The sequence below is a fragment of the Artemia sp. Qi Xiang Cuo genome, chromosome 9 (assembly GCF_049724085.1).
Source record: "Artemia sp. Qi Xiang Cuo chromosome 9, ASM4972408v1, whole genome shotgun sequence".
NCBI classification, from domain to species: domain Eukaryota; kingdom Metazoa; phylum Arthropoda; class Branchiopoda; order Anostraca; family Artemiidae; genus Artemia; species Artemia sp. Qi Xiang Cuo.
Genome location: NC_142802.1, coordinates 47,578,011 through 47,722,189, shown reverse-complemented (window position 1 = coordinate 47,722,189; position 144,179 = coordinate 47,578,011). Strand labels below are relative to the sequence as shown.

The window sequence follows — 144,179 nt, the reverse complement described above, 5'->3', positions numbered from 1 at the left end:
GGTTCCTAGGAAAACAGGTAACGTCTTTAAACATTCCTAATTATATCAAACCTTCCACAAGAACCTTTATTTCTGTTTTGGAAACAAACAACCCAAACTGACTAAAAACAGTTTTCATTTGTCACACAAATAATCACAATAGCCTACTAAACCTGATCTGGAGCTCAATATACGAATATTTTTCTTCATTTCATATCCCAGCCACCTTCTGAATACTGCTAATAATATACTATAATATACTATAATATTATAGTATAATATACTATATTTGAACTTAGTAGTAGTTAAAAATTCGTCAAGATCAAGAATCTTATATCACGAGTGGATCTCCTTCAAAAAAGCAGTGTACTTTATACAATTTTCACAAATTTAGGTGTTCTGGTCAACTTTTTCTCCAACTTCGGCATATAAGCTGGGACCACTTGGACTCGTATGTTCAAGCTTTATAGAGCAAGGAGTAGGGTATCCGGGGATTACACCCCAAAAAATTGAAGTTTAAAACCCAATTTTCTCGAAATGACATAGCTGATTACCCCATACTACGAACAAGAATTCCCCAGAAAACAATGTAAGCATAAGGACAGACTCATCTTTTACTTATTCTCAGCGAAATTGATAGTAGCCTGTAAAATGGTCAAAAGCCAGGAACTTTCGTGCCAAAACTGTCAAGTTAGGACCGCTAACGTCTGAAGCTAACATTTAAGCCATTAATTCGAACCATTGAGAGAGGGGGTGCGAGTCAGGGTTGTTTCGAGCATTTTCCTTTTTTGCCATTATGCTTATATTTAAAAAAAAGAGAGATCTTTAGAGCAAAACTCAGGAGAGATATCCATCATCCTCCTATGCCAAGATCAATGCGAAGACAATGGAAAATTAAGAGACTAAAACACCAGCAATTTTGATTTAAGTAAAATTGGATTTGAATTTGCTCTATCTTTCCAATGTTACAAAAAAGTTGAAATCATTTTCTTCTATTTATCTAATTAGCGTTTTACCTCTTTTATCGGTGACTTCATTAATTGAACTCAATTATCCTAATGGTTACTTCTCCAAACCTTTTTGATCATTATTTGTTGAATTAGCAGAAGAACTTAGTTTCTATTTATTCTTTCTCACCAATACCAGCATCCAGAAATCATAAAACCACTATGCCTAATGTGAAGGTCAATGTAATTCAAAATAGAGTTTAATTAATAAATTAAATAAAAAAAACAAGTTTAAAACTTAAAACTTAAAACGAACAGAAATTATTCCGTATATGAAAGGGGCTGTCCCCTCCTCAACGCCTCGCTCTTTACGCTAAAGTTTTTTATTGTTTTAAAAAATAAAGTTGTGAGACAGAGTCAAACTTTAGCTTAAAGAGCGAGGCGTTGAGGAGGGCACAGCCCCTTTCATGTACGGAATAATTTCTGTTCGTTTTAAGTTTTAATGTCACTCCTTACTTTCAGTTTAAAAAACTTGTTTTTTTTATTTAATTTCTGATCGTTTTTTAGTTAATGCAGCTTTTATTTGCACAAAAATTTTAATTTTCTTTTACTAAATGGATGTCTTTACAAATTAACTTACGTAACTAACTTCTATATTCGTATATTTTTCTTCTGGCAAAAAATGCAAAGTTGCAGATTTTTGCAGATATGAGCTTGAAACCTATGTCATAGGGTTTTCTGATACGCTGAATCTGACGGTGTGATTTTCATTAAAATTATTTCACTTGTAGGGGATGTTTCCCACCTCTTTAAAAAATAGAGGAAATTGACTCAGGCTCCTATACTTTGATTAGTAGCACTAAACTTAATAAAATTTATATATTTATGGTCAGCATTATAAACACATTCTTTTGATACATTTATTGAAATCAAAATTTCGTTTTTAAAAGTTTCGATTACTATTGAGCCGTATCGCTTGTTTTTTTATTGTTTTTTTTTATTACGTATATGTTATTACGTATATGAAGGGGTTCTCCCCTTAGTCAATACCACGCTCTTTACGTTAAAAGTTAATAAAAATTTGATTCACAAACCCCTGAATCACAAAGGCCGTTTAATTAGAATAGATAGCTCTTTTGAAAGCACTAAAAAAAAACTGTAGCGTAAAGAGCGAGGTATTGACTTGGGGGAGAACCCCCTCACATACGTTATAATTTCTGTTCGTTTTAAGTTCTAATATTCCTTCTTACATTTCAGTTGAAAAAACTTGTTTTTTTTTTATTCAACTTCTGATAGTTTATTAAATAATGCTTGGAAATCCGGCGCCCCCTTCATAGACATGTCCCTTACCCCAAAGACACATCCTCCACGGACATATACTCCCGCGTAGGGCCCGCCTCTGGCGCCCCCCTCCAGAAAAAATCCTTCCTGAAAATGGTTGTATACTTCCCAATAACCAATAAATAATGCTGGCAAGTCCGGCGCCCCCTTCATGGCAATTTCCCTTCCCCCATGAAAACTTCCTTCATGGAAAGATCCTTCCATATAGCCCCCGACCCTCTCCTTCCCCACCTACCTGAAAAAATCTCCTCTGAGAAAGTCTGTATACTTCCCAATAACCAATACTATATGTTAACATTGAGTAAAGTTCATAACTTTCAGCCCTCCCCCTGGGGACTTTGGGGGATCAAGTCATCCTAAAAGACATTTTTATCATATTTTCGACCATGCTGAACAAAATGGCTATCTCAAAATTTTGATCGGGTGACTTTGGGAAAAAAATGAGCGTGGGAGGGGGCCTTGTTGCCCTCCATTTTTTTTGGTCAATTAAAATGAGCAATAGAAATTTTAACTTTCATTCCATTTAGTCATCTCATTATATTATAGGACCACTGGGTCGATACGCTAACCCCTGGGAAAAAAAAAACAAAAAAACAAACAAACAAACAAACAAATAAATAGCCTACGCATCCGTGATCTTTCTTCTGGCAAAAAATGGAAAATTCCACATTTTTGTAGATAGGAGCTTGAAACCTCTACAGTAGGGTTCTCTGATACGCTGAATATGATGGTGTGATTTTCATTAAGGTTCTATAACTTTTAGGGGTCTTTCCCCCTTTTTTCGAAAATCAGCCAAATTTTCTCAGGCGCGTAACTTTTGATGGGTAGCACTAAACTTGATGAAAATTATATATTTGAAATCAGCATTGAAATCTGATTCTTTTGATATATCTATTGGTATCAAAAACACGTTTTCTAGAGTTTCGGTTACCATTGAGGCGGGTCGCTCCTTACTTACAGTTCGTTACCACGAACTGTTTGATTTGCACTAATTTATACTTTGACTATATCAATGTATATTTTACCTTTTGTATGTGGTGTCATCTATTCCACAATTGATTAAGTAATTATGAACCTAATTTTTTATACATATCATTTCCTATTACTTGGACCTTTCTTTCCATGTCTATAATCAGACTCAACGCATTTAGTGTTGGCTTAGTAAACATCGATATATCCAATGTATTGTTCTTTCCCTGGCCACTTCGCATGCAAAGAGTGGTGGTAGAAACTTGGGAAAGGACTTATTTAATTGTAAATTGAAAGCTATAGAGCCCTTTTCCAGGGGTCGAAAGTGATTGGAAGATAACAGGCCTCTAGTACCACTTTTTGCTTCCGTAACTCTTAGGGGATTGGATTGGAATTTCTACGTTGTAATTTTTCTCAGAACAAGGTCCAAAAGAGTGAGTCCCCTAGGATGGTATGAGTAAAAGTGCTCCAGGTTCAAGAGTTCAAAATTATCCCACATTGTTCATGACCAGATTTTAAATTAAAAAAAAAGATGAGCATGTGTTATCACGGTTGTTTGATTGGCTTGAAAGCTTCAGGGATCGTTCCCTGTATCAGCAGAACCTCCATTTTTCTTAAGCAGGAGAGGACGTTAAGAAGACTGGAGATGTCTTGATGGGTTTGAAACTTGCAAGTACAAGTCTCTGGGCCAAGGGGCCTCTACAGTGCAACAAATGTAAGCTAGGGGCATGCCCCTTCCTCCAAAAGAAGTCGAAAAACTTTCCCTAAAACCAGTCCCTATAAATGGGCAAACTTTTTTTCCTAAGTTGGCTTGAAACTTGTATCTCTAAATGAGGGAGCCAAGGGGATCCTAACCCACGAGAAAAATCTTTTCGAAAGGTTTGAAACTTCATCCATAAGGCCAAGGACCTAAAGAGCTCAAATGTGCCAAAATTTTTACGTTGGGGGACAAGTTCTAAAACCGAGTGAAAAATCTGTAAGTTCTGGTCAGCTTTTATTTGGAGTTTTCCGCAGGGGGACTTTGCCCCGGGATGGGACGATTTTCAACAGGGACGGGTTTTCCAGGGGAAACGCCTAGCCCTCCCAAAAAAGGACCCAAAATTGGTCAACAATCTGTTTATTCTGGTCGCATTGAAATTTATATTTCAAAGACTTGGGTCCATGGGCAAATTTGTTTTAAATACAGATTCGTCCCTAAACAGGACCCCGAAAAGGGGTAAAAAGTTTTTTCCTACAGCTTTAACTCTCTATCCGCAAATTAGTCTCATTTGAAAATGGACAAGAAAGAGTTCTTGTTTTCAAGGCATCTGAGTCTTAGATCTTTCATTCCTTGGAACACGGGGAACTTGAATGGACCAAAAAATAAAACAAATTACTGGAAATTGGATGGACAAAAGAAGATATCGGCTCCCTTGAAATTCAGGTTCAAAAACTTATTTTTTAGTCCCATTGGCTTGAAGCTTTAGGGGATAATTCCTTGGCCAAGAGAATCGCAGATTTTTAGCTATAGAGGGTGCAAAATTGACTGAAAATTTATGCGTCTCTGATTGGTTTGAAACTTGTATCCTTGGATACCTTGCAAAAAGAACCCTTCAAATACAAAATATAATATTTTTTCAAAATCCTCCTCCTCCCCCAAACAGTGAAAATGAACCAATAGACTGGAACTGGGAAAATAAGATGGTGAATTTCCATGAACAAATAGCCAAGAAGTAAACAGGCTGCCGTTCGATGCTTTATCTAAATAAAGGCTTTTTTGCTACTAAGATCGACATACATGTCTTTAAAAAAATACTTCACAGATAAAATGAATTATAAATTTCATGAATTGATATTGGGCGAATTCCAGAAAGTTTCGCTCACCTGTCTCTATTACTTTCTCTAAAATATACAAGAAAGTTTGTTTTAAAATCCATTGTTTAAATAAGAGACAGATGATGTACGTTCAGGGACCAAGACATTCTTTTCTCTGTCGCTCTTTAGATAAGACACCCCCCCGCCTAAGTGTATTTGTGTGATAAAGGACTTTTCTCATGGTTTTAATGAGCACATCTGGGTTTTTTACGGGAAAAGCTAGTGTGAAGTATTCTGACAAAAGTCTGTGGAGGAGTTCAGGAATGAAAGCAATAAAATAAGTGGCAATTTTGCGCAAGGTTTTCTGACACAATACATTGCATAATAAAATATAACGTTACCTACAGCCGCCAGGCTACTTGACAAATAAGTAAAAAGGTAACCCGCTACTTGACAGTGGCAATAGACTCCTAGATTTCAAAAAATGCTGTTTTTGGTATTTTAGTCGAAAAAAATACCCTTTTCGGTATGTTAATCGGAAAAAAAATCCAAAAAATTGCCCCCTCCTAAATTTTGAATAATACGTTTTGTCTCCCCCCGATATTTTTGTGAATTGGCACCACTATTTTAAGGGTTTCAATCTTTAAAATCCAAGGGCAGGTTTATAATAAATAGTTTTTCTCCCAAGGATGGTTTAACTGCTCCTTTCTGGACTTAAAACATTTGACATTTTGAATCTGAGGCCACCAGACAGGACATGCATATTCTAAAAGAATATACATACAAATTACATGAATAACAAAAAAACAATGTATTTTGATAACAATAACATTTAATTTAAATAACAATTATAATGACATTATAATAACAATACTAAATATATTATCATAATAATATAATCGAAATAACATATATATTATAATACAATAACAATAACAAATAATTTAACACATTTGATGATAACGACTGAATTTAACCTGTATTTAACCCTTTATTTTGAAAAAAAAATCATGTTGGCTTTTTTTTAGTTTCATCATCTAAGAAAAAAAAATGCTTTATGATGTAGGCTAAATTTAAGAAAACTAAAACGATCTTTTTTTTTTTTAATTAGTTTTTCTGATGGAACTGAAGAACAAAACGAAAACTTTAAACGGACTAAAATCATTAACCAGAACGTTATGCCACATATCCAGAAAACGAGAGCAAATAAGCTGACTCATGATATTTCCCTATGTTTATAGAATGCTAAAAGCTCATTATAAGAAAAAGTTTGGTGATGCAGCTGGAAACCCCAATAAAACATGGCGGATAATTAAACAGCTCATAAATCCTCCCCACACAGTCGCCCCGGATCAGATTATTGGTCGAGTAGGTGCAGAATTAAGTGACCCGTCTGATATAGCCCAATAATTTGTTGACCACTTCGCTACAGTTGGACATAATGTGGCTGAGGGAGTAAGAATAGTGGATGGCGACCGCCCTTTCCAACATTACCTTGGAAATAGCGAAACAGAATTTTCAGTTTACCTGAAACCGGTGACCGAGAGTGAAGTAAAAGAAATAATTTTCGACATGAAAAATAGTGCAGCTGGTAGTGACATTTTGTCTCTACGGATAATTAAATATCTGTGGCCAGCTATATCGCATGTATTAGTTAACCTAATAAATCTTTGTTTTAAACAGGGAGTATTTCCATCTTGTTTCAAGTTGGCACGAATTACACCGGTTCATAAGGGGGGTGATCACAGTGAGGTAAGTAACTATCGCCCGATTTCTGTTTTACCGGTCATGTCAAGACTTGTGGAAAAGTGCTTTTCCCGGAGGTTGTACCATTATTTAGAGTGCCATTCAATACTAACATCCACCCAGTTTGGATTCAGAAATGGACGCACGACCGAACAAGCTGTGGCTTATCTCTGTGGTGTTGTGAATACTGCCCTGGACCTTGGTTTTAAAGTGTCTACCATCTTTTTGGACATTATAAAAGCTTTCGACACTGTAGACCATGGTATATTGCTTGAAAAATGTGAATTTTATGGGATTAGAGGGCCTGCTCTTGATTTCCTACGTAGTTTTTTGTCTAATAGGCAGCAGTATGTGCGAATAAATGGATCTACTTCGTCCGTTGTAGATATGAAATGTGGTGTGCCACAAGGGTCCGTTCTTGGCCCCTTGCTATTTTTGATATTTGTAAATGATCTTGTACTGTCCCTGAAGGATGCGAAAACTAAAATGAGCGACATGTTTCACAGTGACAGTGACGTTACAGTACCTCTATTTGCCGATGATACTTCATTGATTTGCATTGCAAAAACAGAACGCCTTTTAGTTGAATTAATGACACAGTGTTTAGATCAAGTGTCTAGCTGGCTAAGAGTTAATAAAATAAAAGTAAACCCATCAAAGAGCAGTTTTGTAATATTTTCGCGTACATCTAATTACTACCCATGGATCCAAGAAGTGAGTTACCTGGAAGGTAAAGTTAAGCGTGATCAGTGTGTTAGATATTTGGGTATTATGCTAGATGAAACACTATCTTTTAGGAAACATGTTGAAAAGGTGTCAGGAATCCTGTGCCGTAATCTGGGAATACTGCGTAAATTGAAACATGTATTACCCCCTTCTGTTCTTCGCACTTTGTATTTTTCTATTATACATCCACATATATTGTATTGCTCATCTATTTGGCTGAGTACGTTTCCATCAATTACTAATCGAGTTCGAGTGATCCAAAATAACGGAATCCGTGTGTTGACTGGTAAATCAAATCTTGTATCCGTTAGAGCTACCTATATTGATGTAAAAGTATTACCTGCTGCAGGCCTTAGAGATTTTTATAGCCTTCAATTTATGTTCAAATATAATAATGAATTATTACCGTCTTGCTTTTCAGGAATGCTAAAAGCTAGATCTTCGATTCATGATCATGAAACTCGCCAAAGGGAAAATTTACATGCCCCGCTCGTGGTGTCTGCCAGGTCGACATTCTCGCCTATTTATAGGGGATTAAAGTTGTTGAATGGGGTTAATAAAGAGTTAAGACAAATAGGGGATCTGAAGGAATTTAAAAATAAAATAAAAGGAATGTTATATGAGAAATATGATTTTTAAATTTTTTTTTTTTTTTTTTTTTTTTTTTTTTTTTTTTTTTTTAATGTTTTTTTTTATGTACCTGGAGGACAAGTATGGTGATTTTGTGATTGGTGGTAGGAACTGCGTGCGAAGGGGAATGATTTTTCTTTTATTTTATTTTTTTTAGGCCTAGGTTGTATATTTCTGTTGTGAATATGAAATTTTGATATATGCCTACCCTTAGGACAACCTGACCCCAGGTTCTTGGGTCGGTAGTGAGTAAAATGTATTGTCCTTGTGTGTGTTAATAAATTACTATTACTATTACTATTAAAAAAAAAAAAAAAAAAAACTAGCGCTTTACGGAAACTGAGCTTACTTGAGTTTTCAAAATAATTTAAATTGTCTTCTAATTGGGTTTGTGTTCTCAGTAAAACTCCAGTTTTTTGGAATTCCATAAACGTAGGGAAATGTCACAATACGGTTGATTTGAGTCACATTTATATCTATATATTGCATAAACTCTTAAACTATAATTTTGTTCATTTTAAGTTTCAACTTCGCGTTTTACTTCCAGTGGAAAAAAATTATTAATAAAAGGAGTTTTTCAGATTTTTCTTGTTTTACAGTAAACCCCAAACCACCCTTCAGCACCCCCAAAGTTTAGTACTATACTTTTTCGTGGTAAAAGCTGTTCGTATTAAGTTTGACTGGCTTATTCATTTTAGTTTCTACTCGTTTCAGTTTTTATTTGTTCATCCATAGTAATATCTGTTGTTTGTTAGATTGACGTGCCTCACATTTTAATTTCTATTATTTTTGCGTCGCATTAATTAATTCGCATGAATTTCTACTAATTTTAGTTTTTAGTAATTGATCTTAAAATTTCTATTAATTTTTTTCGGGAAAATATTCTTTTTTAATTAATAACTCAATAAAATGCTGAAGGAACAAAAACCATAAATGAACTAGCCATCTGGTATATATAGATGAGGGGGGGGGGGGCAGGTTCAATTCCCTCAGAATATCATAACTGTTTCCATATTATCTTATGAAAATCGTATATTTCAAATCTTCTAGCAAATTCACCTACTAAACGTTACTTCCTTATGTGAGAAATATCCTAAATATTGATACAATATTTCATGTAAAATTATAGTCCTAATCTAACATCAGAAGTCATATTCACAACCTAAACTATTCCTTGCTTCAAAGAGTTTCCATTCCTGGAGACACGGAAACATTTTATGTGGAAATATTGAAATTGCTTATTAGTATTCTAAGCTAGAAGGACCCTATCAATATGAATGTTGGCCCATTGCAAACTTGATAAAATAGCAGCTGGTTAAGGGCTATGGTATCATTTCTTAACAAAAATTAAGCTTCTTCAAACTTAAAAATTTACAGAAGAAACAGTTCGTAGTCCCGTTCCAGATCTAGCCACAGGAGGGGGCATTCAGGGCTCATTAATCAAGACTGAATGCGTTCAATGACAACTACCACACAACCAGTAGTGGCATGTATTCTGAACTGATAATCATAGTGCAAGTCTTTTAGTATATAGGCCTACAGAAAAATCACGAAATATATATATATATATATATATATATATATATATATATATATATATATATATATATATATATATATATATATATATATATATATATATATATATATATATATATATATATATATATATATATATATATATATATATATATATATATTGAACCCCCGTATAACCGAACCCCCGTGCAACTGAACCCTCAAGCAACTGAACCCCCTTTAACTGAACCCTAGTGCAACTAAACCCCCGTGCAACTCAACCCCATTTTTATAAACCCCCGTGTGACTGAACCCCCATGTAACGAACCCCCGTGCAACCGAACCCCCGTGCTACTGGACCCTCCTGCAACTGAACCCCCTTTAACTGACCCCACGTGCACCTCCACCACAATTCACTACAACGCCGTGGAGCTGACCCCCCGTGTAACTGTAACTGTGTGTAACCATGTAACTGTGTGTTAACTTAACAAAACTGATGAGCGAAAAGTGATGAAAGAGAGGGGTTATGCTGAACACTCAACTACAACTCGTGGGAAAAATCTGACGGTTTATAAATGACCATAAAATTCCCTTGTTGTTTTAAAGTCCCTTTTCTTTAAATTTGCAGCGTAGAAGCAGAGTGGATCTAGCGACGATAAATCACATCAGTCCAGTTTTTGTCAGGAAAATATTACTCAGTGATAATTTATTGCTACCCCTGGCATTATGCACTTCTAAATCCGGGCCTAGGGACCTAGTGGTAAATCCAGGCCTGAGTATGCTCATATTTCCTTTTGGTGAATTGACTTTTCCTTTAAGCACTCTCTGAAAGTTCCAACTTAATACACAAATCTCTTTTTAAGAAATACCATTTTGAAAATCTGCATACACATAATGTCTTTTGATTTAGTTCAAGTTCCACCTCAAATACCTCATTCTGTCAAATTTTCAACTTGATATGCGTATCCTTAATAGTGCTAGTTTAATAGTAGCAGAGGTCGTGGTAGGAGCAGTAGAATCAGTAATAGTGTCGAATTAGTAGTAGTAGTAGCAGTATTAATAGCATTAGTAGCAGGTGGATACCCAAGAAGTTCCATCTTGATACACTAATCTGTTCCAAAAAAAAATTGCTGATGCACCTGTATCTGCAATTTGTATGTTATTGCAAGTTACCAATTGTTAAAATTTAAGGTTTTTATAGAAGGGATGATCGTAAAAACTTTGAAGAAGGCTCATTCGATTGGAAATTGAAAGTTCAAGTTCAATTTCGAAGAATCAAAGGTAATCACAGGACAATCAGCCTTTCCCTCTTAACCGACATCCCCCCCCCCCAAATACCTCCGATCAAAATAAAAATAAACATTTTGTTCAAAATTGTCTGAAGATCAAATAACCATGCCTTTGGGGTTAACAACCCCACCAGCAGCATCTGGGGCAAGGGCGGTAAGTTAAGCTAGTTGCTCATTGCTAACACATACGATTTTTTTGGAAAAAAAGTTGTATGAACTTTGGGGGGGGGGGCTCATTCGATTGCAAATCAAAATTTCCAGCGCACTTTTTCAGAGTTAAAAGTGATCGGAGGGCTTCCACCCCACCCTATTTTCCCCCAAATACATCCGATCTAAATTTTGGGACGGCCATTTTATTTAAAACAGCTAAAAGGTTAAATAACTATACCATAGTTAAATAGATATGGTTCATAACCCTATTGTGTTTTACCCAATGTAAGTACGGTGGTTGAGTTGCACGAGGGTTCAGTTGCACGGGGGTTCAGTTACATGGGGGTTCAGTTACATAGGGTTTCAGTTTACGGGGTTTAGTTAAATGGGGTTGAGTTGCACGATGGTTCAGTTGCACGAGGGTTCAGTTGCACGGGGGTTCAGTTGCACTGGGGTTCGGTTATACGGGGGTTCAGTAGCACGGTGGTTCGGTTATACGGGGGTTCAGTTACACGGTGGTTCAGTTACACGGGACTTCAGTTGCTTGGGGTTCAGTTACATGGGGATTCAGTTACACGCACACCGCCCAGGGGCATAAGGTTTCTATTGAAAGGTTGGTCATATAAAGTTTGGACAGGGCACTAGATTGGAAATTGGAAGTTATAATGCACTTTTTTGGTACTATACAGTGATTTGAAGGCAACAAGCCCCCATCCCCGTGTCCTTCATTTCCCAAAACAAACATCCAATCAAAATTTTGACACAACTGTTTTCTTCAGCTTTTTTGAAAGGTCTGATAATTAAGCCTTTGGGGATGTCAGCTTCCCCATCCCTCCCTTTTGTTTCGGCTTGTCGTCTGTCGTTCTGAATAAAATAATATTGACCCTTTGTTTCGTTAAAATGTTAATGTGGTGTTACAAAAACTTCTTTTTCTTCCAATAATTAGTCAAGTTTGGTTATCGAGACTTCAAAGGTGTGCTAGACATTGATGACCACCTTTGTGTCTTTTAATTGTTCAGGTGTTGGGACAAAAACTTCTTCTTTTGCCTTGGCTTGTCTTTTGTCATTATGAAAGACGTATCACCAAACCTTTGTTTTTTTTTTCAACAAAGGTATGGAGCACGTGGCAGGCTTCTATATATAGGTTCTAACTGTCGCTTGTCTTCTAAACACAGACAATTTGAGCCTTTTCTTGATGTCATGACCGCCAAATGGACCTTAGATTAGAAGTGGTGCCTTTGTAAAATTACATTTTTTTTTTATTGGACCTTTAACTTTTGCCTCGGCTTAAATTTTGTCGTTATGAAAGACAAATCGCCAAACCTTTGTTTCTTTTAATTTTTCAGGTGGTGGGGGAAAAATTTCTTTTTCTTCCAACAATTTATCTAGTCTAGGTGTTTGATTTTACAAGGTATGGAAGGCATTGACGAGCACCTTTGTTTCTTTTAATTGTTCAGGTGGTGGGACAAAACTTCTTCTTTTGCCTAGGCTTGTCTTTTGTCATTATGAAAGATATGCCGCCGAACCTTTGTTTCTTTTAATTGTTCAGGTGGTGGGGCAAAGACTTATTTTTCTTCCAATGATTTATCCAGTCCATATTTTGATTTTCATAGTTATGGTAAGTATTGATGTTCTTATCTATGTCAAAGTCCAAAACCCAATCATCATCGCTATCATTTTCAATTCGTTACGTGACAAACGTGACAAGATGTGAAATTTGATAACCTGGACCATCTATTGCGACAACACCAATACGGACAGCTAAAGCAAAGGTCATTGCTAAATTAGCTGAAGTAATCAAAATCTAAAAAAGTATAAAAAATGAAAATGAAGAGCAAAGACAGGGGTGGTTAGAAGATATACGAAAACGACAAAAAGAGCGTGTTAGAAATGAAAGCAAAGGGCAAAGACACGCGCGGTTAGAAGACATACAACACCGAACAAGTGAGGGTGTCAAAAATGAAAATGAAGAGCAGCGAGTCAATGAAAATCAACTTGGACAGCGAGAATCGAAACGTGTCAAAATTGAAAATAATAGTAGTGATGAGTTGGCTCGGAATTTTTATATAGATAGGGTCATCAGCACCTAACAGATCTTTGTTAAAAAACAAAGGTTTGGCGATATTTATTTTATGGTGAGAAGACACAAAACTAGTCGCAGCAAACAAAACAATTCTATAATATTAGCGATGATGATTGGGTTCTGGATTTTGACATGGATAAGAACATCAATACTTACCATAACTATGAAAATCAAAATATGGACTGGATAAATATGGACGTTGGAAGAAAAAGAAGTCTTTGTCCCACCACCTGAACAATTAAAAGAAACAAAGATGGTTGTCAATGCCTTCCATACCTTGTAAAATCAAAAACCTTGACTGAATAAATCGTAGGAAGAAAAAGAAGTTTTTGTCTCACCACCTGAAGAATTAAAAGAAACAAAGGTTCGGCGATATGTCTTTTATAATGACAAAAGACAAGCCGAGGCAAAAGCTAAAAGTCCAATAAAAAATGTAATGTTACAAAGGCACCACTTCTAATTTAAGGTCGATTTGGACGTCATGACATCAAGAAAAGGCTCAAATTGTCTGCGTTTAGAAGATAAGCGACAGAGAGAATATACATATAGAAGCCTGTGGCGTGCCGAGCTCCCGGTACTATATATATATATATATATATATATATATATATATATATATATATATATATATATATATATATATATATATATATATATATATATATATATATATATATATACATAAATACTTATCAGTTTTGTCCTAATTAACAAATAAACTTAAATATTTGCGAATTTATTACAGTAGAATAAAATTTTCCATTTTGGAATTCACCCAAGCATCAAAATTAGTGCATTTTATGGAAGTTTTGTAAGCTGCAGCTTGAGAGCTAATGCAGACACTTTTGCAGCAGTACTCAAACATGATGTTAATTTTTCGACTTTTTTGTATATGTCCAATAGGTTCTAAGCATCTGAGTAATCATCAGATGCAAGTATTTCTTGAAAAAGTGGCTAATTTTGCAGAAACGTAGTAAAGGGGTCATCATTTTTTCAAAGAGCCAAATAGACATTCAAAACAGCCTTTCAAAGAATTAAATTAGAAGTACCTCAGAGCTAGGAACTGATTAGTATCAAATCCTTATAAGTAAAGAAATGTTTCACGGAGAGTGACAGATTTCAAACTATTTCAGCATTATACCGAGTCAGTTCCGACTCCATGTCCCAGAGAAATAGAATAGTTTCCACTAGCGCGCGCAAAACTCAAAAGACGAAAGGCCAATTTAATATTTTTTAACTATGTAAGTTAACAAGCCATATTTTGCTAGAGTAGTTAATAACTTTTAATTGACACGACATGTGATTATAAAAAAATAATCTCTTCAACTACTCAATAAAAAAACCAAGCTTTTTTCAACTAAAAGTAAGGAGCTACATTAAAATTCAAAACGAACAGAAATTATTCCTTACATGAAGGTGATGCCCCCCTCCTCGATGCCTTGCTCCTGCTACCAAGTTCTAGTGCTCTTTTTAAGAGTCGAAAGTTATTGGAGGGTAACCAGCCGCCCCCTTCCCATGGCCATCATTTGGCCAAACACACCCAATAAAAGTTTTGAGATGACCCCCAGCCCTTAGGGGCTGGGGGTCTAAAACCTACTGCGTCATTGGCGATTTACTGAAAACCAATTTTATGACAAATGTTTTCTTTTGTACTTAATATTGAAAATAAACATTAAAATTATAGTAAAATTTTGAACTGATGAGCTTTAAGCAATTAATATCATTATACATCAAATATTCAGTTTAATTTATTAGCACTTTTTAAAGTTGTTAAAGACGAATAAAGTTTCCCTACAGACAAGTGTTTGGATACTGCCTCCTTTACTAACTGTAAATAAAAACCAAAAGCCTACTGCGTCATTGGCGCTTAACTGAAAACGGATTACATTACAAATATTTTCTTTTCCAGTTCAGTATTGAAAATAAAAATACAATTAGCCTACAGTGAAATAAATTTTTGAACTGATGGATCTTTCAACAATTAATATCATTATTCATCAAATATATCTATTTGATGTTGTTTATACTTCCCAATACTGTACAAGACGCATATAGTTTTCAGTAAAGCGCCAATGACGCAGTAGGTTTTAGAGTTTTACAGTGAGAGAAGGAGGTCATACCCAAACTCTTGTTTATAGTGATTTTTGTTCGTTTCAACCTTGATTTGCATATTCAATTTAAGTTTCACTCGTTTTAAGATTTATTTATTAATTTATATTAATATCTATTGTATGTTTGTTTGCATTGATTGTTTATTTAATTTATTTTGTTTTAAGTTTCATTTATACTTCAATAGGAAAATATTTTTTTTCATTTTTAAGCTTGATTTTGATATTCAATCTATGAATTAATCGCTTTAAGAACTGTTTATTCATTTATGTTATTACTTGTTGTATATTTTTGCTATGATTGCTTATTTAATTTCTGGTCGTTTTGGTTTTCATTTATTCTTTAATAGTAATTTCTGGTCGTTTTGTGTTTGAATTGTAAAAGGTATTTGTATCTGCTGAGCTTAAGTTTAAAATGGCCTTTACTTTTATTTTAAAAACTTATTTTTAGGAAAGTTTTTTTTTAATTAATTTTTGTTCTTTTTTGATTGCAAAAAATTTCAAGTTTTTAAAAATTCCTTACTTCAAAATCAAATATTCAGCAAAGTATCAAAACTAATATCAAAGTAACAATATCAAAGTGAAAAAATGGGTTTGTGTCAACCTGGGAGTTTTTATTATCTGATGTTTGGACTATTTTTAACAAAATTGCTATCTCAAAATTTTTATCGGATGCATTTAGGGCGTGGAGGAGGGGGGGGCTAGTTGCTCTCCGATCTATTTTGACTCTTAAAAAGTGAAGAAGAACTTTCAATTTCCAATGAAATGAGTCCTCTCCAAAGTTTATACGAGCATCCTTTCCATAAGAACTATATATGCCCCTAGAACATTACTCATAACGCCTGCCTCCGGGCCCTGGCGGGTTCCTTCGACACAGGATTTTTTTTATCTGGCCTTTGAACTATTTTTAATGAAATGGATATTATAAAAATTTTATCAGATAGGCTTGGGGAAAAAAGGGTGTTTGGAGGGGGGGGGCTAGTTTCCCTCGGATATCTTTTGCCTCTTAAAAATTGAACAAGAACTTTCAATTTCCAATCAAATGAGCCCCCTCTGAAGTTTATACGAGGATCCCTTTTATAAGAACCATATACGCCCCCAGGACAACACTTACAACGCCAATCCCCCGGGCTCTGGGGGGGTGTTTTTGTTATCTTATTTTTGAAAAATTTCCAAAACACTGGCTATCTCAAAATTAGTAGGGGATGGGTTTGGGGAAAAAAGAGCGTGGGGGTGGGCTAGTTTAACTCTCTTGACTCTTAAAAAGGGAACTAGAACTTTCAATTTCAAATCAAATGAGCCCTCTATGAAGTTTATACGAGCATCCCTTTCAAAAGAACCATACATGCCCTTAGGGTATAAATTAGAACGCCTTCCCCTGGGCCCTGGGGGGGGGGGGGTTCTATTGACACCGCATTTTTCCTTATCCGACCTTTGAACTATTTTGAACAAGATGTCAATCTCAAACTTTTCATCAGATGGGTTGGGGGATAGCTGCCTTCGGATTTCTTTTGACTATTAAAAAGTGAGCTCGAACTTTCAATATCCAATCAAATGAGCCCTCTCTGAAGTTTATACGAGAATTCCTTTTATACAAACAATATATGCCCCAGTGCATAACTTACAACGCCTGCCTCCGGGCCCGGGGGGGTTGTGACGACACCTGAGTTTTTGTTACCTCACTTATGAGTAATTTTTAACTTTATGCCTATCTCGAAATGTTTATTGGATGCATTTGGGGAAAAATGGGCGTGGGGGAGCTAGTTGCCCTCCAATCTCTTTTGACTTGAAAAAAACTTAACTAGAACTTTCAATTTTCAATAAAATGAGCCATCTCTGAATTATTTACGAGCATCCCTTCAATAAGAACCATATATTTTCCCAGGGCATAACTTACAAAACCTGCCCTCGGGCCCTGGGGGGCTTTGTTGGCCCCTGAATTTTCGTTATTTGGTCTTTGAACTATTTTTTAAAAAAGTTATCTCAAAGTTCTTATCGGATGGGTCTGAGGAAAAAAGGGTGTGGCAGGGGGGGTGGCCTAGGTGCCCTCCAGTCTCTTTTGACTCTTAAAAAGTGAACTAGAACTTTCAATTTACAATCAAATGAGCCCTCTTTGATGTTAATACGAGCATCCCTTCCATAATATCCATATATCCTCCCAGGGCATAAATTACAACGCCTGCCCCCGGGCCCTGGTGGGTTGTGTCAACACCGAAATTTTTTTATATGATCTTTGAACTATTTTTTACAAAATAATTATCTTGAAATTTTTATTGGATGTATTTGGGAAAAAAGGGTTTGGGGGGGAGGGGAAGCTGGCTACTCTCCAATATCTTTTGACGCTTAAAAAGTGAACTAGAACTTTGAATTTCCAATCGAATGAGCCTTTTATGAAGTTTCTACGACAACACCTTCTATAAAAACCTTATATGGCCCCAGGGCATAACTTACAATCCTTACCATGAGAGTTGTGGGGGAGTGTCCTCCTCAAAAACAAATTTCTATCCGGAAATCAACTACCTGAACAAAATGGCTATCTCAAAATTTTGATTGGATGTGTTTGGGGAAATGATGGGCGTGGGGGGCTAGTTGCCCTCCAATCATTTTCGACTATTAAAAAGGGCACTAGCCCTTGGAATTTCCAATCGAATGAGCCTGTTTTGGAGTTTCTATGACAACGCCTTCTATAAAAACCGCATATGCCCCCAGGGCATAACTTAAAACCCTTGCCCTGAGGGTTGTGGTGTAGTATCCTCCTCAAAAATATATTTTCTATCTTTAAATCAACTACGATGAACGAAATGTCTATCTCAAATTTTTGATTGGATCTGTTTGGGGGAATGATGGGCGTGGGGGGGGGGGGGGCTAGTTGCCCTCCAATCATTTTTTACTATTAAAAAGGGCAATATAACTCTCGAGTTCCAATCGAATGAGCCCCCTTTGAAGTTTCTACAACGACCCCTTCTACATGAAGTGCCTCTGGAAAAAAATATATATATATATATATATATATATATATATACACACACACACACACACACACACACACACACACACACACACACACACACACTACTACTACTACTACTACTATCACTACTACTACTATATATATATATATATATATATATATATATATATATATATATATATATATATATATATATATATATATATATATATATATATATATATATATATATATATATATATATATATATATATATATATATATATATATATATATATATATATATAGGTATTCAAAAGGGCACATAAGCAATATCACACGCAGCGCCACTCTATAAAGCTACCAGTATCAGTATTGACCCCCCACAGTTATGCAATTCACCTATAATGCTTTAAAAATAAACCTTGGTTTTACACTAAATGAAAAGGCACTGTGTGTGTGGTTGCTAATAAGACACTTCAGCAACGTCTCGAGAACGACTGGAGTATTAGGCTAAGTTGAAACTTTCAGGGTTACTGCTGTTACTACTTCTGCTTGTAAAATTTAAATAAACCTAAAGATTGTAAGTGTATCCAGGATGTCAAAGAGCAAAGTTAGAATTTTTTTGGGAATGGTATTAATTTTTATTTTTCAGGTCAGCCTGGGGAGATATAAAATTAAATTAAACAATACTATTTGTGTTAGGATTAAAAACTGTTGAAAAGTTTCTACAACATACAAATAGCAAGCCAAACCAGGGATTCTTAAAGAAAAACCCAAAAAGAAGTAATTTAACCCAAAGAAGAAAACCTGAAATTAGACAATATGCTTAGTGACTGCACTAGTTGGGTCAACAATTTTATATTTTTTGGAAATTCTAGTGATTCTCTCTCACGGCAGAATGCTTAGGAGATATTTTGCGTTCCTATAGTACACTCGGCGAACTGAACGCTTATCAGTTTCAGTGAAAAGAGACCAAAACGGTAAAAGTGACATACCATGTGGTATAACAAACACAGAATAAAGGCGTCCGAGTATACGATGGTTGTAAAGACGTTTACAAGGTACAAGTACTCCATATTCCTAGGACTGTGGGGAGGTTGACATCCCCAAACACATAACTACTGGACCTTTGAACAATACTAAACAAAATACCTCTCTTGAAATTTTGATTAGATGTGTTTTAGGGAATGATAGGCTTGATAGAGGTTAGTATCCCTCCCCTCTGTCAATTTTAACTCTAAAAGGGAACTAAAACTTTAAATTTCGAATTAAATGAGCCTCCTCTCAAGTTCACACAATTACCCCTTCCATAAAAACCTTGTATGCCCCCAAGGAATAACTTGCAACCCTTGTCGCCAGACTCTGGAGGTTGTGTAAACCCCTAAGGCCTCGTTACATGATCTTTGGACAATTTTTTTGAAAAAATGGCTAAATCAAATTTCTATTGAATACATTTGAGGCAAATAGGCCATGAGGGGGGGGGGGCTAGTTGCCCTCTGATCACGTTGACTCTTAAAAAGAGTCATCGTGAAACCCTTACCCTTAGAAACTCTTACCTTGGGGGTGGTGAGAGGGGGGGGGGTGTCAATGTGTCATCTTCAAAAATATAAATACTGGACCTTTTAACTATGCTGAACAAAATGGTTATCTCAAAATTTTTATTGAATGTATTTGGAATATTATGGGCATGGGAGGGGCTAGTTTCCCTCTAATTGCTTTTGACTATTAAAAAGGTCACTAGAACTTGCAATTTCCAATCAAATGAGCCCATTTCGAAGTTTCTACAACAACTCCTCCTACATAAAAATCCCCAGTCTAAAAAAAAATATAATACATTGTGTCCACATTGCTCTTTAATTAGGCAGCACTATTGCACTGCCTTTAGCTAAATAAAAAAAAAACTTTGCTTAACAAAAGTAAAGAGCAAAGCTATGTCATGAGCAGAGCAAAAAAAAATTACCAGAAAGAATAATGAACAATGAACTCAAAGTTGAATGGAAATGATATCAGACTTATTTCATTTGATCTCTGTTAGTTTTTGATTCGTTTTTGTAAAAATAAAAAAGAACTAAAAAATGTCTTGAAAACAATGATTGAGTAATTCATGATTTTATTCAAACACCCAAATTGAATGAGCATCTAATATTGACCTTTCATTAAGGGTCCAATTTAGAAAAAAATTAAAACCAAATCAGTAAAAAAAGCAAATTTCTGAATGTATATTTTTTTTTGTAATTGCCTCGTAATCAAAGAGTAAATGAATAAATCTTTTAGTATTTTTCGAAGTTTATATTTTTAGGACCCATTTATCCCAAGAAGTAGCCTATTTAAACATTCCTTGTGTCACTGTCTTCTCACAGTCATCAACAAGACTAAGAATTAAATTCTAAATTAATTCCTCATCAGTCCAAGCAACCATTATAATGTCTTATAATGCAAAACCATTAAATGGTCACTATAACGAAATTGCTAGGTGTCAAAACATTACAAATTTTATCCTTCTTTCAAAATAAAACAATTTAAAATTACCACAGTTTATAAGTTTTTGCATAAAACTTGAAGAATAACCAAAATTATCATTAAGATCAAGAAAAACCAACAGATTATTAGGTACATTTTTAAGCCCCTTTTATTTCAATGTAAGATACTAGATAACATGTTTAATTAGAATGAAACAAATTGAAATTTAACTCAGTTTAGATTAGAATTGAAATATAACTTGGCCAGTAATTTTCATATTACAAGAATTTTGTCACAAAGTATTCATAAATCCCAAAAGGAAAGTGGTAGTGCATTGTTTACTCCATTTTTTTCCATATCCATGTCCAAGACATCTATATCTTTATAGACCAAATGAATAGTAGACAAAAAAAATACTATATGATATAGTATATGTGTATTGTGCTGCTGAATTTGCATTGCAAAAAAAAAGCATTTTTTAAGTAATTCTTTACTTTAATGAAAACAACCCTAATTTTGAGCTAAAAACATCATAGACAAGATTATAAGGGCTTATACATTATGAAGCAAGGGTAAGGGCAAGATTGTGAGGGCTGGGGGACATCACAAAAGACATAGTACCTAGACTTTTCAACTATGCTGATAAAAATGACTATCTCAAAATTTTAATTAGATATGTTTGGGGAATTGAAAGGCATGGAAGGGGGACTGATTGCCCTCCAATCGCTATTCACTCTTAGAAAGGGTACTTAAAATAGAAACTGGGACTTCAAAATTCTAATTGAATGAGCCCTGTCTAAAGTTTATATGACTAATCCCTCCATAAAAACCCTCCAATATGTTAACAACAGGCAACTTGCATAAGTTAAAGGCCTTGCCCAGGGACTGAAGGGATTTGTCAACTCCTGAGTTATAGTCATTTGATATTCAGAGTGTTTTGAAAAAATGTCTATCTCAAAATTTCGATTTGATGCATTTGAGGAAAATAGGGTGTAAGGGGGAGGGTAAGTTGCCCTTTGATCACCTTTGACTCTTAAAATAATACTAGAACTTCTAATTTCCAATCAAACGAGCCCTTTCTATACTTTAACTGACCACCCATTCCATAAGAACCTAATGTGTTAACAATAGGCAGCCAGCATAATTTATAGCCCTTACCCCAAGGGATGGGGAGAATTATCAGACCCAGAATCATATTTATCTGACCTTTGGACTATTTTGAACAAAATGGTTATCTCAAAATTTTGATCAGAAGCATTTTGAGGAAAAGGGCAAGGGGTAGGGGCTAGTTGCCATCCAATAGCTTTTAACTCTTAAAAAGGAAGCTAGAACTTTCAATTTTTATTTAAATGAGAACCCTCCAAAGTTCATAAGACCACCCATTCCATACAAACACTATATGCCACAGGGGCATAATTTACAATCCTTGTCCCTGGGCTCTGAGGAATTGTGTCAATCCTGGAGGCATTCTTGTAGGAATTTTTGAGTATTTTGAACAAAAGGATATCTCAAAATTTTGATGGGATGCATTTCAAGAAAAGAGGGCATGGGAGAGGGGCTAGTTGTTTTTCAGTCATTTTGACTCTTAAAAGGAAACTACAACTTTCAATCAAATAGGCCTCCTTCAAAGTTTGTACCACCACCCCTTCCATAAAAACCTTATATACTCCAGGGCATAACTGGGCCCTGGAGGGTTGTAACAACCCTAGAGACCTTATTACATGATCTTTGGACTATTTTGAATAAGATAGCTACCTGAAAGCTTTGAATGGATGCATTTAGGCTTGGGAGGGGGGCACTAGTCCTATTTACAAAAAGCACTAGTCCTATCAAGTGAGCCCTCTCCAAAGTTTATAAAACCACCCTTCCATTAAAACCTTATAGTTAATAATGGGCAGCTAGCATAACTTATATCCCTAGCCCTGTAGGCTGTGGGTGACATCCCCAAAGACACAACTACTGGACCTTTCAACAATGCTGAATAAAATGGTTATCTAAAAATTTTGATTAGAAATGTGGGAAAATTATGGGTGTGGGGGGAGGCTGGTTGCCCTCTAATCACTTTTGATTCTTAAAAAAGATCCTAGAACATTCAATTTCCAATAGAATGAGTCCATTCCAAAGTTTCTACAACAACACCTTTTATACAAAGTGCCTTGGTCAGAAAAAAACAAAAAATAATAATATATTGTGCCCACTTTGCTTAGACAGCACTATTACACTACCTATGATAATTTTTTACTCTCTAATTTACTGTTTTCTGTTGGCTTAAATTGTAGCCAATAGAGTGTAGCCAACAGCCAACAGGTGTATAATACCTATTGAAATTTTGACAAAACAGCATTTTCCTTAATTTTCAGTTATCAGTTTCTTTTGTCTCAGGCTATTTCACTTTCATTATAAAGCCCATTGCAAATTTACAATGAATTTCCTCTCCCCCATGCCCCTAATGTGCAAATATATATCCTGAACTGTTGACAGCAAAGTTTCAAATCACAAAAATTCAGTGCTATTTTGTCAGCAGTATTTAAAAAACTTGAAATGGTAGGAAAATGGGTTATATTTGAGTGGCCTAATAAATGAAGTTTGGATTGTTATAAATAAGTATTTTTGGAATATATTTCTCTTGAACAACTTATTCATAATTAATGTTTTAAACTATGTACTTGTGATAGCCTATGTTTTTAACTACTTTTCAATAACTTAACTAGTGTTGATAACTTCTTTGTGCTGTTACAAAAATAAAATACCTTTGGGGCCTCTTTAAGGGTTCAAGATGTAATTAGCCCCAGAAGCAATTCTTGAATTATGAAAGGACATAAAGAAAGGCATCAAATGAAGGTTTTCAATTTCATCCTAGCTATATTCTATGACTCCCTAGAAATTTACCAAGTAAAATAAAGACAACTCTCATAGAGACATTTTTTTGAAATTTTAAAAATAGCCCAATAAATATCCTAGAACAGTTTTCAGACTAATAATAACTAGGTAATTTTTTGCAGTTTGTATTATTGACTTACAAATAAAGTATAGCCTACATACCACTCAATGCCTTTTTAAGCTCTTTACAAATATAATAATTGATTTTGTCAGAATTGAATTTTACCCCTAGGCCTACCCCTATATATACCAATTCAGGTTATATATTTGCACATTAGGGTGGGGGTAAAGCTTAAACTTACCTCTCATTTACATCAGAAATAGAATTTACCCCCCGCCCCATAATGTGGTAATATAGGCTATATCCTGAATTGGTATATATAGGGGTGGGGTAAAATTCATTTCCAACAAAAATGATCATTAGGGCCTATATTTGGAAAGAGCATAAAAAAGGCATTGAGTGGGTTTATTTTATTCGTAAGTCAATAATATGAACTGCGAAGAATTTACCAATAATTACATGACAGTCAATAATTTTAATGATTAATTTTCTTAAGGTGAAGCTAGCCTATGTGCTTTTGGAAAGAAATGATTATGTAGGCTAGCTGTTTGTATGTAAAAATTACAGTTTTAGTTTCATTTTCAATACCTTTCAAAGAAATCTTGTCAAAACTTCAAACTTCAATTCTGGCCTGTCCATAAAATAAATTTCCTGGCATCAGCAAAATCAAGACTTCCAAGTTCCAACGGCTTTAAATGCGGAGTTATTTCAAAATCATTTGCCAAAATTGCATTATTGCTTTTAGTGTCATCTATGAATTTAATTTCTAAGGTAGACTAGCACCATAGACAAAATATTTCAACTGAAGTAATTTATTGTAACAATCAGTTTCGTCCTTTTGCTTGTCTACCCTCGGTTTCTCTCATTGACGCCATCATAATAGCCAATAGGAACCCATATACCCGACCTTTTCTTTAATATTGTAAGATAGGACACATAGACATCTATATGAAATACTTTTTTGTTCATGGCTAAGATCAAAAGTCTCTAGCTTTTGGTGGGTTTAAGGGGGCAATTGCCTTATTCTTGTTCGCAGCAATCTATGCTCGTTTTAGTTTTTCCCTGATTATTAATTTATTTTTTGTTTATGTTATTCATTCGTCTAATTTATTACTTATTTTATTTAAATTGCCGTGATTATCAATTTTAATGTCTGTTCGTTTTAGGTTTCATTTATTACTAGTAAACTAGCTAACAACTCTTTGCAGAAATACGCCACTTGAAGGCAACAGAATGACAAAGCTTCTCAAAACACTCCTCACCTCTCCTCTGAAGTCCCAATATCCTTTAAACTATTCCTTTAAACCTCTTTCCACTCCGTCTGAGGACATTGTTTAATTATTAATCTAAAAATGAAAAGTTTGGTCGATTCTCCTTCAGTCCTTCCTAAAGTCACTACTTTTCTTCTCTTAGAATTTTATATACAGCATTCTCTAGTCTAATAAGTATTTAAATGAGTCAATAAATGTGGGGTTTCATTAACTTTCAAGAGGTGAGGAATGGTTAAATATTTTTTCGGGGGACAGATGGGTAACTGGGAAACAAATGAGAATAGTTGAAAGCCAAGTTTTAAATTTTCCTGAGAGGTCCTCCAGTCCAATAATGATGACAAAATTACCCCCGCCCACAACCCAAAAAGAAAATCTTAATGTCTATTCTTCTGCGCGTGTCAGACTGCTTTGAATGACCCTTGCAAATACAAAGCAATAATCTAAAAATGGGCTGTTTATGCTTTTACTCAATCTAACAGCTTTTGTGTGCCGAGCTGTTGGCAAAGAGTGGATCTTGTTGCTAAAATATCTAAACAACAAAAGTTTGACTAAAATCAAAATAATTTACTTTGTATACTAATCGTTAAGAAAGTCATTGACTTTGCATAAGAAAAGTCATTAGGTCAGAAGTGAGTAGTAAGCTTATAAAAAAATAGAAAACACATCCAAAAGAGAGTTCAATCTTGCTGAGAATTAAACCATGTAATCTCATGTAAATCTCAAATCTTAGAGCAAAGGTTATAGGGTAGAGTTTTGAAACACACGACATTTCGTTTTTTTTTCAGCTAGGATGTTTGTGCACAGGTATTTATAAGTCTCCCCCCAGAGCTGATTGTATCAAATCCAGTGGTTGCATATTATAAAGTGAAAGATCATATAAATAGAAATGTCATGGGAATTATGGAAGGTTGTATTTCATGGTTTAGGTCATAGGCAGCGCGATAGGAATGCCTAAGCAAAGAGCAAAGTTAGTTCTATTTATATTATTCATCTTATCTTTTCTTCCACCAAGGCACTTAGTATGGAAGGAGATATCACAGAAACTTCGGAAGGGGCTTATTCCATGTGGAATTGTAATTTCTAGAGCATTTTTTAAGAGTCAAAATGCGATTGGAGGGAACTAGCCCCCCTTCTGACCTTTTTTCCCCCGAAAGATATCTAATCAAAATTTTGAGATAGCTATTTTGTTTATAGTTGAAAGTTGTAATAACCACACCTCTGGGGATAAAATGACTCCGCGGATCCCTGGGGAAAGGACTGTAAGCTTGGCAATTAGCGAATTACTTAAATGTAGTATTTGTTAGGAAGAGAGGGGTCATGTTTAATTCTTGTTCTTCAAAAAAGCTAAGCTTATTCAGATGGAGCTTTCAGGAGCTGTTAAGGGGAATGTTAAACTAAGTCAAAACATAATATGTTCACGTAAGTTGTCAAAAGGGTGTAGATAACTCAGAAAGGCTTGGGGCAGTGGTTCCCAAACTTTGGGTAGTGAATCACTAGTGGGTTGCGAGCAAATACTGAGTGAGTAATGCTCGAGAGCCTTAATATTGATAATTCTCCGATTCCATACTGGCAAGCAGTGGAACTTATTAGCTCTAATTGAAATGAGAAAAAAATGGTAAACATTATCAATATGAATGAAAGACTGTTTTAATAAGAAAATACGACATAGATATTTTTTCATTACTTACATAACTACATCTGCAAATGTTTTGTTATTTTTTACAAAGTTATTTCAATGGAGCCGAAAATCTGGCCTCACATAGATATGAGCTAGTAAAGAGGAGGAGCACTTTTATAGCCTCATTAAACAGACAAAGAGCCAGTCAGTAACTGAGTATCAGCAACTGAGAGCCAGAATTTCGATAATTGTTTACGGTTAAAACTATTTTTCAGTAACGTATCTTCTGATAGATCAATGAGTTCTTCACTTGCTTTCGCTGACGTACTGGTTGATAAGTCGTCCTGATAGGGGTTTTAAATGCAACTCAAAAATCAAATTTTTTCATCTCTTCCACAAAATAGTTGTGAATTTTTTTACAGTGATAAATGACTGGAAATTTCAGACAGTACGTTTATCTTAGGCTTCACTTGACTTACAATAATAATAGTTTCAAGCGTTTCAAGATGTTCCCACTTGCCATCATCAATGCAACTTTTTCACAGTATAAGCTTCTTCATGCACGATCGAATTTTATGGTGAGCTGCAAAAATGTCTAATCCGTTTAAATTAAAATGAAGATCTCGAGGAGTATTGGAACTTAAGGAAGCGAACACATTTTTTTCCTGGTTCAGTTTTGAAAATTCTGCCTCATTGATTAGTTCAGTCATGCGTCTCTGCTTGCCCTACTATAGAAATGTCAACTTGTTCTTCTTTTTTGGAACAACTGTCAAATTTATGTGATACAGGAAGGATTCTTATGCAGGAAACAAAGAGTTTTATAACTAACCTGTTAGTTTATCTAAAATCATTTTTATGTTTAAGTCACTCATTCCTTTGTGTGTTTTTCACTTTGCTTCAACTCCATGGGGATATTCCGGCACCCCTTAAAAAACTATGCCATCTTTCGTCACTGATTGATCTACCCATTATCTTCGCAATTCAAGAGATATTAATATTTTGTTTATTTCAGCAGTTAAGTCTGATTTCAATTCGTTTGAACACTTATCATTACGGGTGGAAAGCACAACCAGAGTCAGTTTGGTACTTTCACAAAGGAATAAACAAAAATTTAATGTCTTGATGAATTATGTCTAATAATAATTTTTCTTAAGATGCGATGGACGTCTCTGGGTCGGGTTGGAAATGTTTGCTGTGAGTGGTGCTTGCCTTGTGTGTATTATTCTCTCTTGGCTTGGTTTCGGCTGGTTTTGAATGGTGGGTGACAATTTTCTTTAAAGGGTTTAAATTTTTTTTTATTTGGATTTAATTGTCTAGTTTTATCCCTATATATACAAGCCATAGAGCTGTTTGTGGGGCTAGAATTATGTACAGGTTTTTTTATGTTTTAACAATAAACTTATTGACTGATTGATATTGAGACTAAGAACATAAAGGTGGAACCTTCAGGGAATAGTTAGGGGATGCTGAAGCAGATCATAACACACTGTGTGCATTTCTGTTGTCAGAAAATCGTATCAGTAATTTCTCAGAAACAGCTCAGAGCATTTAGTTGAAGATTTCAGAGCATGTTGAAGGGGATGTTGAAAAAAGGAAATGCACTATGTGCACAATACTACTACTACTAGTACTACTAAGGCTAAGGTTAGTAAGGTAAATCTTTCAGGATATGTCTAAGGGGATATTGAATTAAATCAAATTAAACCATATGCGCGGAGTTTTAGCGGCATGTATTCATTTGTTGTTCGACAAGTGTTAAGCTAACCAAAAAGAATTTTGTGCTTACTATTACTACTACTACTACTGCTACTATTACTGATATTCAGAAGTGGATCTAGGATTTAAGAAAGGGGGGGGGGGGTTGCTCATTGCAAAAATTCCTATTCTAAATTAAGCCGAAGTTACTTATTGATATTGAAATGTGCATGGCTCTGCTTCTATTCATCATTTAGCTGTCAATTCTGTAAAGCTATCCGCAAAAGAACACTTAAAAAAACATTATCAATATTACATAAAAAATTCTTGTCTCCTATTTCCACTATCAGCAAATCTATCAATAACACTTTCTACACTTAAGGCGGTATCGCAATGAACATGAAGAAGGGCAACTGTGGTGAGTCTTTCCTCCGTCGTCTTATTTCTTAGCCAACTTTTTCATCATCTCAAGGTTGGAAATCTTCATTCAACAGATGCCATGCTAACGGATAGAATTATGAGAATCTGAAAGAGCGCAGAAACATTCGGGAAAGTATCAGCACCGCAGTTGTGTTTCTGTAAGGTTTCCCTTCTGTAAAGTTGTGTTTCTTTATCCACATGTAGGTGTTGTACATGTGCCTGCATTACTTTCTCTAAAACAAACTCACCAAACTTTCGAAATTGTCACTTCTCTGGTCAGGGCAGATTCATAAATCGATTGAGGAGGAAAACCGATTAAGAAACAATATTACGCTGACAAGTCATGAATCGTAACAGCGAACTGTTGTTTGTTCGTTTCCATACGAACAAACTGACGGTTCTGCGAACAAACGAACATATAAATAAAAGAGACCGTCTACAATATTCCTCGTCTCAACTGAATGGTATATTAATCCGACTTATTTACTTTTTCGCTATCCTTGGACCTGTTGTTAGTTAACACGGCTCGGTTGCTAATTTAGTTACCTCCTTGAAGATTTGTTTTTTAATTTGCTTTCACTTTCCAGATGCTTGAATTCCAGCTGGGTAAATCGGTCCTTAACATAGCTTGCTGCAGACGCAAGATACAAGCTCTTGTACCATGCTCTTGTGTCTTGTGCCATGATTACCATCAGATAGGAGGATGTGATAGGAGTCAATAAGGATTTTACGTTTGCTGTAGCTGTGCATTCTGCCCAGTAGCTGATGATCTGAAGAATCTCCATGATTTGAAGGAGCTCTACCACGAGCTAGAAAAGGAATTGCGCCTTTCAATCCAGCGTGTTTCACACATGCCAAATAGCTGTGCTTTCATTACTCTGGTTAAAACAGAATTGGGCTTTGCAGAAACACCAAAAGTTATTTCTTTTACATGGCAACATTGGCAGTGCTGGGCATTCTTTTCTACCATTTGAACTTTGTTTAGAAAACCACAATATTCTGAAACTATCGTAACACACCAATCAGTACTTGTGCCCGCATATTTTTCCGACTCAATCCCAAGAGATAGAAGAAAATCCAATACAACATTGCCAAGCGTTTCCCCTTTAATTATCGAGTTAAAGTTTCCAATGTTGTCTGAGTAACTTGTTTCGTGAAAGTCTAAAAGGCAATACTAAAACAAAATAATAAAACAAAACAAAAAACAGGAAAAATACCACAAATCTCAACTAGGTACGAGGTAGCCCCTTTAAGCTGCTTATCTCGAAAAGTTACATTCTTTTATTGAAGTTTAAATATTTATATAAGTCTTAAGAAAAACACAAAATAATAGAAGCATCATAGTCTCTTTGTTATGACATTCGTTGTTTCATCAAAAGCCGCAAAGTAGAACTTGATAGAATGAACTTGATAGAATGATTTCTTTAGCACAATATTCAATTAGTTTGTTCTGCATTGTTTCGCTTATATAAGTAGCATTTGCACCTGAGCTCTCCAAGTGTTGTTTTAAAATGACGTCACTAGTGTTTAAAAGGTACCTTAATTTCTTAAAAATTCCCTTTGTTTGTAAATGGGTCCTTCTCTGTCAAAAATTCTCCATCATCTTTGTAGCCATGAAGAGTAATGTTCTGTCGACCCAAGGAAATAATTGATTCTACAATTGGCTTCAATCTCGCTCTGTTTTTCTGCACCCTTTTGCTGCGTTGTTCTTTTGAAAAGCTTAAAATCCTGGTTTCAGGAATATTACATCTTAAAAGGAAGTGTTCGCATGCTTCCAACTGAATTGTGGTGGTACTGATTATTTTCATGACAAACTATGGCATCGACCTTTCTCGTTTGCAGTAGTCACGAGAGACTTCTTTACCAGCTTTTTCAATTTGTTGGAGCCTCCAACGCCTTGGACTTTGAGCAAAACACAATATTTACAGAATAAACCCCTCATCTTATTTGAGAGTACTAGCCAATGAAATTCATCGAAGTGAGTACGATTTAAAACTCTCTGTTTGTCCCTGCCCTGCTTTTCATAAACTGAATAAGGAAAGCTGTATTTAGATGGCAGAATGCAAATGTTCTGAAGCAATTAAAATTACGTACGATCATACAGTTTTTCAATCTTATCGATATATCTTCTGATATCATTTTCGCAAAAAGTGCTAATATTTTTGATGTTTTTGTTAGGTTTGGGGCAACTCACTTCAATTGATGCTAAAGGATCATCCACAATTTTACGATTAGTCACAGCGCTGGAATCACTATCAGAACTAAAATTCTTATTATTTCTATCTTCATTTAGACGTAGATTATCACCTGGCCTAGCTTTTGAATCAAAAAAGTTGTCTATGATTGAGTGCTGTCTTCCCATTACCATCATAAATCGCTAATATTATCCAAAAATCTTATACTTTTCAATCTCATCCAGAATCACGATTACCAAAATGTGTTGGCTATTGCAGTCATTTCAAGAAATTCACTCAGTTAAAATAAGATAAAATTTATTACTGAAAAACAGCTGTCACAAGTCTAAATGGGCCGAATAAGCATTTTAGCGTCAATAAAACGAAAAAAGAACCGAAAACAAGCAAACAAACAACAACAAAACATTTTACAGCGGTCAATGTCAAATACGTGAAAACAAAAACAATTTTAACTTATAATATTAGAAAGTCAATGCCAAATCAGCAAATATTTCAAAAAATAATGAAAAGTCGTAAAATCCAAAACGGGATTAAATAATTTAAACAAAAACATAAGTTAGTTATGTTACTAAAAAATAAAAACCTCAAAATTTGTAAAATGAACATTAAAATTAAAAATTGTGTGGTAAAATGGGCGGGACGGGGGGGAGGTGGGCTGTGGAGATTCACTGATTGAATATGTCAACTATGTAAGGGAGGAAAATTCTTCTATACATTTTAGTGGATACTCTTATTGGGGCAAGGAGGGGATTTTTGCTGAAACAGAACGCAGGAGGTAAGGCCGAAAGGGTGAATATTGACCAGGGAAAAGGGGAGTTGTCCGACGGTTATGAAGGGCATTGTTAGTGAAACGCAGGGAAGCTTTTGCTCTTCTTTCCTTAAGGGTAACTAGATTAGCTCTCTGAAGAAGGGAAATATAAGGTTCTTTACCCTCATTGAAGAGATAATTCTTAGGCATCTTTTTTGGACTGCCTCTATTTTGTTCGATAATTCAATTGAGATGCCAGGATGCCAAACAGGACAGGCGTAATTGAGGGTTGGGCGTACAAATGAAAGGTCCTCAAACAAAGCGATTTAGGGCATTTAAATTTGTTAAAGAGTTTAAGGAGGAAAATATGGCAATTGCTCGTTTTAAGATGTCATTAAGATGGCGATCCCATTTTAAGTCGCTTGATATGGTAACATCCAGTAATTTCATCGTAACAAACAGTGCAAGGGGGATTGGATAGGAGAAAGAAGGGGAAGTTTTAAAGAAATTAATAGTAAAAACAGTTGACTTTAAAAGATTGACTCTCATATTATTAGTAGCAGCCTCGGCTGACATCGATTGCAAGATGTCCAATGGGTTACTTTTTAAATTTTTGAAACATGTCTCTAAGACAGTTATATTATCAACGAATTTCCATCTATCCGGGAAATTGACACCAAGGCTGTTTATCATTGCAAGAAATAAAATTGAAACTAATAGAGTTCCCTGAGGCACACCCTTATAAATTCGGAGGGGACCAAAATATATAATCAGATATTTCACGACTTGCGTTCTATTAGATAGGAAAGAAGGTGTGTTTACCCTTATTTAATTAAATAAGAGTCAACTTGAAAGTCATTGGATAGTTTCTCTACCAATTTATTGTGGTTAATCAAAAGCTTTTTGCAAGTCCACAGCGATAACATTGAGCCAGGTATTGGTTTGGAGTGTGTTACATATTGTGTTCATAAGGTGAACAAGATAGTGGGTGGTAGATGTAGAGCGTAAGTTTCCAAATTGTCGTTGGTCAACACTTGGCATTATGTTTACTTTCAACCCTTCAGCTAAAATGCTTTCATACAACTTGGAAAAACTGGAGAAAGAGTAATGGGACGGACACCATCAGAATCTTTCTTGTTACCTTTCTTTTTACGGGAGTAATAAAACCTTATTTCAGACAATTTGGGAATTTACAAGTAGAGGTAATTTTATTAAAAAGTAAGGACAAAGGCTATAAGAGATTGTCGGCAAAGGCTTTAATTAGTGCAATCGGGATGTCTAGTAGACAAGTACCGCATTTTTTTAATGTTCCTAACTTTTGTCTCCACACCTGAGGGCGAAATAATGGGAAAACTGAGAGAGAACAAATCATAAAGAGTGTCAAAAGAGAGGTGAGGGAGGCTCTGAACTATGGAGGAAAGAACTTTATTCAGACAATTGGCTGTAACTGAGGGGTCTTCTTGGAAATGAAAATATATATTATTATGCGTTTTATCACAATTTTTTTTTTGTTCTATTATATCATTGTTTTGGCTTTGTAGAAAATAAATCCTTGACTTTACATTTGTGATATGAAGAAGCCATATTTCTTTTTTTATATGTTTACGCAGTGAGTTAGCTTCGGATGTTTTACCATTCTTGCGTAGATTCATTTTAATTCTAATTAGCTTTTTTCAATTCTAATTAGCTTTTTTTAGAACATCTTTTCAATTTTTTTTCAGGAAAGAAATCTATGTATTTTGTTTTTATCAGATTTTGGAAGTTAGAGACTTTAAAATTAACGTCATTGTTCCCCTTGAGAGCCTGACAGTTTTCATTGGTAATCCAAGATCCGAATTCGAAAAGGCCATCATTGGAAATTGGGCGTAAGAGAACTCAGTAACAGAAAAAGTATGATTAAAGCTGTTGAGAGGCTTCATTAATAAACAAAAATGGTAACTTCCTCCTAACGGGGGCAAGAGGACAGGAGGGACATAGAAAGCCTGCATATTGGTGCAAATCAAATCAAGGGTAGATTTTCCTTTTGTTGTTGGTATTTTTACCATCTGTTTCAAGTTTAGGGAACTACAAAGGGAATTTAACTTCAGATCATAAGCATCAGCTACTAGAAAAATACTAGCTTTCGGGAATTTGCAGAGCACAAAGTAAGTACTACTATTCAGTTGTTGGTAGAATCGCTGTCTTTATGCAGCGTTTTGATTTGGAGAATATTAAGGAGCATGGTAAAATACTAGGCCTTGCACTTACCCAATTGATTTCATCATAATCTGAAAGGTTGGGAGCATAAATTCATTTAGGAAAGAGATAATTATTTACAAATAATAGTATTCCACCTCCGTTTTTACCTAGGGGGTGATCATGAGGACGAAGTTTTATGAATTGGGAGTGGCTATTAACTTTCAATAAATCAGGCTTCTGTGCTTGGACCTCAGTTACGGCAATTACATCAATTTTGTGTACTTGACAGAGGGCCTCTAGCTCGATCAGTTTGTCGAATTTCAGGCTTTCGGCGTTCGTAACAAGGACCTTTGGGAAAGTAAAATGGTTACTAAAGCGAGCAATTTGGTGTGTGTTAGTGGTGAGAGCCAGAAGAGAGTGAGAGGAACGTGGATCTGAGAGAGGAAAGCCATATTTTTTTAGGTAAAGACTGGTATTAATAAAATTGCACTCAAACATACTACATTTACCTTATGGGTAGAACTTGTATATATGTAACGAATTGCAACGACTAGCTCTACAATTACCACGAATTGTTTACAAATGTTTGAGGAAATATCACCTACGGCCAGGTCAGGGTGTGTACGGTGATTTCGTTTCTCACGATTGCGGGCAGCTGTTATAGCTGTATGATCATGAGAACAATTTTGGCCAACTTTGCAATTTCTATGCGTAAAAAATTTGCAATTTTCTTTAGCACAAATACCACCATTATTTTTGTGTATAACCTTGCTTGAAGCACGATCGTTCGTGCTTCAAGTAAGTTACGGAAAAAGAAGCAGTTACTGCAAAAAGCGTGGCATCCACACTTTTTGAAGCTTCAACAATTTACTAGTGATCAAATTAACAAACTAATTGTAAGCTCAGGCAACACCAAACACTCCTGGCGATTTCCTAAAGACTCAAGGTGGGCAGATTAAGTGTCGTTAAATATTTTTCTAACATGCGTTGGTTCAAGTGTTGGTCTGTTGAACCTAGTAATAGAACTTTTTGCCCACGCCAAGGGGGATCATCCCCCTCCCACTCCCTGGATACACTGCTGCTGTTAGTACCTCTACTAGTGCTGCTACTATACTGGTTTCACATTAGCTAAATATATCTTTAATACGTGTTCACTTAAGGTCCGTAAGCTCCATAACGTAACTTACTTAAGCTCCATAACTTAAGCCAATTACAAAGTTGAAAAAATTTCATACGTAGTGTAAGTAGCTTAGAGCGTTGGCAGCTTAGTTGTAATGTGAAACCGGGATGAGAATAGACGAGCACAAAAATCAAATTGATTGGCACCATAAAAGCATTTCAGTTGGACGTCTATAGATAGATAGATAGATAAGTGTGTCAAAGCCACAAAATATGGTCATGAACACAAAAGAGCACAAATATAATACACTTACATCGGCGATCATCATAAAAAGCACAAATATAATGAACTTGTATCAGACAACATAAAAAAACACTTAAATGAAACATACACTTAATAAGAAATTGCTTTAACAACATTCGCTTAGAAACAAACACTTGATTTGCTTTTTTTAATTTAATTTGAACACGACAACTCAGCAACAAAAGAGAAATGCAATGCAACTCCTCATTCAATACTCTTTGCAAATATATGAATCACTACCGCTTGTCTATCAAAGAACGATAAATAAGAATTATATTTGAAGTGACGTCACATTGGCTCGTAATTCCACCCACTTAAGAATTAATTTGGAATTAGACCCCTTATTTTAGATTTCTTCATTATATTTTCTTAAACCTGATAAAAATTGAAAATCAGTTAAGGTTTACTCGTTTTATTCAACAAAAATTTCAGATACCTTGCTATTCTACAAATAAACTGAGGCGATGTACTATTTAAGACACATTGAAGCATCAACTAATTTTTTCCAAATATCCCTTACCTTATCGTAAATAGCCCTAAAGAGCCCCTTTAACTCTGCAAAGCGGGCAAGAATATCTGACTTCATTAAAACATCTTTCTTTAGCATATCTTTTAAATCTTGCGTTAATTGGGAGGAACTTAGTCCTGAGTTGCATCCACAATGTCAAGTATCTAGCTGGTAAATTCACCTTAAGGTAGAACTCCTCCCCATAAATGACCTTAAAATCCATATAAAACTTTAACGTTTCTGATTTCGCTTATGGTCCTCTACCTTCATTCCAAACAAAAGAAAATCCTGTTTTGACTAAAATGTTTTTTATTTTTAGTGGCCATGACTTTTTTCTCTGCGAGAGTAAATATTCATAAGCCGCCTTAAGTGACCTGTGACTCGGTAACTGGACGACTCTCAACCAAAATTTAATAATTGAGACTAGTGTGTAATTTTTTAGTGGCCATATACCTAAATCTCCATTTAAAAACTGGGAATAAATCGTTCTATGCAGCCCAAACAATCTCTTAAAGTACCATAATTTAATACTCTCTAGCTGAGCCGCTTTCTCATCTCCTCAGATCTCTGCTCTGTATTGTAGAATGGGCATTATTCTCGATAAAAAGACCCTTTTATGGAACGACAAGTTTTTTTTTATCCCATAACATTATTTCGGAAAATTGTAAACATTGCTGCTGTTCCCCGGTTTAACCTTTCCTTTATATGTAAATTCCATCTCCCTTTAGTTTGAAAAATATATCCAAGATGCTTAATTTTATCCGCAACATTTTATCCGCAACTTCTATCTCCTCCCCCTCAAACCAAAATCTACTTTCATATTTATCCTTCCTCTTGTTAAATATAACCACTTTTGATTTCTGAACATTCACCTGAAGGCACTTCATCTTTAGATAATCATCTGTTAAATCCAGAAGCTTCTGTTAATCGTGTGCCGAATTTGCCACTAGAGCAGTGTCATCCACAAACAACAACACTGAGAAGTTTTTATTACCTAATATCACTGTTGGAACCCATTTTTTTGCTAAAAATTCAACAATGTCATTAATAAAAAGACCAAAACCTCGAGCTGACAAGGCGCTTACCTGCTTTACTCCTTTCTTAACTTTAGAAGGGCCTGAAAGACCCGACTCACGTAATCTTACTATTGCAGTAGTTTCAAAATACATATTTACAACGAAACGAATGAAACAGCAAGATAGCCCCCCCCCCCCATCCTCTAGGCTTTTTTAAGCAGAACTCTAATAACATTATCAAAGGTTTTTTAGATCCTAAAATACAACATATAACTTATTTTTTCCTTATCCATACTTTTCAGTTAATCCACTTAAGTAAACACTCTATCTGTAGTACTACAGCCTTTTCTAAGACATCCCTGTTCTTCGTTCATAGCTCCAAAACCCTCTAGCAAATCATTTAACCGGCTAATTTAAAAATTTTTCTAAAATTTTGCTAAATATAGGAGCTAAAGCTATCAGCTTACAACTCTCATAATCCCTAGGACTACTCCCTTTAAATATAGGTACCATTATCGATGTCCTCCATATAGAATACCAGAGAATACGCCATCTATAGTATATTCAAGGCTGTTGTGTCTGAGTTTGCATCTTGGCTGGTAACTTGGAAAAAGTTTCTGAATTATTTTGAGGTCTTTTCTTGTTGTTGTTTACACTCTAAAATTAGTTTTTTTTGTCAATTAGTATTTGCATGACCTTCTCCAATTGTTAGAATAAGCCCTCTTCACTGGGTATTCTCACCAGCGCCATCTTTTTTCTCGGGTAGATTGGCACGCCATCTACAGTTTTCAATTTTATATTGTGCCATTTTTGATTCTTTATCGTTAAGAAGTGTACTGGGAACTAGCAGAAGAGGGGAAGGAACCTCCCGCAAGCGACGTATTGTACCCGCCGGTATTAAGTTACCCGTAAATTGCGGGGGACAGTTGAGGGGTCCTTACACTTCCCTTGTTCCTAGGTTCCTTCGTTGCCGAGCTGTATTTCATTTCGTACGAAGATGCCGCCCGATCGACTAGTCCTGAATGCGGTTTTAAATTTTGCTATACGGGCAAGGAGTACAGGAAATACGTCTGCTGACATTATCCAAACTGGTTGCGGATTTTTTCCTGAAGAGAAAATTAATGAAGCAAAGAAGTTTATTTGGTCCGAGGGACAGATGTCTACCCGCCAAACGGATAGGCAGAAGAAAGCGGATACGTTTGCGGACATTCTGAAAGTGTTGGATTACTGTGATAAGAATAATGTCCAGCTACCGAAGTTCGTCATATATGAGCCGGATGAAGTACCCTCTATTCCTGGTGAAGTTACAGCGACTCTTTCGCGCAAAGTAAATGACTTGTGCCTAGAGTTCCGGAACTTCGTCTCAGCCCAAAGCTACGCTGTTCCGAGTATGTCTGCAACTACTGAAGTTTCTATCAACAGTGTCTCTATCAATAGTGGTCATGCTCATGTCAGTACTAAGCCATCCTATGCCGTTGTACTGAAAGACCTACCAGAGACTCTAGACAACCCAATTGCTCGTAAGGGTTTCGTGGATAGTTTATGTCCAAATTCTGACGACATTAGCGAACTTCGCAAGACTAAACAGGACTGGAAGCTCTACGTCAAGTCGAAGGCGACTGCAGAGAAGATTATGGAAAATATGAGGTCTAGGACACCCACGGTTACAGCGTCACTGAAGGAGCGCTTGTTCATCGGAGTTCTAAAACGAGTCCCAAATAGTATGTCCCACACGGATGTTGAAACTATTGTCCCAAATGCCGTAAAAGCAGTGGAAATAGGAAAATACGAACATTCGAAAGTATTCAAGGTGTACTTTGAATCCAGAAAGAATCTAGACCGTTTTCTCGCGGACTCCGTCCGCGTTGGCTACGAGAAGCTGCCTGCCGAGGAATTTAATTTCCTACCGAAACGTTGCTACTCCTGTCATGGACTCGGTCATGTGGCGGCAGATTGCGCCGCATCTCCCATCTGTGGCCGCTGTGGTGGCACTGACCACGTATCTAGTAAGGACAATAAGTGCAACAACGATATGTTCTGTATCACATGCAAAAAAAGAGGTCATACATGTTACAGTGTTCGGTGCCCTTCAAATAGACCTACCCCAGCGAAGAAATGAATCGAGGACCCTTAGCCTCTTATGCGATTGCCTCGTGGAATATAAATGGAAATCTGTTAAGTCGGTCTGTGTTTTTGAAGGACTTTTTATCGAAGTGTGACATAGTGTGTATTCAAGAACATTTTGCAAACACTTTGAGCCTGAGCCTTTTGGAACTATCAACTAATCACAAAGTGTTCTCGGTTGCTGCGCGCCGCTCTCAGTCTCATGGCCGGCCTTGTGGTGGACTAGCGACTTACGTGAAGTCATGTTTTACTTCTTCTGTCTTTGATTCAGCAAGTGACTTTTTAGCGGTTAGAATCCAGAATGTGGTTGTGCTGAATGTATACTTACCCATGAACTATCGCGATGACCGTTCTGAGAGACTTTTTGCCATTAGTGTCGCTCGTTTATCTAAGTGCTTGGGAAAAATAAAAGAGCAGGGCTTATGCTGCATCGTGACTGGTGACTTCAATTGTGACCTAACTGACTCACTTAATTCTTCTGGTGATTCTGTTCGTCCAAGTATTATCTTCGGTCTGTTTGATGATGATTACTTGGTTGCGCCGAAGAATAAGAGTTTTACTTACGTCCATAATTCGGGTAGCACATCTAATTTAGACCATGTTTGTCACACGCGATCTGTAACTATTGTGGAAGTTGGTGTTAGTGATTCTAGTTTTACGTCAGATCATTTTCCTCTGTTTTTTAGTGCTCGGTTTGATGATGTCGGTCCTTCTTTTATCCCGTTTGCTAAAAAGCGATCTGTGTTTTATATTAGTGATTGGGATAGGGCGTCATCTGATCTCTTCCAGAATGCGTGTAATGATATTCTGGCGAAAATTCGCGTACCGTTTGATTTATTAATGCGGAGTTCAAAACAGAATATGCGGGATTCTCGAATTCGGCTGAATCTATATTGTAGTGAACTTACTCATGCCCTATCCCTTGCAGAAAAATCGGCGGTACCCATTAGGCGAGTAAAATCTGGAACCGAAGAGCCCGGTTGGTCAACTAATAGTCACTTGCGCACTGCTTGCTTTTCTGCTAAATTTTGGCTCTCGGTCTGGATTGAAGCAGATAAGCCGCGGGATGGGTGGCTGAGAAAACTGTACATCTATACGAAACGTCAGTTTGCAAAGCAGCTCTCTTTGCATCGGAATTCGATTATTTCGTCTTGTTCGGAAGAAGTTCGGTCGCGGCCTAATAAGCTGTGGTCTAGTCTTGTGAAAGAAGCGCCAAGTCAAACCCCGTCTCTTATACCACTTTCTTCATGGATTGAGCATTATAAAAAAGAATTTTCTGCTCCGGATCCCCATCTTCAAAATAGTTATAAAGCGAGACTCCAAGATTTCTTTGAGCATGCATCTAGTCCGGGACCGATTATTACAAAGAGTCTGATTATTTCTGCAATTGGGAAACTGAAGAAAAAAAGTCTAGAGGATATGACGGGATTTCTGCACAACATTTGTCGTTGTGTGGGGGTATGTTTATTGAGCATTTGGTCCTCCTTTACCAAATGATATTTAATTTGGGAATTGTGCCCGATTCTTTTTCAATTGGATGTCTGACTCCTATCCCAAAGAAAAATAAACCTCCTTCCGATTGTTCGTCTTTTCGCCCAATAACGGTTTCAACTGTTTTTTGTAAAATATTTGAAAATCTGATTATTGAGGAGCTTCGTACTAAATGTACAGTTCAGGCCCATCAGTTCGGTTTTCAGTCTCGCCTCGGATGCGGCCATGCTCTTTCTGCTTTAGTATCCGCTTTAGTTGACGCAGAAGACCGCGGTGAAAGCATCGCTTTAGCCACTCATGATGTAAGGCGCGCGTTTGATTCGCTTCTCCACGAGGAGATTATACTGGATATGGGTTTGGCCGGTGTTGATCCCTGCTCTCTAGCCCCACTGGCTGACATGTATGAAAATCTAAAAGCGGAACTTAAACTTCCTTTACCAGCGAGTGAGTGCACTAGCCTGATGAATGATGTTGCTGTTTCTCCGCGTGGTAATCCCCTTCTCCCGGTAAAGAAGGGGGTAAGACAAGGTGCCATTTCGTCACCGACAGCATTTAATAACAGTATCGTAAAGCCGCAATCGAAGTCACTTATGACTTACATTCTGCGCGGTGTTGATTTATCTTTGATTGGTTATGCGGACGATGTACTGAACCTGAGCCGCTTTCTGCAAGGACTAGAAGATAATTTTACTCGACTACAACAAGAGTATGCTCAGATTGGACTTCAGTTTAATGCCGACAAGTCTGAAGTACTGCTGTTTAATTCGAAATCTGATGCTGGTCGAAGCATCACAATTGGTGTTTCTACTGTTGGGCCTCGCCGGTGGCATTGTATATCTGGGCCTTCCTATTGGACGGTCAATACTAGAGACGCGGCGGTTACTGCTTTCTCATTTTCAGAAGCGGGTTTCATTTACGTAGAGCCGTATTGTGGCAAATAAGCGGAAGTTTGACCGTCGTCTGCTGGCCCGGGTGTACAATGCTATGGTTTTGCCCCATTATTTGTACCTCAGCCCATTCTGGCGTATATTTACGGCTACAGATAGACTGAAATTGCGTTCAGTGTACTACAAGTATGCAAAGTTTTTGTTGCGTTTACCACCATGGACAAGCAATCGATATGTTTGGCATCGGTACGGCATCATGAATCCTGAAGAAGCTATCCTAGCGCAGATTACTCGATATAATTTGACACTTAAGTCCCATCCCTGGGCTATGATTCTCCAGCAGTAGTTGGCATAAGCTGTTGGTTGTTGTGTTTGGTTTTTTTTTTGTTTGTTTCAGAGGAATTAGTGTTTTTGCGTTTTTTCTTGTCTTTTGTTGTGCTACATCTGTTTTTATTTGATGGGTAATAAATTCATTCATTCATTCATAGAAGGCCATGCTCCATTACTAATAATTTTATTAATTATGTAAACCAACACAGGAAATATCAGACTAAGTGACCTCTTTATCAAAATTGCTGGTATTCCATCTGTTACTGGTCCAGACTTTCCTTTCATATTCTTGATAACTTGCCTAATTTCTTCCGACAAGGCATCTCTTACCACATCATAATCCTTTTCTCTCACAGAGAACCACACAAAATCACTCCAATTTTCGTTACTTAATTCTATAAATTTCCCTTTTAAACTCTCTAAGTACCATGAACAATATCAGCCGCTGGGATATCTGATAGGGTCTTTCCCTTATTATCATTTGATTTCATTTTTGACCAGAAATCTTTTGTATTACCTAGATTAAAAGTTGGCTCAAGCTCCTTCTGTTCTTCTCTAAGATTCTGGTGCTTTTTTTTATTAATCAAACTTTTATATTCTCTACTTTTTTCTTTAAATCTTAACAATAATTCAGGATTTTCTTCAGATGAAGAGTAATTTTTAACTGCCTCTAGTAAATCTTTTAAATAATTTTTCGTAATTTCATACTCATTATCAAAGAAATTTACGTTTATTTTATTATTTAACCTTTCAGACTTTTGAGCACAATTATATAATTGAACCAAATTCACTCAGAGTCATATCAACGTCCCTTGATGATTTAAACATACTATATATTATACACACTTTGTCTGTGGTTTTTAGCAATCAACATAATTTCTTAGGCCGTCCTCCTGCATTAAGGCTGATCTTACGTCTTATTTAAATACAGTTTAGTTCATCTTTTGGAAACCTTCCGTGGCTGAATTTGTCCTGAGCTGCATTGTTCCAACTTCAAATTCTGTGTTGAAGATGGGCATCGGTATTTCCCAAGAGTAGGATCAAGCCGAAAACTTTTATTTGGAATCTGACTGAGCTGCTGAATATTGGTCCAACGTTGTTGCTGAATAGTCGGGCACAAAATTCAAATTAATAAAATAAATTTTGATTAAATCACAGGTGAGAAGAAAACTGCTGCTGCCAAATCACAGGTGAAAAACTTCAATTTTTCGGAGGTTTGACACAGTTTTCATGGTTATTCAGCTATTGGTAAAACTATTAGTCGTCTACCTAGGGCTTTTGATGGTTACATCGTATACCCTAATGTGTTAAAGGTAGGCTAGGCTAATTATTTGGTGAGAAAAAAAATGTTTTCCTATTTTAGCAGTTGAGACAAATAAGCATTTGAACAAGGCTTTGTGCTTTACTCACGTATCCAATCACATAGAACAAAACAGTATATGTTCATTTTTCAGCTAGCAAATTGAATCAACATTCATTTAATTTGGAATAAATCCTCCCCTTCAGCATAGGCTATGTGAAGGAAATATCACTGAAAATGGAATAATAGTTCTCTTAACCTAACTGCAGCCATGCAGTTATGTGTCTTAACCTACTTTAGTCATGTATGTTCAAATGATGATTTGGGATTTGCCAAAGACTTATAAAGAGGCAATTAGACTTTTCCAGGATAAAAGGATGCTGCCCAAAACAAAACACTGCATGAATTCTTTTAAAAGACTTTATAGTCTTTTAAGAAGGACCAATAGGCTATTTCATTAGAATTAACCTACTTCACTTCTTGGGTGTGATTGCTATAATACACTAGCCTAAGTAGGCTACCATAAATGATAATTACCATTCCTGAATCAGCTACAGATAGAAAATGTTTGGTAAACTATATATTAATTGATCATTCAGATGACCAAGGGCATTGTTTAGGAGAGGCAAGGGGGCAGGTGTCCCCCAATAATTTGGATAAAAATATTATATCACCCATGCCCATTGACCATCAAGATATGGACCCGTCCTCCCCCTCCCCCCAATAAAAAGGCTTGAGCTACGTCCCTACAGATATCCAGGATTAAAACATACCTCTATTGTCAGACTGTCATCCTGAATCAAAATGTGATGTTCATTTGCATCACAAATCCTTTTCAGAAATACTCCTAATTTTATTGTTTGGTTTACAGAAATGGCCTGCCACAGGGTTGCCAGAAAGTCAAACAAAAAACAAGCCCAAGCCTTTGAAAAACAAGCCAAAATACGCCCAAGCCTCTGAAAATGAAGACTGCCATTATGGTCAGTTCAAAAAGTTCTAAAATTGCCCAAATTTGTGTGTTTCACAACAATTTTTGGTGCCAAAGTTAAAAAAATTTTTGTGTGCATTAGGCTGATAAGTGTAGTTGGATTAGTTCTAGATCAGTTTTTTTGTCAAGTTATTTCAAACTTAGCACCAATCTTTTGAAACAAACACGGCAGAAAGGTGGTCCTGGTTAAATAAAACTTTGCACAAATTTCTCAAAACAAATATGGAAAAATGCAGTCCAAACTTTTTGTTAATTCCTTAACCTTTCTGAAAATTCTTGTCATGTTGTCCATGACAAAATTAAAAAATTGTATTACAAAAGTGCTACAAATTAAAGCATGTGCTAGTGCTACACTTTATGAAATAGTGCTAAAATAGTTCTTTTGTGCTAAAGTCAGAAAAACTTTTGTCCCTTCTAATTCTACTTTTACCTTACTTGCTTACACTTTGTTCATCCTGCTCCACTTTCACAGAAGAACAACAATTTATGTGATCCACCAAAATTCATCTGTTTTTAGCTGCAGTTTTATGCATCATAATGGTTAAACAGCTGTGAACTCTTTTTATTAACTTTTAGAATTTATATGACTTATTCCAATGAATACACTAGTAACAACCACAAGCCAAAGACATACAATATCTTTGGTTTATTATTGCATAAAAATTTTTGGTACACATTATTTGGTGCAGTTGCAACACAATATTTAAAGATAACTTTTTGATTAAAGTCAGGCCTTAAAAAAAAAAAAAAAAAAAATTTGAGAAAGGGGTTAATACAAAAACCTTTGTAATCACAAGATGAAATAATACAGACGGATAAAAAAAACAAAAAACAAAAAAGAAAGGCACTTAGATCCATAAGGCACTAAGAGATTTAAGACTCAAAGTAGGCTAGGATATTATCTAGATTGACTAGATTGGTTGTTTGGTCAGCTTTTGTCAACTTTACAAGCCTTATGAACATCACTATTGAAAAGCAGTTGCAACACAATATTTAAAGATAACTTTATGATTAAAGTAAGGCCTCAAAAAGAAATGTGAGAACAGGTTTAGTACAAAAGCCTTTGTATTCCCAAGATGCAATAATGCAGACTGATAAAAAAAAGGCACTTAGCACCATAAGGCACTAAGAGATTTAAGACTCAAAGGAGGCTAGGATATTATCTAGATTGACTAGATTGGTTGTTTGGTCAGTTTCTTCAACTTCAAATATCCCTATTGAAAAACAGTTGCAACACAATATTTAAAGATAACTTTATGATTAAAGTAAGGCCTGAAAAAAAAACGTGAGAATGGGGTTAATATAAAAGCCTTTGTAATCCCAAGATGAAATAATATGGACAGATAAGAAAAAAGAAATGCACTAAGTTCCATAAGGCACTAAAAGATTTAAGACTCAAAGGAGGCTAGGATATTATCTAGATTGACTAGATTGGTTGTTTGGTCAGTTTCTTTGACTTCACAAGCCCTATAAATATCACTATTGAAAAGCAGTTGCTACACAATATTTAAAGATAACTTTATGATTAAAGTAAGGCCTCAAAAAGAAACGTGAGAACTGGCTTAATACAAAAGCCTTTGTAATCCCAAGATGAAATAATACAGACAACTAAAAAAACAAACAAAAAAGAAAGGCACTTAGGTCCATAAGGCACTAAGAGATTTAAGACTCAAAGGAGGCTAAGATATTATCTAGATCAACTAGATGAGTTGTTTGGTCAGTTTCTTTGACTTCACAAGCCTTATAAATATCACTATTGAAAAGCTGCATATGCTTTGTAGGCTCAAATGTTGAGCAACTCGATATCACAGGCCTTATGAATATCACTTGAAAATCAGTTGCAACACAATATTTAAAGATAACTTTATGATTAAAGTAAGGCCCCCCCCCAAAAAAAAAAAACTGTAAGGACAGGGTTAATACAAAAGCCTTTGTAATCCCAAAATGAAATAATATGTACAGATAAAAAACAAAAAAGAAAGGCACTTAGATCCATTAGGCACTAAGAGATTTAAGACTCAAAGGAGGCTATGATATTATCTAGATTGACTAGATCAGTTGTTTGGTCAGTTTCTTCAACTTCACAAGCCTTATAAATATCACTATTGAAAAGCTGCATATATTTTGTAGGCTGAAACGTTGAGCAACTTGACATCACAGGCCTTATGAATATCACTATTGAAAAGCAGTTGTAAAAGAATATTTAAAGATAACTTTATGACTAAAGTCAGGCCTCAAAAAAAAAAAAAAAAAAAAACGTGAGAACGGGGTTAATACAAAAGCCTTTGTAATCCCAAGATGAAATAATACATACAGATAAAAAACAAAAACAAAAAGAAAGACACTTAGATCCATAAGGCACTAAGAGATTTAAGACTCAAAGGAGGCTAAGATATTATCTAGATCGACTAGATCGGTTGTTTGGTCAGTTTCTTCAACTTCACAAGCCTTATAAATATCACTATTGAAAAGCTGCATATATTTTGTAGGCTGAAACGTTGAGCAACTTGACATCACAGGCCTTATGAATATCACTATTGAAAAGCAGTTGCAAAAGAATATTTAAAGATAACTTTATTAATAAATTAAGGCCTCAAAAAAAAAAAAACAACAACATAAGAATGGGTTTAATACAAAAACCTTTGTAATCCCGAAATTAAATAATACATACAGATAAAAAACAAACTCAAAAAATAAAGGCACTTAGATCCATAAGGCACTAAGAGATTTAAGACTCAAAGGAGGCTAGGACATTATCTTGATTGACTAGATTGGTTGTTTGGTCAGTTTCTTTGACTTCAAATATCACTATTGAAAACCAGTTGCAACACAATATTTTAAGATAACTTTATGATTAAAGTAAAGCCTCAAAAAGAAACATGAGAACTGGGTTAATACAAAAGTCTTTGTAATCCCAAGATGAAATAATACAGACAGATAAAAAACAAAAAAGAAAGGCACTTAGGTCCAGAAGACACTAAGAGATATAAGACTCAAAGGAGGCTAGGATATTATCTAGATTCCTTGTATGACTCCTAACACAGAGTCATCTCAGCCATGCAGAAATAAATTCCTAATGGGGAAGCGTTTCAGAATAGAAAGCATTCCACGCGCTAAAGGAGGGCTCTTGTCTTTTTGGTGCATAGCCATGACTGAGCCACCATGATTTTGGAATTTTTGTCTGGTTCCAAACTTTCAGTCAAAATAAGCCCATTTTTTTTTTTAAAGCCCACGTTCTCGCCCCACAGCCCCCACGCCCACTCCAAAATTCAGTCCACCCCTGACAGCTAAAACAAGCCCACGGGGCGGAAAACAAGCCCATCTGGCAACACAGCTGCCATTTTGTCAAGTGCAGAGTTGCCAACTTTTGACAACTAAAATTTTGTTGAGCAGCAAAAATACTAAATGTGCATCAAAGATTGAAAAATTCCAAACAAGAAATACTCAACATGCTAACACTTTTTATTCCATAAATAGCATTTATAGATGCAGACACTGATTACTCCAGATAATATGACAGTTATATATACAGTTATATAAGTGGCAGTTATGTGCACTTATATAAAAACATTTTAAAACTTGATTACTATGGGCTGTTGTACCTTTGGAGGTCCATTAAGGGATCAAAATGGAATTTCCCCTAGAAACAACTGTTGAATAACAGAGCATAAGAAAAGGCACCAAGTGATGTATTCACTCTCATTGTTGCTAAATTACGTTGAAAACTGCAAATTTACCAGATGATCTTTGGCTATCTGTCATCCTTCATCTGCAGAATATGTCCTAGCCAGCTCAACCTATCTTTCATTACAGCCCTAGAAAGTATGACTAAACCGCATTTCTTCTACAGCTTATTGTTTGAGTTAATTAGGTGCCCAAAATCTATAGACAATTTTTCTAAAAAACATCTATCAAAATATAAAAAAAATAATTCTTACTTCATAACATGTAGGATAATTAAAGTTAGCAAACTTTGACTGTAAATCCACTATAATTTACCCCAAACTTCCCTAATATGCAAATATGTAGCCCGAGTTCTATATTTTCCATGTATTTTACCAATGCATCTCTCTTGTTTCAACCCATGCAGCTGTAAATTGAATCAGCTATGACAAAACAAGAACCAGAAAAAGAAGAGTGATGGGTGGCAGAATACACAGGAAATATATAATTGGGGCTGTATATTTGCACATTAGGGGGAGGGGATGGGTAAAGTATAGTGTAGCTGCAGTTAAAATGTTTTAACTACAATTATTCTGCATATTATGAAGTAAAAAATGTCTTCTTAATTTGTTTCCTTCTAAATAGCCCCTAATCTGGATCTTTACCCAGAACCATACTTGATTACTTTTGTCACTGTAGCATCCAGTATTCTGATCTTGCTTTGCAGACTTAGCCTATCTTATTATTCTTCTAAACTTTTTTGTCTGTGAAAAAACACCCCAGGCCTTGGCTATTCTACTCTTAAGAATTTCACTGTGCCCATCAACTTTACTAATAATACTAGCCTACCTGGGTAAGTAAAGCTGTCCTCTTGATCAATATTTGTTTTACCCAACATCACCTTTTCATCTTCACTTATTTCTTGTCTTAGCCACATACTGTAGTCTTCTTAACATTAATTTTCAAACCTACTCTTGCAGCCTGTACTTACAAAACCTCTAAAATTTAATTCATTTGGCTAACATTTTCATCTAAGATGCTTAAGTCATCAGCATAATCTAAGTCTAGGAGAGTTTTACTTCCCCGATTGGTTCTGGGTTCTTCACTAATTCTTCCTTCACAGCCCATGTGTCACAAATGTTTTCATTATTTTCTATATCATATCCTGTAACTCTGTCATAACTTAGCACATTCTCAAAATGTTCTGCCCATCTCTCTAACTCACTCCTTTTCATTAGTTGTGGCCCTATTCCTATCTTTAACCAGGGCAAGTACAGATTCACTATTGCCTCTCAATTTAGTAACATGCTAGTACAATATTTTGCTATTATGCCATCTGACTCCATCTTCCAGATGTTGAGTAATTTTATCCATGGCCTCTGCTTCAGACCATCTTAATTCATATTTTAATTTTTTCTTGACTTGCTTTACACTTCCCTTATTTTCATATATTCTATCACTCACATAATTCTTGTACCAGCCCCTCCCCCTGTCTATTAAACAGAACTTTTTTCCTTATGACACCATCAGCAACTTCACAGTCTGTTTTTCTAAAATTATTCTATCCATCTTCTACAGTATCTACATTGTAAAATCTTAAATTCTCCTGTTAAGTGCTCAACTGTTCATAGAAAGTTTCTCTCAAAATGTCATCCTGGAGTCTACCAACGTCATAGCTTCCCAGAAGGTAGTTACCCTTTCTAATTTTCAGCTTTAAATCAATCTTAGACACTATTAGAAGGTTATCTTTACTTTCAACATCAATAGCAGCTCTCCTCCATATCTTATGGTGATCCTGGCTGTCTTTGGTTTACAGTAACATAATTAGTAAGGGTAGCTGTCTTACCATCACATGAATACAATGAAAAACAACCTTATATCACCAAAAGAATAACAAATACAGTAAAAATTAACAGAATTAAAAACATAAATAGGAAAAAAGAAGAAACAACCCAAAAGCTAACTTCTCACCTAAATCCAACAACTAACAATAAATAATGTTCTCATCAAGAAGCTAGAAAAGTGACTAAAGTTTCTTTCAAATGGAAGTAATAAAATAATTAAGCACAAAACTATATCACATTTGTCTAATTTTAAGTACAGCTTTTTTAGCACAGGATATTTTATGTCTGAGAGGTTGGGAACTCTTATCATTTTTTGAGTGTAAATATGACATAAAATTTATTTTAGAGATGAATAAATTATCAAATTCTAGTCCAAGAAAACCAAAATAAGAGTCACAAGTCACTTGTATCCTGTTAAGAGCCAAACCTAAATTTGTGGTATTTATAAATTTTAAATGCTTCTTTGTATTGGTGGGCCACACCCCTGTCACTAGAAATTAATCTAGCCTGATCAAATAATATTAAGGCATCGGTGGTCCTGGTCAAAAATATGCTCAATAAAGGCCAAACCAAAATTTTCAGGTTGTTCCCTCTTTTTGAAAGACTGATTGACTGAAAGATCAATCAAAGAAAGATTGAATCATTCTTTGGTTTGCTTAAATCTGTGGACGTGAAACTTAAATTTACTAAAGAAGCAGAGGTGAATAGGCATTCCAGATGTTCTTGTACACTGATATAACACATGTTTTGATTTTGAGGTGTACTGAAACCCTACACATAGTGTCAGGTACATAAGTTGTACTTCTAATCATTCTCCTGCTGTGAAAAGAGGTGCTGTAATAGTGTTTTAAAATTACCATAAAATAAAAACTTGGTAAGTAAAATTGGTAAACTAAGGAAAAATTAGTAAAATAAGGTATTCCTTTGGAATTATAGGGTAAAATGTTTGTTTTAGAGTTGTCCATAGCCACAAGACCAGCTGAGCATTTCTTTTAAGCATCACTTTCAGATGAAAAGTTTAATGATTCTGATTTTTCCTGGGCATAAAAAAGGTAATACTCCTTCACCTAGAGTTTCATTAGTTTAATTAACATTCTAGTTTATCCTTTCGTTAATCTTGTGCCTAGGGCAATGCCTCAGTTCTTGGACAGTGCCTGATGTTGGATGTACATTTTGTAAAAAAACTCATATCCAAATCTGTTTCTGCCAACCTCTTCATGCTTTTGTACTGTGAAAACTGCAAAGCGTTGTAAAATATGTCGGTAAAATATGTGATATACCGTAAAAACGTAAAATACCGATAAAATGGTAAAATAGGTAAACTATGTAAAATACCAATTTTACGGGAGGTCGGTAAAATTATGGTATAATACCCAATTTTACCAGTTACAACACTATACTGTAGTGACTTTGTTAGTTGACAAAGCAATATGCACATGTTCACTTCGTTATCTTGATTCAGAGTTTAACTACTTCAGAGAAGTATTCAGGAATGAGTACCTGATATCTTTAATAAATTATGTGACTGAAAAACAGATTAAATTTTTTTACAAAAATGGAGAGAGGTAACTCAGATAAAAAGGCAAATTTAGCACATCTTGGTCTTCCTATATAGAAGAGGTTTCAGACCAAATTAAATGAAATCTAAGGAAAAATGATATTTTAACATTAAGATATCCTAAATAATTTCTTAGACGACACTGCTTTTCCATTTACAAGAGAGAGTTTAAGAGAGAAAAAGCAGGTCTAATTTAAAAAAAAGCAGTGACAGGCATACTAAAATGTACTAAAAACCAAAGCAACAACAAAAGATATAATCAATAAAAAATTCCGAATATTTCGACTCCACATCCGGGAGCCTTTTTAATGAAAAAAAAGCTTAGTTAATCATCTAAAGAAAAAGACAAAAACAACACAAACAAAAGAGAAATAAAGACAAAACTATTGAATAAAACTCACATCTTAATAAAACTTCCAAAGTACAGCACAAATGTTATCATAGATAAGCCACCACAATCTTTAGATGATTTTTATCTATAAGATCAGATTGGCTAAATCTGTTCTTATATCTGATTTCAGATTTGCTAATCTGATCTTATAGACAAAAATTATCTAAAGATTGTGGTGTCTTATCTGTGATTACAGTTGTGCTGTACTTTGGAAGTTTTTTACACATGTGATTTTTATTTAATTGTTTTAAATTTTTTTCATGTTTTCTTTTGTGTTGTTCTTTGTCTTTTCCTTTAGATTATCAACTAAGTTTTTTTTTCTTTTTCTTTCTGTTGACAAAGGTTCCCGGACGTGTAGTCGAAATATTCGGAGTTTTTTTTTTAATAAACTAACGTTTTGTTGATTTTGTTTTTAGTGTGTTTTAGTACTCCTGTCACTGCTTTATTGAAACTAAACCCGTTTTTTTCTCTCTTAAAATATATCAAAACTTGCACCATAACATTTTATCAGATTAGGCTAGTTTGATTCCTGGTAATAAGGATGTAGCCAAAAAATGCAGAAAGGCATTTGAAGTTTATAAATATAAAAATTTAGATTTGACTTTTAACAGAGATATGGGTGATTTTAAACAAATGACTCTTATTTTGGTTTTCAAAGACAAAAATTTGATAATTTATCCTTAGAATAAATTCTACGTCATATTTACACGCACAAAAAATGATACAAGTTCCCAACCCCTATGATCTAAAAGATCCTGTGCTAAAGAAGCTTTACTTAAAATTAGACAAATATAATGTAGTTCTCTGGTTAGTTGTTTTATTACTCCCATTAGAAAGATTCTTAGTCGTTTTTCTAGCTTCTTATTGAGACTAGTATTTATTGTTAGTGCCAGATATAGTCTTAGGCTGCATACAAGACAATGCCAGTTTTTTTGTCAAATTAGTATCATTTTTCATTATGAACTAACTGTTGATACAAGATAGTGCAAAGTAAAAAAAATCACTTGTATTTTTGGTATACAGCCTAGGGCTGTATTTGCCCTTGATAGGGGTGGCCGCAATACATTGGTTGTGGCAATGAGCATTATCTTTAGAATATCTGTTGTTTATAGAGTTTATTTCAGAAAAGGCCTTACATAAGAGTGCTACTAATAAAATACTGGTTCAGAAAACTTTGACAAATATAAAAGTGAAAATCCAAATTTATATATAATATAATAGAGCATGTATGGAAATGTAGCTATTTATATGGTGATCAGCTTCTTGATTATGGGGGGTATTACACTAGGTTTGTCTCTCAGCTAGAAAATTAGTGAAGCTATTAATAAATTTATGGTAGACCCCCCCCCCCCCAAATATATGTGAAGGGAGAATGAATTGTATTTTGAGCAATAGTTGTCTTGGCCTAGGTTATTAGGCCTAGGCTCTTCCATAATTCAGAATAGCTGACCAAAATGAGATTAGATTTATTGCTGAAAAACGGCTATCACAAGCCCAAAAGGGCCGAATTCGCACTTTAGCGTCAAATAAAGCGAAAAAAGAACAACAAAAACAAACAATCAAGCAACAACAGAAAATTATAAAAGGGTCAATGTCAAATACGCAAAAATGTTAAAAACAAAAACAAATTACATTCATAAAATTAGAAGGCTAATGTCAAGTCAACAAAAATGCCAAAAATAAAAACGAAAACTCGTAAAATTAACGAGGGGATACAGAAAAATTAAAACAAAAAATTAAGTTAGTTAGTGACTAAAAACATAAATCAAAAACCTCCAAATTTGCAAAATGGGCATTAAAATTAAAAACTATGAGGTAAAAAAGTGAGTGAGTGGGGGGGGGGGAGGCTGCAGAGATTCACTGATTGAATATGTTAACTATGTAAGGGATAAAAGTTCTTCTATATCTTTCATTGCAAACTCTTATTGGGGAAAGAAGGGGGATTTTTGTTGACACAGAACGCAGGAGCCGGGGTCAAAGGGGTGAATATTGACTGGGGAAAAGGGGAGTTGTTTGAGGGTTATGAAGGGCATTGTTAGCAAAACGCAAGGTAATTTTTGCTCTTTTTTCCTTAAAGGTATCAAGATTAGCTCTCCTAAGAAGGGAAATATAAGGTACTTTACCCTCATTGAAGATAATTCTTAGGCACCTTTTTTGGACTGCCTCTATTCTGTCCGACAATTCAATAGAGATGCCAGAATGTCAAACAGGACAGGCGTACTCAAGTGTTGGGCGTACAAATGACAGGAAAATCCTCAAACAATGCGATTTAGAGCATTTAAATTTTTAAGGAGTTTAAGGAGGGAAAATGCGGCATTTGTACGTTTTAAGATGTCATTAATATGACAATCCCGTTTTAAGTTGCTTGAGATGGTAACGCCCAGTAATTTCATAGTGGTAATGATATTTCAGGGGGGATTGGACAGGAGAAAGAAGGGGGAGTTTTGAGGAAATTATTAGCAAAAACAGTTGACTTTAAAGGGTTGACTTTCATTTCATCAGTAAGAGCTTCGGCTGATGTCGATTCCATGAAGCGCAATGGGTTGCTTTTTAAATTTTTGAAACATATCTCTAAGACAGTTAGATCATCAAAGAATTTCCATCTATCTGAAAAATAAACAACAAGGTTGTTTATCACTGTAATAAATAAATTTGGACCTAAGAGGGCTTCTTGGTGCACACCATTATAAATTGGGAGGGGATCAGAATATACATTCAGGTATTTCACAACTTGCGATCTATTAGAGAGGAAAGACATAATTATTCTAATTAAATAAGGGTCAACTTGAAAGTCATTAGATAGTTTTTCTAATAGTATGTTGTGGTTGATTAAATCAAAAGCTTTTTGCAAGTCAACAGCAATAACATTGAGCCAGGTATTGGGTTTTTCGAGTGTGTTACACATTGTGTCCATAAGTTGAACAAGATAGTGGGTGGTAGATTGTAGAGCATAGGTTTCCGAATTGTCTTTGGTCAACATTTGGGATTATCTGTACTTTCAACCTCTCAGCTAAAAACCTTTCATATAACTTCGAAAAAACTGGAGTAAGATTAATGGGATGGACACCATTAAAATATGGATTATTATCTTTCTTTTTTACGGGAGTAATAAAACTTAATATCCAACAATTTGGAAATTTACAAGCAGAGGTAATTTTATTAAAACTTAAGGAAAAAGGTTCTGAGAGATTGTCGACAAGGGCTTTTATTAGTACAATCAGGATGTCTAGTGGACAAATACTACACTTTTTAATGTTCTTAATTTTTGCCTCTACATCCGAGGGCGAAATAATGGGAAAATTGAGAGATCACAAATCATAAGGAGTGTCAAAAGAAAGGGGAGGGAGGTTCTGAACTATGGATTATTATGTGTTTTCCCACAAATTTTCTTTATTCTATCATACCACTATTTTGGCTTTGTAGAACATAAATCCTGGACTTTCCATTTGTAATATGAAGAAGCAGATTTACGTATTTCTTTTTTTTTATCGGATTTTGGAAGTTAGAGACTTTAAAATTAATGGCATTTTTACCTTTGAGAGCCAGCCAGTTTTCATTTGTAATCCAAGATCCAAATGTGAAAAGGCCATCATTGGAAATTGGGCGATAAGAGAACTCAGTAACAGAAAAAGTATGATTAAAGCTGTTGAGAGGCTTCATTAATAAACAAAAATGGTAACTTCCTCCTAACGGGGGCAGGGGGATAGGAGGGGCATAGAAAGCCTGCACATTGGTGCAAATTAAATCAAGGGTAGACTTTCCTTTTGTTGTTGGTATTTTTACAATTTGTTTTAAGTTTAGGGAACTACAAAGGGAATTTAAGTTTAGATCATTAGCATCACCTACTAGGAAAATACCGGTGTTCGAGACTTTACATAGGACAAAGTCGGCACTACTCTGAAGTTGTTGTTACAATTACTGTCTTTGTACAGTATTTTGATCTGTGGAATAATATAAGCAGCAAAACAAAATCAAATTAAATGGGCGTGGTAAAACTTTGGGTCTTATACTTACCCCAATGATTTCATCGTAATCTGAAAGGTTGGGAGCATGAATTAATTTAAGAAAGAGACAATTATTTACAAATAATAGTATTCCACCTCCCTTTTTACCTAGAGGGTGATCATGAGGACGAAGTTTTATGAATCAGGAGTGATTATTAATTTTCAATAAATCAGGGTTCTGTGCTTGGACCTCAGTTATGGCAATTACATCAATTTTGTGTACTTGACAGAGGGCCTCTAGCTCGATCAATTTGTCGAAATTCAGGCTTTCAGCGTTCGTAATAAGGAGCTTTGGGAAAGTAAAACGGTTACTAAAGAGGGCAATTTTTTGTTTGTTAATCGTGGGAGACAGTTGGGAGTGGGATGAACGTGGATCTGGGAGAGGAGAGACGTCTTTTTTGAGATGAAGGCTGGGATTCATTTGAGAAGCAGGATTAAAAGGTGGGGCTGGACTGGGCTTGAGAGAAAAGGAAGACAGCAGACAAATTATGGGGACATTATTAAGTTGGGATTTGGGGGGGGACATAAGTTAGAACTAAAACACTGGTTTACACTAGAGTCACATAATTCGATGCTTCCATAACCCAAAGTACCTGGGAACGAATGAATGGAAGTAGGGTTTTCTTTGTGGTGATGGAATACGGTGGGGGTCTTAACCCCCACCTCACTGGAATGAGCTGGCGGGGGTGCTTCAACAGACACTGGTGTGCTGCTTGACCGGCTCGGTGACTCTCGTTTTTTGATAGAGTTTTCTTGGCACTGTTGGAGGGGGGAGGATTTGTTTTCGTTGAGCTGAACTGCTTGCAGTATCTCACTGAACTTTAATGTAATGGTGGGAAGGTTTGATGCAAATCGTTTTTTGACAGGTCCAAACTGATGAGAGAAGGAATTGGAAGGGTGCTAACTGTGGGTTTAAATTTTTTTCGGCACTATTTAAGAGCTTTTAAAAAAATTGTATCCATATTTCAAGTGGATTTGACTGCATTCACCAAAGCAAAGCCCGCTTCTAAAACTGTCATAAGCCCTGGAATGCAAGAGTTTGCACCCAGGGACACTAGATTCATTCTTCAAATAATAATTCTTGCACAAATGAAGGTATTTACACGACTCTTCCTTCTTGCAAAACCCTCTCCAGGCATACTTGCATATACCTTTATTAGGATTAACTTGCTTCCTGGATAGTTCATCACTAGTATTGAACTCACACCTGGTTTTACATGTATAAATAAGGTCAATTTCAGAATGAACTTGACCTCAAACACTTGTGCCTGAGAGGGGATTGAAACCAAGACAGTTTAATCCTTTAAACACACAAACTTGTCTTTTTTTAGTTGAACCGGTAATCACTGCATTCGTATTAATAATTTTGTTGTTGACCTTGTCTTCTGTTAAATTTTGATTTTTGATGATGTTATCAGGAGCCACATTAGCATCAATAAGTCTTGTTTGAATATTGTTATTAAGAAAACTTGGGGATTTCTCCTTTTTCTGGATTGGAAAAGACTGGGGGTTACCAACTCTAACACTTTTTGAAGCGGTTAGGGTGGACATTTCTATAATAAAGTTTACAAATTCACTCACCAATGATATTAAACGCTCCATTAAAGGGAGGAGGTGTCTTGTTTTAGGTGCACTAGGAACGTTGCTTAACAAGTCGGACTGGCAAGAAGCACAGGTCTTAAATACTTTAGCTTGGTCAGGGGTTTGGCAACTGAAATCAGTTGTTTTTGAAACGAAATTGGTTTGGCAGGACACATCGGACGTGGTTGAGGGGGGACTGTCCTGGGGCATGAAATTGGTTTGGCAAGGAATTGATTTGAGAGACGACAAGGGATCACCTTACTTCCTTCAAAATGTTGACTAGGTCACTTCCCGATGGGTGACGTGGAGATGTCTTAAGAGTAGACGGGGTCTGGGGGGAACAACGCAAAGAGTCGTCAAAAGCTACTACCTTGTCATTAGTATCTTCTTTTGTAGTACAATCTAGGCAAAGCCAATTTTTTGACCACTTATATCGTTCTATACCAGAGCAATGTTCATGGAAGTCAAACTCACAGTTACTGTACTGAATAGAGTTAATAGTAACTCTTAATCTGCATTCCTGGCATACTCTCTTTGCCATTTTTTGAACAAGAATGGGTTTTGATATATTATCAAAGAAAATTTTTCACTGGTGTAGGTGTATCTTGCACGAACGCTGATTAAAGATGAATTAGCTAGGGTCACTGAATTAATTCATGTTCAAAGCTCTTAATTAATTCAAGTCCAAAGCAGGCGTTTAAGTCCAGTGAATCCAAAAAGGTGTATCCACTATGAAAACTAAATGAAGAGTACTTTTTTTCAACATTCCAGCTTAAGACAAGGTTGACCATATTGCCCATTAAGATGCCATTATTTGACTCATTTGCGATTGAGTAAGTTCATAATTGAGGTGCTTTAAGCTACCTTAATTTACCTTAAATTGTAGCTTGAAACAATCTAAGGAGTCTCCTTGCAGAGCTCCAGAATGATGACTTGAGCTGTTTTCAGTTCTTTAAATACCAGGTGCAGTTGGATGATCAGTAGCATCACAGTTGAGTTTACACCCTCTGGAGGACCACTCAACATCTAGCCTTTGCTTGAAACATCAACAGATTCAACTGTAATTTGTTCTTCAGATAGTCTGTTCTAACTGTTGACAATTCGTGAGGAAAAGGACTGAGTATGGACTCCAGATATGGTTAAATATGATTAAGAAACTTCATGTGATGACCTCTAGTTCTTGAACTGGGACCAACAGTAGTGAATAATGCTGGGGGAGTATTGGCCCTCATTAGCATATAGGCTAGAATGGCATGCTCTTTTTTTCTACTGTAAACAAGTGTAGGGAGATTCAGCTTTGATAGTCTTGCAGGGTAGGGAAGCTCCCACGTGCCAGATATCACTTTGGTGGCATGTATCTGCATATGTTCAAGAATTTTTATATCTTTTTCAAAAATAAGGGGAGGCCAGAGACATTACAATTTCAAGCTTGGCATGCACAAGTCCCTTATGTTGAAGATTGATGACTTTAGGGGAACAAATGGAAACAGTATGCTTAATCAGTTCCATAGTTGGACTAGCACCAGCAGCAGACCTCTTAGTGTGAGTACTGAATTTTAGTTCATTGTCAATAATTGCACCAAGATTTTGCTCATTATTTACAGAGGAGAGTGGGGGGCCTAAGAAAAAAAAGATCGGCGAAAAATTATTTTGCCAAAGATATGGCACTTGGCAGCATTGAATTCAAGAAGCCAAGCCTCAGGCCATTGACAAAGCAGTCTAGGTTGTTTTGTAGAAGGGAGTGATCTTTACAGGATAAAACTGGTCCAAGAAACTTCAGGTTGTCAGCATAGAGAGTTGATTTACTTTTGATAATAGATGGAGCAATGTTGATGAAGATATTAAATAGTATAGGACTCAAAACACTTCCAGTGTTCAAGTGTTTTAGGGCCCTATAGGACCCAAAACACTTCCCTGAGGAACTCCACTCAAAACATGTGTAGAGAAAGAAAGAGTATGGTTACCAGAGTCATTAAATAACTGAATATATTGAGGTTGCAGATAAAGAAAATCAAGGGTACAGAGCAGGGATTTATCTTCGAGCTTGACTGCACATAATATAACTGCAAGTTGCTTGTGACAAACAAAGTCAAGGAGAATCATATCAGCAGGCCCCCCTTATCAATTAACTTAGTGATATGGTCATATGATTTAAGAAGATTGGTATCAACAAGTCTTCCTGAACGAAAGCCATGTTGTGAGCTGTGCACAATATTATTTGCTTCAAGTTATCTAATAACTATAGAATTGGTTTTCCTTTCAAGAACTTTAACAACCGCTGATGTCAAGCTAATAGGGTAATAAGTTTTGGCAAGATCCTTTCTAACTTTCTTAAATATTGGAATGATGTGGGCAGTTTTCGAATCCAGAGGTAGTTTGGAAAGATTCAGGGATAAGTTGAATAACAGGGAAAGAGGTTGACACAAGACTACAACATTCATGAAGGACATGAGGGCGAATGCTGTCTGGAACAGTAGATTTATTCAATTTGAGGGACATAAGTTCTGTTAGAACTATTGTATCAGTAATCAGAATTGGTTCCAGTTTTTAGGATACATCATATAAAGGAGGTGGGGAAAACAATACTGGAATTGGAGGAAAAAACCGATGCAAATTGTTGGTTGAAAAGTTCAGCTCAGGCTCAGCAACTGGTTGACTATTGTGCAGGATATATAAGACTATGCATCTGCTGCTACATTTTCGATTCCATGCTTAGTGTTTTCTGTTGATTAGCTTACTTATTTTGGTAGTAAAAAAGATAAACTTTTCGCCTGTTTTTCCCAAAAATTTCTGGTGCAAGACTTTTCAGCATGCAAAATTTCAGTCCTCACATTAGACAACTCTCATTAATATAATCAGTAATAAGCTGTAAGTTTTTTGAATAAGTCTTTTGAAGACTAGTTTGTAATTGAAGTATTTTTGTTGCTTAGAAGAAGGTTGATTAGTAGGCAAACATGACTCCGAAATAATTACAACATGGTTGTTATTACCAACAGATGTGGTAAATAATTTCTGAGACAACACTGGCTAATCATGATAAAACATAAAATCGCGAAGAAAGGAAGAAAACGAGGACAATTAATAGCCAGTGTTTTCTTCCTTTCTTCGCGATTTTATGTTCTAACAGGTGTGGTTATTACATGCTTAATTAGAAGGTCTGGATTGCTGAGAATAACCAGAGCAAGAGTGTTGGAAACTTAACCATTTCTGAAACGAGTTGGATGAGATGTTATTTGACAGAGGGGATTATCAGATAGGACAGACGAAAAAGGAGAATCTCTAGTACAAAAACCAGACCCATCAATCCATTGGATTTCAGGAAGGTTAAAGTCGGCCAGAAGGACCAGATCATAATTTGCAAAATTGGACATCACATATGATAACATAGCAGATAAATTAGATTCGGAGTCCAAAACACAGAGAGGACTGTGGCTTCTATATACAATACCCACTACAATTGAAATTGTTTAATTATGTTTTTTTATCCAAAAAGATTCAACTCCATAAGTAGCCAGAGAATTAAAATGAATGAGACTAACCTTTAGTCCCTCTCTTACATATAAGCACACTCCTCTATGACAAAATGCGGAATTCATGTTAGAAAAGAGTTTGGCAACCATTTATTTTGATTTCTTCAAATGATAAGACTGACAAGGTGTTTTTTGGTGAAACTTCTGTAATTGTAGCAACATCCACATCTTCTGTTATCATGTGAAAGGAAAGTTCAGAAATTTTATAAGGGAGGCTATCAACATTGGAGCTAAAGAACGTCATTCCATGTGAAGTAAAAATCTGAGAGGACGCAGGACAGAGGAAACAGTAACATGAACCAAAGGATAGAAAATATTGTTGGATACAGCAGTATGAAACAGCAAAGAAGAAACAGTAGTCAAACACGTTGTTGCAGAAGAAACAATCGGAAGGTCAGCATCAGACAAGGAAACATTATTATGATCTCTACTGTGCAGTTGTGAGAAAAAAATTTGGTGGCCAACTCCATAATCACTTAAGCAATTTACATGGGTAGAAGGAGGCCCGTACGTTAGTGGGATATTAGAGTGGTCGGAGGCATTGCTCCACCTGGCAAGTTTTTATTTTAACAATGGCATCCCTACGAATTATCAAATCCTCCTCCCCATTAGCTTTTCGTTGTTTCAACTCCTCAACTAGAGCACTATGTGTTGTACAATCTTCTTTTGGACTATCACCATAGAAACTGATTGATCCTTTTCTTTCAAAGGATTTCTGTATGATTCTTGTTCTAAATTCAGTTGATGGCAAAGAGAAAAATAGAGGAGGGAGAGGACACCAGAGGGATGATGGCTATTTGAAATTATTTTTACATTTACTAGGGGGGGGGGCTGGCAGTAAATGGGGGGGGGGATTCCATAGGCAACAATATTCAAATGGCTTTCAAAACGCTGATGCTCTGAACGTGCTATCTGACAAGCGTTAGGCTCAGTTAAATGGGCTGTAGAAAGTTGAGACAATTGAGTAGACACTGTAGAAGCCACTTGGTTCTGAACAGATGATACAGAGCACACTGATTGAAGCAAGTTCTCAACGTGTGATACCCTATTGGCAATATCACTAACATGGGCAGAAATGTTGCTTTTAATGTCAGTTCTCAGTTGGAAAAGTGTTTGGGTTAACTGACCAGTTGTGGCAAACTCCTTCATGAGATCATCCCTGAAAGATTTCAAAGGATTATCCATGACAGAAGCTAGCTTCGCTATCATAGCCTGCTCACTACCGGTGGGAGGGGGAGGGTTAATTTTGCAGGCTGGACACAAATATGTACAAGTAAGTGATTGTATCATCTTGCTTAATAGTTTGGATACTGGTGCATTATGTGGACACTGCTAAAGAAGTCAAGTTTGGTTAATGCTAATGAAATAAAATAAAATAGGATGAATATATAATAGTTAAGAAACAATTTTGGGCTATATATTTGCACATTAGGGTGTGGGAGGTAAAGCATAATACGTAACCTAACCTAACCTAGGTACCTCCCCCCTCTAAACCCCAAAAAAACAATCATTTAAATATTGTAACTCATTGAGAAACCACGGCTTTGCAGTCATTTATGCATGGCGGTCTCTTGAGAATAGCCTGTTTGACGGGTTTTTCGTGACTGGTTTCCTTGTACAATATATAGCAGTGTCCACATAACGCACCAGTACCTTAGTTTGTATTCGCCATGAGACAGGTCTAAGCAATCACCACAAATGCAGTTTTTACAAATGTTGGTAAATTTCTAGGTGACACTATAATTGAGCTGGGATGAAAGTGAAAATGTCATTTGATCACTTTTTTTTATGCTGTTTCATAATTCAATAATCGCTTCTGTCGCAAATTGCATCTTGAACCTTTAAAGGGTATTTAAAGGTATTTTAGATGAATTATAAAAGAGCACAAAAAAGCATCAAAGGATGTTTTCACTTTCATCCTAGATACATTATATGGCCCACTGCTAATTTACCACGAACTTTACCCCCCCAACCCCTCTAATGTGGAAATATATACCCTGAATTGTCGACGGCAAAGTTTCGAATCGCAAAACTCACTGCTATTTTTGTCGACGGCAATCGAAAAACTTGAAACGGTTAGAAAAAGGTTTATATTTGAGTTACCTAATAAATGAGATTTGAATTATTATAAATAGGTATTTTTGGAATATATTATTCTTGAACAACTTACTTATAGACTAGTGATATGTCTTTAACCACTTTTCAATAACTTAACTAGTGTTGATAATTTCTTTGTGTGGTTACAAAAATAAAATACCTTTGGGGCCCCTTTAAGGGCTCAAGATGCAATTTGCGACAGAAGCAACTATTGAATTATGAAAAAGCATAAAAAAGGCATCAAATGATGTTTTCACTTTTATACTAGGTAAATTATAGTGCCAACTAGAAATTCACCAAAATGTCATGCTCTGTGGCCAAGGACTCCTAATCCATTTCTGTTGAACAGGCCGCACACCTGTCATGGCCTTTAACTGGGTTGATGTATTTGCACTTTGCCTTGCTGGACATAATAAACTCAGCTAAATCAGGTAAGTAAAACTAAATGAGTCCTGGGTAGGCGCTAGGTTCACTACCTTGGCAAATCAAAATTTCTTCTAAATTCTATACCCTTCCTCCCAAAAAAAACTTCTCTGTGATAACTTCTCAAGTTGTCACTAATTCTGAAGTATGAAAAAAAAAACTTAGAATTAAGGCAAATGCTGCATAAGAGTTAAGGCAACCTTGTCTCACTACCCTCATGCAATGAAACTAAAAAGATTTGCAAATCTGAATAAGATTATCAAGTCTCAAGATTTTAAAAATAGATTCTATATGAACAAGTACGTAATCAAATAGCAGAGTCATCTAATTGTTCCAGAAATATATTGCCACACTAGGTTCATTGTCACATCATCATTGATTATAGAATTGCCTGAATCGGTAAAGAACTCCTGAGATCATAACTGCTGGATCAAAGTTGAGAGATTACAACTCCAATTAACCAAATAGCTGGGGAAATCTTATATGTAATAATATAACTTTAATACATTTAATACATATAGCTCTTGGTCACACCAAAAAACAATGATTTTGTATCATTTAGTTTTTAGCCTCTAGGCAAATACTTCATCAGTATCATCACTGTGACTTTGCTTTGTTGTGACTTAAACTTCTGGGGCTAAGATTATGCTGTGGTTTATGAGATTATGCTCAAGCCAAAAGCATACATTTGTGATTGGGTTGTTCTATTGATTATCAATATATTTTAGCTTTTTTTTTCAAGAAATATTAGACATGATGAAATAGAATTTATGTTCTTAGAAAGCTCACATGTTGGCAAGGGGGGGGGATCACTATCCCCAGAGATCGGTTAAGAGGGCACCCCAGCCAAAATTGAAGAAATGTGGTACAAAAGTCTAGCTTTTCTATTGTTTTGAACCCCCTTCTCTGGCCATAGGAAAGTTCTCTGACCCCCTTCCATCCAAAAATCGTGGACGTTAAAATCCTTGCTGCCAATAGTGAAGGTTCATTGAATTATACCTTTTGGCTTGAAAAGTCAACAGAGAAATCCATCCAAGTTATTGCTTCTCAGTAAGAGGCTTCTTTGCATCTTGAACTTGAGTTTTAGACAGGAATATTCAGTTTTTTTGTCAATAAAATAGAATTGCTATTTTACTAACCAACTAAAATTACTTCAAAAAACATATTTTGAATGGATATGGTTGGAATCTGAATTGAAATGCTTAATAACAAATTCTGTGGCTTCCTTAAGTATGAATTCCAGTTTCAGAGCTCACAATTCATGAGGAGTCAGCAGAATTTGTTCTATAGCAGAGACGCCATGCAAAACAAAACTCTTATCCAAAGGTTATGGTTAGAAAGCAGTGTATTTATACTCATTTTTTTTTTGTGACATGTGTCCATTTCATAGGTGTTCGGCAAGTAAGTTTTATTTTGAAATAAAGACAGGAACAAGTTGCTAGAAAAACAAAGAAATTTGCTAGGGACAATATCAGGGCTGTATAGAGGATGGTCAAAAACGTCTCAGCCAAATTTCTGTGGGAGTATTTTTGCCACATTTGGAGTGTGTTGTCAAGTATTGTTAGGAATGAACAACTATGTCTTCTTTAGAGCTTCTTGGTGTCTATTCTGTATTGTGTGTTACATTTTCTTAAGAGCATTGCAATCGACTTCTTTTTTGATATATTGACATAGCATTTGTTGTAAACTTACAGTTTTCTTTCATCTTTTCATCAAATGTAAGAACCATTTCGTTGTTAAACACAGATGGACATCCACATCGTTTTGCATTGTGCATTGTATTGTGCCCTTCTTTGAACTGTTGAAGCCTTGTTTCTACTATTGAGTTACTCACTGAATTGTCTTTGTAAACCTCATAGATTTGTCAATGAATTTGAATTGCATTAATATTGCTTTCATTCAGAAGATGTATCACCTTTTGACTTTCACAAGGAACAGGATTTTTAAAATGTCAACACAACTTACTTTCCAAATATACATTGTAAACACCTTGAAACATTGAATTTTACAGGTACTTAAGAATGATAAACATAATTCTATTCTATTTTCATTGACAGTGGTATGGCGTTCATTGGCTCAATTCTGCAGCGAAATTAGACCTAGCTATCAAGGAATAAAATGGAACCATTGAATTTAAAGAAGAATGATAATGAAAGCCCAAACAACAGCATGTCAAATAGTCATTCTGGGAAGAAGTTTTCTGACAGGCCTTTTCTCTATAAAAAAAATGATGTTGCTGCAGCTAATCGAATTCAGCAAGAAATAAAAAATGTTATTGAATCAACAGTTGCTGAATTTAAGAACTCATTGCAAGCCGAATTGTCAAAGTATGTAATTTGAATCTAGCTTGATTTTGTGCAATTAAATGTTTATTAGACTCTAGATTAATATGGGGAGTCAAGCTTTATCTAAAAATCGAAACACAATTAGCCACATTTGGATTTTGAGTTGCCAAATATCTAAAAAAAATGCAACATACAGTAAATAATGATAGTAAACAAATAAAAATACAAAACAATAAAGTTCAGAGAGTAAACAAATAAAAATACAAAACAATAAAGTTCAGCTGTTTTGGAATAAGGCCCCAGATGCTGATAGTGTGGTAAATGGGTTTCTTAAATATGGTGGCTGTGAGGAAATAAGTTACTGAAGATTATGAATATAATTTTTGAAAATGGGAAGGTCCACCAAGTTTTCCCTCTTATGATAATAATTTAGAAGTGCATGAATTGTCAAACACCTTTGGTCCCAGCTTTATAGATTATGGGCAAGCTTTCAATTCTATTGATAGAAGAGCTTTAGCGAAGGTCTATATATGGTATCCCAGACAAATACATTAAAGTCATTGGTGCTATATACGAGAAAAACGCTGCAGTTAAGGTAGGAAATGTGGTTCGTAGGTGGTTTTGTACCAAATTAGGAGTTAAGCAGGGTTGTGTTCTATTCCCATTTATATGGATCATTTCGATGGACTTGGTCTTAAGGAGCACAGGAAAGGTAATGGGAGAAATCGGAATCAAATGGGGAAGAATCAAACAGTTCGTGGTAACGAACTGTAAGTAAGGAGCGACCCAGCTCAATGGTAACCGAAACTCTAAAAAACGGAATTTTGAAACCAATAGATACATCAAAAGAATCAGATTTTAATTCTGATTTCGAATATATAAGTTCTATCAAGTTTAATCTTACCTATCAAAAGTTACGCGCCTGGAAAATTTGGCTGATTTTCGAAAAAAGGTGGAAAGACCCCCTAAAAGAATTAGAAACATAATGAAAATCACACCATCATATTCAGCGTATCAGAGAACCCTACTGTAGAGGTTTCAAGCTCCTATATACAAAAATGTGGAATTTTTCATATTTTACCAGAAGAAAGATCACGGATGCGTGTATCGACCGACCCAGTATCTCAGTGTATCGTATCGACCCAGTGGTCCTAGAATATCGTGGGAGGGCTCATTGGAACGGAAATTAAAAGTTCTAGTGCCCTTTTGAAGTGACAAAAAAAATGGAGGGCAACTAGGCCCCCTCCCACACTCATTTTTTTCCCAAAATCACCCGATCAAAATTTTGAGATAGACATTTTGTTCAGCATGGTCGAAAATATTATAACTATGTTTTTTAGGATGACTTAATCCCTCGAAGCCGCCAGGGGGAGGACTGAAAGTTATGAACTTTACCCAATGTTAACATATAGTATTGGTTTTTGGGAAGTATACAGAAGTTTTCAGGAGGAATTTTCTCTGGTTGTAGGGGTTGGAGGTGGCTCGGGGGTTATATGGGAGGATCTTTTCATGAAAGAGGTTTTCAGGGGGGAAGGGACATTGCTATGAAGGGGGCACCGGATTTCCCATCATTATTTTAAAAAAAATCAGAAATTAAATATAAAAAAACAAGTTTTTCAACTGAAAGTAAGGAGCAACATCAAAACTTAAAACGAACAAAAAAATATTAGCTATATGATTGGGTTCACCTTCTAGTCAATGCCTCGCTCTTTAAGCCATAGATTTTTTAGTACTTTCATAAGAGCTATTTATTCTAATTAACGGCCTTTGTGATTAAGGGGTCATATTTAAAGAATTGGAACAAAATTCGAACTTTAGCTTAAAGAGCAAGGTATTGAATAGGGGGCAAACCCCCTAATATACGTATTAAAATATATGAATATAGAAATTCGTTACGTAAGTTAATTCGTAAGTTACGTATATTTATTACTAATAAAAACGTTCATAAATAAAATTCAACAAGTTTGGTGAAAGCCATTTAACCAAATAAAAGTAAAATTAATATGCAAATTTCGTTTTAATTATGACGGTGAGCCAAAATCAAAACCTGCATTAATTCAAAAACGTTCACAAATGAAATAAAAAAAAGAAGTTATTTTTAATTGAAAGTAAGGAACGACGTTAAAACTTAAAACGAACAGAAATTATTCCGTATATAAAAGGGGCTGTCCCCTCCTCAACGCCTCGCACTTTACGCTAAAGTTTGACTTTCTCACAACTCAATTTTTTTAAACAATAAAATTTTGTTTTAATTGCTATTTTTTTTAATTAACTTTAACGAAATTCACACCATCAGATTCAGCTTATCAACAAACATTATTAAAGAAGCTTCAAACTCCTATCTGCAAAAATGCGGAATTTTGCATTTTTAATTAACTTTAACGAAAATTACACCATCACATTCAGCTTATCAGAGAACCCTATTAAAGAAGTTTCACGCTCCTATCTGCAAAAAGGTGGAAATTTGCATTTTTTGCTCGAAGAAAGATCACGATGCGTGCCTTCCAGAAAATGGAGGGCAACTAGGCCCCCTCCCACGCTCATTTTTTTCTCAAAGTCACCCAATTAAAATTCTGAGATAACCATTTTGTTCAGCATAGTCGAAAATCTAATAAATATGTCTTTTAGGATGACTTAATCCTCCACAGTTCCCAGGGGAAGGGCTGCAAGATATGAACTTTGCCCATTGCTTACATATTGTATTGGTTATTGGGAAGTATACAGACATTTTCAGGAAGGATTTTTTTCAGTTGGGGGGGGGGGGGCGGGAGGACGGGGTTACTCGGGAGAATCTTTCAGTGGAGGATGTCTCTGTGGGGCAAGAGGAAGTTATATAAAGGATGCAGCATAATGCAAATAATTATTTGAAAAACAATCAGAAATTAAATTAAAAAAAAAACAAGTTTTTTCAACTAAAAGTAAGAAGCAGCATTAGAACTGAAAACGAACAGAAATTATTAGGTATATAAAGAGGTTCTGCCCCAAATCAATACCTGCTGATTCTAAATATATAAATTTTATTATGTTTAGTATTACTCATCAAAGGCTACGAGCCTGAGAAAATTTACCTGATTTTTTAAAGAGGGAGGAAACATCCCCTACAAGTGAAAGAATTTTAATGAAAATCCACCGTCAGATTTAGCGTATCACAAAACCCTATTACATAAGTTTCAAGCTCATATCTGCAAAAATCTGCAACTATATCTGCAACGTATTTTTTGCCAGAAGAAAAATATATGAATATAGAAGTTCGTTATGTAAGTTAATTTGTAAATTTCGTCAGAACCAAATTTTGAGACAGCCATTTAGCAAAAGAAGAGTAAAATTTTCATGCAAATTTTCTTTACGTTTTCAATGACGGTGAGCCAAAATAAAAGCTGCAGTAACTAAGAAGCGATCAGAAATTAAATAAAAAAACAAGTTTTTTAAACTGAAAGTAAGGAACGAAAATATAACTTACAACGAACAGAAATCATGCCGTATATGAAAGGGGCTGTCCCCTCCTCAAAGCTTCGCTCTTTACGCTAAAGTTTGACTCTGTTTTACTACTTCATTTCTTAAAACAATAAAAAATTTAGCTTAAAGAACGAGGCGTTTAGGAGGGGATAGCCCCCTTTCATGTACGGAATAATTTCTGTTCGTTTTAAGTTTTAATGTCGCTCCTTACTTTCAGTTTAAAAAACTTGTTTTTTTATTTAATAACTTTCATGGACCAAGATTATGCTGAGGATTTGAACATCCTAGATGAAAGTGTAAGCAAAATGAGTGAACTTTTAGAGGTTTTGTGAGTTCAGGGTGCTAGAATAGGTATGGAAATTAATGTTAAGAAAACTAAGTCGCTAAGACGACGTTGGGTAACAAAAAGATCGATCAACTGGACAGGTCCACTTATCTTGGTAATATTATTAGTAGAGACGGTGGGAGCAGTGAAGATGCCAGGAATAGAATAGCCAGTTTCAGGTGGTTTTTTCACAGCTGAAAAAAGTTTGGAAGAAAAGGAAGATTAGACTGCGAACCAAGTTTTCCAGAGAAATTGCCTACAGATTGTTTTGGGTACCCGGCTGACTGACCGTGTTTCAGACAATTGGCTCTACGAAAAGTCTTGTTTAATCGCGCTTTCTAGGACTCTAATGAGAGAAAGGTTGAGGTGGTTATAGCACATTCTGTGGTTGAAAGATGACAAATTGTGACAGAGATTTTTCTTTTCGGTCAACGCCTAGGGCTAAATGGAAAGAAGGGCGTCTGTGGTTGGGCCGGACGATGTTGTAAAGAAAGATTTAAGGAAAATGGGAACTTCCTGAGAGGATGTTAAAAGGGGGGGGGGTTGAATAGATTAGGATGGAGGAGCAGTGTGTGTAGCAGTGTTGGACTCAGGCGGCTCAGAGCTGCGGTGATCTGTTAGTAATAGTATCAGTAGTAGTATAGTGCAACTTTTTATGCTTAGTTAAAAGTCATATTTCAATTTTTTTTTTGTTGGTTTGAAAATATGCTATCATAGCTCAAACTTTTTTGCTTTTTCAGTGCAATATTTTATGTTCCACTAGTTTTTAAATGAAGTTATTCTAGTTTTGCGGTTTTTGAAGTTTAAGCTATTAAAAACAATATATAAAGATACTGATAATTTCTTTCTGAAAATAAATACAACAATAATAAAACTCGCTAAATGCTCTTGCCAGAATAGTGCATTCAAGGTTTTCCTTAAATCGCAGCTTGGAGCCATCTAAGGATTTTTCCTTGTGAAGCTCCGGAGTTGACGTTTTAAGTTGTTTTCATTGTTGTTTACTGACCAGTATTTCTAGGCTACATTAATGCTACAATATAAACATATGTAAATCAGTCTACAGCATCTAATAAAAAAGAGAATGATAAGTATAAATTGATATAGATAAGCAAAACAGGTTGTTTGTAAGTGTTCCCGATGCAAGTGTTCGTGTGTCATTTATACTCTCCTATGGTTATAAGATATCATTAAAAGATGAAAAGTTTTGTCCCTCCACTGAAATATACTTTTGGAATGTTAAGTTCATTTTGTTTAGATTAATAATAGTTTGATAACTGGTTGAAAGTTGTTATAGGAAGGACGATTTTCTTATTTTTTAAAAAGCATGTTTAGACCCTTTTCAGACTGCCCCTCCTCAACACTTCGGTCTTTGAGCTAAAATTTTTTAGTACTTCTGGAAAAGCTTCCTTTTATTCTAATTAAAGGACCCTTGTGTTTCAGGAGTCGTTCTTAAAGAATTGGGACAAAAAACTTTAGCGTAAAGAGCGAAGTGTTGAGGAGGGGGCCATCCGCTTCATACACGTAAGAATTTCTATTCGTTTTAAGTTTTAATGTTGCTCCTTACTTTCAGTTGAAAAAAACTTATTTTTTTAATTTAATTTATGATCGTTTTTAAGTGATACTTTAAAATCTGGATTTCTGGCCCCAGCTCCACGGAGAAATACCCCTCCCCACGGAGATATCCTCCAGACAATTCAATCCTGGTGAAAATTTTACCCCGGACATTTACGTTTAACAACTCCCCGTGCAAAAAATGGGCAAGTTTTATGACTTAGACCTTTCCCCTGGGGCTGTGAGGGGTTCATTTTTTATCCAAAGGCATAATTATTGGGCCTTTCAGCTATGATGAGCAAAATGGCTGTCTTAAAATTTTGATCGGGCGACTTTGATAAAAAATCGGGGGGGGGAGGGGGCCAGGTTGCCCACCAATCTTTTTGGTCGCTTAAAAGGGCACTAGAACTTATCATTTCCGTTCAAATGAGTTCTCTCATTATTTTCTAGAACATCTGGGTCAATACGATCACCCATGAAAAAAAAACAACAAACAAACAAGAAACAAAAAGAAAAAAAAAACAAATAAACACGCATCTGTGATCTTTCTTCTGGCAAAAAATACAAAATACCTCATTTTTGCAGATAGGAGCTTCAAACCTCTACAGTAGGGTTTTCTGATACGCTGAATCTGATTTTGGGATTTTCATTAAGGTTCTAATGCATTTTGGGGGTGTTTCCCCTTTTTTCGAAAATCAGGGAAATTTTTTCAGGCTCGTGGCGTTTAATCTGTAAGACTAAACTTAATGAAACATATATATTTAAAATCAGTATAATAAGCCGATTCTTTTGATATATCTGTTGGCATCAAAATTCCGTTTTTTAGTTTTTGTTACTATTGAGCTGGGTCGCTCCTGGTAGCTGGGTACTTACAGGTCGTTACCGCGAACTGTTTGAAAGCCGTGGGCCTAACACATATCCTTGACCAATTCTTTTTAGATTATGATTTCATATGATACCATATTCTCAATCTTGCACCCTAATGTGATTAAACAAATATAAAAGAGAAAATGTATTGACCTAGCTTGAAGCCTATAATGGTTAGTTTTTCTTTTCAATAATATATTGTAATCCGTACTATGAAAGTCATCAGCAGTTCCCAAACAAAGAGCTAGCAAGAACAATTTATTATTGTGTTTTCTATAATTGTGATAGTTCTATGTAATATTTTGATATTATATAATATAATGATTTAGTATTCTGCTATTATTTTAAGTATTAGTATTATTTATAGCTCTTGGATTGTATGTTCAGTTGTATAATTCGGAACAGATCCATGTTGACCACCATATGTAGGATTATTAGTTAATTGGAAAAGCAAAATTTTATGAGTATTATTTTTTCTTAAATCTTGTAAAGAAACGAGAAATATCTGTATAAAATAGGGAGATTAGGGACCAATTTTAAACACTAACCTGAGAGAGGCTTCTCCAGAGTCTTTGGAAAAATCATTTTTTCTCCCGATTTAAATTAAATTGGAGTTAAAATATGAAGAATTAAAGATTAAATACATTCATATATTTCATGAAATATATGTTGAATGAAGTACATTAAACTTGAATTTTTCCATAATAAAAGAGGGTTTTAAAGAAACAATGCTGCTGTTTATCCCAGTTTTTGGTAACCTAATGAAAATCAAAAGTTAAATTATTCTCAATTATTTATAGCGATAGTTCTGGAATATTTTTGGTAAACCTAAGAATATCATTTGTTGGATATATTTTCCCCTGTCTTTGAAAAAACCATCTTTATATTTAACTGACTGGTTGGTAATTTTTTCATACATTTGATCAAATTACATCAGGATTTTGATGGGAGTATGGTAAAATGACTAAAAATTCGTAAAATTACAAAAAGTCATTGAAATTGTGGTCAAAGAGAAAAATTATAGTTCACACAAACCATTTGCAATCTCATAAGGATCAGTAGGCTAAAGGTCATATAATTCATAGTAATTAAAGAAAAAAGGAACCTGAGATTTTTTTGGACGAATCATATCCTTAATTAATGACCAGCTATTTCTTAAATCAATCCCCCTTACACTTTACATTTAACCAGTAGATTTTCACTTAAAGGAATGATTTATTAGACCTAAGTTTATTTCAATTTAGTTCGATATTTTTCTATTTTGGCTTGGGATGTGTTAAGTAATCTCTATATGTTTTGCATGTGTTTATTAGAATTTCAGTTATAATCTGAAAGATCTATGCCAAGGCCGTACCCAGGATTTTTTTTCGACGGGGGTCTTGCTAAACTTTTTTTTGGGGGGGGGGGGTTACACAAAAAAAACTAAAAAAACGCATACAAAATTTGTGTCCATTTTTGTTACGTTTTTACGAGTCAGACAAACATTTTTTTTTGGGGTGGGGGTGGGGGGGTTCAAACCCCTTAACCCCCCTGGATACGGCTTTGATCTATGCATCTGATAATTGTTTTTAATTTAGGATTTTTTTTCTCATTCGATGTATGGAAAATTGTAATTTTGTCAATACATAATGAATGTTTCTTTAGCCCAGTCAGAATTGTAAGCTTCTGCTCGATCTGCTTTATTTTTAAACTTATTCAAACTTCCATCAACAAGGCAAGAAGTAATTGTCTATTTCTTCTCATTACATCTTGCATTTTCCGCTTAGGAATAATGAAAAATCTAGAATACAGGGATTAATGATCAGAAGCATAAAATGTAAAGATTAGTAACTGAACAAGTAAAAGGAAATTATAAGTAAATTATTATGGAAAAACCCAGATCTTTCATTTGGAATCAGGAGATTGCACTGTAGAAGAAAAAGAAGTCACTGCTGACCAGGTGTATGGCGTTGATTTAATATTCAGTTTTATTTTCTTTTACAGGCAAAGGAAGTCGAGAAATGCATCAATTGAAAAGACATTTCAAAATGAGACTGACTCTAGTAGTCAAACAGATTCTCAGGTATTTTCTATCACAACGGTTATTATTTAGCATTTTATTTATATAAATAGTAGCCTATGGAGAATCTATGAAAGTATAGGAAAATCCAACAGTCTTTGGGAGGTGAGGGATGGGACAAGGCCAAATTGAAGCGAAACGACAAATCGAAGAATTATTGGAAACCTTACAACATAACTGGAAAATCCACAGTGATTTTAGGAGGTGAGGCGGTGGGGGGTACAGCCTTAAATCCAATATTCTAAAATAATTTCTTTATTAAACCACTGTTTTTGGCCCAAAATGTGACCCTTTTTTAGACAGAAAAACTGCACTTGTCTGTTTTGAACCATAGGATTCGGAATTTTTATGCGTAGACTGAAACCTATAAATGTAATAATGTGCACTTATGATGTCAAATATTTGTAGCATAATACAAATTTGTTATTCAGACGGCTTGCTTGCGCATTCACATAAAAAGGAAAATAGTTTACTACTGGTTAAATATGCCTATAATAAAATAAAATTTTAGCAGAATGTCTAATTTAGAGTCAAAATTAACCATCCAACAATTTTAATAATCAGTTTAAATGACCTTTTGTTTTTACCAAGACTAAGGTAATGTTTTTATCATTTAAAAAAATACAGAAATGAGTTGTTTCTTGAATTTACAGACTCCATTCTAGCAAACAGGACAGCCAGTATAATGCTGTTGCAAAATGCATCCAGATAAAAAGACATTTTGTAGAGTAAGTCGATGGAAAGCCAAATTCACACTGCTTAACTCTTAGTTAATTTTTCTAATCATCAGCTTATTGAGTAAATTCTCTTTTGGTCTGTGTTTTGAACAGGAGGCAGTATGTTAGGACACACAACCAAATATTCCACATATGCTTGACAAAAACCTATGAAATTGACTTTGTAGAAATTTGTTATTATTCAAACACTGTATCTAACACAGTTTTTTTCTTTTTGTTATAAATTCTTAGATAATTTCATCATTTACTGCTTCTTCCCGAAGGTCACCTTCAGTTCCAAAAAATGGGTTTTTCAAAAACTAATTTAATGTGCTCTAATTTTGGTATTTTTTTTTAGATCTTTATTTAATATACTTTATTAGTTTTTAGTTTAGCACATCCACAAGAGTATTCCTCAAAAATTGCCAAACAATAGCAATTATGACAATAAACAATTTCGTTATTGAAGTATGAACGCTTTTATAAAAAACACAAATTGACTAAGACCATATTCTAACCAGCTTTAAGAATATTCTCCATTTTTATACAGACAAGCAAGCCCCATACAAGTCTGGTTAGTCTGGTACTAACCAAACGTTTTGTTTCAATTTTTGGATTTTCATTACTCTAATATATTGCAATTTGTAGCCATACTATCTTCATGCTTTTTCTATTCGTAATTTCTTTTATGTATGCTTATGTATGCAACTATTTGTATTTCGAGTAGCCTATTTTTTTATTTATCATAAACTCAACAGAAAAATAGCGACCAAATAAAACTCTAGAAAGGCTTGAATATTTAAACCTTTCCTGATTGGTTAGTCTGTCGAGGCTTTTATGAATTGCTTTAACTCAAAGATAAACATACCATCCGATTTGCCATTCAACTTTGTTCCTGAGTATAGTAATTGCTGTTTTAAAATTGTGTCTCCTTCTCCTCCCCCTTATGTCTGGAATTTGCCCTAGGCTATATTCAAAATTACAAATTTTGTCATTTGAATTATATCTGTACTTGTTTTCATCAACAGTTGGTTCATAATCACTAATTCACCTGCTGGGTACTGGGGCGCAATTACACAATAGCAACTTTTGTTTAGGTAGGTGTGTTTGGGCCTTAAATCGAACGGTATGTTTATCTTTCAGCTAGTGAATTAATTGATGCTTCGAAATATTTACCGCCAAATGTCCCTAAGCTAAATATTAAAATGATTGATTAAACTAGATATAAAATTTTGCACTTTTAGGTGCTACAATGTGAGGGGCAATGTTTTGTCTGTTCACCTGTGGGTTCCCTTAAATAATAATAAAACAAATTCAATGACCTTTGTAGGCATAAGGATGAGATTGCTGGGACATGCTCTGCGGATGAAGGATGATAGATTGCCAAAGTTTATTCTTGTCAGCCAACTCTGTAGGGCCAAGCCAAAAACAGGCTGTCCCCAAATAGGGTAGAGGATGTTGTAAGGAAAGATTTAAAGGAAATGAGAACTACTTGGGAGGGTGTAGAGGGAGGTTTTGAATAGATTGGGTGGAGGAGGAGTTTGCGTAGCAGTGTCGGCCTCAGGCGGCTTGGTGCTGCAATGAGTGGTTAGTAGAAGTAGTATGTAGGTACAAGAGTGTGCCAAGAATTGATGTAAGTGAAGAAAGAAAAAAAATGTTATGGAAATGCGAATCGTTTTACATTAATCATGTTGAAAATGTTTTGAGACAAAATGAATATTCGACACTCAATGTGCACTGTTCAATACACATTTACTGCGTTTCAATTATTTTAATTATCAACTTAAAATTTTTCATTGCAAGTCTTAGGTGTTTTTTTTCCATATAATCTATTTACAGAAATATGTTCTTACAAAAGCCTTAAAATACTTGATTTCACTGAAATCTTAGACCATGTAAAACCATTCAAATGTCAAATATGACTAAGTTTTCTACGCATTGCAATATAAGATGGAAACTGCGAACGAAATGAGAAGAGAGTATTTAGATTCTAATCAGCAGTTGTCAAAACTTATTCGCAAATGAGAGGCAAATTCACAAAACGAAATGACAAGCAAGTATCTAGATTCTAATCAGCACTTAGTCAAAATTTAGTCAACGCCGACTCACCATAAAGTGCTGCATAAAGTGTTGCACTTTTTTGGAGATTTCTTCAAAAAAGTGCTGGTGTTTGTATCAACAAATATTAGTTTTTTTTGGATTGATTTGAACAAGGTTTGAATTGAATGGAAGTTGATTTGAACGGGGTTGAGTCATACGCACCACTAGTCAACGTTATTACGTTGATTTTGATGCATTTACTGCTTTATTTTTGTAAATTAGTGTTTTGTAAGCGTTTTCCGTTTGAGGAATTTGACAACAGTTTTTAAGCAACAAAACAGTGACTGCACTCTTAGATTCAACAGTATTTGAACTGGAGCGAAACTTTACTTTAAACTCTACTTTTGTATGAAAATATTTTGTCAAGGGCTCCTAGGGGCTCCTTGGTTCTTACTTTTCAAGTATAGTTTTTTTTTTACCGGTTTCTTGAACTTTTTTTCACTAGATAGTGATAGTGAGTAAGTTTCGTATGCTCTCTGACCTGACAGCATTAGTTTTTTGATATTATTGTAATTTATAAGCTTGTACTTAAACACAGTTTGTTGGAATTACAGTATTTTCATACAGTGCAGTCCAACAGTCCCCACAACATTCTCTTAAAGGTTCATCTTAATGCCCTTCGTCTTTTTGGACTCTACAGGTCAAACATGTCCACCTTTCTCAATAATAAATAACATTGTAAGCAACGGGCAAAGTGCATAACTTACAGTGTTTGCCCCGAGGACTATGGGGGGGGGGGTTACATCCGGAGAGACATAGTTACTGGACATTTCAATTATACCGAACATAATGGCTATCTCAAATTTTGATTGCATGTGTTTGTGTAATTGATAGGCGTGGGAGGGGAACTGGTTGCCCTCCAATAACTTTTGACTCTTAAAAAGGGCACTAGAACTGCCAACATCGCTTTTTACTATAGGCAGCGCTATTATGCTGCCTATGGTTATTGCAATCTATAAATTTTTCACTTTAACAACATTTATTCAAATTGCACTATTTTCATGTCATTATAAGAAAGCAACTTTTAGCCGATATCATTGACTTGCAAGTAAAACGTACCAAGGAATTAAACTTGTAATTTTATGATGCTTCTTTTATTATTTTCTGAATCCAAATATTATAGTCTTAAATTTAAGATTGTTGAATCTAGTTTTATTTTAAGGATTCAGCACAGATGCGAAGTATCAAACACATCCAAACGATGAAACACGAGAATAGAAAGTGAGTTTGATTTCAATTTTGATTCATGGTAATGTGCTTACTATTTGTACATAAATATGGATATAATATTCAGTTTTTGCTTTTTATCAGGTATTGTATTTCAGTTGTAACGGTTCTGTTTTTTGATCAATTACTCACTAGCAATCAATAACTGAGACTTTTTGCTGAGTGTTTGGAAAACAACTCACTTCTCTGCCACTTTTTAAGCAATATCTCCCCGTTCCTGTACGGCAAGTACGGCAAGTTCAAGTGACTCTTAATTCTGAAATAGACGTAAATTTTATGAAAGTAACGAAGTAAGAATGTTGTTATTATCGTGATGAGTTCATAAGAGAGAATAGAGGGCACTATTACTGAAACAATAGAAAGAATACAAACCAATATAACTAGAGTATTTAGTGTTTGGTATTGGGCTACAGCAAGCCATTAAGAAATAAAAGAGACTATGACACAGCAAGTGCCGGTTTCTACGTTTTGTGTCACGAAACAATATCTTGGCCCAACTAAGGACAGAAAGCTGCATAAAAAAATTTTGAGTTGATAATTGTCTTAGAACTATCGAAAAGCTATCTACTGGGCGAATTCGTCTCTAAAAATTTATATGTTGCTGCGAGAGTCCGAAATCTGGTTAATGTCGACATTCACCGGTGAATGTCCGAAGTCTCTTTTTCTCTGATTGGATTCAATTAGCTTTGTGAATCAGCCTTTTCAGTATTATGCAAGCTTTGAGGGTAAAAGTTAAAGTTAGGTTAAATTAGGTTACACATCTCAGAAATGGGCTAAAAATCTAACCTAGCCTAGCCTGTCACCCTCAAACCTTGCATAAGACTGAAAAAGTTGACTGGCAACTCTGACTAAATCCAAGATGAAAAAAGGTATTTCGGATATTCACCGGTGAATGCCAACAGTCACCAATCTTGGACATTCATTGTAACATATATAGCGTCCATACAAAAAGAATGGTTTTATATAGAACGTATATTCAGCATAACTAGGTTAAAAAGTCTTGCAATGCTCCATGCAAATTATTGGGAAAAGATCAGAGGACATTTTTATAGGGGGAGTGCTTGCCGAAGCCTCTAAAATTGCATTTTCAGAACCAAATTTTCCTTCTTTATGTTGGAGACTCTTCAGGTCAAAATGGGGGGGGGGGAATTTACTCTATAATTTGTTCTTTATTTGGGAAAGTATAATTGTAGTACACGTGCAATGTCGATGCTAAAGGGGTAATGTGTAGGTTTTTTGTTGCTTTTTTTTTGGTTTTTCGCTTCTTTTTTTTTTCTTAGTGTGAAAATGGAAGATCGCAATTACATGCATACCTGCAAAGCGTTGGGAGGATTCAAGGGCATCCTCAAAAAGCAGTCCTTGCCTAGCAAACCCCCTGCACTTGAAAATTAGATGCAAAGACCTGGTTTGGCATTTCGATTTTCAAACCACCCTTTTAAGATAAGTTAGGGATTAACCTTTATCTTTAGCGATTTTCAGTTTCAACTGAATAATCAAAAAGAATTTTGGGATTTAGCGTAGATATTAGTGTGGAGGGGGGGGGCGGGGTTGAAAAGAGTGGTAGCTAGCATCAAATTTATGGTAACTCTAAGGATTATGTCATCAACGGGTATAAAATAATTGTAAAAAATGTTTTTTTTCCTCTTAATCTTCACGATAAAATTTTGCTTATACTTTATTGACCCTATTATTAGTGCCTCTGATATATTGAAATTTTAGAAGATGGACTCTCGGGGGGGGGGGGGTGTTGGGAAGCCTTTAGATATATAACATAATTTAAGATCGTTTGAATTTTAACGCTACTCTTTGTTTTTATTTGAAAAAAAGTGTTTTTGTTTGAAAACTATGGTAAGATTGAAGGCCGGAGATGTTCATTGAATTAGGAGAGCGGGAAAATATGGGGCATAGTTGACCTAAACTAAGATACTTGGAGTTATATTCAGTCTTCATTCAGTCATTGGACAGTTAACATCTTAAATAAAAAGTACATTTCACGGATTAACTGTTTACATGTGATAAATTACATCTTACGGATAACCTGTTTACCTGTGATAAACCTGGACAAGGATCCTATTGATTTTTGCGTGGAATGAAAGAAATATGTTAAGGTAATATACGATTACACAAGTAACGAATGACCTTGAAAAAACTTTACCTTTATTTTGAAGATTGTGGTTATGCAATCATTCCGTTAATATAGTTAATGAAGTGGGCTAGTAGTGGCCAGTGAAATGAACGAATAAATAATAACAAAATGTCACAGTAAATATGAAAATATAAAGAACTCTTAAACCGTGTGGCATATATTGACTGAAGATTGCCTTTTTTTGGAAATTTATTTTGCCGTTATCGTCCATTAAAATGGGGAGAAAGAGAAATGATAAGAAAGTTAAAACTGATGGTGGTAATCAGAGTGGTGATAAATCAAATGAAAGCCTAACGTCAACCCCAAAATCTCTAACAGGGAAGAAAAGGCCTTCGCCAGAAGATTCTATTCTGGATTCGAGCGGCGAATGCTTACAACAGGAATGTGAGAAAACAAATGCAGAAAATATCGTAAGAATTTTGGAGCTGTTGGAAACTTTACAATCAGACGTAAAAGAAATTAGAGAGTCCCTTCATAGCGTGAAGACTGACGTGTAAAATATACAGATAACTGTTTGGGAATTGGGAGAAAGATGCACGCGTGTGAAAGGTGACGCAAGCGAAACAAGTAATCGGGTAGACGGTCTGAAGTGTAAGATGTAAAATCAGGATAAACTCGTAAATGATTTATTTACACACGTTACATCATTAAAAAATCAGTCTCTTATGTTCCAGCATACGGAAAGAAAAAAAAAACAACATATTGTTTTGGAATGGGAGGACTGATTCATTGTCAGATGCAAAAAATACCATTAAAAGAGTGCTGAATGAGGGATGAGAAATGGAAGTGAAGGATATTCCTCCATTTCAGTGGTACATGAAGCGAGTAACTTTATCAAAATCAAAGTTACTGATTATAAGGACCGATACGGCATATTGAAAAATGCAAAGAAATTAAGAGGAAAGGACTTGCAGTTTGGAAAACCAGTTTTTATTAGTGATGATGTTAGTAGAGAGGTGCGCCAAATTAGAAAGGAATTGGTGGTGAAAAGAAAATATTTGATGGAGAGAGGTGTTCAGTGCTAGATACCACCCGTGGTACCGCCGGTTCTTTCTATTAAATCTGCAGGCAATGTTGAAAAGGTTGAATGGTTCAAAGCGTTAAAAATGTAAATAGTGGTTTTGAGCTAGTTATTTATAGTGTTTGGAAAATTATTATTTTTTTTTTTTTTTAGAGAATATATGAAAAGTTATTAATTATTGAGGTTATAAAATTGGTTTGCTTATAAATGAAGTTGTGAGCCATTATTAAGCCCACTGAATTTTATTTTGGGAGTTGATATGCGTATACATATGCACCAGTTTGTTTATTTGTTTTGTTTAATTTTTGTTTCTTATGTCCTCTTTGACGGATTATATTTTGTTAATTTTTTTTTTTTTGTATTTATCTAGGTCTAGATATATGTTTAGTAGATAATAATTTTTTTCGCCACCGCAACCCTCTACCGTCACATACATTAACTTTTATTGATGATGGTTAGAGATATCGTTTTACCTCCTGGGATCAGCAATGTCATGCAGGTTGAATGTCGAAGGGTTGATTTTTCCAGCCAGCTTAATGAAAGAATAAATATAAATTTAGATATTAATGCTACTGAGATTTTCACAAATGAACCATCAAGGTATATTTTTAAAGAGGGGGCACTACCCTTGCATTGTGAAAGGGGCCATTTTGGCCTTAGCATTTTTCATTTGAATTGTCAGGGATTGAATTCTGCGCATAATTTTTTATCGGAATTAATAAATACTAATGTCTTTCAGGTGATCGATTTAACTGAAACGTGGTTAAAGGATAATAACTCGCAATTACTACATATCCCTGCTTATAATTTATATGTAAGGAATCGCGAGTATTACCAACATGGAGGCCTAGCAGCTTACATTCAGGCTGATTATAAGGTTTCAATAAGAGAAGATTTTACAATATATAGAGAGAAAGTTTGCGAGTGTTTTGTTTTACATATAACTAGAGAGAATTTGAATTTTTGTATTGTTGTAGTATATAGACTTCCACAGAGCCTGCTCCAAGACTTTATAGACCTATTTAAAGAACAATTAATGAAACTTCCAATTAACTCTATGCCATGTTTTATTATAGGGGACTTTAATATTGACCTTATAGACCAGTCATCTTCTAGTACTGAATTTATTAATAGAAGTTTATCTAATGGGTTTCATCCTTGTATACATATCTCTACAAGAATTACGAGAACATCAGCTAAGCTTCTGGATAACATCCTATCTAATGTACCCTTGAGTCTTCCCAGGGTCCTTATCAATGATGTATCTGACCACTTTGGAGTTTCAGCTAGCTTCAGAACTGTCATGAAGGTGGTTAAAGGCAAAAAATCAAGGATTCCAGTGATCAGTAAAAGTGCGATGGTAAAACTTAAAAATTATATAGAAAAGGTGGATTTGTACGATGTTCTAGGCGATGTTCAGGACGCTAATTCAAAGTTTGTTTTATTTTATGAAAAGTTGCAGAGTTTGACAAGTCATGTAGTCATATTGAAACCGTTTAATAGAAAGCACTCAAGTAAAAAACCTTGGATTAGTCCTGTGATTTTGAAGCAAATAAATGTAAGAGATAAATTGTTTAGAGCTCAAATAATTAACCCGACACAAGAAAATAAGCAATTATATAAAATTTATCGAAATAGGTTGAATACAATTTTAAGAAATGAAAAAAAGAAATATTTTGAGAATAAGTTTAGGGAGGTCGAAGAATGCCCTAAGAAAACCTGGGGACTAATAAAAGAAGTGATTGGATTAAAAATAAATAGTGTACCTGATGAATTAGTTAGTGTAATGGGAAAGACTTTGAATTCTGAAAAGGACATATGCAATGAATTTCTGAGTTATTTTTCGAATATTGGTCTGAATTTAGCTATGTCAGTTGTATCTGATAGTGGCGATCCAACGTCCGAGTCCTTATTGGGGGACCCCATTGATGTGTCTCTTCACCTTAGACTTCTAACAGTTTATGAAATTGAAAAAATTATTTATGGGTTTGGTAGTAATTCATCTGGTAGCGACCATATTACTCTAAAAACACTTAAATGTATTTTTCCTGATATAGCTGAAGTTTTATGTAAATTAATTAATGAATGTTTTCGTCAAGTAAAATTCCCAGACTGTATTAAAGTTGCCCGTATAACCCCAATTCATAAGGGTAGTATTCAAAATGACCCAGGAAACTATAGACCGATATTTGTTTTACCCATCATTTCCCGTGTTTTAGAGAAGTATTTTAGTATTAGAATGATGAGTTTTTTGGAGGATCATAAGTTACTGGTAGAGATACAATTTGGGTTCCGTAGAAAAAGGACAACGGAACAGGCGATGATTTATTTGACAACTATTATTAATGATGTATTAGATAAAGGTTTCAAAATAGGTGCTATATTTTTAGATCTGATGAAAGCTTTCGACACTGTGGATCATGAACTTCTACTTAAGAAGTGTGAGGTGTATGGTTTGAGGGGTAAATCATTAAACTTTTTAAGAAGTTTTTTAAGTAATCGTTATCAGTATGTCCAACTAAATGATTCTTCTTCCGAAAAAAAGCGTATTGAAGTAGGTGTTCCGCAAGGATCAGTTCTCGGTCCTATATTATTCTTGATATTTATTAATGATTTACCAAATTGTCTAAATCATTTTTGCTATAGAATAAATGAAGTAACGGTAAACCCGACTAATGAAACAGTTTTACTTTTTGCCGATGACACAACATCCATTAGCACAGCTAAGACAGTGAAGCTGCTACAGATTTCCATGAAGGAATCAGTTAATAGAATTGCAGCATGGCTGAGGGTAAGTAAATTAAGGATTAACATGGCTAAGTCTAACTTTATTATTTTTCTCGATCACCTAACTTTTACCCAGGGATTAAGGAATTAGATATGCCTAATTGCGTTATAAAACAAACTGCGTCTTTTAAATACCTTGGGATTATAATAGATGAAACTCTCTTTTAAGGAGCATTTTACTTTAACTAGCAAAATTTTGGCAAGAAATCTCGGTATAATGAAGAAACTCCAACATTGTTATCCTAAGTCTATCCTTCGCCATCTTTATTTTTCTTTAATGCATCCGTATATACTTTATTGCTCAAGTATTTGGCTCTCTACTTTTTTTTCTACCCTAAAACCAATAATAGTTCTACAAAATCATGCAGTAAGAATTTTAGCCGGTATGTCTCCACGTATGTCTGTTCGAGAAATTTACCCATCTTTAAAAATTTTTCCGGCTGCAGGCCTTCGTGAATTCTATGTATTGTGGTTTATTTTTGGACTGCAGCAGGATGTTCAGCCTCGTTGTTTTGGTGATTTATTTTCCATTAGGTCTACTGTTCATTCTCATGATACAAGGGGTAGCGCGGACTTCTGTGTACCTAGTGGTATATCTTCCCGTTCATGTTTTTCTGTTCTTTATAGAGGTACGCGGAAATGGAATAGTTTGAATAGTGATATTAAGACTATTGGTGACCCCAATATTTTTAGAAAAACCATTAAGGAATTGCTTTTTGCTGAATATGAGTTTTGACTGATTAATTGATTTATTTATTGTGGGGGTTTTGTTGATATGTTGTTCCCAGAGGATGTATAATATATGATATTATTTTGTATTTATTGTTTAGTGTGTTGGTATTAGTGGTGTTGGTGGCCAAGTGTTCTTTGTTTTAAGTATTTTGTTTTCTCTACCTCCCCCACGGACAAGCTTTGCTTTTTAGGGGAGGCAGTAATAATTTTTTGTTGCTATGTTTTTTTTTTTCAATAAATTGTTCTTCTTCTTCTTCTACAGTTACCTTAAATGAGGATGAAATGGCAGACAATCGGTTTGCACACAAACTTCCTTTTATATTTTAGGGATAAGTAATTAATTGACTGAGTCAATGAAATTTTCAGAGATTTTCAGAATCTGTTGTTGGAGCTGATTCCTGAAAAGTTCATTCAACTGGCTCTTCTTCTTCCTTTTGAATATTAAAGAATTTTTTCTGGAAAAAATTGTTTGGCCTCTCTCTAATCACCTTTTATGGCATTGTTTCTGAATTTATTGCTCTTGTAATGGCTAGAATATCTCGTTAATATTGTTCGATAGCAAGATAGAATGCATGTCAAATCTAATATTGTCCGATAGCAGGATAGAATGCATGTCAAATATAAAATAATATATTTCTTAGCAGTCCATTGGTCAGGAAGTGATGATAGAACATTTATATCTGTATCTGTGTGTACCTGTTGTTAGTTCCTTCTTTTCTTTTTATTGTGTTTAAATGTTGATTTTTCACAAGCCTCATCATACGGGTATATTTGTAAAAAATGTTACTTGAGGGTGTAGTTGAATTCCGTGCTTAGTACTTGGACACCCTTGGCTTCGCCAGTTTTTCTCTTGCCCTCCTTGGCTTCAAGGGATGGTGAAACAGCCTTAAAAAGGGTTCATTAAGAAATAGAAAAATAATTCCAGGCTAGGCATATGGTTAAGCTTCATGTAAATGAAATAGGATGCCATGTCCCGATCTGAATAATAATTTTTGTTATTTAATAATATGTTGCTGTTTGATATTTTTTTATGTTACGACTAGACAGAAGCTCAAAATCTTTAGCATCAATTTTCACCCTTGTAACTGTCGATAAACACGATAAAAAACAAAAGGCTTCAAGTTTTTGACAGGTTTACCTTCAAGAAAATCAAGCCATGGAGTTTCCGAGGAAGATCAAGACTCGACCTTTACTGCTCTTGGAGGTCTTTTTACAGCTTGCTTGTGCCAATCCACACTGCCAAATGCTAATTCAGTTTAAGGTTGATCTCTTTTACAATTGATATGGGACGGAAATTATAGCTTTGGAATTTGATGCGGGATCGCCTTGACCTTTTTGCCTCCAATTTCAATGGCTTTATAAATATTTTAATTTTTACATTTTTTTTGACCGGTTGTGGTTTTTTGTCATAATTAAAAGTAGGGTAAAGTAGTTTAATAGGTTCTTTAGAAACTTTGCAACTTTTCTACAATAAATGGAATACCTAATCTCCGAAGGCTCACTTTTTGTCTACCTTTTTTGAGGACATCTCTCTTTTTTTATCTTTTACTTATTTCTGTTATTAATCGATCTGTTTTAACTTCTATCTTTTACTTTTTGTTTCAAGTAGAATATGAGGAAGCAAATTCGTTGAATTGAAAAGTCCCTTTTTTCAATCTAAAGTTAAAATGAAAAAAAGAAACTTCATTTGATATTTCTTGTGTTTTGACTCTTACACATTGGAACTTTCTTGTATATAATATTAGGTATATTACTCCTACGCCACTATCAAATCTGTCTCGAGGTGACAAAAGTGGGCTCAAGTATTAGAGTGGAAACAGTTGATCTTTTACATTTGACAAAACAACGATATCCTGTATGATATAACTGCAGGGACAGTGGTCTTCATATCCAGTAGTTGCTCAAATGCTGTTTGCAATCTAGTCCTCCAATTGTTTGCTAGTTTTACAAAAAAAAAAATTGTAACAGAAATTAAGGGATTCAGTTTTGCTCTCATAATTTTGGGTGAATGTCTTGAAACTATATTTTTCGGGACTAGGTCGGATCCTAGGATCAGACTAGGCCCGATCCTTACAACTGACCTGCAATGTAAACTATGTGTCGATAGGCTAAGTTTAGTGATTATTAGATTGAACCTTCAAGATTTCTTTTTTTATTACAGTCCTGGTACAACATTTGAGAAGTATGCAAATTCTCTTCAACAGTCACAACAAGCCATTCTACAATTAACTGCAACTATTGGGGATCTTTTGAAGTCACAAAGGTTGATATCTGCTTTGGAACAAACTCCAAATAAATCAGCAACAGGACTGGGACCAGGCGCTCCTATTTTGGTAGAAGAAGATAGATATATCAAAGAGGGGAGCTCTAGCTCCTCTAATGAAAGTCTTGTAGAAGAAGTTAAAAGAATGAGATTTGAAGTTGAAAATTATCGAAAAGTTGATAATAGTAGTTTTATTCGTAAGAAAGAAAGAAAAAATAGAAGAAAGTTAGCCTTACATTCAGAAATAAAAAATCTTAGAGAAGAATTAAGTGAACTAAAAAGGAAAAGTGAGGAAGTAGAAATTAGAAAAGGCTTTGAATACCGTGAAAATGCAAGTAAAATGGCCGAAGAAGTGAGGAACTTAAAATTTCATCATAGTTTTGAGACAGCTTTGAAAGAAGTTAAGGATAAATTCCAGGTTGAAAGTCAGTTGTATGAATTCGAGTCAAAGCAAAGAGACGAGAAAGTTAAAACGCTTGAAAAGGAGCTTCAAAAAGCACAAGTTGAGCTAGAAAATCTTAAATTAGAAAACAGAAATATACCAAAACTTAGAGAAGATAAATTAAATTTGCTTTCAAAAGTAAATGAACAAAAAGACTATATTGAGTCTCTAAGAGGAATGGTCGAAGAGAAAATTAATTTAGTCTCGCAGAACGGTGAAATCGGGGCTCTTTTAGCGGAAGAAAAATCAAAGCGTGGCAAAACTGAATACGAATTAAGGAGACTAAGAAGAGAAATGGCAAAGTGCATGGAAAAGAATTTAAAGCTAGAGTCAGAGGTCGCTCCCAAAGTTTGTGTTTTAACTGAAGAGAAACTTGCTTTAGAAGGAGAGCTAAATACTCTCCGATATAGCTACTCAAATATTGAGAAAGAGCTAAATATAATCAGGAGTCAAAAGGAGGAGGTTTTAAAAAGGAACGTGATTCTGAAGAGTGAATGTAGGCTGTATAGAAAAGAAGTAAATGATCTTAAGGAGGGAGAGATATCTAGGTTAAATGAAACAAATCATACTCTCTTTTATGCCAAGCGTCGTCTAGAAACAGAACTTATTGAATGCAAGACAAAGTTGAATGAAGCAGTGGATTCTTTAGAAGCAGCATATAAACATATTGAAATTCAAAGCTCGCAAATTGCATCTTACTCAGATGCTCCAAGTTCGCTAACTGTGCAATATTTATCAGAGGCTTGCAAAAAACTCTCCTTATTGGAGTCAGAAATTAAAGGTCATAAATTGGTGTCTGCTAGGCAGGCAGAATCATCAGTTAATAGAGAGGCTAAATTATCCAAGAAGCAACATGGTTTGGAAAGAGGGGAGATTTTTCAAAAGAGTTCGACTAGGGTACCTTTATTGAAATCTCCCTTAGTTCCTTCCAGTAAAAAGATGGTTACGTATTTTTCGAGTGAAGCGACCTCATCTGACGTAGAAAGCATGGTTAATTATGGGAAAGCTCAAAGAAAGGGGCCGTACCGTGAAATACCAAAGGGTATAGTGCGAGAAAAATTAACAGAAAGTGAACTTTCCAGCTCTGAACACGATCTAGTGTTAGATCACATAAACAGGAATGCCACCAATATTGGGTGGACTCATACTGTCAAATCATTAAAAACATCTAATTCTGAAAGGAAAAGTAAAGAATTGAATTTGTTGATGCCCAAAGAGGATTCTTCCAACAAATATAGCACTTCCTTTCTCCCTCTTCAAAGCTCTCTTTCAAATTATGTAATTTCAAATCCTCTAGCTAGCTCGTCGAAAAAGTCATCCTATGAAGGTTCTGAAGTAGAAATATTTGAAACGGATAATGGCAACAGTATAGTTGATTCGAGGTCAGATGACTCTAGTGACAAAAAAATTTCTCGATTTAAAATTTTTTCTTCTTTTCAAAATCCAACTGATAATCAAGAAAGGCTATTTCTACCTGAAAAGAAGATGGTAACTATGCTCCCTGTTTCAAATGGAGTTGAGCCTGGTAGTAAAGTTGATGAAGAACCATCATTTCCAAAGATTCATCATAGTTTTAATGAGCCTAGAGAAGAGCCATCACTAGATATCCCCGACCTCTCACGAAATGATTTGATCAATTCTTCTCAGAAATCTCTGGCTTCTTTCTCCCCCCTCAAAAATGCTCGTGCTAATAATGCTACACCGAAGCCTTTTACTAGTCACGGAATTTTTGAAGAAAAAATGAATTCCTCAGATGTAAAAGAAATTAACTCTGTAGTTGATTCAAGGTCTGATGACACTAGCTACGGAAAGAAGCCTCGGATAGACACTTTATCTCTGTTTGAAAATCCAGCTGAATGTCTACCTGAAAGGAATATTAAATCAACACCGAGTCTTTCAAATGCGACTACTTCAGCAAGTAAGGCCCATAAAAAGAAAACAGTTCCAAAGGATGATCGTCCACTAAATAAACCTGACGAGATTCTATTAAAAGCAGACATTAGTACCCCTTACCGTTCTGAGAAAGATAGAGTCATTCTAAAAACAAGCACAAATGTGTCTGGGGCTCCTAGGGCTAATATCCATACTGTTCAACTCCTTTCTAAAGCTGCTTTATCTCAATGTGAAAGGGAAAATCAGTATAACGATAAATCAGTTCACGAGACAGAGGACTCAGTTTTTGCCATTTCCACTAGAGAAGTGGACCCGAGTAAACCATCAACACCAAGTAAAACGCAACCTCCTTTAGGTCCTGAGGAAGATATGGAAGAACAAGAATTATCACCTTTCCCTGATGTTGAGATACTCACTGTTTCTGACTTAAAACAAGTTGACCTTTTAAAAAGACCCCTCATTCGAAAAGAATATTTCACAGATGAAATCAGGAAAGCACCTTCAGTTGAAATTGAGATGAAGGGTAAACTAAATATTTCAAATTCTCATCCACAATTTACATGTCCTACAGAAGATTCTGTGACTTCAGACAAAAAAATGTTTGGTCATTCAGTTGTGCAGGAAGGTCAAATTCAAAGAGACATTCCTGAAAACTATTGTCCAAAACCATTCATGGTTGAGGAAAAGCCAGGAAAAATGTATGGTGAGTTGTTAAAGGATAATCCTGATTTGAGTTTAGGACAACTGAATAGCACCCAAAAAGGAGAAAAAAAAGAGCAGCTACTAAACGTACAAATTGAACAACAATCCAAAACAACCGTGCCATTGGAAGATGTTTCTGACAGTGTGACTTTAGATGGTCCTCCACTAATAAAAGCATTGGCTGACTCAATAAAAGCTACAAATTTTGAAAGTTTTGACATTGTAAAACAAAGTAGTCCTGATTCCATCCTCAAAAATCTCGCAAGGAAACTGCCATTCACCTTTGAAAGTGATGAGTCCCTCTCAGCTGATTTTCCTGAATTTAATCCAGCTTTATTGGCTGCATTAAAATCAGGAACAAGCGAACAGCCCGAATATGATAGCTGCCTTCCCGTTTCTTTATCTGATTCCTTAAGTAGGCACAAGGACTTGGTGAATAGCGGAACAGGGGACTCTCACACTTTAAAAGACAGATGTTCAGTGTCCGCAGAGGAAGAGGTCAAATTTGAACCAAGTCCTGTAGATAATATTCAAAATAGCTCTCGAAATTTAATTGAAAATGGAACAGGTGATGATACCACCGAATTGATAACATTTAAAAATATAATAGATGATAATCGAGCAATTTGGTCACATATTCAAAACGACCACACAGTGAAGAAGGCTGAAGACAATATGGAACAAAATTCTGTCCCTGAGAATTCTTCGAGTGTTAATTTAAGTAAGAGAAGCTCAGATGATGATTCCTTTTGGAATTGATTCCACAGCAACCTTGCTGTTGATCTCACAAAAGTGTCTTGATCTCAGATTTAACATTCCAGCTTTATTTGTTGATATTTTATTTATTAGAATTATTTTATGTTCATACAGAGAAGATCTTGTCCTACCATTCTCGAATTTTTTTTTTTATGGAATTTGGTATTTGGAAGTGGATTAGCATAAAGTAAGGAAAATTGCTTCTGCTTTAACAGTTTAACTGATAAAAATTCTAAGGCAATAAATCTATTGCCTTAGCATCCTCGAATCTACTCAGTGTTGCCTGTATAATTGCCAATTGATTCCTGGTATATCCAATATCTTCCAAGAAGGAGTGGCTCATCAGCAATCAAAATATTTTTTTTTCTTTGATCCTTAACTAAAGCTAGAGAATTAAAAATTCCCTTAAAAAATGGGCTTTCAAGAAAACTGAAGTAAAACAAACCTTTCTGGCACAGAAGTTTTTCAAAGAAAAGTAAAAAGCCATATGAAACATATGACCACCAGAAAGGAAGTTCTACAATAATTCAGTCTCCAATCGACCAGGAATTATTAATATTAAAGTATAATTGAAACCCGACACGAACTGAAATTAAAATAAATGATCGTATCAAAGATAGAGATAAAAGATACTGATGAATAAATAAAATAGATTAAATAAATAAATTTAACTTTATTGAAAACTATATGTATATTCGTCTTATTGAATATATATATGCATTTTGAACAGTGTGCTTTAGTTTTTCAAATATCGATGACAAATAAAAAATAATACACTATAATAATCAAGATTACTAGAAATAACTAATGAAAATAGGCTGAATATTTAATAAACAGTTGTATTAATTCTCGGAAACACTGTAATTCAAGACTGTAATAGTAATTTTTTTTTTCAGTGTTATAAATATAAAAGAAAAATACTTATTTTATATTTTGTTTTCAATAAAGCGCGAATGATGTAATAGACTTAAAAACTTTTATGTTTAGGGAAGGGGGCAGTAGATAAACTTCTGTTTGAATTAACTTTTGTTCGTTTTAAGTTTGTCTTGATTATTCAATGTAATTTTTACTTTTTGTTTGATATGAATTTCGATTTTAATTTCTGTTAATATTTAGATTTGATTTATTCTTTAATAGTAATTTCGATGCATTTGTACATCCCTCTCAACATTCCCTGAAAGTTTTGAGTAAATGCCAGTAACTATTCCTGAGATATTGCAGATATGCCCTTTTGAGAACCGGATGTACATTGTGTCGTTTGATTTAGTTCAACATCCCCTGAAAGTTTCATCTAAATGTCATTAGCTGATCCTCAGATATTGCATATACGCTTTTTTGACAACCAGAATGCGCATAGTTTTGCACCCCTCTCAACATTCTCGGAAAGTCTTAACTTAATACCCTGAACTATTCCTGAGATATTACGGACATGCCATTTTGATAACAAGGCTGTATATGGTGTCATTTATTTAGTTCAACATCCTATCTTAGGCGTTCCTGAGATGTTGCAGCTACCCTCATAAACAACCGAGGGTCTGTAAGTTCCGCATCCCGCTCAACTTTCTCTGAGTGTTTCAACTCGATACGCTCCCCTAGTTGTTCTTGAAATATTGAAGATATTCCACTTCGACAACTTAAATGCACTTAGTGTCTTTTGATTTAGTTAGATGTGATAATCTTATTCATGCATGAGATATTTTAGATAAGTCGTTTTGACAACCTAAATGCACACACTGTCTTTTAATTTAATATCTTCCTCAACATTTGGCTTCCAACTTCCTGGGGGCCCCAACTTCCTGCACTTCCTGGCTGAAGGCCACAAAACCGATATCAGGTTTGGACCTTGAGTGTGTAGTGTCGTCATACTTCTGACTTACTTGCTTTCTCAACATTCCATCAAGTTACATCTTAATACATTTAGCCCTTTTTGACACATCCAGGATCAAACATTCACTTTTTTTTCTCCTTTGCAAAAATTAGCTTTTTAAATTGGTTATTTGGAAATGTGTTTTTTTTTTCTAGTAAAGTGTTAAAATTTCTTAACCCTCGTTGAAAAATTCCCCCTGCCGAGGGATCATTTCTCTCAAGTAAACTACCTCCTGTGGAAATCTCGCTCTGATGATTTTTCCACCTGAGAGATTTTTCTCAGACATTTTTTCATTAGATAAACATCCTCACGTAAATAATTGACCTGCCTAAAGACAAATGAAAAAGAATTCCATGTGTAAATTCCAAGATTTGTTAACTGAATAATTTTTAAGGGGTTGACTAAACACACAATGCAACAAGGGTTTTCAAGACCTAAGGGGCGAACGGTGTCCATCAAAAACAAGCTTACAATTTTACTTTGACAATTGGCGGATTCAAAAAAAAAAAACGGTTTTTAGAAGGGATAACGTTTAAGTAGCTAATTTTATTAAGGCAGTGTTTTCATATCTCTACCTTATGGGTTGCTAATTGGCTGATTAATTTCCGGGTTACCTATTCTGATTGTTGTCCTGAAAATTAATATCATAGAGAATAAATAAAAATAGTGGCGATAATCTTTAACATTATGCTATCAGAATTTGCGGTGATCCCAGGTTCTTGCATAATTTTACAATGAATTTGTGGGGAAAGGGAAGACAAATAAAGACCAAACAGTGGGAACCTGGCCTCCGGTCGTCGTCCCTATTTTTGGTTAATTAATAAAGAAAGGTATCTCTAAAGGGGAGTTTAAAAAAAAAGTAGAGCCACATTCAATTTAAGACCAGCAGAAATAAAATTCAATAATAATTCAATCATAACGACTGGAAACTACTATTAATGAATAAAAGTATCCCGAAGTTCAAATAAATTATCATCAAACACAAATATACTGATGTATATACGAATAAAAAAATCTTGAAACAAGCAAGAATTAGATGTTCAATTCAAACATAAAACGAAAAAAAATTACAACAAAGAGGAGTTTGGCTGCTGCCCCTCTCCCCCTGCCCTAAGTTCTAAAGCTTATTGCGTCATTTGCGTTTAATTGAAAACAATGTATTATTTGAACAGTGTGCATTAGTTTTTCAGAACATTAACGACAAATAAAAGATAAATCATTATAACGATCATGATAATAGCAAAGAACAAATGAAAATAAAGCCATTTTTTTTATATAGTAAAAATGATTTCTGGAAATTTTAAAATTTTGCTTTCAGTAAAGCGCAAATGAAACAATAGGCTTTAGAACTTTTAAGGCTAGGTTTGTTTTTAGTTTGACTTGAAAATTCGAATTGATTTTTAGTCGTTTTAAGATTTATTTATTTATCTGTATCAATATATGTTATCTTCACGTTTCATATAATCATTTATTTTAATTTCTGTTCCTTTTTTGTTTTATTTATTCTTTAATAGTAATTTCCGATTGTTTTGAGTTTGAATAATAGGACGGAATTTCTGCTTGTCTAATATGGTTGAATATGGATAGGCAGGTTTAATTTGGCTCTTTACTTTCATCGAAAAAAGCTTATTTTAAAGAATTTTTTAAAGTTAAATTCTGTTTGATATCCCAAGGGGCACATCCAGGGGGTGGGTTGATACCACCCCTTCCCTAAAAAAAAGAGAACGTAATGAAAATGTATATAAAAAATGTTTGATGGATTTTTGATGCCTTGTGATATTATCACTCTGGGAAGAAAAAAAAACAAAAAAAAACAAATATTCAAGATCATCCTTCGTGGAAAAAATTGAATTTTTCTAGATATGGGCTTGAAACCTCTGCAAAAATCGCTTCTGTAATAAGCTGGAGTTGATAGAGTAATCTTCACCAAGATAATTCAACTTTTTGGGGGTACTTTTACCCTTTCCCCAAAGTGCAACGAATTTTTCTGGGGTCATAGCTTTTAGCGGATAGTCTTAAACTTAATGAATTTTATATTTTTAGAATTCACAATAAAAAGCGAATGCTTCTAAATTTCTAATGTATATTATATGCGTATACTACATGTATATTTTTGCCACAAAAAGCCCCACAGGGCCATGACAAAAAAAAAATAAATAAAAAAAAAATACAAAAGATATAACGATCAATTAAACAGTTAAAAAACAATCAAAACAAGAAAAAAAATATCATGCTAGGACTATTAAAAGAAAAAAACAATATAAATAGTTTAGAATATCCTCCCCGTGGGTCATGCTCACACGAATAAACAGCACCGGGATTCCTAATACTTGTAACACCTATTTCCCAAAACGCTCATCCCCTACAAATCATCAACTCTTCCCCCTCATCAACTCAAGCACGGATCCAAAGCCTTAATTTGGAGGGGTGGCAGTGCCAAAAGGAGAAATTGGAGCAGCCCCCTCTACAAAAGAGCCCCCTCTTTTTTTGTTAAAAAAAATTGAATTAAGGCCGGGTTTACTATCGACGTAACGCAACGGGAGATCAACTGGCTCACTTTGCCGCTTGGGCAAGGCATTGGGAAACTTTATCGAGGCCTAGATTGCCACTACACGTCGATATCCGTTGGCCAATCAGAGGGGACCCCAGTCAAAGGGAAGGTTACACGCCCGTTGCCTGTTGCATTTTGTGAGTTGTAATATTTTCGATTGCTCTTTGATACCATTACGGTGTTGTAACTTTGCAATATATGATGAATGGATAATCTAAGCGTCTGGACACCAACGTGAAAGGCTCCTATAGAAATGGGACAAAAAGATGTAGAAAAATTCATGCTCAAAATACTATGTCCGAGAACGCACTCATTGCTTAAATGACAATATTTGAGGATGAGGGGAGTATTTCCAATGTTGTTACCAATACTGTTGGCAAAGGTACTCAAAAGCAAAGAAAAAGGGGGCAAGGAATAAGAAAATGCCTAGTCAGTTGGCTGGGAAAAAAGACAAGTTTTGCTGAGGCTGCAAAAATTGTCCCAATGAAGGGGAAAAGCAGACGCGGCAAAAGTGGCAGAATAAACAGTGTATTTTAATGCAGTGGACAACAAACTCCTGTGTCAGTCAGTTTGATTTTTTGTCCAAAATTTTTCTCTATGAGACTAGAAGAGAACTTAATCAGGTTCAGAACATGATGTCAAGAAAATAAGGACAAATGGGTAAAGGGGGTGATAAATGGTGCTAATATACCTGGCTCTAGCAGCAGGAAATGCATGTTCTAAAGAATATTACCGCTCAAAGGACCTCGTTGAGGTACGCCAGAATTGATAGTTGGCCTTATGATGCCGTGCAACGGGTTCCACGTGTGAGGAAAATAATTATAACCAGGTATCATGTCAAGGGAGATGTGAAAATACTCACTTAACTAGTGACACAGTCTTGGCTGAAGAAATTGAGAAGCAAAATTTCCGACTTCCGATTGGTATGAGGCGATACATGCTTCTTAAATCTCTTTGCAGTAAGATGCAAAGCCGTTCGGCATAAAGAAAGACACTTCCTTGGCCCTTATAATAGATGACAAGCCAATATCTTCATCACAACTGTAAGCTATTTCAGTGCCACCAAATGAGGCAGACATTAGATTATTGGCAGATGAATTGGCATCATTGTCAGGTTAGTTCATATAATGTTGTATGGCTGCTAGCAAGGAAGCAAACATTTACAGCGTTGGTGAAGGAGTCTTGAATTTTTTCATGTTCAGTGATGGAAATTAAATTATTCAATTTGGACATATGTATTACGTACACTTTATCTGTGTCTCTGTCTCCAGGGAGCAGTGATAAGTGACGCCAACCTTGGCATGCTTATACAGGCCACAGCACTGTCACTTTCCAACCTTCTTGTCTTGGGTCTACACTCCCTCGGGCTCTCCCTAACAGCACAGACGCGTTTCAGTCTTGCGTTTATAACACATACCGCCTTTAAACAATTTTATTGCGTTGATCACTCCTTTTTCAACTTGAGGGTGTGTCATAATTCCAAATTGATTGTAAGAGTCTAAAGTAAAAAAGAATGATAAAAAAGGTCGCTAATTGAGTAAAATCAATATAAACGTCTTAACAAACAGTTCGGCTTAGAACATTTACAAGCTCGTATGAATTTTATTAAACATGTAAATATAGTTTTCTTAACCAAAGCCAAGAAAACTTTTGTATAAAAAAACATTTAAAAATTAGACAGAAAAGAAAAAAAGTGAATGCTACTCAATAATTGTCGTCAGTCTCTCGAATGAGGTGAACCACAATTTAAGTTCTCTAATAAACCTGTTGCTTTAAACAAAAAAAATTCTTTAACATTGAAGAGACAGCCAAGCGTCTTGGACAGCTTTCGCACTCTTAAACCGTAATTTATTGAACTTCAATATGTCGTTAATCTTGTTTTTAATCAGTTATTATATAAAACAAAACAACTTTATTTAACTGAAAATAAGGAGCGACATTAAAACGAACAGAAATTACTCCGTACATGGAAGGGGCTGTACCCTCATCAACGCCATGCTCTTTAAGCTAAAGTTTGACTCTTTCTCACAACTCTATTTGTTAAAACAATAAAAAACTTCGTTACCACGTTCGTTACCACGAACTGTTTGATAGTCTGAACGTCGGAAAAATTTGTACATCGTTACCATAGATTGCGTCATATTCAAGCTTTGCTCCACCCTTTCATCGCTAATTATTGTTGAATTAACAAACTGCTAGCAGGGATATACTTATATACTGACCACCTAGAGGCAATCATGCCACACAATTAAAGCGCACGGCGGTTCAGCTTCAATTTGGGTATTAGATGCAGGCAGGGGCGTAGCTACAGTATTTTTAGGGGGGGGAGGAGAGGATGTTATTGAAGTAGGTGCTATTCAAGCGGTAGTGAAGAAAAGTAACTATTTAACAAACACGCTACCTGGTAAATTTAAAAACATTACGCAATACATTATAAACAATAAACACACATCAAACAATTATAAATATAAGTGCTGTTGCCTGGCTTTTACTAAAATTGTCAGGGCAATTGACTGCTGCAGATGACAGTAATATAGCATAAAGAAGCTTTCGAGTGGGCAAAGGTGAATGTCGTATACATTTGGCTTTGTTCAGCCAGATTCACCACTAACACTGCAGTACATATCCCCTAACCCCAGTTCCCCCTACTCCCCACGCCCAGCACAGGATGCTCAATCTCATAATATAACCAAGCTCTATTCTAACCTCGGGTATCGTGCTATTCATTTGCTCGTAATTTTGAAGGGATTTTGACTCTGTCGAGCTTAATTAGTTATACTAAAACTTTTCATATACGTGATTCATTTAAATATTATTTCCGATATTTTATTAAATTGATTTGTTTGTTTGTTTACCGATTTATATTTGTAAATAGTATTGATATCAGAGAGCCACATAAAGCCGAAACAGAAATCATAGGCAGCGCAACTGTGCTTTCTAAGTAAAGATACAGGATAAGTCAAAAGTATTATCATAGATTGTGTAACTTTATATTGTTGCAAATTCCCCACATTTAAATAGTGACCGTATTTCAAATTTGAAAATATTTGAAAAGTAAAGTTATAATTATAAACTTATCCATTGGGCATTGTTTGACAAAGAATATCCAGAAAATTTGAAGAATTCTTGGTATTATTACGGCAGAAACCTTAAGTCAATTCAAAATTGCCAGGGATGCCAATTGGAAGGAAAAATTGACTCCTAAAGTTGGAAAATTACCTTCCCCTTTGTACCTTTGTTAAAAGAAACGAATTCTATAATAATTACACAAAAGTTTTTCTTGTGTAAATCAGGGTATGGGGAGTATACATTTCCGAAGGGAGGTTACACTGAATATAATTTTTATGTCAATAATCCCCTTCACAAGCAAAGCTCGGTTCCCTAGTGCAGTATGATAAAACTGATAACAATAGGAAAAGAGAATGGGTTATTTTTGTATGCACACCTGTACGTGGACACAAAATTTCTAAATTTTAAGAAAAATATACATATTTTGTTTCAATTCACTTTATTCTATTCTCAGCAGACATTTCGTACATCATGCTAATGCAGAGATAGATTTCCCACAAGTAGCGCTGTCGTTATGCCAAATGCGACTAATTTCAGTCATAAATCGTAGCCCATTTATGTCAATTACTTGTTTGGAGCTGGTTAAAAGAAATATATAGAAATGTGGAAATAGCAAGAAGTCAGCATAGTATTATACATAGAGGCAGTTCTACATTTATGGATTATTATGTGAATCTGAAGCGTAAGGAATAGGATGTTCTTGTCGCTTGTTAGGCATTTGAATTACAAATAGCTTACCAAAATTAGAATTTGGAGCTTATATTAGCTATTGTTATCAGCGCTTATTAGGCAGTTCAATGACAAACAAGAGAATCAGAGTTTCGACTAAATACTAGAAATAAAATTTAAAACAATTAAGGGATTCATGAAGCGAATCCCCCTTTCCCAAATTTCATGACCAAACTACAACCGATTTGACTATCTAGTTACTGTACGAATATCATTATAAAAAACATCAAGTCTTATTCTCTTTTCTAATTATTTCTTTTTCATTCAGGAAATTATGTTTACTGTATATCTACCTTCTTATTCTTTAATGATTCTATTTCTGTCCTATTTGTAGATTTAGAGGGTATATTCATTTCCACCTTTGAAAGTTTTAAAACAAGAGAATCCAATCTTGAACTGATAGATTTTAGGAAGTAAAAACACCTTAGATATCAGGGGGAAAATTGACCTGAGCAAATATGGCGAAACAGGAAGCATAGAACATCTCTCAATTTTGCCATTTACTAGGCTCACACTTTTATTTGATGATAAGGTTTCAAATGCAGAATATTTTGAAAGATATTAATGTGGAACAGATTGGCACTTAAAATGAGCAACAGTTTTAAAGCTGCTTAATAAATTATGTTTTTTTTCTTCAAGTTATTGGGAGGGGGCAACTATTGCCCCCCCCCCATATGGGCAATAGGACAAGGCTACTATACAAGTAGCCTTCATTGCCCTATTTTGGGCTTTTTGAAGTGAGCACAGAAGAGATTCATTAGTACTACCCCAGACAGAGCAGCAATAAGAAAGGTAAGGAAAAATAAAAGCATAATAAAGAGAAATCGTAACATCTGGGGGAAGAAATGAGTTAACTCGGAGCAACATTTAAGACTGACGGAGAATGACGGAACGGGTGTGAGTGATATGGGGTTTTAAAGAAAGATAACAGCCAAGATACACACCAAGAAGTTTCACCATAGTAGTTTGCGGTATAATATCGCTCCCATAGATCAGGATGATTGTTTCCTGTGCGTCTCTCATACAATAAGGCGCCCTGAAATGTACAATGGCAGTGTTCTAGCTTCTCAGGACACATAATCGAAGTACATTTAGATACGGGGCATATGTGTGCGTGCACATTTTCCCATTCAGCGCTCTGATCACCTCAGGACACATTTTTATTCCTTGACACTAAAAAAAATTAAAGAATTGACCTAAAAACTAATCTAATTATTCTTAAACGAACCATGTGTGTGGTGTGGATTTCTTTTTGACTAGCACCGAAAATCACTAATTAGCAGGCAAGTTTGAGCAATTACAATCAGGAGCGGATCCAGGATTTTTTAGGGGAGGGGGGAGGCGCAAAATAGGTTGATCCGAAATTTTTTTTTAGGGGGGGGGGGCAAAATAGGTTGATCCAATAAACTTGCGTTAGGAGCAAGTTTAACTAACGCAAACTTGAGTTAATTGAGTAAATTACACTAATTTAGACTACGCTAGGGGGGGGGCGACCGCCTCGCCCCCTCTGGATCCGCCACCGATTGCAGTACTTTAGAAACTGACCGTAGTGGTGACCCTGATTACATGACAACAGCTAAGTTGTCTATACTCTAAACCGTAATGCACTTTTGTTTCAGAAATGGGACACATCGCAGGGACATAAAGGGACCGGGTATGGAGAAAAACTAGCGTTGAAGTATTGATTAAATTCCCTATAGCGTCATTAATTGCTTGGCATGCAATACAATCAAACGAAAGTTTTTTTTTAAAGAAAGTTATTTTTATTTGATTACTGAACGCTATGTTAATTGACAGTTTGTACAATAATTTTTGGGTATTAATATTGCTTTTCTTAATCACGGTTTTAGCTGTAAATTTACTAATTTAGTCATGCGTGGGAAATATAGGAACGGTTTTAGTTGTTATAGGATGTACAAGGAACTTGGAAAGCTAAATTCCTATAGGGTCGTTTGCAGTTGCTACAGCATGCCAGTTGCCAGGAAATAAAAAAGCTAATTTCCCGTAGGGTCGCTTAAGGTTTTTGCAGGATGTCAGGTGCCAGAAACTGGAAAAGCTAAATTCCTAAAGGGTCGTTTCTAGTTGCTACACGATGCCAAATGCGAGGAAATGGAAAAGCTAATTTCCCATTGGGCCGCTTGGAGTTGTTGCAGGATACCAGGTCCAAGGAACTGGAAAGGCTAAATTCCTATAGGGTCGTTTGTTGTTGCCAAACGATGCCAAATGCAAGAAAATGGAAAAGCTAATTTCCCGTTGGGCCGCTTGGAGTTGTTGCAGAATGCCAGGTACAAGAAACTGGAAAAGCTAAATTCCTATAGGGTCGTTTGTAGTTGCTACACGATGCCAAATTCGAGGAAAGTTGAAAAACTAATATCCCGTTGGGCCACTTGGAGTTCTTGCAGGATGCTAGGTGCAAGGAACTGGAAAAACTAAATTCTTATAGGGTCGTGTATAGTTTCAACATTATGCCAAATGCGAGAAAATGGAAAATCTAATTTTACTTTTTGCCGCTTGGCGTTGTTTCAGGATTCTAGGTGCAAGGAAGTGGAAAAGCTAAATTCCTATAGGGTCGTTTGTAGTTGCTACACGATGCCAAATGCAAGAAAAGTTTAAAAACTAATTTCTCGTATGGCCACTTGGAGTTCTTGTAGGATGCTAGGTGCGAGGATTGGGAAAAACTAAATTCCTATAGGGTCGTTTATAGTTGCTACACGATGCCAATTGCAAGAAAATTGAAAAGCTAAATTCCCTTTTGGCCGCTTGGAGTTCTTGCAGGATTCGAGGTGCAAGGACCTGGAAAAGCTAAATTCCTATTGGGTCGTTTGTAGTTGCTAAACGATACCAAATGCGAGAAAAGTTGAAAAAATAATATACCGTAGGGCCACTTGGAGTTCTTGCAGGACGCTAGGTGCAAGGAACTGGAAAAAATAAATTCTTATAGAGTCGTTTATAGATGCTACACGATGCGAAATGCGAGAAAATGGAAAAGCTAATTTTCCTTTGGGCCGCTTGGAGTTGTTGCAGGATGCCAGTGCAAGGAACTGGAAAAGCTAAATTCCTATAGGGTTGTTTGTAGTTGCTACACGATGCCAAATACGAGAAAGTTGAAAAGCTAGTTTGCTGTAGGGCCACTTGGAGTTGTTGCAGGATACCAGGTGCAAGGAACTGGAAAAGCTAAATTCCTATAGGGTCGTTTGTAGTTGCTACACGATTCCAAATGCGAGGAAAATTGAATAGCTAGTTTACTGTATGGCCCCTTGGAGTTATTGTAGGATGCTAGGTGCAAGAAACTGGAAAAACTAAATTCCTATAGGGTCGTGTATTGTTGCTACACGATGCCAAGTGCGAGAAAATGGAAAAGCTAATTTACTTTGGGCCGCTTGGAGTTGTTGCAGGATGCCAGGTGCAAGGAACTGGAAAAGCTAAATTTCTATAGGGTCGTTTGTAGTTGCTACACGATGCCAAATGCGAGAAAAGTTGAAAAGCTAGTTTCCTCTAGGGCCACTGGGAGTTGTTGCAGGATGGCAGGTGCAAGGAGCTGCAAAAGCAAAATTCCTATAGGGTTGTTTGTAGTTGCGACACGATGCCTAATGCGAGGAAAGTTGAATAGCTAGTTTTCTCTATGGCTACTTGGAGTTCTTGTAGGATGCTAGGTGCAAGAAACTGGAAAAACTAAATTCCTATAGGGTGGTTTGTGGTTGCTACATGATGCCAAATTCGAGGAAAAAGAACAGCTACTTTCCCGTAGGGTCACTTGGAGTTGTTGCAGGATGCTAGGTGCAAGGAACTGGAAAAGTTAAATTCCTATAGGGTCGTTTGTATTTTCTTCACGATTCCAAATGTGTGGATATGGAAAACCTAGTTTCTTGTTGGGCCACTTGGAGTTGTTGCAGGATGCCAGGTGCAAGGAAGTGGAAAAGCTAAATTCCTATAGGGCCATTTTTAGTTGCTACACGATGCCAAATGCGAGGAAATAGGACAGCTAGTTTCCTGTAGGACAACTTGGAGTTGTTGCAGGACGCCAGGTGCAAGGAACTGGAAAGGTCAAATTCCTATATGGTCGTTTGTAGTTGCTACACGATGCCAAATGCGAGGAAAGTTGAAAAGCTAGTTTCCTGAATGGCCACTTGGAGTTGTTCCAGGATGCCAGGTGCAAGGAACTGGAAAAGCTAAATTCCTATAGGGTCGTTTTAAGTTGCTACACGATGCGAAATGTGAGGAAATGGAAAACCTAGTTTCTCGTTGGGCCACTTGGAGTTGTTGCAGGATACCAGATGCAAGGAACTGTAAATGCTAAATTCCTATAGGGTCGTTTGTAGTTGCTACACGATGCCAAATGCGAGGAAAGTTCAAAAACTAGTTTCCTGTATGGCCACTTGGAGTTGTTGCAGGATGTCAGGTGCAAGGAACTGAAAAAGCTAAATTCCTATCGGGTCGTTTGTAGTTGCTACACGATACCAAATGAGAGGAAAGTTCAAAAACTACTTTCCCGTAGGGCCACTTGGAGTTCTTGCAGGATGCTAGGTGCAAGGAACTGGAAAAGCTAAATTCCTATAGGGTCGTTTGTAGTTGCTACACGATGCCAAATGCGAGGAAATAGAACAGCTAATTTCCCGTAGGGCCATTTGGAGTTTTTACAGGATGCTAGGTGCAAGGAACTGGAAAAGTTAAATTTCTATAGGGTCGTTTGTAGTTGCTACACGATGCCAAATGCGAGAAAAGTTGAAAAGCAAGTTTACAGTTGGGCCACTTGGTGTTGTTGCAGGATGCCAGGTGCAAGGAACTGGAAAATCTAAATTCCTATTGGATCGTTTGTAGTTGCTACACGATGCCAAATGCGAGGAAAGATCAAAAACTACTTTCCTGTTGGGCCACTTGGAGTTCTTGTAGGATGCTAGGTGCAAGGAACTGGAAAAGCTATAGTCCTATCGGGTCGTTTATAATTGCAACATGATGCCAAATGGGCGTAAATATTAAAGCAAAATTACCGGAGGGCGATTTGGAGTTTTTACAGGATGCTAGGTGCAAGGAACTGGAAAAGTTAAATTCCTATAGGGTCGTTTTTATTTGCTACACGATGCCAAATGCGAGAAAAGTTTAAAAGCTAGTTTCCTGTTGGGCCACTTGGAGTTGTTGCAGGATGCCAGGTGCAAGGAACTGGAAAACCTAAATTCCTATAGGGTCGTTTGTAGTTGCGAAACGATGCCAAAAGCGAGGAAATAGTACATCTAGTTTCCTGTAGGGCCCCTTGGAGTTGTTGCAGGATAACAGGTGCAAGCAACTAGAAAAGCTAAATTCCTATAGGGTCGTTTATATTTGCTACACGATGCCAAGTGCGAGAAAAATGAAAAGCTAATTTTACTTTGGGCCGCTTGGAGTTGTTGCAGGATGCCAGGTGCAAGGAACTTGAAAGGCTAAATTCCTATAGGGTCGTTTGTAGTTGCTACACGATGCCAAAATCAAGAAAAGTTGAAAAGCTAGTTTCCTCTAGGGCCACCTGGAGTTGTTGCACGATGCCCGATGCAAGGAACTGGAAAAGCTAAATTCCTATAGGGTTGTTTGTGGTTGCTACACGATACCAAATGCGAGAAAAATTGAATAGCTAGTTTCCTGTATGGCCACTTGGAGTTGTTGCAGGATACCAGGTGCAAGGAACTGGAAAAGCTAAATTCCTATAAGGTCGTTTGTAGTTGCTACACGATGCCAAATGTGAGGAAATGGAAAACCTAGTTTCTCGTTGGGCCACTTGGAGTTGTTGCAGGATACCAGATGCAAGGAACTGGAAAAGCTAAATTCCTATAGGGTCGTTTGTATTTTCTACACGATTCCAAAAGCGAGGAAAGTTCAAAATCTAGTTTACGGTATGGTCACTTGGAGTTGTTGCAGGATGCCAGGTGCAAGGTGCTGAAAAAGCTAAATTCCTATTCGGTCTTGTGTTATTTCTAAACCATTCCCACAGCGAGGTAATATAACTAGTTTACTGTATGGCCACGTGGAGTTGTTTCATGATTCCAGGTGCAAGGGACTGGAAAACCTAAATTCCTATAGGGTCGTGTGTTGTTGCTACACGATGCCAAATGCGTGGAAATAGGTCAGCTAGTTTTCGGTAGGGCCACCTGGAGTTGTTGCAGGATTACAGGTGCCAGGTACTTGAATTGATTAAGTCCTTTAGGGTCGTTTGTATTTGCTACAAGCTTCCCAAAGTGAGGTAAGTTCAAAAACTAGTTTACTGTATGGCCACTTGGAGTAGTTGCAGGATGCCAGGTGCAAGGTGCTGGCAAAGCTAAATTACTATAAGGTCGTTTGTAATTGCTACACGATGCCAAATTCGATGAAAAAGAACAAGTTTACGGTATGGCCACTTGGAGGTTTTTCAGGATGCCAGGTGCAAGGGACTGGAACACCTAAATTCCTATAGGGTCGTTTTTAGTTTCTAGACGATGCCAAATGCGGGGAATTAGGACATATAGTTTTCTGTATGGCCACTTGGAGTTGTTGCAGGATAACAGGTGCAAGCAACTGGAAATGCTTAATTCCTATAGGGTCGTTTGTAGTTGCTAAACGAATCCAAAATCGAGAAAATTTGAAAAGCTAGTTTCCTCTATGGCCACTTGGAGTTGTTGCAGGATGCCCGATGCAAGGAACTGGAAAAGCTAAATTCCTATAGGGTTGTTTGTGGTTGCTACACGATACCAAATGCGAGAAAAATTGAATAGCTAGTTTCCTGTATGGCCACTTGGAGTTGTTGCAAGATGCCAGGTGCAAGAAACTGGAAAAGCTAAATTCCTATAGGGTCGTTTGTAGTTGCTACACGATGCCAAATGTGAGGAAATGGAAAACCTAGTTTCTCGTTGGCCCCCTTGGTGTTGTTGCATAATACCAGGTGCAAGGAACTTGAAAACCTAGATTCCTATAGGGTCGTGTTGTGTTTCTAAAAGAATACCAAATTCCTTAAAGTTCAATAACAAGTTTACGGTCAGGCGCCTTGGAGTTGTTTCAGGATGTCCGGTGCAAGGCGCTGAAAAAGCTAAATTCCTATACGGTCGTTTGTTATTGCTAAACGATGCCCAAAGCGAGGAAAAAGAACTAGTTTACTGTATGGCCACTTGGCGTTGTTGCAGGATGCCAGGTGCAAGGGACTGGAACACCGAAATTCCTATAGGGTCGCGTGTAGTTGCTACACCATGCCCAATTCGAGGAAATAGGACAGCTAGTTTCCTGTATGGCCACTTGGAGTTGTTGCAGGATGCCAGGTGCAAGGAACTGGAAATGCTAAATTCCTATAGGGTCGTGTGTTGTTCCGATAAGATGCCAAATTCGAGGAAAGTTGAAAAGCTAGTTTACTGTATGGCCACTTAGAGTTGTTGCAGGATGCCAGGTGCAAGGTGCTGGAAAAGCTAAATTCCTATACGGTCGTGTGTTATTTGTACACGATTCCAAATGCGATGAAAAAGAACTAGTTTCCTGTATGGCCACTTGGAGTTGTTGCAGGATGCCAGGTGCAAGGGACTGGAACAACTAAATTCCTATAGGGTCGTTTGTAGTTGCTACACGATGCCAAATGCGAGAAAAGTTGAAAAGCTAGTTTCGTGTTGGGCCACTTGGAGTTGTTGCAGGATGCCAGGTTCAAGGAACTGGAAAAGCTAAATTCCTATAGGGTCGTTTGTAGTTGCTACACGATGCCAAATGCGAGGAAAGTTCAAAAACTAATTTCCCGTTGGGCCACTTGGAGTTCTTGTAGGATGCTAGGTGCAAGGAACTGGAAAAGCTAAATTCCTATAGGGTCGTTTGTATTTGCTACACGATGCCAAATGCGAGGAAATAGAACAGCTAATTTCCCGTAGGGCCATTTGGAGTTTTTACAGGATGCTAGGTGCAAGGAACTGGAAAATTTAAATTTCTATAGGGTCGTTTGTAGTTGCTACACGATGCCAAATTCGAGAAAAGTTGTAAAGCAAGTGTCCTGTTGGGCCACTTGGAGTTGTTGCAGGATGCCAGGTGCAAGGAACTGGAAAAGCTAAATTCCTATAGGATCGTTTGTAGTTCCTACACGATGCCAAATGCAAGGAAAGTTGAAAAACTAATTTCCCGTAGGGCCACTTGGAGTTTATGTAGGATGCTAGGTGCAAGAAATTGGAAAAACTAAATTCCTATGGGGTCGTTTATAGTTTCTACACGATGCCAAGTGCGAGAAAATTGAAAAGCTAATTTTACTTTTGGCCGCTTGGAATTGTTTCAGGATGCCAGGTGCAAGGAACTTGAAAAGCTAAATTCCTATAGGGTCGTTTGTAGTTGCTACACGAAGCCAAAATCGAAAAAATTTGAAAATCTAGTTTCCTCTAGTGCCACTTGGAGTTGTTGCAGGATGCCCGATGAAAGGAACTGGAAAAGCTAAATTCCTATAGGGTAGTTTGTGGTTGCTACACGATACCAAATGCGAGAAAAATTGAATAGCTAGTTTCCTGTATGGCCACTTGGAGTTGTTGCAGGATGCCAGGTGCAAGAAACTGGAAAAGCTAAATTCCTATAGGGTCGTTTGTAGTTGCTACACGATGCCAAATGGGAGGAAATGGAAAAACAAGTTTATAGTTGGGCCACATGGAGTTGTTGCAGGATACCAGATGCAAGGAACTGGAAAAGCTAAATTCCTATAGGGTCGTTTGTAGTTGCTACACCATGCCAAAATCGAGGAAAGTTCAAAATCTAGTTTACTGTATGGTCACTTGGAGTTGTTGCAGGATGCCAGGTGCAAGGTGCTGGAAAAGCTAAATTCCTATACGGTCGTTTGTAATTGCTACACGATGCCAAAAGCGAGGAAATAGAACTAGTTTCCTGTATGGCCACTTGGAGTTGTTGCAGGATGCCAGGTGCAAGCAACTGGAAAGGCTAAATTCCTATAGGGTCGTTTGTAGTTGCTACACGATGCCAAATGCGAGAAAAATTGAAAAGTTAGTTTCCTGTTGGGCCACATGGAGTTGTTGCAGGATGCCAGGTGCAAGGAACTGGAAAAGCTAAATTCCTATAGGATCGTTTGTAGTTGCTACACGATGCCAAATGCTAGAAAAGTTCAAAAACTAATTTCCTGTTGGGCCACTTGGAGTTCTTGCAGGATGCTAGGTGCAAGGAACTGGAAAAGCTAAATTCCTATAGGGTCGTTTGTAGTTTCTACACGATGCCAAATGCGAGGAAATATAACAGCTAATTTACCGTAGGGCCATTTGGAGTTGTTACAGGAAGCTAGGTGCAAGGAACTGGAAAATTTAAATTTATATAGGGTCGTTTGTTGTTGCTAATCGAAGCCAAAATCGATAAAAGTTGAAAAGCTAGTTTCGTGTTGGGCCACATGGAGTTGTTGCAGGATTCCAGGGGCAAGGAACTGGAAAATCTAAATTACTATAGGGTTGTTTGTAGTTTCTACACGATGCCAAATGCAATGAAAGTTGAAAAACTAATTTCCTGTAGGGCCACTTGGAGTTTATGTAGGATGCTAGGTGCAAGAAATTGGAAAAACTAAATTCCTATGGGGTCGTTTATAGTTGCTACACGATGCCAAGTGCGAGAAAATGGAAAAGCTAATTTTACTTTGGGCCGCTTGGTATTGTTGCAGGATGCCAGGTGCAAGGAACTTGAAAAGCTAAATTCCTATAGGGTCGTTTGTAGTTGCTACACGATGCCAAAATCGAAAAAAGTTGAAAAGCTAGTTTCCTCTAGGGCCACTTGGAGTTGTTGCAGGATGCCCGATGCAAGGAACTGGAAAAGCTAAATTCCTATAGGGTGGTTTGTTGTTGCTACACGATACCAAAAGCGAGAAAAATTGAATAGCTAGTTTCCTGTATGGCCACTTGGAGTTGTTGCAAGATGCCAGGTGAAAGGACCTGGAAAAGCTAAATTCCTATAGGGTCGTTTTTGGTTGCTAAACGAAGCCAAATGTGAGGAAATGGAAAACCTAGTTTCTCGTTGGGCCACTTGGAGTTGTTGCAGGATACCAGATGCAAGGAACTGGAAAAGCTAAATTCCTATAGGGTCGTTTGTTGTTTCTACACGATGCCAAATGCGAGGAAAGTTAAAAAGCTAGTTTACAGTATGGCGACTTAGAGTAGTTGCAGGATTCCTGCTGCAAGGTTCTGGAAAATCTAAATTCCTTGTGGGTCTTGTTTTTGTTCTAAAAGATTCACACATAGTTGAATTATTTCAATGTTCCGGTCTTGCCCCGTGGAGGTGTTTCAGGATTCCCCGTGCCAGGTACTGGAAAAACGAAATTACTATAGGGTCGTTTTTAGTTGCTAGACCATGCCAAATTCGAGGAAAAATGACACCAAGTTTAATGTAGGGCCACGTGGAGTTGTTGCAGGATGCCAGGTGCAAGGTACATGAAATGCTAAATTCCTTTAGGGTCGTGTGTAGTTGCTATACGCTTCCAAATGCGAGGAAAGTTGAAAAGCTAGTTTCCTGTATGGCCACTTGGAGTTGTTGCAGGATGCCAGGTGCAAGGTGCTGGAAAAGCTAAATTCCTATACGGTCGTTTGTTATTTCTAAACGATGCCCAAAGCGAGGAAAAAGTACTAGTTTCCTGTATGGCCCCGTGGGGTTGTTGCAGGATGCCAGGTGCAAGGGCCTGGAACACCTAAATTCCTATAGGGTCGTTTGTAGTTGCTACACGATGCCAAATGCGAGGAAATAGGACAGCTAGTTTCCTGTAGGGCCACTTGGAGTTGTTGCAGGATGCCAGGTGCAAGCAACTGGAAAGGCTAAATTCCTATAGGGTCGTTTGTAGTTGCTACACGAATCCAAAATCAAGAAAAGTTGAAAAGCTAGTTTCCTCTAGGGCCACTTGGAGTTGTTGCACGATGCCCGATGCAAGGAACTGGAAAAGCTAAATTCCTATAGGGTTGTTTGTAGTTGCTACACGATACCAAATGCGAGAAAAATTGAATAGCTAGTTTCCTGTATGGCCACTTGGAGTTGTTGTAAGATGTTAGGTGCAAGAAACTGGAAAACCTAAATTCCTATCGGGTCGTTTTTTGTTTGTAAAAGATGCCAAATGCGAGGAAATGGAATACCTAGTTTCTCATTGGGCCCCTTGGAGTTGTTGCAGGATGCCAGATGCAAGGAACTGGAAAAGCTAAATTCCTATAGGGTCGTGTGTTGTTTCTACACCATTCCCAATGGGCGGAAAGTTCAATAGCTATTTTACGGTAAGGGGACGTGGAGTTGTTGCAGGCTGCCCGGTGCAAGGTGCTGGAAAAGCTAAATTCCTATACGGTCGTGTTTTAATTCTAAAAGATTCCAAAAGCGAGGCAAAATAAAAAGTTTACTGTATGGCCACTTGGTGTTGTTGCAGGATGCCAGGTGCAAGGTACTGGAACACCTAAATTCCTATAGGGTCGTGGTTAGTTTATAAACCATGACCAAAGCGGGGAATAAGGACAGCTAGTTTCCTGTAGGGCCACTTGGAGTTGTTGCAGGATGCCAGGTGCAAGGAACTGGAAAGGCTTAATTCCTATAGGGTCGTTTGTAGTTCCTATACGATGCCAAATGCGAGGTAAGTTTAATAGCTAGTTTCCTGTATGGCCACTTAGAGTAGTTGGAGGATGCCAGGTGCAAGGTGCTGGAAAAGCTAAATTCCTATACGGTCGTTTGTAAATTCTAAAACATTACAAAATCCATGAAAAATTAAAAGTGTCCTGTATTGCCACTTTGAGTTTTTTCAGGATTCCAGGTGCAAGGAACAGGAAAAACAAAATTCCTATAGGGTCGCGTTTAGTTGCGACACCAATCCCAAATCCAGGCAATAGGACAGCAAGTTTCCAGTAGGGCCCCTTGGAGTTGTTTCAGGATTCCCGGTGCAAGGAACAGGAAAAGCTAGATTCCTATAGGGTCGCTTATAGTTCATACACGATGCCAAAAGTGAGGAAAGTTCAAAATCTAGTTTCCTGTATGGCCACATGGAGTTGTTGCAGGATGCCGGATGCAAGGAACTGGAAAAGCTAAATTCCTATAGGGTCGTTTTTAGTTTCTAAACCATGCCAAATGTGAGGAAATGGAAAACCTAGTTTCTCGTTGGGCCACTTGGAGTTGTTGCAGGATACCAGATGCAAGGAACTGGAAAAGCTAAATTCCTATAGGGTCATTTTAGTTGCTACACGATGCCAAATGCGAGGAAAGCTCAAAAGCTAGTTTCCTGTATGGCCACTTGGAGTTGTTGCAGGATGCCAGTTGCGAGGAACTGGAAAGGCTAAATTCCTATAAGGTCGTTTGTAGTTACTACACGATGCCAAATGCGAGGAAATAGAGCAGATAGTTTCCTGTATGGCCACTTTGAGTTGTTGCAGGATGCCAGGTGCAAGGAACTGGAAAACCTAAATTCCTATAGGGTCGTTTGTAGTTGCTAAACGAGGACCAATGCGCGGTAATATGACAGCAAGTTTCCTGTAGGGCCACTTGGAGTTGTTTGAGGATTCCAGGTGCAAGGAACTGGAAATGCTAGATTCCTATAGGGTCGTTTTTTGGTTCTACAAGATTCCAAATGTGAGGAAAGTTCAAAAGCTAGTTTCCTGTATGGCCACTTGGAGTTGTTGTAGGATGCCAGGTGCAAGGCGCTGGAAAAGCTAAATTCCTATTAGGTCGTTTGTAGTTACTACACGATGCCAAATGCGAGGAAATAGAGCAGCTAGTTTCCTGTATGGCCACTTGGAGTTGTTGCAGGATGCCAGGTGCAAGGAACTGGAAAACCTAGATTCCTATAGGGTCGTTTTTAGTTGCTACACCAAGCCAAAATCGAGGAAATTTCAAAAAATATTTTCCGGTATGGCCACATGGAGTTGTTGCAGGATGTCAGGTGCAAGGAACTGGAAAAGCTAAATTACTATCGGCTCGTTTGTAGTTGCTACACGATGCCAATTGCGAGGAAAGATCAAAAGCTAGTTTCCTGTATGGCCACTTGGAGTTGTTGCAGGAAGCCAGGTGCAAGGAACTGGAAAAGCTAAATTCATATAGGGTCGTTTGTAGTTTCTACACGATGCGAAATGTGAGGAAATAGAAAACCAAGTTTCTCGGTGGGCCACTTGGAGTTGTTGCAGGATACATGATGCAAGGAACTGGAAAAGCTAAATTCCTATAGGGTCGTTTGTAGTTGCTACACGATGCCAAAAGCGATGAAATTTAAAAAGCTAGTTTCCGGTTTGGCCACTTGGAGTTGTTGCAGGATGCCAGGTGCAAGGAACTGGAAAGGCTAAATTCCTATAAGGTCGTTTGTAGTTACTACACGATGCCAAATGCGAGGAAATAGAACAGCTAGTTTCCTGTATGGCCACTTTAAGTTGTTGCAGGATGCCAGGTGCAAGGAACTGGAAAACCTAAATTCCTATAGGGTCATTTGTAGTTGCTACACGATGCCAAATGCGAGGAAATAGGACAGCTAGTTTCCTGTAGGGCCACTTGGAGTTGTTGCAGGATGACAGGTGCAAGGAACTGGAAATTCTAAATTCCTATAGGGTCGTGTGTATTTCCAACAAGAAGCCAAATGCAAGGAAAGTTTAAAAAATAATTTCCCGTAGGGCCACTTGGAGTTATTGTAGGATGCTAGGTGCAAGAAATTGGAAAAACTAAATTCCTATGGGGTCGTTTTTAGTTTCTAAGCGATGCCAAGTGCGAGAAAGTTGAAAATCTACTTTCAATTTGGGCCTCTTGGAGTTGTTGCAGGTTGCCAGGTGCAAGGACCAGGGAAAGCTAAATTCCTATAGGGTGGTTTGTAGTTGCTACACGATGCCAAATGTGAGGAAATGGAATACCTAGTTTCTCGTTGGCCCACTTGGAGTTGTTGCAGGATACCAGATGCAAGGAACTGGAAAAGCTAAATTCCTATAGGGTCGTGTGTAGTTTCGAAACGATTCCCAAAGCGAGGCAAGTTAAAAAACTATTTTACGGTATGGCCACTTGGAGTTGTTGCAGGATGCCAGGTGCAAGGAACTGGAAAAGCTAAATTCCTATAAGGTCGTTTGTAGTTGCTACACGATGCCAAATGCGAGGAAATAGAGCAGCTAGTTTCCTGTATGGCCCCTTTAAGTTGTGCAGGATGCCAGGTGCAAGGAACTGGAAAACCTAAATTCCTATAGGGTCGTTTGTAGTTGCTACACGATGCCAAATGCGAGGAAATATGACAGATAGTTTCCTGTATGGCCCCTTGGTGTTGTTTCAGGATGCCAGGTGCAAGGAACTGGAAAGGCTAAATTCCTATAGGGTCGTTTGTAGTTGATAAACGATGCCAAATGGGAGGAAAGTTCAAAACCAATTTTCCTGTATGGCCACTTGGAGTTGTTGCAGGATGCCAGGTGCAAGGAACTGGAAAGGCTAAATTCCTATAAGGTCGTTTGTAGTTACTACACGATGCCAAATGCGAGGAAATAGAGCAGCTAGTTTCCTGTATGGCTACTTGGAGTTTTTGCAAGAAGCCAGATGCAAGAAACTTGAAAGCCTAGATTCACAGCGGGTCGTGTTGAGGTGCTAAACCATTCGAAATGCCATGAAATGGAAAAACTAGTTTATCAGTGGCCCCCGTGGAGTTGTTGCAGAATAACAGATGCAAGGAACTGGAAAACCTAAATTCCTATAGGATCCTGTTAGTTTCTTAACGATTCCCCATTCTAGAAAATAGGACATATAGTTTTCTGTATGGCCACTTGGAGTTGTTTCAGGATGCCAGGTGCAAGCAACTGGAAAGGCTAAATTCCTATAGGGTCATGTGTTTTTCATACACGATGCCAAATGTGAGGAAAAAGAACAGCGAGTTTCCTGTATTGCCACGTGGAGTTCTTGCAGGATGCCTGGTGCTAGGGACTGAAAAACCTAGATTCCTATAGGGTCAGTTGTAGTTTCTAGACGATGACAAAAGCGAGGAAATAGGACATAGATTTTCCTGTAGGGCCACGTGGAGTTGTAGCAGGATAACAGGTGCAATGAACTGGAAAGGCTAGATTCCTATAGGGTCGCTTGTAGTTGCTACACGATGCCAAATGTGAGGAAAGTTCAAAAGCAAGTTTCCTGTATGGCCACTTGGAGTTGTTGCAGGATGCCAGGTGCAAGGAACTGGAAAGGCTAAATTCCTATAAGGTCGTTTGTAGTTTCTACACGATGCCAAATGCGAGGAAATAGAGCAGCTAGTTTCCTGTATGGCCACGTGGAGTTGTTGCAGGATGTCAGGTGCAAGGAACTGGAAAACCTAAATTCCTATAGGGTCGTTTGTATTTGGTACACGATGCCAAATGCGAGGAAAGTTCAAAAACAAGTTTACTGTATGGCCACTTGGAGTTGTTTCAGGATGTCAGGTGCAAGGAACTGAAAAAGCTAAATTCCTATCGGGTCGTGTGTTTTTGCTACACGATAACCAAATCGAGGAAAGATAAAAAACTAATTTACCGTAGGGCCACTTGGAGTTCTTGGAGGATGCTAGGTGCAAGGAACTGGAAAAGCTAAATTCCTATAGGGTCGTGTGTTAATTCTACACGATTCCAACAGCGAGGAAAAATAAAATCAAATTTACCGTAGGGCCATTTTGAGTTGTTGCAGGATGCTAGGTGCAAGGTACTGGAAAAGATAAATTCCTATAGGTTCGTTTGTATTTGCTACACGATGCCAAATGCGAGAAAAATTGAAAAGCTAGTTTCCTGTTGGGCCACTTGGAGTTGTTGCAGGATGCCAGGTGCAAGGAACTGGAAAAGCTAAATTCCTATAGGATCGTTTGTAGTTGCTACACGATGCCAAATGCGAGAAAAATTGAAAAGCTAGTTTCCTGTTGGGCCAGTTGGAGTTGTTGCAGGATGCCAGGTGCAAGGAACCGGAAAATCTAAATTCTTATAGGGTCGTTTATAGTTGCTAAACGATTCCAAATTCGAGAAAAATGAAAATCTATATTTACTTTTGGCCTCGTGGAGTTGTTTCAGGATGCCAGGTGCAAGGAAGTGGAAAAGCTAAATTCCTATAGGGTCGTTTGTAGTTGCTACACGATGCCAAATGCAAGAAAAGTTGAAAAACTAATTTCTCGTAGGGCCACTTGGAGTTCTTGTAGGATGCTAGGTGCGAGGATTGGGAAAAAATAAATTCCTATAGGGTCGTTTATAGTTGCTACACGATGCCAATTGCAAGAAAATGGAAAATCTAAATTCCCGTTGGGCCGCGTGGAGTTCTTTCAGGATGCTAGGTGCAAGGACCTGGAAAAGCTAAAATACTATTGGGTCGTTTGTAGTTGCTACACGATACCAAATGCGAGAAAAGTTGAAAAAATAATATCCCGTTGGGCCACTTGGAGTTCTTGCAGGATGCCAGGTGCAAGGAACCGGAAAAACTAAATTCTTAGAGGGTCGTTTTTAGGTGCAAAATGATGCCAATTGCGAGAAAATTGAAAAGCTAATTTCCCGTTGTGCCGCTTGGAGTTCTTGCAGGATGCTAGGTGCAAGGACGTGGAAAAGCTAAATTCCTATAGGGTCGTGTGTAGTTTCTACACGATGCCAAATGCAAGAAAAGTTGAAAAGCTAGTTTCCTGTAGGGCCACTTGGAGTTGTTGCAGGATACCAGGTGCAAGGAACTGGAAAAGCTAAATTCCTATAGGGTCGTTTGTAGTTTCTACACCATTCCAAAAGCGAGGAAAATTGAAAATCTATTTTACTGTATGGCCACTTGGAGTTCTTTAAGGATTCTAGGTGCAAGAAACTGGAAAAACTAAATTCCTATAGGGTCGTGTATATTTTCTAAACCAAGCCCAGTTCGAGAAAAAAAAAAAACAAAATTTAATTTTGGCCTCGTTGAGTTGTTGCAGGATGCCAGGTGCAAGGAACTTGAAAAGATAAATTTCTATAGGGTTGTTTGTAGTTGCTACACGATGCCAAATGCAAGAAAATTTGAAAAACTAGTTTCCTCTAGGGCCACTGGGAGTAGTTGCAGGATGGCAGGTGCAAGGAACTGGAAAAGCAAAATTCCTATAGGGTTGTTTGTAGTTGCTACACGATGCCAAATGCGAGGAAAGTTGAACAGCTAGTTTTCTGTATGGCTACTTGGAGTTGTTGCAGGATGCTAGGTGCAAGGAACTGGAAAATCTAAATTCCTATAGGGTGGTTTGTAGTTGCTACATGATGCCAAATGCGAGGAAAAAGAACAGCTAATTTCCCGTAGGGTCACTTGGAGTTGTTGCAGGATGCTAGGTGCAAGGAACTGGAAAAGTTAAATTCCTATAGGGTCGTTTGTATTTGCTTCACGGTTGTAAATGTGAGGATATGGAAAACCTAGTTTCTTGTTGGGCCACTTGGAGTTGTTGCAGGATGCCAGGTGCAAGGAAGTGGAAAAGCTAAATTCCTATAGGGCCATTTTTAGTTGCTACACGATGCCAAATACGAGGAAATAGGACAGCTAGTTTCCTGTAGGACAACTTGGAGTTGTTGCAGGACGCCAGGTGCAAGGAACTGGAAAGGTCAGGATGCCAGGTGCAAGGAACTGGAAAACCTAGATTCCTATAGGGTCGTTTGTAGTTGCTACACGATGCCAAATGCGAGGAAAGTTCAAAAACTAGTTTCCTGTATGGCCACTTGGAGTTGTTGTAGGATGTCAGGTGCAAGGAACTGGAAAAGCTAAATTCCTATCGGGTCGTTTGTAGTTGCTACCCGATGCCAAATGCGAGGAAAGCTCAAAAGCTAGTTTCCTGTATAGCCACTTGGAGTTGTTGCAGGATGCCAGGTGCAAGGAACTGGAATAGCTAAATTCCTATAAGGTCGTTTGTAGTTACTACACGATGCCAAATGCGAGGAAATAGAGCAGCTAGTTTCCTGTATGGCCACATGGAGTTGTTGCAGGATGCCAGGTGCAAGGACCTGGAAAAGCTAAATTCATATAGGGTCGTTTGTAGTTGCTACACGATGCGAAATGTTAGGAAATAGAAAAACTAGTTTCTCGTTGGGCCACTTGGAGTTGTTTCAGAATACCAGATGCAAGGAACTGGAAAAGCTAAATTACTATAGGGTCGTGTGTAGTTTCTAAACGATTCCCAAAGCGAGGAAATTTCAAAATCTAGTTTACTGTATGGCCACTTAGAGTTGTTGAAGTATGCCAGGTGCAAGGAACTGGAAAAGCTAAATTCATATAAGGTCTTTTTTAGTTGCTAAACGATGCCAAATGCGAGGAAATAGAACAGCTAGTTTCCTGTATGGCCACTTGGAGTTGTTGCAGGATGCCAGGTGCAAGGAACTGGAAAACCTAAATTCCTATAGGGTCGTGTGTTGTTTCTAAACCCATGCAAAAGGGCGGAAAAATTACACCTAGTTTCCTGTAGGGCCACTTGGAGTTGTTGCAGGATGCCAGGTGCAAGGAACTGGAAAGGCTAAATTCCTATAGGGTCATTTGTAGTTGCTACACGTTGCCAAATGTGAGGAAAGTTCAAAAGCTAGTTTCCTGTATGGCCACTTGGAGTTGTTGCAGGATGCCAGGTGCAAGGAACTGGAAAAGCTAAATTCCTATACGGTCGTGTGTAGTTTCTACACGATGCCAAATGCGAGGAAATATAGCAGCTAGATTCCTGTATGGCCACGTGGAGTTGTTGCAGGATGCCAGGTGCAAGGAACTGGAAAACCTAGATTCCTATAGGGTCGTTTGTTTTTGCTACAAGATTCCCAATGCGAGGAAACATAAAAATAAATTTTCCTGTATGGCCACTTTGTGGTGTTGCAGGATGTCAGGTGCAAGGAACTGGAAAAGCTAAATTCCTATCGGGTCGTTTGTTGTTGCTACACGATTCCAAATGCGAGGAAAGATCAAAAACTACTTTCCCGTAGGGCCCCATGGAGTTGTTGTAGGATGCGAGGTGCAAGGAACTGGAAAAGCTAAATTCCTATAGGGTCGTTTGTATTTGCTACACGATGCCAAAAGCGAGGAAAAAGAACAGCTAAATTACCGTAGGGCGATTTGGAGTTTTTGAAGGATGCTAGGTGCAAGGAACTGGAAAAACTAAATTCCTATAGGGTCGTGTGTAGTTGCTACACGATGCCAAATGCGAGAAAAATTAAAAAGTTAGTTTCCTGTTGGGCCACATGGAGTTGTAGCAGGATGCCCGGTGCAAAGAACTGGAAAAGCTAAATTCCTAGAGGGTCGCTTGTAGTTGCTACACGATGCCAAATGTGAGGAAATTTCAAAAGCTAGTTTCCTGTATGGCCACTTGGAGTTGTTGCAGGATGCCAGGTGCAAGGAACTGGAAAAGCTAAATTCCTATAAGGTCGTTTGTTGTTTCTAAACCATTCCAAAAGGGAGGAAATTGAAAAACAAGTTTCTCGGTGGGCCCCTTTGAGTTGTTTCAGGATACCAGCTGCAAGGAACTGGAAAGGCTAAATTCCTATAGGGTCGCTTGTAGTTGCTACACGATGCCAAATGTAAGGAAAGTTGAAAAGCTAGTTTCCTGTATGGCCAGTTGGAGTTGTTGCAGGATGACAGGTGCAAGGAACTGGAAAAGCTAAATTCCTATAAGGTCGTTTGTAGTTTCTACACGATGCCAAATGCGAGAAAAATTGAAAAGCTAGTTTCCGGTTGGGCCACTTGGAGTTGTGGCAGGATGTCAGGTGCAAGGAACTGGAAAACCTAAATTCCTATAGGGTCGTTTGTAGTTTCTAAAACAGGCCAAATTCAAGGAAATATAACAGCTAGTTTATATTTTGGCCACTTGGAGTTGCTGCAGGATTCCAAGTGCAAGTAACTGGGAAAGCTGAATTCCTATAGGGTCGTCTGTAGTTGCTACACGATGCCAAATGCGAGGAAAGTTCAAAAACTAATTTCCCATAGGACCACTTGGAGTTCTTGTAGGATGCTAGGTGCAAGGAACTGGAAAACTAAATTCCTATAGGGTCGTTTGTAGTTGCTACACCAAGCCAAAAGCGAGAAAAGTTTAAAAGCTAGTTTCCTCTAGGGCCACTTGGAGTTGTTGCAGGATGGCAGGTGCAAGGAGCTGCAAAAGCTAAATTCCTATAGGGTTGTTTGTGGTTGCTACACGATGCCAAATGCGAGGAAAGTTGAATAGCTAGTTTCCTCTATGGCCACTTGGAGTTGTTGCAGGATGCCAGGTGCAAGGAACTGGAAAAGCTAAATTCCTATAGGGTGGTTTGTAGTTACTACACGATGCCAAATGCGAGGAAAAAGAACAGCTAATTTTCCGTAGGGCCACTTGGAGTTGTTGCAGGATGCAAGGTGCAAGGAACTGGAAAAGTTAAATTCCTATAGGGTGGTTTGTAGTTGCTTCACGATGCCAAATTCGAGGAAAAAGAACAGCTAATTTCCCGTAGGGCCACTTGGAGTTGTTGCAGGATGCCAGGTGCAAGGAACTAGAAAAGCTAAATTCCTATAGGGTCGTTTTTAGTTGCTACACGATGCCAAATGCGAGGAAATAGGACAGCTAGTTTCCTGTAGGACCACTTGGAGTTGTTGCAGGATGCCAGGTGCAAGGAACTGGAAAGGCTAAATTCCTATAGGGTTGTTTGTAGTTGCTACACGATGCCAAATACGAGAAAATACAATAGCTAATTTTCGGTAGGGCTACTTGGAGTTGTTGAAGGAAATCAGGTGCAAGAAACTGGAAAGGCTAAATTCACATAGGGTCGTGTTAAGTTTCTAAACCATGCGCAAAGGTATGAAAAGGAAAACCTAGTTTCTCTTTGGGCCACATGGAGTTGTTGCAGGATACCAGATGCAAGGAACTGTAAAAGCTAAATTCCTATAGGATCGTTTGTAGTTGCTACACGATGCCAAATGCAAGGAAAGTTGAAAAACTAATTTCCCGTAGGGCCACTTGGAGTTCTTGTAGGATGTTAGGTGCAAGAAACTGGAAAAACTAAATTCCTATAGGGTCGTTTATAGTTGCTATACGATGCCAAGTGCGAGAAAGTGGAAAAGCTAATTTTACTTTGGGCCGCGTGGAGTTGTTTCAGGATGCCAGGTGCAAGGAACATGAAAAGCTAAATTCCTATAGGGTCGTTTTTAGTTACTACACGATGCCAAATGCGAGAAAAGTTGAAAAGCTAGTTTCCTATAGGGCAACTTGGAGTTGTTGCAGGATGCCAGGTGCAAGGAACTGGAAAAGCTAAATTCCTATAGGTTTGTTTGTGGTTGCTACACGATGCCAAATGTGAGGAAATGGAAAACCTAGTTTCTCGTTGGGCCACTTGGAGTTCTTGTAGGATGCTAAGTGCAAGGAACTGGAAAAGCTAAATTCCTATAGGGTCGTATATAGTTGCTACATGATGCCAAATACGAGGAAATAGAACAGCTAATTTCCCATAGGGCCATTTGGAGTTGTTGCAGGATGCTAGGTGCAAGGAACTGGAAAGGTTAAATTCCTATAGGGTTGTTTGTAGTTGCTACACGATGCCAAATGCGAGGAAAGTTGAAAAGCTAGTTTCCTGCATGGCCACTTGGAGTTGTTGCAGGATGCCAGGTGCAAGGAATTGGAAAAGCTAAAGTCCTATAGGGTCGTTTGTAGTTGCTACACGATGCCAAATGCGAGAAAAGTTGAAAAACTAGTTTCTCGTATGGCCACTTGGAGTTCTTGTAGGATGCTAGGTGCAATAAACTGGAAAAACTAAATTCCTATAGGGTCGTTTATAGTTGCTATAAGATACCAAGTGTGAGAAAGTGGAAAAGCTACTTTTACTTTGGGCCGCTTGGAGTTGTTGCAGGATGCCAGGTGCAAGGAACTGGAAAAGCTAAATTCCTATAGGGTCGTTTGTAGTTGCCACACGATGCCAAATGCGAGAAAAGTTTAATAACAATTTTCCTATATGGCTACTTTGAGTTGTTGCAGGATGCCAGGTGCAAGGAACTGGAAAAGCTAAAATCCTATAGGTTTGTTTGTGGTTGCTACACGATGCCAAATGCGAGGAAATGGAAAACCTAGTTTCTCGTTGGGCCACTTGGAGTTGTTGCAGGATACCAGATGCAAGGAACTGGAAAAGCTAAATTCCTATAGGATCGTTTGTAGTTGCTACACGATGCCAAATGCAAGGAAAGTTGAAAAACTAATTTCCCGTAGGGCCACTTGGAGTTCTTGTAGGATGTTAGGTGCAAGAAACAGGAAAAATAAATTACTATAGGGTCGTTTATAGTTTCTAAACGATCCCAAGTGCGCGAAAGTTGTAAAGCTAAATTTAATTTGGGCCGCTTGGAGTTGTTGCAGGATGCCAGGTGCAAGGAACTTGAAAAGCTAAATTCCTATAGGGTCGTTTGTAGTTACCACACGATGCCAAATGCGAGAAAAGTTGAAAAGCTAGTTTACTATAGGGCAACTTGGTGTTGTTGCAGGATGCCAGGTGCAAGGAACTGGAAAAGCTGAATTACTATAGGGTTGTTTGTGGTTGCTACACGATGCCTAATGCGAGGAAAGTTGAATAGCTAGTTTCCTCTATGGCCACTTGGAGTTGTTGCAGGATGCCAGGTGCAAGGAACTGGAAAAGCTAAATTCCTATAGGGTAGTTTGTAGTTGCTACATGATACCAAATGCGAGGAAATAGAACAATTACTTTCACGTAAGGCCACTTGGAGTTGTTGCAGGATGCGAGGTGTAAGGAACTGGAAAAGCTAAATTCCTATAGGGTCGTTTGTAGTTTCTTTACGATTCCAAATGTAAGGAAATTGAAAAACTAGTTTCTAGTTGGGCCACTTGGAGTTGTTGCAGGATACCAGGTGCAAGGAACTGGAAAAGCTAAATTCCTATAGGGTCGTTTGTAATTGCTACACGATGCCAAATGCGAGGAAATAGAACAGCTACTTTCCCGTAGGGCGATGTGGAGTTTTTACAGGATGCTAGGTGCAAGGAACTGGAAAAGTTAAATTTCTATAGGATCGTGTGTAGTTGCTACACGATGCCAAATGTGAGAAAAATTAAAAAGTTAGTTTCCTGTTGGGCCACTTGGAATTGTTGCAGAATGCCAGGTGCAAGGAACTGGAAAAGATAAATTCCTATAGGGTCGTTTGTAGTTGCTACACGATGCCAAATGCGAGGAAATAGAACAGCTAATTTCCCGTAGGGCCATTTGGAGTTGTTACAGGATGCTAGGTGCAGGGAACTGGAAAAGCTAAATTCCTATAGGGTCGTTTGTAGTTGCTACACGATACCAAATGCGAGGAAAAAGGACAGCTAGTTTACAGTAGGGCCACGTGGAGTTGTTTTAGGATACCAGGTGCAAGTAACTGGAAATGCTAAATTCCGATAGGGTCGTTTGTAGTTGCTACAAGATGCCAAATGCGAGGAAAGTTGAAAAGCTAGTTTCCTGTATGGCCACTTGGAGTTGTTGCAGGATGCCAGGTGTAAGGAACTGGAAAAGCTAAATTCCTATAGGGTCGTTTGTATTTGCTACACGATGCCAAATTCGAGGAAAGTTCAAAAGCTAGTTTCCTGTATGGCCACTTGGAGTTGTTGCAGGATGCCAGGTGCAAGGAACTGGAAAAGCTAAATTCATATAAGGTCGTTCTTAGTTGCTACACGATGCCAAATGTGAGAAAATGGGAAACCTAGCTTCTCGTTGGGCCACTTGGAGTTGTTGCAGGATACCAGGTGCAACGAACTGGAAAGCCTAGAGTCCTATCTGGTCGTTTGTAGTTGCTACCAGTTGCCAATTATGAGAAAAACTGAAAAACTAGTTTCCTGGATAGCCAGTTGGAGTTGTTGCAGGATGTCAGGTGCAAGGAACTGAAATGGCTAAATTCCTATTGGGTCGTTTGTTGTTGCTACACGATGCCAAATGCGAGGAAATAGAACAGCTAGTTTCCTGTATGGCCACTTGGAGTTGTTGCAGGATGCCAGGTGGAAGGAACTGGAAAAGCTAAATTCCTATAGGATCGTTTGTAGTTGCTACATGATGCCAAATACGAGGAAATAGAACAGCTAATTTCCCATAGGGCCATTTGGAGTTGTTGCAGGATGCTAGGTGCAAGGAACTGGAAAGGTTAAATTCCTATAGGGTTGTTTGTAGTTGCTACACGATGCCAAATGCGAGGAAAGTTGAAAAGCTAGTTTCCTGTAGGGCCACTTGGAGTTGTTGCAGGATGCCAGGTGCAAGAAAGTGGAAAGGCTAAATTCCTATCGGGTCGTTTGTTGTTCCTACACGATGCCAAATGCGAGAAAAGATCAATAGCTAATTTCTTGTTTGGCCACTTGGAGTTCTTGTAGGATGCTAGGTGCAATGAATTGGAAAAACTAAAGTCTTATGGGTTCGTGTTTATTTTCTACAAGCTGCCCAGTGTGAGAAAATTGAAAAGCTAATTTAAGTTGTGCCTCGTTGAATTGTTTCATGATTCCCGGTGCAAGGAAGAGGAAAAGATAAAATTCTATAGGGTTGTGTTTTGTTGATAAAAGATGCCAAATTCGAGGAAAAAGAACAGCTAATTTCCCGTAGGGCCACTTGGAGTTGTTGCAGGATGCTAGGTGCAAGGAACTGGAAAAGTTAAATTCCTATAGGGTAGTTTGTAGTTGCTTCACGATTTCAAATGTGAGGAAATGGAAAACATAGTTTCTCGTTGGGCCACTTGGAGTTGTTGCAGGATGCCAGGTGCAAGGAACTAGAAAAGCTAAATTCCTATAGTGTCGTGTTTTGTTGCTAAACGATTCCCAATGAGAGGAAATAGGACAGCTAGTTTCCTGTAGGACCACTTGGAGTTGTTGCAGGATGCCAGGTGCAAGGAACTGGAAAGGTTAAATTCCTATAGGGTTGTTTGTAGTTGCTACACGATGCCAAATGCGAGGAAAGTTGAAAAGCTAGTTTCCTGCATGGCCACTTGGAGTTGTTGCAGGATGTCAGGTGCAAGGAACTGGAAAAGCTAAATTCCTATAGGGTCGTTTGAAGTTGCTACACGATGCCAAATGTGAGGAAATGGAAAACCTAGTTTCTTGTTGGGCCACTTGGAGTTGTTGCAGGATACCAGATGCAAGGAACTGTAAAAGCTAAATTCCTATAGGGTCGTTTGTAGTTGCTACACGATGCCAAATGATTGCAGGATACCAGATGCAAGGAACTGTAAAAGCTAAATTCCTATAGGATCGTTTGTAGTTGCTACACGATGCCAAATGCAAGGAAAGTTGAAAAACTAATTTCCCGTAGGGCCACTTGGAGTTCTTGTAGGATGTTAGGTGCAATAAACTGGAAAAACTAAATTCCTATAGGGTCGTTTTTAGTTGCTACACGATGCCAAGTGCGAGAAACTGGAAAAGCTATTTTTCCTTTGGGCCTCTTGGAATTGTTGCAGGATGCCAGGTGCAAGGAAGTGGAAAAGATAAATTTCTATAGGGTCGTGTGTTTTTGATAAACCATGCCCAAAGAGAAGAAAGTTGAAAAGCAAATTTACTCTATTGCCACGTGGTGTTGTTGCAGGATTCCCGGTGCAAGGAACTGGAAAAGCTAAATTCCTATAGGGTTGTTTGTGGTCGCTACACGATGCCAAATGTGAGGCAATGGAAAACCTAGTTTCTTGTTGGGCCACTTGGAGTTCTTGCAGGATGCCAGGTGCAAGGAACTGGAAAAGCTAAATTCCTATAGGGTCGTTTGTAGTTGCTACACGATGCCAAATGCAAGGAAAGTTGAAAAACTAATTTCCCGTAGGGCCACTTGGAGTTCTTTTAGGATGTTAGGTGCAAGAAACAGTAAAAATAAATTACTATAGGGTCGTGTGTAGTTGCTACACCATCCCAACTTCGAGAAAGTGGTAAATCTAATTTTAATTTTGGCCGCTTGGTATTTTTTCAGGATGCCAGGTGCAAGGAACTGGAAAAGCTAAATTCCTATAGGGTTGTTTGTAGTTACTACACGATTCCAAATGCGATTAAAGTTGAAAAGCTAGTTTCCTATAGGGCCACTTGGAGTTGTTGCAGGATCCCAGGTGCAAAGAACTGGAAAAGCAAAAATCCTATAGGGTTGTTTGTGGTTGCTACACGATGCCAAATGCGAGGAAAGTTGAAAAACTAGTTTTCTGTATGGCTACTTGGAATTCTTGCAGGATATTAGGTGCAAGGAACTGGAAAACATAAATACCTATCGGGTTGTTTGTGATTGCTACACCATGCCAACTGTGAGGAAATAGAACAGCTAATTTCCCGTAGGGCGATTTGGAGTTTTTACAGGATGCTAGGTGCAGGGAACTGGAAAAGTTAAATTCCTATAGGTTCGTTTGTAGTTGCTACACGATGCCAAATGTGAGGAAAAAAAAGAGCTAATTTCCCGTAGGGCCACTTGGAGTTGTTGCAGGACACCAGATGCAAGGAACTGGAAAACCTAAATTCCTATAGGGTCGTTTGTAGTTGCTACACGATGCCAAATGCGAGGAAAGTTCAAAAGCTAGTTTCCTGTATGGCCACTTGGAGTTGTTGCAGGATGCCAGGTGCAAGGAACTGGAAAACCTAAATCCCTATAGGGTCGTTTGTAGTTGGCACACGGCGCCAAATGCGAGGAAATAGAACAGCTAGTTTCTCGTTCAAAAATAAAAAAGTTCAAAAAGTTCACAAACAAATTTCCCGTAGGGCCACTTGGAGTTCTTGTAAGATGCTAGGTGCAAGGAACTGGAAAAACTAAATTCCTATAGGGTCGTGTTTAGTTGCTACACTATGCCAAATGTGAGAAAATGGAACAGCTAATTTCCCTAGGACCACTTGGAGTTGTTGCAGGATGCCAGGTGCAAGGAACTGGAAAAGCTAAATTCCTATAGGGTCGTGTGTTGTTGCTAAACCATGCCCAAATCGAGGAAAAATGACCTCTATTTTACTGTAGGGCCACTTGGAGTTGTTGCAGGATACCAGGTGCAAGGAACTGGAAAAGCTAAATTCCTATAGGGTCGTTTGTAGTTGCTACATGATACCAAATGCGAGGAAAAAGAACAATTAATTTCACGTAAGGCCACTTGGAGTTGTTGCAGGATGCTAGGTGTAAGGAACTGGAAAAGCTAAATTCCTATAGGGTCGTTTGTAGTTGCTTGACGATTCCAAATGCAAGGAACTGGAAAAGCTAAATTCCTATAGGATCGTTTGTAGTTGCTACACGATGCCAAATGCAAGGAAAGTTGAAAAACTAATTTCCCGTAGGGCCACTTGGAGTTCTTTTAGGATGTTAGGTGCAAGAAACTGGAAAACTAAATTCCTATAGGGTCGTTTATATTTTCTAAACGATACCAAGTGCGAGAAATTGGAAAAACTAAATTTAATTTGGGCCGCTTGGAGTTTTTGCAGGATGCCAGGTGCAAGGAACTTGAAAAGCTAAATTCCTATAGGGTCGTTTGTAGTTACTACACGATGCCAAATGCGAGGAAAGTTCAAAAGCTAGTTTCCTGTATGGCCACTTGGAGTTGCTGCAGGATGCCAGGTGCAAGGAGCCGGAAAAGCTAAATTCCTATAGGGTCATTTGTAGTTGCTACACGATGCAAAATGTGAGGAAATGGAAAACCTAGTTTCTCCTTGTGCCACTTGGAGTTGTTGCAGGATACCAGATGCAAGGAACTGGAAAGGCTAAATTCCTATAGGGTCGTTTGTAGTTGGTACACAATGCCCAATTCGAGGAAAGTTCAAAAGCTAGTTTCCTCTATGGCCACTTGGAGCTGTTGGTTGATGCCAGGTGCAAGGAACTGGAAAAGCTAAATTTCTATAAGGTTGTTTGTAGTTGCTAGACGATGCCAAATGCAAGGAAATAGAACAGCTAGTTTCCTGTATGGCCCACTTGGAGTTGTTGCAGGATGCCAGGTGCAAGGAACTGGAAAATCTAAATTCCTATAGGGTCGTTTGTAGTTGCTTTACGATGCCAAATGCGAGGAAATAGGACAGCTAGTTTCCTGTAGGGCCACTTGGAGTTGTTGCAGGATGCCAGGTGCAAGGAACTGGAAAACCTAGATTCCTAATGGGTCGTTTGTAGGTGCTACACGATGCCAAATGCGAGGAAAGTTCAAAAGCTAGTTTCCTGTATGGCCACTTGGAGTTGTTGCAGGATGCCAGGTGCAAGGAACTGGAAAACCTAGATTCCTATCGGGTCGTTTGTTGTTTCTACACGATTCCAAATGCTAGGAAAGATCAAAAAAAACTTTCCCGTAGGGCCACTTGGAGTTCTTGGAGGATGGTAGGTGCAAGGAACTGGAAAAACTAAATTCTTATAGGGTCGTTTATAGTTGCTACAAGATGCCAAATGCGAGGAAATAGAACAGCTAATTTCCCGTAGGGCCATTTGGAGTTGTTGCAGGAGGCTAGGTGCAAGGAACTATAAAAGTTAAATTTTTATAGGGTCGTTTGTAGTTTCTACACGATGCCAAAAGCGCGAAAATTTTAAAAGCAATTTTACTGTTTGGCCACATTGAGTTGTTTAAGGATTCCAGGGGCAAGGAACTGGAAAAGCTAAATTCCTATAGGATTGTTTGTAGTTTCTACATGATACCAAATGCAAGGAAAGTTGAAAAACTAATTTCCCGTAGGGCCACTTGGAGTTATTGTAGGATGCTAGGTGCAAGAAACTGGAAGAAATAAATTCCTATAGGGTCGTGTATAGTTTCTACACGATGCCAAGGGTGAGAAAATTGAAAAGCTAATTTGACTTTGGGCCTCTTGGAGTTGTTGCAGGATGCCAGGTGCAAGGAACTTGAAAAGCTAAATTCTTTTAGGGTCGTTTGTAGTTGCTACACGATGCCAAATGCGAGAAAAGTTGAAAAGCTAGTTTCCTCTAGGGCCACTTGGAGTTGTTGCAGGATGGCAGGTGCAAGGAACTGGAAAAGCTAAATTCCTATAGGGTTGTTTGTAGTTGCTACACGATGCCAAATGCGAGGAAAAAAAAGTGCTAATTTCCCGTAGGGCCACTTGGAGTTTTTTCACGATGCTAGGTGCAAGGAACTGGAAAAGTTAAATTCATATAGGGTCGTTTGTAGTTGCTTCACGATTCCAAATGTGAGGAAATTGAAAACCTAGTTTCTCGTTGGGCCACTTGGAGTTGTTGCAGGATGCCAGGTGCAAGGAACTGGAAAAGCTAAATTCCTATAGGGTCGTTTGTAGTTGCTACACCATTCAAAAAGCGAGGAAAAAGGACACCTATTTTCCAGTAGGGCCACATGGAGTTGTTTCAGGATTCCAGGTGCAAGGAACTGGAAAGGCTAAATTCCTGTAGGGTTGTTTGTAGTTGCTACACGATGCATAATGTGAGGAAATGGAAAACCTAGTTTCTCGTTGGGCCACTTGGAGTTGTTGCAGGATGCCAGGTGCAAGGAACTGGAAAAGCTAAATACCTATAGGGTCGTTTGTAGTTGCTACACGATTCAAAATGTTAGGAAAATGAAAACCTAGTTTATCGTTGGGCCACATGGAGTTGTTTCAGGATACCAGATGCAAGGAACTGGAAAAGCTAAATTCCTATAGGGTCTTTTGTAGTTGCTACACGTTGCCAAATGTGATGAAAGTTCAAAAACTAGTTTCCTGTATGGCCACTTAGAGTTGTTGAAGGATGTCAGGTGCAAGGAACTGGAAAAGCTAAATTCCTATAAGGTCGTTTGTAGTTGCTACACGATTCCAAATGCAAGGAACTGGAAAAGCTAAATTCCTATAGGATCGTTTGTAGTTGCTACACGATGCCAAATGCAAGGAAAGTTGAAAAACTAATTTCCCGTAGGGCCACTTGGAGTTCTTTTAGGATGTTAGGTGCAAGAAACTGGAAAACTAAATTCCTATAGGGTCGTTTATATTTTATAAACCATACCAAATTCGAGAAAATGGAAAAGCTAAATTTACTTTGGGCCGCTTGGAGTTGTTTCAGGATGCCAGGTGCAAGGAACTTGAAAAGCTAAATTCCTATAGGGTCGTTTGTTGTTACTACACGATGCCAAATGCGAGAAAAGTTGAAAATCTAGTTTCCTATAGGGCAACTTGGAGTTGTTGCAGGATGCCAGGTGCAAGGAACTGGAAAAGCTAAATTCCTATAGGGTTGTTTGTTGTTGCTACACGATGCCAAATGCGAGGAAAGTTGAATAGCTAGTTTTCTATATGGCAACTTGGAGTTGTTGCAGGATGCCAGGTGCAAGGAACTGGAAAAGCTAAATTCCTATAGGGTAGTTTGTAGTTGCTACACGATGCCAAATGCGAGGAAAAAGAACAATTAATTTCACGTAAGGCCACTTGGAGTTGTTGCAGGATGCTAGGTGTAAGGAACTGGAAAAGCTAAATTCCTATAGGGTCGTTTGTAGTTGGTTGAAGATTACAAATGGAAGGAAGTGGAAAAACTAGTTTCTAGTTGGGCCACTTGGAGTTGTTGCAGGATACCAGGTGCAAGGAACTGGAAAAGCTAAATTCCTATAGGGTCGTATGTAGTTGCGACACGATGCCAAATGCGAGGAAATAGAACAGCTAATTTCCCTTAGGGCCATTTGGAGTTTTTACAGGAGGCTAGGTGCAAGGAACTGGAAAATTTAAATTTCTATAGGATCGTTTGTAGTTTCTACTCGATGCCAAAAGTGATAAAAATTAAAAACTTAGTTTCGTGTTGGGCCACATGGAATTGTTGCAGGATGCCAGGTGCAAGGAACTGGAAAAGCTAAATTCCTATAGGATCGTTTGTAGTTGCTACACGATGCCAAATGCGAGGAAATAGAACAGCTAATTTACCGTAGGGCCATTTGGAGTTGTTAAAGGATGCTAGGTGCAGGGAACTGGAAAAGCTAAATTCCTATAGGGTCGTTTGTAGTTGCTACACGATGCCAAATGCGAGGAAATAGGACAGCTAGTTTCCTGTAGGGCCACTTGGAGTTGTTTTAGGATACCAGGTGCAAGAAACTGGAAAGGCTAAATTCCTATAGGGTCGTTTGTAGTTTGTAAAAGATGCCAAATGCGAGGAAAGTTTTAAATCTAGTTTACTGTATTGCCCCTTGGAGTTGTTTCAGGATGCCAGGTGGAAGGAACTGGAAAAGCTAAATTCCTATAGGGTCGTTTGTAGTTGCTACACGATGCCAAATGCGAGGAAAGTTCAAAAGCTAGTTTCCTGTATTGCCACTTGGAGTTGTTGCAGGAAGCCAGGTGCAAGGAACTGGAAAAGCTAAATTCCTATAGGGTCGTTTTTCGTTGCTACACGATGCGAAATGTGAGGAAATAGAAAACCTAGTTTCTCGTTGGGCCACTTGGAGTTGTTGCAGAATACCAGATGCAAGGAACTGGAAAAGCTAAATTCCTATATGGTCGTTTGTAGTTGCTAAACGATTCCAAATGTGAGGAAATTTGAAAATCTAGTTTCCTGTATGGCCAGTTTGAGTTGTTGCAGGATTCCAGGTGCAAGGAAATGGAAAAGCTAAATTCATATAAGGTCGTTTGTAGTTGCTACACGATGCCAAATGCGAGGAAATAGAACAGCTAGTTTCCTGTTTGGCCAATTGGAGTTGTTTCAGGATGCCAGGTGTTAGGAACTGGAAAACCTAAATCCCTATAGGGTCGTTTGTAGTTTCCACACGGCGCCAAAAGCGAGGAAATAGAACAGCTAGTTTCTCGTTCAAAAATCAAAAAGTTCAAAAAGTTCACAAACAAATTTACCGTAGGGCCACTTGGAGTTATTGTAAGATGCTAGGTGCAAGGAACTGGAAAAACTAAATTCCTATAGGGTCGTTTATAGTTGCTACACGATGCCAAATGTGAGAAAATTGAACAGCTAAGTTCCCTAGGACCACTTGGAGTTGTTGCAGGATGCCTGGTGCAAGGAACTGGAAAAGCTAAATTCCTATAGGGTCGTTTGTAGTTGCTACACGAAGCCAAATGCGAGGAAAAAGGACATCTATTTTCCTGTATGGCCACTTGGAGTTGTTGCAGGATACCAGGTGCAAGGAACTGGAAAGGCTAAATTCCTATAGGGTTGTTTGTTGTTGCTACACGATGCCAAATGCGAGGAAAGTTGAACAACTAGTTTCCTCTATGGCCACTTGGAGTTTTTGCAGGATGCCGGATGCAAGGAGCTGGAAAAGCTAAATTCCCATAGGGTCGTTTTTAGTTGCTACACGATGCCAAATGTGAGGAAATGGAAAACCTAGTTTCTCGTTGGGCCACTTGGAGTTGTTGCAGGATACCAGATGCAAGGAACTGGAAAGGCTAAATTCCTATAGGGTCGTTTGTAGTTGCTACACAAAGCCAAAAGCGAGGAAAGTTAAAAAGCTAGTTTCCTCTATGGCCACATGGAGCTGTTGGTTGATGCCAGGTGCAAGGAACTGGAAAACCTAAATTCCTATAGGGTCGTTTGTAGTTGCTACACGGTGCCAAATGCAAGGAAATAGAACGGCTAGTTTCCTGTATGGCCCACTTGGAGTTGTTGCAGGATGCCAGGTGCAAGGAACTGGAAAATCTAAATTCCTATAGGGTCGTTTGTAGTTGCTTTACGATGCCAAATGCGAGGAAATAGGACAGCTAGTTTCCTGCAGGGCCACTTGGAGTTGTTGCAGGATGCCAGGTGCAAGGAACTGGGAAACCTAAATTCCTATAGGGTCGTTTGTAGTTGCTACACCATGCCAAATGCGAGGAAAGTTCAAAAACTAGTTTCCTGTATGGCCACTTGGAGTTGTTACAGGATGCCAGGTGCAAGGAACTGGAAAAGCTAAATTCCTATAGGGTCGTTTGTAGTTGCTACACGATGCCAAATGCTAGGAAAGTTCAAAAACTAGTTTCCTGTAGGGCCACGTGGAGTTGTTGCAGGATGCCAGGTGCAAGGAACCGGAAAAGCTAAATTCCTATAGGGTCGTGTATAGTTTCTACAAGATGCCAAATTCGAGGAAATGGAAAAGCTAATTTCCCGTAGGGCCATTTGGAGTTTTTGCAGGAGGCTAGGTGCAAGGAACTATAAAAGTTAAATTTTTATAGGGTCGTTTGTAGTTGCTACTAGATGCCAAATGCGATAAAATTTGAAAAGCTAGTTTCCTGTTGGGCCACTTTGCGTTGTTGCAGGATTCCAGGGGCAAGGAACTGGAAAAGCTAAATTCCTATAGGATTGTTTGTAGTTTCTACACGATACCAAATGCAAGGAAAGTTGAAAAACTAATTTCCCGTAGGGCCACTTGGAGTTCTTGCAGGATGCTAGGTGCAAGAAACTGGAAAAACTAAATTCCTATCGGGTCGTGTATAGTTTCTACACCATGCCAAGTGCGAGAAAATTGAAAAGCAAATTTGACGTTGGGCCGCGTGGAGTTGTTGCAGGATGCCAGGTGCAAGGAACTGTAAAAGCTAAATTCCTATAGGATCGTTTGTAGTTGCTACACGATTCCAAAAGTGCGGAAAATTTAAAAGTTAGTTTCCTGTTGGGCCTCTTGGAGTTGTGGCAGGATAGCAGGTGCAAGGAACTGGAAAAGCTAAATTCTTATAGGATCGTTTGTAGTTGCTAAACGATGCCAAATGCGAGGAAAAAAAAGTGCTAATTTCCCGTAGGGCCACTTGGAGTTTTTTCACGATGCTAGGTGCAAGGAACTGGAAAAGTTAAATTCATATAGGGTCGTTTGTAGTTGCTTCACGATGCCAAATGTGTTGAACTAGAAAACCTAGTTTTTCGTTGGGCCACTTGGAGTTGTTGCAGAATACCAGATGCAAGGAACCGGAAAAGCTAAAGTCATATAGGGTCATTTGTTGTTGGTACACCATTCCAAATGCGCGGAAAAAGGACAGCTATTTTCCTGTAGGGCCACTTGGAGTTGTTGCAGGCTGCCAGGTGCAAGGAACTGGAAAGGCTAAATTCCTGTAGGGTTGTTTGTAGTTGCTACACGATGCATAATGTGAGGAAATGGAAAACCTAGTTTCTCGTTGGGCCACTTGGAGTTGTTGCAGGATGCCAGGTGCAAGGAACTGGAAAAGCTAAATACCTATAGGGTCGTTTGTAGTTGCTACACGATGCATAATGTGAGGAAATGGAAAACCTAGTTTCTCGTTGGGCCACTTGGAGTTGTTGCAGGATACCAGATGCAAGGAACTGGAAAAGCTAAATTCCTATAGGGTCGTTTGTAGTTACTACCCGATTCCAAATGTGATGTAAGCTCAACAGCTAGTTTCCGGTATGGCCAGTTAGAGTTGTTGAAGTATGTCAGGTGCAAGGAACTGGAAAGCCTAAATCCATATAGGGTCGTGTGTTGTTACCAAACGATGCCACTTGCGATTACATCTGGCATCTAGATTACTGTATGGCCACTTGGAGTTGTGGCAGGATGCCAGGTGCAAGGAACTGGAAAACCTAAATTCCTATAGGGATGTGTGTAGTTGCTACACGATGCCAAATGCAAGGAAATAGAACGGCTAGTTTCTCTTTGGGCCACTTGGAGTTGCTGCAGGATTCCAAGTGCAAGTAACTGGGAAAGCTGAATTCCTATAGGGTCGTCTGTAGTTGCTACACGATGCCAAATGCGAGGAATGTTCAAAAACAAATTTCCCGTAGGGCCACTTGGAGTTCTTGTAGGGTGCTAGGTGCAAGGAACTGGAAAAGCTAAATTCCTAAAAGGTCGTTTGTAGTTGCTACACGATGTCAAATGCAAGGAAATGGAAAAACTAATTTCCCGTAGGGCCGCTTGGAGTTGTTGCAGGATGCCAGGTGCATGGAACGGGGAAAGCAAAAATCCTATTGGGCCAGTCGTAGTTGTTACTGGATTTCAGATACAAGGAATAAGAAAAGCTGAATTCCTGTAACGCTGCTTGGTGCAGAATGCCAATTACAAGGAACGGAAAAAACTAAATTTTAATAGGGCCACTTGTAGTTGTTATAGGATACCAGGTGGAACGAACCAGAACAGCTAAATTCCTATGGGATCGCTCGTAGTTGTTAGAAGATGCCAGGTGCAACGACCGAGAAATGCTAAATTCCTGTATGGCCGCCAGATGTGAGAACCAGAAAAAAGCTAAATTCTTATGGGGCCACCCTTAGTTGTTAGAGGATGCCAGATGCGAGAAACCGGAAAAGCTTTATTCCTAGTTGTTACAGGATGCAAGGCATGAGGAACTGGAAAATCTAAATTCCTACAGGTTCACTTGTTGTTACTACAGGCTGCCAGGTGCAGAAAAATGGAAGAAACTAAATTCATGTAGGGCCATTTGTATTTTTATCAGATACAAGGAACGGCAAGGAACGGCATTTCTATGGGAAGCCTCGTAGGTTTTACAGGATATCAGATACAGGGAACTTGAAAGGCTAAATTCATATCGGGACACTTGGAGTTGTTACAAGATGCCAAGTAAAAGGAGCTGGCGGAACTAAAATCGTGTAGAGCCTTTCGTAGTTTTTACAAGAAGCAATATGACCAGACAAAATAAATTCCTCTAGGGTCGTTTTTAGTTGTTACAGGATCCCATTTGCAAGGAATTGGAAAAGCTAAATTACTAAGGGGCCACTCTTTGTTGCTACAGGGTGTCAGATGCAAGAAATTGGAAACTTCAAATTTCTGTAGAGCCGCTTGAAGTTGTTACAGGATGCCAGGTGAAAGGAACTAGAAAAACCAAAACCTGTTGGGCCGCTTGTAGTTGTTACAGGAAGCTAGGTGCCAGAAACTGGAAAAGCTAAAATTCTAAGCGGCCGCTCGTAGTTGTTACAGGATGCCAGGTGAAAAGAACCGGAAAAGCTAAATTCTTCTTGGGCTGCCAATTATTGTCCACTTATAGTTGTCACAGATACCAGGTACAAGGCACTAGAAAAGCAAAATTCCTACAGCTCCGCTTATAGTTGTTACAGCCTGCTAAGTGTAAAAGGATTAAAAAAGCCATTTTCCCATGGATTTACTAGTAGCTGCTACAAGATACCAGGTGCAATTAACTGGAAAAGCTTTGGTTCTGTAGGGCGGATTGTAGTTTTTACAGGATGCTAAATGCAAAATACTGAGAAACCTAAATTCCTATGGGGCCGCTTGTATTTGTTACAGGATGCCAGGTGGAAGGAACTGGAGAATCTAAATACCTGTGGGGCTCCATATAGTTGTTATATATCACAAACCTCTGTTTAAATGTTGCTTCCCCGAGGTAGGGTTATTAATGTAGAACAAGCGCTTTTTCTTAAGGATAATCTTAAAATAGGCCGAACCACTGCTCGTAGTAACCAAAAGTTAAAAACAATTAAAAAAAAATATATTAAAATAGATGAATCTTAATGTCAAAGGCCTTATGAAAACAAATTTGGTGTGCTGTTTTGACTAGGGACTTAATTTAGAAAGTTTATATTTCGTGAAAAAGTGTAGTAAAGAACGGAATTTAGCCTATAGTTATGGAGACATCGGGGTCTGGGTTTTATAGATATTTGAAACATATTATCAGGGTTGCAACGGTAGCTAGCAGCCTAATAAGAGACGATCATGTCCCATACTAAGAAACACTAAAGCCCTTTACTCCTAAAAATAGATTCAGATCAAAATGAGAAGTACACTATTAGAACTGCCTTGCCTGTAACCCCTGTATAGAAAACTTAAAGTCTCTTGGCTTGAACAGCAAGGAAAATTCATTGGCTTGAAAAACAAGAAAAGTGGCTGAAACCACGATATTCTTCATCAGCGGTATCTTTTTTCAGATTTTTCTTTTTCCTTATTTAGTGGAGCACTGGAACATCATAGAGAGTTGTTTAATAACTTATTTCAAAGGATTTATACTTAAGATTAATGGAAATAATAGTTACTATTCCTGAATCAGTGTCAGATGGTAATTTTTCTCATTGGGTAGTTTTTTTTTCAAAACACGTTTTCAACTTTTTGAATACTATGGGACGTTGTTCATCTTTTAATAGTTTGCAACTACAGCTGAAACCATGATTCATTAGTTTCGGCCATTCTACAACCGTGATACCAATGCCCTCATTTATATTTATCGTCCTTTATATAAATTCTCTCTAAAATGAACCAAAAAAGTCGTAAATAATGTTCCAGGGTCCAACTAGTTTGGGAAATGGAAAAAGGAAAAAAGAAAGATTCTTTCGATGCAAAATACCGGGGTTTCAGCCACTTTTTTTGTTTCTTAAGTCAACGGATATTCCTTACTTTTCAAGCCAAGGGACTGTAATTTATCTTTATAGGGGTTTCGCAAAAAGTTGTTCTAATAATGTGCTTTGTAAAACGGTCTGATATTATTTTAGGAGTTAGATACTATTGTGTTTCTTAGTATGGGACTTGATCGTCTCTTACTAGGTTGTCGCTACCGCAGCAATCCTGATTAGCTTACAGTTCAAATCAAACGATCTTACTAGTATCCATTTATTGAAAAAGTGCACTTATTTTATAAAACAGGATTTGGGTTTGGATTTGGCTGAGAAATTTTAAAAATACTCTTAAAAAAATCCAGAAGTTTGTGTCAGAGTGCCTTGATGATTTTCCGGAGATTCTTTATCTTTATAAGTGGAGGTCAATTTGAGTTCTGTTCAGTCAATCTTTGCCTGTCTAATTTCGGGTGTCACATTTGTATAGATATTCACTTTCATTTTGAAAGAATATACTATTAAAATTGTCATTTTTATGTGCATTTGTTTTTCTGATTTGTATAATCGATAGGTTTCTTATTAGCATAATTGATTCACAACATACTTATCGTGAATAAATATCAATTATTTTCCAATATTTTATTCCGGAAGCAAAATAATTCAAAAATATCTCCTACGCAATCCAAAAAAGTAGAAGAAGAATGTCATATTGCGTGCAAAAAAGTAAGCAATGACTTAAGACAAAAATATATCGAAAACACCAGACAAAATAAAAAGAAGACAGCTTGAGGTTGGCAAAGCCTGGGATGACAAATGTAATGTCTTTTCATCCAAAATTCCAATGAGGTTGCCACATCTCACTCCAAATACTTCTGTTTGTGAAACAGTAAATACTAGCTCGACAATAAAAATGTTATAGCCTTATGCGTTAGGAGAACAAAAAGAGCTCAAAAGCCTATTGACGACCAAATGTCAATCATAAGAGGTAGAAGATTGAGTAGCCTGAGGGACCTGAAAGCCTTTGCATTGAATAAGAATCTTTGTTTGTATCAGAACTGTACCTCACTCCAAAGCACTTGAAATAGTAGATAAAAGCTAAAAAAATATAACTGGCTAGCCAAAGCGCTTTGCTAGGTCTTTGGTCGGCTTTGTTTGTTCTGACATTTAACATCGTGTTTTGCCTTCATATAAAATTTAAGAACTCCCTCTTCCAGTCTTGCTGCAAAAGGGTCTCAACTCATATCCTATTAATTTGAAACACAGCATCAGAGTAACTGTGCTCTACTACCTCATTACTGTTGTTATGACTGACAGAATCACAGCTTTCTAAGAGTTTTTTGCTTTTCTGTTGTTGGTATAGCCAACTATCTCTTTTGTCTCTTCGATTTTTGTCACTGCTGGCGTGGAACTTGTATATCATTATACTGTTTAAGGGTGGATGTTTATCGGAATTACAATATCTCCGTACTTTTTAAAGTAACTAAATAAAATATTGGAATGAAATGCAAATTTTATCGAAACACTACATCTTCTTATATAAGATGACGAGTGACTCCATACATAATAAGTCAAAATTATGGCTGGAATCATGTTAAAACCTAAAGCATAGCACATAAAACAACATGTTGCCATTCGCAATGGTGCTTTGAAAAGTGGCTTGGGTAAAAGTGGCGACTAAGTGGTTTGCTTTTTACTAGCTTCTTGCTAAGAAACTACTGCTTTTTTCGGAAGAAAAAATGAGTATTTAAAAAACTTAAGACAATATTATCACTGTCTTTGCTTTAGCTGTTCGAATTGGTCTTGTCACATTTAACAGTCTAGATTATTCATATCCCAAAATTGTGAGTTCATCTTTTCTGGGCCACCCTCTTGGTCTTGTCGTGTTTAATGGTCCAGGTCGTTGGACAAAAACATTTTCTTGTTAAAACGGCGTACCGTATAATTTTCAACAATAATAAATTCCTGTTTTCGGGTTGTTTCGTCAAACCTTTAATAGCTTTGGAGAAAAAAAGTTTTAAAAGCACCATCAATTGAAAACCTTTGGTTCCTTCATATATTACTCATTATAGTTTTAATTTTCTCAGTCTAATTTTAAAGGGGATGTGCCAAAATAGTAGCAGTTGTTTATAGACAATTATAAACTAAAAGAAAAATTGTTATCTCATTTATATCTTTGATTGGTTGTGGTTTTCGATTTTGATTGTCTTCTAACAAAATTTGTTTTTGTGATTAATTTCCATTTGGGATTTGTAAAATCCTTGTTTTTCTGTGTCGTCTAAACTTATGTTTCTTTGTGCTTCTTTTTCGTTCACTATTACCCTATATATTGTCTTCATGGCCTTTTCATTGGCTTTTTGGACTGGCCTTGTTAGGTTTGATGGTCCAGATGGTTTATTTGCAGCAATTACGAAATTACGTTTTCGACTTGGCCTCTTGATCTTGTAACCTCTAATGGTCCTAGTAATCAGAAATTTTTTTTTTGTTCTAATGACCTAATATTTTTTAGCCTTTATGAATTTTCTTTTTTCGGGCCATCCTCTTGGTTTTGTCATACTTTTATATATTTAGACCAAATTATCAGCGAGTGATAAGCTCGCTATGGGCGATAAAGACTTTAGTATTTTCCGTCGAAAGAAGTGCGCAAAAAAGTGTGATTTATGGATATTCGGACAGGTATCCCACCTGAGAAAAAGTAAACGTGCGAAACAAACAGGGGTCGCAAATATACCCCCCTTGCGAGTAAGTTTCTGTTTTTGCTTATTTACTAAGCTACGAGATGATGTAACTTATTTTAGCATCGATTCAGGCATTATCCAAAAAGTTACAAGCAATGTATTCGAGGCTGAATAGCCTGCAAGAGGCTCAGAACACAGCAAGCGGAGCGATACAATATTTGTCAAACGAATCAAAGGTTGAAATGACGGTAATAAAATCGGAAACATCTGCAGTAAAACTAGAGTCCAAAACACAGAGAAACTAAGTACACTCCAGGAATCTCGTATACGAATTCTCGAGAAGGAAGCTCGAAGGAAGAATTTAGTAATGTATGGGTTGCAGGAAAGCAAGTAATATTGATATAACAGTTCCGAGCACACACATAGCCAATCATTGCGAGCATACCCATATCCCATCATTCCGAGCACACACATATCCCATCACTCCGAGCACACACATTGCAAAACATTCGAGCACACACATATCCCATCATTCCGAGCACACACATATCCCATCACTCCGAGCACACACATAGCCAATCATTCAGACGACACACATACCCAATAATTCCGATCACACACATATCCCATCATTCTGTTGCCACACATAGCTAATCATTCTGACGACACACATATCCCATTATTCCGATGACACACATTTCCAATCATTCCGACGACAAACATATCCCAATGTGCTATTGGAGTTGCTAGTCCCTCTGCGATATCTAGCATTTTTTCGGAAACAATTATTCTTTCTGAAACAATGCCATTACTCCAAGCAGGCCTGTATGCCATCATTCCTAAGATACACATAGTCTTATTCTTCTTGCGGGACAATAAGGAATTCTTGGAAATACATTTTTTATGTAAAAATGCCATGATTTCAAAGCGGCCTTAGGGTATTATCTAAAGCAAATATTTTGATATAAAAGAAAGACCGTCTAGCTTATATTCAGTAGATGAAACGAAGTATATCTATCAACATGTGCAATAAAAGGAATTGTGATGAGGCTTGCAATAAACAAGAGGTAAGTGATATATATATTTCATTGTATGCTTGGTGGATGGGGACTGTTTCTTATACAGTTTCAATTTATCAAATGTCATTAACAGTCCCCTTTAGTTAGTGAATTGTATGTATAGTTTTATTTATAGCCAAATTCATTGGCTTGAAAAACAAGAAAAGTGGCTGAAACCACGATATTATTCATCAGCGGCATCTTTTTATCCGACTTTTCTTTTTCCTTATTTAGTGGAGCACTGGAATATCATATAGAGCTGTTTAATGACTTATTTTAAAGGATTTATACTTAAGATTAGTGGAAATAATAGTTACTATTCCTGAATCAGTGTCAGATGGTAATTTTTCTCATTGGGTAGTTTTTTTCAAAACACGTTTTCAACTTTTTGAATACTATGGGATGGGGTTCATCTTTTAATAGTTTGTAACTACAGCTGAAACCATGATTCATTAGTTCCAGCTATTCTACAACCGTGATACCAATTGCCTCATTTATATTTATCGTCCTGTATATAAATTTTGTCTAGAATGAACCAAAACAGTTGTCTATGATGTTCCAGGGTCCAACTAGTTTGGGAAATGGAAAAAAAAAGATGCTTTCGATGCAAAATACCGGGGTTTCAGCCACTTTTTTTGTTTTATTAAGTCAACGGATATTCCTTACTTTTCAAGCCAAGGGACTGTAATTTATCTTTATACGGGTTTCCCAAGAGGTGGCTCTAATGATGTGCTTTGTAAAACGGTCTGATTTTATTTTAGGAGTTAGATGCTATTGTGTTTCTTAGTATGCGACTTGGTCGTGTCTTACTAGGTTGCCACTGCTGCAGCAATCCTAATTAACTTAGAATTCAAATCAAACGATCTTATTAGAATCCATGTATTGAAAAATTGCACTTATTTTATAACACAGGATTTGGCTTTCTATTTGGGTGAGAAATTTAAAAAATATTCTTAAAAAAATCTAGAAGTTTCTGTCAGAATCACTTGATGATTTTCAGGAAATTCTTTATTTGAGTTCTGTTCAGCCAATTTTTGCCTGTCTAATTTCGGGTGTCACATTTGTATAGATATTCACTTTCATTTTGAAAGAATACACTATTAAAATTGTCATTTTTATATGTATTTGTTTTTTCTGATTTGTATAATCGATAAGTTTCTTATTAGCAGAATTGATTCCCAACATACTGATCGTGAATAAATATCAATTATTTTCCAATATTTTATTCTGGAAGCGAAATAATTCAAAAGTATCTCCTACACAATCCAAAAAAGTAGAAGAAGAATGTCATATTGCATGCAAAAAGTAAGCAATGACTTAAGACAAAAATATATCGAAAACACCAGACAAAATAAAAAGAAGACAGCTTGAGGTTGGCAAAGCCTGGGATACCAAGTGTAAAGTGTTTTCATCCAAAATTGCAATGAGGTAGCCACATGTCACTCCAAACATCTCTGATTGTGAAACAGTAAATACTAGCCCGACAATAAAAGATGTCGTGGCAGCCTTATGTGTTAGGAGATCAGAGAGAGCTCAAAAGCATATTGATGACCAAATGTCAAGCATAAGAGGTAGCAGATTGAGTAGCCTGAGAGAACTGAAAGCATTTGTATTGAAAAATAATCTTTATTTTGTATCAGAAATGTGCCTCACTCCAAAGCACTTGAAATAGTAGATTCAAGCTTAAAAAAATATAACTGGCTAGCCAAAGCGCTTTGCTAGGTCTTTGGTCGGCTTTGTTGGTTCTGACATTTCACATCGTGTTTTTCCATCATATAGAACTTAAGAACTCCCTCGTCCAGTCTTGCTGCAAAAGTGTCCCAACTCATTTCCTATAAATTTGAAACACAGCATCAGAGTAACTGTGCTCTACTACCTCATTACTGCTGTTATGACTGACAGAATGACAGATTTCCAAGAGTTTTTTTCTTTTCTGTTATTGTGTAGCCTACTATCTTTTTCTGTTTCTTTGATATCTGTGACTGCTTGCGTAGAACTTGTATATCATACTACTGTTTAAGTCCTGATGTTTATAGGCATTACAATATCTCCGTACTTTTTAAAGTAACAAAACAAAATATTGGAATGAAATGCAAGTTTTATCGAAACACTGCATCTTTGTATATAAGATGACGAGTGACTCCATTCATCATAAGTTAAAATGATGGCTGGAATCATGTTAAAAGCTAAAGCAAAGCATATAAAACAAAATGTTGATATTTGCAATGTTACTTTGAAAAGTGGGTTGGGTAAAAGAACTGACAAAGTGGTTTTCTTTTTACTAGCTTCTTGCTAAGAAACTACTGCTATTTTCGGAAGAAAAACTTAGTATTTAAAAAACTTAAAACAATATTATCACTGCGTTTGCTGTAGTTGTTTGAACTGGTCATGTCACATTTAATGGTTTAGATTATTCATATTCCGAAATTGTGAATTCATCTTTTCTGGGTCACCCTCTTGGTCTGGTCGTGTTTAATGGTCCAGGTCGTTGCACAAAACATTTTGTTGTTAAAACGGCGTACCGTACAATTAAAAATTCCTGTTTTTCGGCTTGTTTCGTCAAACCTTTAATAGCTTTGGAGAAATCAAGTTTTAAAAGCACCATCAATTGAAAACCTTTGGTTCCTTCATATATTACTCATTATAGTTTTAATTTTTTCAATCTAATTTTAAAGGGGATGTGCCAAAATAGTAACAGTTGTTTATAGACAATTATAAACTAAAAGAAAAATTGCTATCTCATTTATATCTTTGATTGGTTGTGGTTTTTAATTTTGATTGTCTTCTAACTAAATTTGTTTTTGAGATTAATTTCCATTTGGGATTTGTCGAATCTTTGTTGTTCTGTGTCGTCTAAACTTATATTTCTTTTTGCTTCTTTTTTGCTCACTATTACCCTATATATTGTCTTCATGGCCTTTTCATTGGATTTTTGGACTGGCCTTATTAGGTTTGATGGTCCAGATGGTTTATTTGCAGCAGTTATGAAATTACGTTTTCAAATTGGCCTCTTGGTCTTGTTACGTCTCATGGTCCTAGTAGTTGGAAAAAAAATTGTTTGTTCTAATGACCAATTATTTTTTAGCAGTTATGAATTTTTCTTTTTTCGGGCCATCCTCTTGGTTTTGTCATACTATATTTATATATTTAAACCAAATTATCAGCGAGTGATAAGCTCGGTATGGGCGATAAAGACTTAAGTATTTTCCGTCGAAAGAACTGCGCAAAAAAGTGTGATTTATGGATATTCGGACAGATATCCCACCTGAGAAAAAGTAAACGTGCGAAACAAACAGGGGTCAGAAATATACACCCCTTGCGAGTAAGTTTCTGTTTTTGCTTATTTACTAGGCTACGAGATGATGTAAGTTATTTTAGCATCGATTCAGGTATTATTCAAAAAGTTACAAGCAATGTATTCGAAGCTGAATAGCCTGCAAGAAGCTCAGAACACAGCATGAAGGGCAATACAACATCTGTCAAACGAATTAAGAGTTGAAATGACGGTAATAAAATCGGAAATATCTTCAGTAAAAACTAGAGTCTAAAACACAGAGAAACTGATTACACTCCAGGATTCCTGTATACGAATTCTCGAGAAGGAAGCTCGAAGGAAGAATTTAGTAATTTATAAGGTTGCAGGAAAGCAAGTGGTATTGTACAGTTCCGAGCACGCATAGCCAATCATTCCGAGCATACACATATCCCATCATTCCCAGCACACACATACCACATCACTCCGAGCACACACATAGCAATACATTCCGAGCACACACATATCCTATCCTTCCAAGCACACACATATCCCATTACTCCGAGCACACACATAGCCATTCATTCAGACGACACACATTGCCAATCACTCCGACGACGCAAATATCCCTTCATTCCGATGACAAACATAGCCAATCATTCCGACGACACACATATACCAATGTGCTATTGGAGTTGCTAGTCCCTCTACGATATCTAGCATTTTTTCGGAAACAATTATTCTTTCTGAAACAATGCCATTATTCCAAGCAGGCCTATATGCCATCATTCCTAAGATACACATAGTCTTATTCTTCTTGCGGGACAATAAGGAATTCTTGGAAATACATTTTTTATGTAAAAATGCCATGATTTCAAAGCGGCCTTAGGGTATTATCTAAAGCAAATATTTTGATATAAAAGAATGCTGGTCTAGCTTATATTCAGTAGATGAATCAAAGTCTATCTATCAACACTTCCATTAAAAGGAATTGTGATGAGGATTGCAATAAACAAGAGGTAAGTGATATATTTTACATTGTATGCTTGGTGGATGGGGACTGTTTCTTATACAGTTTCGATTTATCAAATCTCATTTACAGTCCCCTTTAGTTAGTAAATTGTATGTATAGTTTTAAAGTAATTGCAAACTATTATCCTTTATTGAGCTATTGAATTCAGTAAGTGGAATATTTTGAACCTGGACCATTCAGGGGACGGTTAAAAAAAGAGCATGTACTCGATTTTATTGGTTTAGACATCATATATAATCATTAGTTTAAAAAAAACACCTCTTCCTTCTAGTTTTTCTTAAACTTTTGTATTTGGTCCATGGGTTATTATTGAACCCAAGCCTTAACATGAATAATAGTAGAACACGTATTATGAGTGTGACAAGGTTCATACCCCCATTTTAAAATATATTTTTTTGGTTGGCAGAGGCAACGCTATAGCGTTGCCTATTGTAAAGGCCATGCGGCTCCAATGTTTTATTATTATTATGTATTTATTATTTTTTTCCCAGAGGCACTTCATATGGAAGGAGTCGTCGCATAAACTTCAGAGGGGTCTAATTCGATGGGAAAAGGAGAGTTCTAGTGCCCTTTTTAAGAGTCCAAAGTGATCGGAAGGTAAAGAGCCTTCCCACGTCCTATTTTTCCCAAATGCATCCGATACAAAATTTGATATAACCATTTTATTAAATATTGTATTAGATAATATAACAAAAACTCCGGTGTCTACTCAAGCCTCAAAGACCCGGGGGCAAGCATTGTAAGTTATGCCCCGGGGACATATAAGGTTCTTATGGAAGGAATGCTCG

At 37.0% G+C, this 144,179-nt stretch overlaps 2 protein-coding genes across 4 annotated transcripts in view; both read left to right on the top strand.

The window, feature by feature from the left end:
* The first annotated feature begins 42,666 nt into the window (after nucleotides 1-42,666).
* LOC148948732 (uncharacterized) lies at nucleotides 42,667-91,212 on the top strand. 3 transcript variants are annotated; one of them, XM_089094641.1, is made up of 5 exons: nucleotides 42,667-42,728; nucleotides 64,975-65,244; nucleotides 73,385-73,463; nucleotides 77,439-77,497; nucleotides 86,351-91,212. In XM_089094641.1, exons 2-5 carry the CDS (start codon nucleotides 65,036-65,038, stop codon nucleotides 90,246-90,248), a joined length of 4,245 nt encoding a protein of 1,414 aa, XP_088950767.1. In that variant the 5' UTR covers nucleotides 42,667-42,728; nucleotides 64,975-65,035; the 3' UTR covers nucleotides 90,249-91,212. The 3 variants fall into 3 exon arrangements, with proteins under 3 accessions (XP_088950767.1, XP_088950768.1, XP_088950769.1); XM_089094642.1 differs by having other exon boundaries at nucleotides 42,685-42,752; XM_089094643.1 differs by having other exon boundaries at nucleotides 42,704-42,786.
* A 52,078-nt stretch (nucleotides 91,213-143,290) lies between these two features.
* The window catches only part of LOC148948730 (uncharacterized), a 149,002-nt gene continuing 148,113 nt past the window's right edge, over nucleotides 143,291-144,179 (top strand). The window contains exon 1 of the mRNA XM_089095003.1: nucleotides 143,291-143,377. Coding sequence (XP_088951129.1) covers nucleotides 143,309-143,377 — 69 coding nt within the window. The 5' untranslated portion in view covers nucleotides 143,291-143,308. The remainder of the gene's footprint in view (nucleotides 143,378-144,179) is intronic.

Bases quoted from the DNA above. Each gene is read 5' to 3' on its own strand.
- LOC148948732 (XM_089094641.1), top strand. From the start codon at position 65,036: ATGGAACCATTGAATTTAAAGAAGAATGATAATGAAAGCCCAAACAAC. The intron at 65,245-73,384 runs GTATGTAATTTG...TTTCTTTTACAG, and splicing joins TTGCAAGCCGAATTGTCAAA to GCAAAGGAAGTCGAGAAATG. The intron at 77,498-86,350 runs GTGAGTTTGATT...TTTTTATTACAG, and splicing joins ATGAAACACGAGAATAGAAA to TCCTGGTACAACATTTGAGA.